We start from the raw sequence: 144,179 nt of genomic DNA on the forward strand, positions 1-144,179 counted from the left end.
TTTTTTAAATGGGCAGTATAGTTATTAACTCAAGTCGTTGTTTTGACAACATCACAGACTCCTATATTTTACAGATACTGAAAGATGTGCCTAAGATCTTTTCTTGCCAGACCCGTGACGGTCCGGGCAAGAAACGTCTCAGGGGCAGGGACTGACTGATTGACTGTCTGTCTTACTGACTGACTCCCCATTGTTGAAACATGCATGCTGAGTGTTGAGCAGCAGCGGCAGCAGTTCAGGTCTGGCATACAGTAACTAGGCTTGCCTAGTGTTTTGTTGTTTTTTTCCCGCCCTCCAAATGGATATACATCACATTTTGGAATAGATCTTTTTGTCTACTCTGTATCGTAAATCTTTAACTGGTGGATAGAAGTGACTCTTGCAGTTAGATGTGTAAGGTTATTAGGCTGTTATAGGCAATGTTTTCAACAGTTATAGCAATGGAGTTTCTTTTTTTCTCTCTGTCATATGGGGTAGCACAACTCAACTTAGTGGCCTATCTTTCTACCAAATAGGGCTCTTGATTTTCCTTCTTTTTATGATTTTTATTTTTACCCCCCCTCTTTTTGAATTGTTTTATACTTATACGTGATGTCATTTTAAGTGCTAGATGTGGCACTAATTGGGGGTTAAAAAGAGGAAGGATCATGTTAAAATGTGTGCTTAAAGATGTTTAATGAATTGAAAATTGTGCTTTTTCAAGCGTTTTTCTTCCCCCTTTGTACTGTATCTTAATACGTTTTTTGAAATATGCATTGATGTTAATGTGATGCTTTTTATTTTAATGCCATTATTTTGTGTTTTCTTTAGTCCAATATGGGTTTGATCAGAAGGCAAACTCCGACAGATGAATTTAAATGTGTCAAGACTGCAGTTTCGTCTTGTTTAATGCTAATATGAATTATGTCAATTGTAATGATGGTAATGACGATGAGGTTGATGATGATGATGATGATGACATTGTAATGTAGGCTATCTGAACTTCTGAAGCATGTTTTGCAAACCCTTATTGTACAGATTATGTATTCAATGTCATGTTACCTGTTATTGTTGTTGCTTTCTGTGTGTTTCTTGTACAAGGCTTTTAATTAAAAGCTCTTTGAAATGCAATTTGTTTTCTTTGCCTTGTGTGTTCATTTTTGGTGGTATGTTTGCATAGACTTTTGGTCTGAGTGGATGTTGGGCAGTCAGAAAGACTAATTTAACAGCTAGCCTATGGAGAATCACAATATAACAATAATAATAGTGTCTCTAACTTCCATTTAAGATCAATTTGATCCTCAGCCTTGATCACCAACTTAAAGCTGATTTTGTGAAATTTGTGATGTTGTAGTTCCCAGTTGTCCCACGGAGTGGCACTGTTGAGCCGTTTTGATCTACAGTATTCAGAGAGAGATCCACAGCTTTCTGCTGACTGACAGGCTGCAGCGGACTGCCTTGGGTTTCATCGCTGAGGGGTCTGTCCATTAGAAGTAAGATGTTTCACTGGAGAAGATCTAGTCCTCTCTGTGAGTCTGCAGGTGGGACAGTGCTGCTTCAGGCCTGGAGCAGGTCAGGCGCTCAGGAGGTTTTCTGCTACCTTTCTTTTTCACTATTATTTCCTGTTAGACTGTAGCCTACCTTGGGCCATCACAAGTGAATAACGAGCAGCGCCCCCCCACGGACACAAAAGCCCCTTTTGGGACGTTTCTGGTGAAATGATGTAAATGCAAATATCAAGGTACTACAATACAATTGCATAAATGGTCATACAAGTTGTTGAATAACTTAACTAAAGGCCGTAGTGACTTGGAACCAAGCTTCACGGATATCATTTCACAGTAGGCCCTACTTTATATTGGTGAAGCTTGGTTCCAAGTCACTACAGCCTACTTAGTAGGGGATTCCGAAAATTAAAGTCGTGTTTTTACATTTCTTGAATAGGTCAGATCAACATGGAACCAATTTCCATCAGGTTATTCAGGGTGCTGAACACGTCTGTTTGGGTTGCAAATCGATCAGACCGTCCGTGCCGGAGATATGGTAAGGCTAATTGTCATGGATTTTCCAAATGTCGATTGATTGTCGAATGTGAAATATCCTGACCCCCACTTTTTCATGTAATTAGTCCACTTTCAAGTTTGGTGCTTGCAGATAAGGTCTGAGATGTAGGATATGTTTGTTCTGGGAGCTTTCGGCTGAGATCTTAATCGAGGATTGGCCCAAACCCAACATTTTTAACCTGACACCACTTTCGGTCTGGAACTGGCATGTCGGCTTAACGTGCACTACAGCTGGATCAGAAGGCTTTGTGGCCCAAATACTTTTGCTATGCGTACTGATGTTGTGTAATGTTTTTCCTTCTCTTTAAATCAACTTTAAATACCTTACGAGTTAATAACTCAATAGAATAGCTGTTCATGTTTACCAGGAAATGTAGCCTAAGAAAATAGCTCGTCTTTTGGCAACCTAAACACACAGGTGAGTCCAAGTAAACACCATTGTTTTTGTGCAGTACCACTTCCTTGAGACAATCACTCAGTTTTGCATAACTTAAACCGCCAGCGCCAGCCAAAACATTCCCCACAGGATTTCAGACTGCAGGCCAAGCATTTGAGGTTACATTCTTCCCCCTTGTCCACCTCTGAGAGCAGTTCATAATTAAGGTCAAATGAATATATTACAAAGAAATAAGTTTGGTCCACATCATTTTAACAATTTGAGACCGGACCCAGGAATTTGAACTTGTCTTGCAGTAGCACCTAATTCAAACCAAATACTTGGGCCTTACCAAAATGTTAAATTTAAAATGCTAGAGACAGAGTAGGAGAGAGGCTGGCAAGCGAGACTAGAGACAAGAGAAGTTATTCTGGCACCTGAGAGCGTAGCGAGGCACACATCACCAGATAGCTAAACACTACTGACTGAAAGTAGCACTATGTAGATTAAATGATGAAGGAGCATAAAGCGGTTATCAACGTGCACTTATACGTCATACAGGCAGATGGAGCGAGATCAAAAGAGGTCTTGACTCATGCTGTTATCTAGCAGGTTCTAAAGGCATGGTGGCTCTTAACATGTCACTAACAGACCATGTGACTTCAAACAACCAATGAGCAGCATGCAAACTAACAGACCATGTGACTTCAAACAACAAATGAGCATGCAAATGTCTAAAATAGGCGTGCTAGGGGGGGCATGGTGGTGCAGTGGTAAACGCTGTCGCCTCACAGCTAGAAGGTCCTGGGTTCGATTCCCAGCTGGGACGCTGTGAGTGCTGAAGGAATGCGTGCCCGTCCGCGTGTCCTCGAGTGCCCGCCGCCCGGGTGGGGTCGTCAAAAGGGCCTTTCTGTGTGGAGTTTGCATGTTCTCCCCATGCCCCCTGGGGGTTTCCTTCATATAGGAACCCCTTCACCAAAACATGCAATATCCTGGTCGCTGATGTGGTGCCTCCTCTGGTCGTTAGGGGCGCCTTTTCGGAGGGAGGGGAACTCGTTGGAATAGCGTGATCCTCCCACGTGCTATGTCCTACCGGTGAAGCTTCCCCTGTCAGGTGAAAAGAAGCGGCTGGCTAACTGCCCATGTCTCGGAGGAAGTATGGAGCCAGTTTTGGCTCTCCCCAGATTGGCATAGGGTGGAGCATCAACCAGGATAAATAAATTAAAATAGCACTAACGGGGGATAAAAATGGGATAAAAAAATCGGTCTGACGTCATCACCTGTTTTTAGCACAAGCGTATTTTTAGGACTTGGAGCCCAAAATAAGGTTATTTGTCAACAAAATACACTGGTGAACATTTTGGCTAATTAGCAGAGCAGGGAAATACATAGCTACACATGAAATTTCTTAAAAAATGACAAAATACACTGGAGGGGGGCTTTAAACAGAATTAAATGTAACATTTCAAATTAGTTTTAGTGAGGAGTATACTTTCCCCGCTATGTTGGCCTCTTACTTTCCAAGAGCGACACTCTCTGCTTTCCAGTGACGGCATATAATATCTTTATGCCTCCCCTGTCACTGTAGTCGAATGAAAACGAGCGATGACTCTTGCCCAAATGAACCGTTAAGAACTTTCATCTGGTGGACCAGACTAGCATACATCACAAAGGAGAGGCTGTTTAACGCTAAGTAGACACAGGAAATGGACTCAATTAAGAATTTTAAGTAAAGGAAAATAGCAAAGCTTGAGCAGAAAAATAATTTCAATACAGTCTTATGCACCAACAATAATCAACATATTAACCAATGCATTCAATAACATAATCAGCACCATAATGGATTTGATTTCTTAACTCACTCACTTCACTTCTACCTCTCTTGCCGATTCACTTCCCAAAATCTCATGTTTACTGAACCATGTAAAAGATCGATCGCGTTGATTCAACCCAAATCAATCACACATGCATGTGGTGTGGTTAAATCCATCTGAATTTAATTCACTTGAAATTCACAGTCACAGTGTACTTTAATTAGTTACTGTAACTTGTATCCTAATAAATTGACTGTGTGGTTACAGTGCCCATCTCCCCCCTCTGTGAAACCACTTCTTCAGAGAAACCACAGAAGGGGGACGATACGCACTGTAACCCCATCCGGGGCAGATCAACGCTGACTGCGGTGTTGTTGTTAGCCTAGCTTCTAGCTATTAGCTAAATAATTATATTTACAACCATAATGAACCGTGATCTGACAGAAAAAGTGTCATTTAGAGAGCGCGTGCACTGCCGTGCAGAATGCCCCGTGGGCTCCCGTTCTAGCGGTTCTAGCCTGTTTGAAGAGTGTACTCGGAGCTCAAAATCTTCCCTGGGCATCCGAATGAAGCGAAACTATTTCGGTGAGTAAAACATCATATTCTAAACTGGAAATGAGGACCGTGGTGTAAAAAACCGAAATTCTCCTTTAACTATACTGCCCTCCAAATCAAAACCGCAGTAACTACAATTTTGGTCAAAATTGAGTTATTATTGAAATTGAACTTTTAGATATCTGTTTTATCATGTGACAAATTTTCAAAGTTCAGTCTTGCTCTATATTTGAGAAAACAGAGTATAAAAGTTGCAGTAACTACGAAATCCAACCAAAAACCAGACAAAACTGCAGTAACTACACTTACTGCACTTTGATTTGCTTTCACAGAGCTTCAGCTGGACTTAAACAGAGATAAACGCAGTAACTACACTTTGAGGTGTAGTTACTGCGGTTCAGACTGGTTTTTGGTTGGATTTTGTAGTTACTGCAATTTTCCCGCTCTTTCCATAACAAAGCCCAACATATCAATCACTCATAATGGCACAATCTGTTTAGTTAATCCAGTCAATTCCCAATATGAGAGCGCACTGACAGCTGTCCAAATTGTTAATGAATGAGTCTTCAGTGTCTTTAAAATTGTAAATGCTGTATTTCTAGCTAATAATCCATAAGAGATCATCCACTCCACTGGGAAGTGTTAATCTGGCTGTAGATAGTGATAATTGTTTGGTATCACTACCTAGCTCATCAGGACAATCTTTTTCATTGCTGCATAAATTATCAGCATTCAGACTCAGTCTGTAATTAATTTTATTCAAAATAATTGTAATATGCTATGTAATATACTGTATATGTTCTTGTATGAAGTATCAATCTGAAAAGCTAATCTGATTTGTAAAGAAAACCTGTTCTAAATTAAGATAGTAAAACAACTGTGCTCATTAATTAATTGTGTCAGAATGATGACCAAAAAGCAACACCAGTGGTGAAGATTACATCAACTGACTTCAGGATTCCCTGAATTTATCTGTTACTTATCCATTTAAATGTTTTAAACATGTAAACAATAAAACAATTAAATACAGATATGATGTGGTATCGAAATCAAAACCGATTACAATTGTCTCATGAAAAACAAGACAGGAGAAGCACATTAGATTGTAGTTACTGCGCTTTTCCCTTGTACTACCTACACATCTGTTTAAGGTAATACACAGACAGAGTGCCGTATCTGCATTTCTGGGGTCATAGGTCAAGTAATTGATAATTGTTCTGCCCCCAAAAAATACTTTAACATATACATATTTAATAAGCGCATTGCCACTTTTCAACCTATATCTAATGTGGCTGGACAGTCAAAAAACTTTAAAGCCATTTTTCTCAGTTTCAGTGTTGGCGTAGTTACTGCGGTCATGATTTGTAGGGCAGTATACAGTTACACAGTTTCACATTTATCCACCCGACACATTTAGAACACATTGATTACAATTTATAATCTATAATCGAACACATAAACAAAACCTGATCACTTATACTTAACTGATCCCAAGTCACTGTGGGGTTCGAGGGGATGTGGGCGAATCGTACTCATTTCAACACATGTTGAGAACCTTTCAAATCGCTGAGAGCCCAGGTTTGTGTTGGTCCATGCTGTGATGTGAGATCGAATTTCTACGTCCAAAGACTTTTGCTATCTGGGTAATTGTTCTTCCTTAAATCAACTTTAAAGCTTGAAATACCTTACGAGTCAATAACTCAATAGAACAGTCCAGAGCTGTATAATAGAAGAGTTCCGACATGTCCATTCACTCCAATGGACCAGTTTTTTACTCTCAAGAGTTCCAGGAAGTAAGGTCCTGGATTAAGCAGCACTGTCGAGTTGCAGCAAAATAGACAGTTTGTGTTGTACTCTGAAAGGGTTTTTTCCCCCTTGAATCAAATTGTACATTATCCGCTTTATTTTAGCAAGCAAAAGTAGCGCGAGACCCATTCCTGGCTGTTCATTGGCTAATGAGTCTCGCATTTTGGTCCTCCGCTGACACCACTCTCTCTCTAGAGCAGGGGTGCCCAAATTATTTCCCATGAAGGGCCAAAACTCAATCTGGGTGGAGGGCCGAGGGCCAAAACTAAACGTTGTGGAATTACATTAAAATGTATTGTGTTTTATAGAAAATTTACATTCTAAATCTAAAATAACATTTCAATATAATAATCTACTTTTTATCTGTTTGGTAATTGTAATAATTTGCAATTGGTTATATATATTTAAAAAAACATCTGCATTTGTGGGGAGCTTAAACATTTAATCAGTAAACACCTTTGTAATCAAGAGAGAAATTTGACTGAATTCACAACTTGAAAAATCCTCAAGGTACTTTGAAAATCAGTTTCGTAGTGGCGACGTATATTGTACTCTTTCGAAACAGCCACTCTGTCTGCAAATGAGACAAACCGCTGTTGAATTTACTTCGGGGAAAAAAATACTCGTCTTGCCACTCCATCCTAAACTTTCGTTTGTCAGTGTGCCACTGCCGTGATGATGATCTGTCCATCTTGCTGAACTGGTTTAAAGCCAGTGAGCTCACCCCCCAACCAGGTGATTCAGCCAACCAATCAGGAGCAATCAATCCTCAGATAGCAATGCCTCACACCCGCGTGATAGAGTCGGGGAGAGAGAATACCAGCTGCACAAAATTAACGTTAATCGTAGATAGAAGAGTCCCGACATCTCCATTCAGGCGCGGACTGCATAATCGGGCACGTCGGGCAACTGCCCGGTGGCCTGGCCTGCAATTTTTTTTTATTTTTTTTTACGCCCAAATCCGTGGCGGGCCAAAAAAAAAAAAGAGCGCCGGCCAAACTTGGCCTGCGGGCCCCAAATTGGGCACCACTGCTCTAGAGGACACAAGAACAGTCATGTTTACCAGGAAATGTACCAGATCTGTTCATTGCTATTCTTAAAAAACAACAACAAAAGAAAACATTTAATCTTTTGGCAACCTAAACACACAGGTGAGTCCAAGTAAACACGCAGATGCCATTGCTTTTGTGCAGTACCACTTCCTTGAGACATCACTCTTGTCACTTTTGCATAACTTAAACCGCCAGCAAGAACACTTCCTTCATGATCTTAGGCTGCAGGCCAACTGATACTTTGGAGTTTGCACGAGATAATTCAGGTTACATTTGTCCCTCTTGACAAGAGAGAGCAGTTCATAATTAAGGTCAAATGAATATTATAAAGAAATATGGGGCTTACCATGATGTTAAATTTAAAAGGTTAGAGACAGAGCAAGATATGTTATTCTGGCACCTGAGCGCCTAACGAGGCACACATCACCTGATAGCTAAACACTACTGACTTAAAGTAGCACTATGTAGATTCAATGATGAAGGAGCATAAAGCGGTTATCAACGTGCACTTGTACATCTGTTTATTATCTGTTTATTATTTATAAAACCAAGATAATGCTTATTGTCAACAAACCGGCAACAGATATCAAAGCTGATGGACTTTATGGAAAGAGTGTAACTCGAACTGGTTAAAAGTGACTATCACAGTGTTTTGACTAGAGCTAGACCGATTAATCGGCCGGCCAATAGAGAGCCGCAGGGATGACTTATTTTTGTAGGCAGAATGCGGAAGTCCCGAACTTCCTGGTTCTACACTGTTTCTGTCTATGGGATTTTTGAATGGGTTTTTGCCGCGATGCTTCAAATACGGTCTCTGGGCAACGCAAGATTAATCAAACGCGAACCAGAGTTCCGTCGGATAATCTTCACACATGAGGACCACTTTCATGAGTTTTGAAGCGTAAATGCGAGCCCTAGAAGTAAAATGCTCGAGCTAAGCTAATCCAGAACTACACACTGTCGCATAGGCTTCCACGTCACGTCAGCACTCAACCTGGACTGTTGTTGATGTGGGCACTGATTACCCCGGGAACGGGGCTGAACCAGGTGAGGGAAAGAGAATTTCCGTGTTCGCCCTTTGAAGTGGTGACGTTATTGACGTATATATCCCCATCGACTCAAAAGTGTAGTCTCATTTAGCCGTTTGCTAGCTAGCCGTCCTTTTAACGGCAAGTAAAAGCTTCAAAACTCGTAAAAGTGGTCCTCGTGTGTGAAGATGATATTACTAAACACTGGTTCGCGTTTGATTAAGCCAGCGTTGCCCAGAGAGCTTATTAGAAGCATCGCGCCAAAAACCCATTCAAAACTCCCATAGGCGAAAACTGTGAAGAACCAGGGCTGTTAGCATCGATGATTTCCGGACTCGTTACTGCGGCTCTCTATTAATCGGCCGATTATTGACATTTTGCAGCCATTTTGAGATATCGCATCAGCCAATGCCAGGCCGATTAAAAAATATCTGCATGTCTGCTTTTAGCTAACACTGGGACTAAGAACAAAGAGATGCTACTGTGTGCAGTATATCATTATTTATTTATTTTATTTATGCAAGTATTTACAAAGTTTTGTTCTCTCAGAAACAAAGAGATACTGTATCTGCTGATAAATGTTGAATGCACTAAAACAATTTTAAAACATTTTTTTTTTTTACAAAGTTTAGTTTTTGATTAGCCTACCTGTGGACATTGTTGATAAAAAAAATAAGTGCAATTTTGTGTATCATTGTTATTATTAAATGGATGGAATTGATTTTATCAGATGCAAAAAAACAACATGATATCGGCATTACATATCTGCCATCGGCCGCCCTGCTCTCTAAATATTGGCATCGGCCATTGAAAAACCCATATCGGTCAATTTTGAGTCTAGTGAACACTTAGTTAGCAAACATATCGGCGAATGGCTAACAGCTAGCTAATGGCAGTATTTACTGTAAATATTGTATTTGTCTATGACACGTCACTCGTTAGACAACATAATGTCTGACGTCATCACCTGTTTTTAGCACAAGCTTATTTTTAGGACTTGGAGCCCAAAATAAGGTTATTTGTCAACAAAATACACTGGTGAACATTTTGGCTAATTAGCAGAGCAGGGAAATACATAGCTACACATGAAATATCTTAAAAATGACAAAATACACTGGAGGGGGGCTTTAAACAGAATTAAATGTAACATTTCAAATCTAATGGTAGAAACTTACACGCTAGCTCATTGCTACGCGCTGAAAATAGCAAGTTGGATTGTTGGAAACTATTTTCCAAGGGCACTGCCGCTAAGCGCCGCCCATCGCAATTCCGCAATGGAGACCTGCGCCGCCAGACTCGTCTCACGGAAGGGAGGGGAGGCTGGCCAGCGAGACTACAGATTCTCTGAATATTGTTATTGATTAGGCTACTCACTGATTACTGACTATTGGTTACTGATTATTGAACATTGACACCTTACATAGCCTACAGTCTTACACATGGTTATAAGTGATTGCCCCACTATGATTCCAGATACACGCACGTGAATGTCACATGCTACACGTGAGTGTTCACTCTCTAGCTATGCTGCACCCCCTGCGCTGGATGTGCACACATCATTACCCTGCAGGCCATTATGTGTGTGCATGTGTCTGTGTGCCTATGCTGTGTGTGTGTGTGTGTGTGTGTGTGTGTGAAACTCTCAACGTTTTAACTATACAGTTACACAGTTTCACATTTATCCACCAGACACACTTAGAACACATTGATTACAACTTATAATCTATCGAACACATAAACAAAACCATGATCACTGAATTATATTATCATAATGCAATAGCTTCTAACTTAACTATCACTCGTCCGCTGAATGTGCTCGTTGGCTTGCAGGATATGTGATCCCAAGTCACTGTGGGGTTCGAGGGCGAAGCATACTCATTTCAACACATGTTGAGAACCTTTCAAATCGCTGAGAGCCCAGGTTTGTGTTGAAATCGAACTTCTACGTCCAAAGACCTTTGCTATCTGGGTAATTGTTCTTCCTTAAATCAACTTTAAAGCTTGAAATACCTTACGAGTCAATAACTCAATAGAACAGGTTGGTCATGTTTACCAGGAAATGTACCAGATCTGTTCATTGCTATTCTAAAAGAACAACAACAAAAGAAAACATTTAATCTTTTGGCAACCTAAACACACAGGTGAGTCCAAGTAAACACGCAGATGCCATTGCTTTTGTGCAGTACCACTTCCTTGAGACATCACTCTTGTCACTTTTGCATAACTTAAACCGCCAGCAAGAACACTTCCTTCATGATCTTAGGCTGCAGGCCAACTGATACTTTGGAGTTTGCACGAGATAATTCAGGTTACACAGGTTGACAAGAGAGAGCAGTTCATAATTAAGGTCAAATGAATATTATAAAGAAATATGGGTGATGTTAAATTTAAAAGGTTAGAGACAGAGCAAGATATGTTATTCTGGCACCTGAGCGCCTAACGAGGCACACATCACCCGATAGCTAAACACTACTGACTGAAGTAGCACTATGTAGATTCAATGATGGAGCATAAAACGGTTATCAACGTGCACTTGTACATCCGTTTATTGAAGACATAGCACTTCCTTGTGGTCAAGTTAGTGTGAAAAGACAAAGCTTCTCCAAGGACAACACAAGCAGAAGTAGCGAGATCCAGAGAGCTCTTGACTCATGCTGTTATTTAACAGGTTCTGAGGAAGGCATGGCTCCTCTTAACGTGTCACTAACAGACCATGTGACTTCAAACAACCAATGAGCATGCAAAGCTCTAAAATAGGTGACATTCATCTAGAAGGTGCTATAGAAACTCTTAAACAGAATGAATACGTGTAACATTTAATCTAGAAGGTGCTAGAAACTCTTAAACAGAATGAATACGTGTAACATTTAATGTAGAAGGTGCTAGAAACTCTTAAACAGAATGAATGCATGTAACATTACACTCCCCGCCTGGGATTGAATACAATACCTGCTGTTATCTGGGAGATCTGACTGGGTGGAAGCAGCATGGTGGACTTAGCTCTCTCATTGGTGCCGACCATTTCAGTCGGTGCCGGATGGAAATCCCATTCCGCTCCCTGCAAACTCTGCATTCGGCTCCGACCTGCTCTGACTGCGGCTGCGACCATATTTGGATTTCCTTTCCACGCCCTCCGTGTCGAATCTGTATAATGCCTCTGCTGCTGTACGTGTGGAATCTGCCGAGCTCAAAGGCCTGCGCCGCTGCCTTTGAAACAATAACAAACAGCAACGCTATCCGCTAGCTAGCTCGTTGCTACACGCTGAAAACGATTGATGTGGATTATGCAATGAAGCAGCCTGCATGGTATGTTCAGTGGATGGCTGTAAACAGCCTTTTCCCCCTCGAGTCCACAATAGAAAGTGTCCCCAGCTAGAGTCTGGCAAGTGAGACTATCTGGGAGATACCTAACCATGCCACCATACTACCCAGAGTGCCTTCACCACCGAAGAAAGCAGAGCAGTCGGGAGTCGGGGGGGAGTCGGGGGGGAAAGTGATGGAAAGTGAGGGGAACTTACTATAAAACTTTTCTAAAGAAATATAAAAGTGTCATCATCGAGGACAGGATTCAACTTCCTCAATGGACTGTTATTTGGGATGTCCATTCCTTGCTTCAGACAAGATATCTCAGTCTGATATGTTTCGCTTTGGGTGCATCCAATGATGACCTGCTTCGCCTTTGCCAGACTATCAGGTGTGTGGGCTTTGAAACATGGATGCCAGCCTTTACATTCTGTGTTCTGCTTTGTAGTCTTGGCTTTGGTGGTCTCAGCGATGTGGATCAGAGTGGCTCTGGCTCTGACGAGATACTGCCATGTTGAGAACCTTTCAAATCGCAGAGAGCCCAGGTTTGTGTTGGTACATGCTGTGATGTGAGATCGAACTTCAACGTCAGACTCTGGGTCTGCGAGGTCATAAGATATTTCCACAGGAATGTCCTCTTTCGTGGGGAGCAGCAGGAACGTGGGCCTGGTGAGCCAGGTGGTGTTTGAAAGCATTGCTGCAGGCATAGGTGGTTTTAGACCCTTGTTGGGGAGGCTTGAGCACCCCCAAAAAGGTACATGTCAGCTACATCGGGTATATGAGCTCCGGGTCCTAAAGACAGTGTTCTGCATGCAGTGAAAATATGTTATTCTTGGCTTTTTTTGTTCCCCTATTTCAATCTGCACACTCTGGTGCCAAAACAGTCATGGAACTGTATAATTTTGGTATGGCTACAAAGCTGAGACTCCTGTGAATCCAAAAAGCCCAATCATAATAATGTGTGACAAAATATGGCCTCATAGTAACCATTTCAAAATGTGATGATACATTTTTTTTTCACTTGACCTTACTGTATAAAATGACCTATGTTAGCTCTAGGATAATCACAGCCTTGTTAAAAAAAACTCTCTAGTCTAGACCCAAAATAGAATATAAACTGACCTGCACTCAGGCATAATTTCTTTTATTTTTACATGATGTCCATGGTGAAGCCAGACGTTTAGGCCACTGCCTTCTTCAGTAGCTGCATATACAGTAGTGTAACTACTGTAACAAAAAATTGGTCTCAGGGCCTCTATCTATACCAGGCTCCTCCCCTGTCAGTCACACACCTGAAGCTCATCACTCCATCATCAAATCAATACAGTTCCAGTAGTTCAAGCCCATAAAGTGCAAAAATTAAACATCACATATCAATAACACGTAAAAGTTTAAAACACAGAGCTTCAGACCATCTCTGAATTTAGACAAATACACATTTAACTATACAGGCAAAATACATAAAACAATCAACCAACCATTGAACCTATTACAAACAATTAAATGTCATGCCCATAGCTCAATATAAACATAACACCCCCCTCTTCACTGAAAGCATACTAAATCAATTTCTTCATTGAGCCCCTTTGGGGCTTAAGTGTCAAGCTCAAAGTTACATCAAGTTAAATAATTATGTTTAGTAACATGATATAATGTGTGGAAAATTAAGCTTACATTTGAAAAATCAACCAAAATTAGTCTATATGTCAGAGGAGGGATTTTCTTTTCCAATTTCCTGGGAGCAGACTGACTGAAAAGGCTTGGGGCCCTATCTTCGTACGGCGCTATCGTTTGCGCTGCCATTTGCGCACCTCTTATTGCTATCTTCCCTGTGTCTAAAGCTATCGTCTGCCTCCACCGTCCAGTTTTGCGTTGGGATCTAAGCACAGACACAGGTGTAGGAGTGGCCCAGGCGTGTCCGTGGGCCTCTAGCCTATCATCTGTCTCCCGCAAGTGTAATTTTGCGTTCTGGCGAAGATACCGTCGGTATGTTCCGAACGCAAACAGAGGTTTCGGCGTTGCCCGTTCCAAAATAGGCGTTCCAGTGCAATGTGTTGTAAAAAGGGGCCTTGGGTGCTCTCAATTTTAACGCCACCAAATAGCTGGTCTTAGCGCAAAAAAAAACACTACGCCAGACGTACGCCTGAGCGCAGACAGTATTCTCCGCCGCAGTGCAGGAAATCCTTGCTTGGATACATTTGCGCACGGCATGGACGTCACACTCCAACACCTCGTGCTTGCACACACTCTTCTCTCCTCAGAATGCCACGTTGATTTTCAACTATAGAAAGGGAACTGAGAAAGGGTAGGAGAAAATAAAAAGCAAATGTTGATCTTTTCCAACCATTAGGCTACGTTTAATAGCACCGCAATAGCCTTCTCCAATTCCCGCGTCGGGGAGAGAGGGGGACACGGGGCATACTGTCGGCCTATAATGTTACTACCCAGATCAACTTAACTGCCTCACCTCCTATAGTAATAGGCAGTAACCTAGGCATAGCTACTGCAAAAGTTAACTTTTGAACGAGCAAGATTTTCGATTGTTATTAAACAGTCTAAATTTAATAGGGATGCCTCACATCTTACCTCTAATAGTAGACGAGACTAACGCAGAGTAGCCTCGCTTGAACGCCGAGTGAATCGGCCAGTGTTGTCTTGATGATTAGTCTGTCTGCGGCCGGGGCAGATCAGGAAGTGAAATGAAACGGTTTGCGGCAGCCACTTCGGCCATAACCACAAAATAACTTCCAAACAAACTGTTAGAATATAACGAGAGATGTTCGCGAGAGTAGCAAGCCCCTGGATGTAGCGAGCATGGCGTTCTCCTTGTTTATGGTCTGTTGCTAGGCAGAGCGAAACGGTTGAAGGCAGGCAGCTGCCGTAAACAATTTCGTTTCGCTTCCTGGTCTATCCGGCCCGCCGGAAGACAGACACAGACTCTATAATCATCAAGAGAGCAATCTCCGATTCACACGGCTTTGGTCTCAGCTACTATTATAAGTAAGATGTGATGCATCAATATTACATTTAGACTGTTTAATAACAATCTAAAATCTTGCTCGTAGCTGCTTTAAGCAGACAGTGACGGAAGCATGTGTCTTTATGTGCACCATGGGGAAAATGACGGACTAAATTGGTGGGATTCAATGTATATATATTAATAGAAACTAATAAAAAAATGCTGATTAATAAAATGTGTGCTGGTGGAACTAAATTAAACTTCAAATAGAGCAGCATCACTCATCGCAGCTCTCAGTACGCTGCATAATTATGCAGTATCCCCACAGCAGAGATACAGGAGAGAGAGCCGAAAAGGGATAAGCATACGTCCGTCCATATCACAACAAGAAAGCTGAAAAACATTTATGCCAGTAACACACACATACCGTTCCCATTATTTGAGCTGCGGCAGCATTAATTGCACACGGCTCATGGCGGTGAGGAGACGAATCTAGTAAAGTCTGGACATGTCAAACACTTTCTGGTGGCTCGGGCAGCTGTGCGTCTGCAGAGCCATGTTATGATGTGTGGACCATAAACCAGCAATTAGTTTAAAGAGCATTGTAAAAGAAATGACACCGTAAAGTAGCTAATAAACACAATCACATCAGGGCGGCCTGCATGCGCTGGGAGAGACGCAGATTCTTCACCGGCTCAATTCGTACAACAAACAGAATTATGTTTTCCAGCTGCGTCATTTTAAAAGTTGGGGAGGTCACGGTTCGGTAAATTGCTGCTGGACCAAAATGGCTGTAGTATAGGCCTGTATTATTTTGTGGATCAGTCTCCCATAGCCTATCCCTGTTTGCTATCTTAGGTCTCTCTCTCTCTCTCTCTCTCTCTCTCTCATTTTTAATGCTATTTTCAGTGATGTTTGTTTTGGTCGGGCTGAGTTGGTCTCGGGCTGAGTTATTATGTGACAACGGTGGGTGAGTTGAGCTCGGTCCGCGTCTCAAGCAGGTTGGGCTGGGTCGGATTAGATTTTTTAGGACCGTTGAGAAGAGAACTATTCATGACAGCCATCAAGACAGGAGGACAGCACTCCAAGTTTATTACCACACAGACGTTTGGGCAGCAGCCCTTTTTCAGCATGTGAAATGGCAATAATACACAGGTGATTCACAGGTGGGCATGAGCACGTTATTTGATTTATATGCATGACAGCCTCACATCTCAATCTCTCTCTCTCTTTTCTCTCTCCCTCTCTCGCTCTCCCCATCTAGGCTATCTTTTCTATGGAGGTTTGCGGCGAGATGACATGAAGCGCAGCAGCCCGACACCCACAATTAGGGCTTTGCGCGGCGCTATTCCAGCGCAAAACATGCGCGAACGCAAAATTACCGCCGTTGCGAAGATAGGGCCCTTACTGTTAAAAAGCAGAGAGTGCCCTCTAGTGTATTTTTTTTTAGCATAGCATACCTCAACCGAGTGGTAGAGATGGCTTAATCAGGTGTGTATCATGTATCTTGAATCATAGTACCATCAATATTAAGACAATGTTGTTTACTTTAGAACTTTATTTACCGTAGGGCTGTCCCAAATACAGCTTTGACTTATTTTTAATATTCATACCTGGGGAGGTTGTTTCCAGGATTGCCCCAGACTTTCCAGGTGTTTCCAGGACTGTTACAACCTCCGGGGAACATTGGGCCCTGGGAATATTGGGCCCTGGGAACATTGGGCTGACCCCGAGACACACATGGCCATTTAAACCTGGAATTAACATGCGTTTTCTGTCATCAGATTGCAATCAGATAGTGCTTGACCACATTAGCCGGATTTCATTTACACCTGGCGTTAACATGCATTTTGGGTGATCAGATTGCAATCTGATCACCCAAAATGCGTGTCCTCTCAATCCGCATACAGTTGATGTATCCAGATTGAGAGGACACATTGCATTTACACTTGTGTTCAATGTCTTGTGGGCGTTTACACCTGTACTTTCAAGTGGTCAAGGACAATCTGAGGCCATTTACACCTGGCGTTAACATGCATTTTCTGGCATCAGATTGCAGTCAGATTGTATTTGATCACTTCAGCCTGATTCCATTTACACCTGGCGTTGACATGCATTTTCTGCAATCTGATTGCAATCTGATTGCAATCAGATTGCAGAAATGGTTGTCCTCTCAATCCACATAAAGTTGCTGTATCCAGATTGAGAGGACACATTGCATTTACACTTGTGTTCAATGTGTACACAATGCATCCCTGACCACCTCCGGAGGGGGTTTGGCCGATCAGATTGCAATCCTTCTTCAATGCGTTTTGGGGTGTTTACACCTGTACTTTCAAGTGATAAAACAATGTGATTGCAATCACAGAAAACACATGTAACGCCAGGTTTAAATGGCCTCTCTGATTGCAATCTGATGACAGAAAATGCATGTTAATGCCAGGTGTAAATGGCCTGATTGTGTACACATTGAACACAAGTGTAAATGCAATCTGTCCTCTTAATCTGCATACAGCAACTGTATGCGGATTGAGAGGACACCCATTTTGGGTTAGCATGTTAACGCAGGGTGTAAATGAAATCAGGCTAATGTGGGCAAGCACAATCATTATCTGATTGCAATCTGATGGCAGAAAACACATGTTAAGCCAGGCGTAAATGGCCTCAATGAGTGCTCATCATCCTTCACACTGAAGGAAAGGTCATACTTGTTACAAGGATGATGAGGTATGCATTAGTGTGGCATGAGATGATAGCACAGATTTTATCATGTTAAATGGATTGCATTGATATACTGCTTTTCTCGTCTACCGACCACTCAAAGCACTTTACAACACGTGCCAACATTCACAAACTGATGGCAGTGTGAAAATTCATAATGTTCAAACCGTAACGTATTTGGTTGACAGAGGTTGTGAGATCATTTTCCACGCCCTGTGTTGGCTGTGTATAAAAAGCAAATGAGCGGAACACCTGCAGCATCCAGCATCAGTCATCTGACAGGTGAGTTTCAAAGACTCTGATACACAGGTGTCCATTTATTGACTTGTTACTTAACTTTGACTGAACAGCTGCTGCTGACAATGCTCTGATTTTTACTGTATTCCAGATTTGAAGTTCGACAGGAGAGAGCCTTCATCATGACTCCAGTTCTCCCCATCCTCCTTCTGTCATTGATGAGCAGGACAGTCTTCTCCGCTCCTCCGGTAAGCTTGACCCTCTGACCACTCAGCCTGCTCACCAGAATAAAACATTGACATTGTACATTTCTGCAATCCACGGATACATAGAATGTCAACGTTTGTGAACCAAAAATATCATGTTTCTAGATACATGTATATCAAAGGTTATAATATAACCAAGGGGTATTCCATCAAGCCGGCTATATAGGAAAAGCCTGGCTCATTTCGATAAGCCTTGTTCATTTAAGTGAGCATTCCGTTCCATCTACCTGCTTATCTGACATTCTCAATCCCAGCTCAGCTCCGAACTAGCATGGCTTCTCGATAAGCCTGGCTCATTTTCTGTTCCATCATCCTGGCTTATTTATGTATCCCTTACCATGGTTACTGAGTGGAGATTCCCCACTCAGTAACCATGGTAACGTATGCCGAACTAGCCGCTCTGGACCAGGCTAACGGTCAGGCTTAGTTTAGGTTTGTGTCAAGGAATGTCCGACGGGCAGAAACAGACTACCTAAAGACAGTTCTGTCAGTTGTATTCCTCATATCATGTAATAAAATAAAATTAAACTAATGAAAATAATGTCTCACTGTCTCCAAAATCAATCAATCTCACATTCACTCCCATTTATTTTAATTTAATCCATTAAAAGATAAAATAGAAATACATTTTTGTTTATTTAAACCCAATTCACAGTAAGTTAAAATAAGTTAAAAGGCTCTGAATGCCATGTTTTAGACACGTAAAAGGTAAATGGTAAATGGTAAATGGCCTGCATTTATATAGCGCTTTTATCCAAAGCGATTTACAGTCAGTAGGTACATTCACCCATTCACACACCGATGGCGGCAGGTTACCACGCAGGGTGCTGGCACACCAACGGGAGCAATTTGGGGTTCAGTGTCTTGCCCAAGGACACTTTGACATGCAGACTGGAGGAGGCGGGAATCCAACCGCCGACCTCTTTTATCCAAAGCGATTAGTGGACGACCCGCTCTACCTCCTGAGCTACACCCGCCCCATCAAAGGCCGATGCTTTGTTTAAAATTCACATTGAGATTATATCCTGGTTTGCAGAGTGCAGACATGTCAAATGTCAATGTTTCATTCTGGCGAGTGAGTTGCATCACAGGTTCACTGGGTTTTCAGATGTCATCATCACACATTATGTCATCACACATGATGTCATCACACATGTGTATCTGCTGCACTGCAGCTGTCATATCTGATGTCATCACACATGTGTATCTGCTGCACTGCAGCTGTCATATCTGATGTCATGACTAAACAAATGGTTTCAATGCTTTGTGCTGCAGGATGCAACTAGTGATGACGATCCAGGTGAGTTGAACGAACAGATATCAGAGATTTTTCATTTTCCTGTTTGTCCAGTCAATCTGTGGTCCGACCCAGAACAAATTTCAATTAGTAATCATTCAAGGTTTTATGTGATTCCTAGTTTCTACAAATGTTACTATATTCCTTTTCAGAAGTCTTAGCTGACATAGACAATGAGGCCATTTACACCTGGAATTAACATGCCATCAGATTGCAATCAGATTGTGCTTGACCACATTAGCCTGATTTAATTTATACTTGGCGTGAACATGCGTTTTGGGTGATCAGATTGCAATCTGATGGCAATTTGGTCACACAAAATGGGTGTCCTCTCAATCCGCATACAGTTGCTGTATCCAGATTGAGAGGACACATTGCATATACACTTGTGTTCAGTGTGTACACAATGCATCCAAGTGGATCATCAAGTGGTCAAGCACAATCTGATTGCAAGCTGATGGCAGAAAACGCATGTTAATGCCAGGTGTAAATGGCCTCTAAGTTGCACAGTTGATTGTTGACTGTTGACAAAATGTGCTATTGTAAGTCACTTTGGATGAAGGTGTCGGCTTTATGATGTAATGCAACGTAATATATGTGCACTTTGGGGGGTACCCTTACCCCTGGTTCGAGTTATAGCCAGAGAGCTATAGGGTCCCCCTACATTTATTTCCTCAAATTGTGGCCGTTTGAAGCCAGATTTAGAGGAATATCTCATTTTAAATTAACATTAGGTTTAGACTGTTGTGTGATGATGTCATTATTCATCGCAGCGCAGAGTAAAATTCCTTTTGGATATGTCATTACGCACAGCCTTGCCACGCCAGGACATCAAATTCTGCTGCTAAAATTGGGTATTAGCAGATAATTCAGTGAGGCAATCAACTATAACTCACTGAGAAACTTTTATCACATCGCAAAGAGGGAAATGAATTGAGAAAACTTGTTGGACAATGCACATAGGCTATTAGCGGAGGTTATTAATGTAGTGCATGTAGGGAGGATGAGCCGCCCTTATTTTTTAGAAGAGATGGGGGACTTTATTTAATATATATATTTTTTTTTATAAAATTTTAATCAAATGTGTTTTTCCTTAATAAAATGCATGGTATTCATGTGCTTCGACAGTGACACCTGTAGGGCACTGATGGAGCGGCATGCAGACAGTCTGTGCCCCACTGGCACTGTCCCTCACTGTCTGTCGTGCCCCACATTACCCCTGAGGGCGTTTCATTTCCTTGGTCATTTATCTCATACTTATCTATGATTGGTTGAAAAACAAATGCAATTCACAGGGAACAGTGAAGCCTCAACAGCCCTCACCAATCACTACCAATCAATTAATTTATTCAACCGTATTGGTTGTTGATTGGATAGATCGGTAAGATTGACATTGTATTGTCCAATGATGAATGAGTCTCTCAACACTGAATCCAGCTCACTAATAGGAAGTGATGACATCAAAATTCCACTTTGCTGTGATGACCTGACAGTAATCTATAGATTTACACGACAGTAGCAGCATATTATATTTTCCCCGTCTTCTTTTTATTTATTTTTTATCAAGCAGTAAGTTAGCTCACAAGCCAGACAGTCGTTGCATTGCATTACGCGAGCCAACACGAGTTTAGAGCCGGCGGCCGCGGTACGCGCGGATGCTGAAATCTCCGCAAACACTGGGATATATGCAACGTCTCGGCTGCATGCGGTTACACTGTCTTTACGACAGCTAATGTCACCAGTACAGTAGTGGAGTGGTTTTGATTTATTTATTCATCAAACCTTTTACTGACAAACTAACTGTAAATAGCTTACTTTTTTTTTAGGTGCATTGCATTGCTCAGCCAGAAATTATTCCCAGATCAACTCTGTTTCTCTTGGGCCTAAAATGCACCAGATGACAGCTGTTTAATCCATCTCATTTGTTTGTTTAAATAATCCAGATTGTTTAATCAACCTGCATTGAAAATGTGCAAAAATTCACCAGCTTCTCACAACAGTTGTAGCCTGTTTTCAAAGTGGGGTCCTCAGCAAAAAGGGGGGATAAACTATTTTCACTATATTTCCGTCCATAAGTAACACAATCTAAGCTACGTAGTGTAGAAGTGAGTAACTAACCTAATAATAACCATAACAGCACAAATAATTGACGGTTGTCTGTGATGTTCACCTTTATGAATTATTAAGCACATCATCTCATCATTTATGTCATTTGCATGTAACCTATTGTTTTTGTTCTCTCAATTTCCATTGGAAAAACGATTGGAAATTCACAAATGCATGTATCAAATTGTTGTCATGTATCAAACTGTTGTCATGCATCAAACTGTTGTCATTTATCAAACTGTTGTCATGTATCAAACTGTTGTCATGTATCAAACTGTTGTCATGTATCAAACTGTTGTCATGTATCAAACTGTTCTTGCACTTTTCACAGAAACACTGGTCCTCAGCTGTGATGAATGTCACGACCAGGCCAGCTGTGTGACTGTGGCGCACACCTCCAGTGGCCGGGCTTTGTCTTGTGTCTGTAAGAACGGCTTTGAAGGCGACGGTCTCGCCTGTAACCAGAGGTGGGACCAAGTCATTGTTTTGTCTCAGGTCTTTGCACTCAAGCCCAAGTCAAGTCTCGAGTCCTACATTTTGAGATTTGAGTCCTAAACAAGTCCTCCCCATCTGTAACTTTCAATTCTGCACGCTTTATTGCAACTCTTTTTTATTTGACCACCACATAGTTTTTTGTATGCAAACTCCTGCGACTTGATTGGATACTGTTAGATTTGTTGAAACAAATTGGATCTGGGGACTGAAGTGTTGACGTGCTGGGAATGAATAGAATGTTAGTTGATTCAGGAAATGAATTGATTTGTGGCACACTTTTTAAATAATATTATTTTTGTTGTCTCAAGTTCAAATCATGTGATGAGTTCACACCTTTGCCTGTTACAGTACAACGCTCTGCCGTGACTCCGCCTCCTGCTGCGGCCGTGGTTACAGCTGGTCTCCAGAGAGCGGCTGTGTGGACGTGGACGAATGCTCGCTCCCTGCTCCACCCTGCAGCCCCCCCCACCTCTGTTACAACACGCCTGGCTCCTTCCAATGCCTGCTGCCTCCCTCCAAAGTCAGATCCACCAGATCGGTTCAGTTCTCCTGTGAGGGCAGGTCTTGTCCATTAGGCACAGACTGCATCAATGTCAATGGGGCCCTCCGCTGTGTAGACCCGTGTGACCACTACAGTGTACTGAATGACGCCTGGCGTGCAACATATTACGATTACAGAGATGATAACATAGATGTACGGTGTGACGGCTGGCAAGACTGGCAAGGCTGGTATCGCCTGTACCTGGGGCAAAGCAGTGCTCGTATACCAGAGAGCTGTGTGGCTGAATACATGTGTGGATTCCACGTTCCTCTATGGATAACAGAGCCTCATCCCACACTTTCAGATGAGATTGTACAACGCAGCGCCTGCGGCCACTGGGGCAGCAACTCGGGCGCCCGCGACTGCTGCTATTTTGCCTCATCTCCTATCCATGTCAAATACTGTTCTGGACACTACTATGTCTACAAGCTTGTGGCGCCTACTTGGTGCCATGTTGGTTACTGTGCAGGTATCAACCCAATGCAAATATTTACCTAATAATTTTAATGTTACAAGAAAATGCATCATATCTATTCCATATCCAAAACCACTGTAGAAATTGTTCTCGCTCTGAACTGTATGAACACTTGTCAACTGTGACGCATTAATTGTTGCACTGCTTGTTTTTCATTTTGAATAGAAGTGGATCCTCTCGCCCCACCTCCCCCACCTCCAACACCTCCCCCACCTCCAACAACAACAACTTCCTCACCTCCAACAACAACAACTTCCTCACCTCCAACAACAACAACTTCCTCACCTCCAACTCCCCCACCTCCAACAACAACAACTTCCTCACCTCCAACAACAACAACTTCCTCACCTCCAACAACAACGCTGCCAACGACTTCACGACCACCAGCCACTCCCAGCAGCACGGCAGCAGCAGCAGACAACAGCACAGCGGCGGAGGGGCAGGTCCGCCTGGCTGATGGGGGGAACAGCTCGTGCTCTGGCAGAGTGGAGGTCTTCCACCAGGGACAGTGGGGGACGGTGTGTGATGGTGACTGGGACCAGCTTGATGGCCAGGTGGTGTGTAGACAGCTGGGCTGTGGCAGGATCCTGGCAGCCCCACAGAGAGCACGTTTTGGACAAGGCACAGGGCCCGTCTGGCTCGGTGATGTCAGGTGCTCAGGTGTAGAATCAAAGCTCACAGAGTGCAGCCACCAACGGTTTGGATCCCACAACTGCAGTCACCAAGAGGATGCTGGTGTTGTCTGTGAAGGTAAATACAAGCTGCACAAATTACTGTTGTCTCCCGACAGGAGGCCCAACCTAGCTTGCCTCAACAGGTTTCAAAAGATAGGCTAGTGGCGAATAGACTCGTCCTGCTGCATTCTACTCCCTATTGTTTCCCCTGACGCCTTTAGTTATATTCTATAAGTGACCTACAATAAAAGACAACATAAAAAGCCCCATTAGTTAATGACAGCTCTATTTTCAAATGAGTTTAAGTGGATGTGGTTGCAGGAAATTAGTTATGGGGCTGGAGAGGTCTCTGAGAGAGCGATCTTTCCCCGGGAGGAAGAATAGCTCTTGTCTTTTCAAGATGTGGGCAGACATCCAGGCACTGATGTCTTTGAGACGTGTGGAGATGCAGGAACAAGACCAGAGGACAGAGAATAATTGATAAGGGTAGTGAGGAAGATGTTGGTGGAGATGGTTTGGAGAAGGGAGGAAGGGATAAGATCAAGGGGGCAAGACGTGGCTCGGTTAGACCTGACATGTTTAAGGACATATTCAGGGGAGAGGGGAGAGAAGGAAGCAAGCCCAGGGACAGGGGGCAGAGAAGCAGGTTTGGAGTAAGAAATAGTGTTGTTAGTGGCTGGATGATGGAAGGAAGAGCTGATTTCATCCACCTTCTTAGCAAAGTAGGTGACAAAATGATCAGCTGAGAGGGAAGGGGGGTTGAGAAGGGAGGAGAAGGTGTAAAACAGTTTACTGAGTTGGAGGCAGAAGAGTGGATTTCAGAGATGAAGAAGGAAGTCTTTGCTGTCGACACAGCAGATGTGAAGTTGGAGAGGAGGAGGTGGTCAGCAGAGAGATCGTCAGGGTGCTACGATTTTCTCCATTTCTTCTCAGCTGCACAAAGCTCTGTTCAATGAGTTTGCAGAGATTCAGACAGCGAGCAGGAGGAGAGGATCAAGCAGGTTTAGTGTTGAAGGAAGAGAAAAAGTTGAGCTCTAACCAACTGCAACCAGATTCCAACCAAAAAGTGCTCCACTGACCAAGAGAGCAGATAGCTCCTTGCAGACAAAATTTACACAAAATATACACAAAATAAATACTGTAAGTCAGTGTTTAAGGATCTGCTGTCACTTTGGTCTGACTTTGGTCTCACTTATCATATTTTCCTGTTTCTCTCCCACTCCCCCCTTCTTTGTTGACCTCATATGTCTGTTTGTAGTGCCGCGCCCTGCACTGCAGGCAGCTCAGGTGGTGTGTGGGCGTGAGCGGCTCCAGATAGCTGTGTCTGTGGCTGAGCTGGCGTCTTCTGACCTGAACGCGCTCTCCGCTCACCTGGCAGACATCCGCTGCTCCAACGCCAGCGTGCAACACGGGAAGGCGTGGTATGGAGTGGAGCGCCGGGCGGGCGTGTGTGGAAACACTCTGACGGTGAAAATCTGACCACTACCTGCTATCTGAGTGTTTTGGAAGCCGGTTCGGTTCTGTTCTATTCTATTCTATTCTATTCTATTCTATTCTATTCTATTCTATTCTGTTCTGTTCTATTCTATTCTATTCTGTTCTGTTCTATTCTATTCTATTCTATTCTATTCTGTTCTATTTTGTTTTGTTCTATTCTATTCTGCCAGGTTGGGCAACAGTGAGCGTACAGTTACGCACTAGATTAACCATATGATTTATGGCATTCTAATGTATTTTAATTGTATTGTTTATTCCTGCAGCGTTCATTATTAACTTAATTATTATTATTATTAACTACTAATATTGATCCTCATAGGGAAGCTTTTCACTCACTCGCCTGCAGGGAGGTCAGAGTTCAGGGTTATAAATAAATAAATAACTTTTGGTCTCTATAGCTAATTTCACCATTCATGACACCTGGATGGGTGGATTCTATACAGTTTATACAGTCTATGGCTGCAAAAAAGTGCATTTGTATTGACTGTAATGGCAAAATGACCCTACCCTAGTATGAACCTACTCAGGTTTCTCTAAACAACACTTGGCCACCCTGCTGCTTGTGGCTGAGTCTCTAGCTGACCCGATCCTTTAGTTAACTGATCATTCAATCCACCTCTGTGTTTCAGACCAACAGCAGCCATGTGATCTACTCCAACAGTTTATTTGTCTACTCTGTAAACCTGTCCTGGGCCCTCCCTGTCAGAGTCCCCTTCTCCTGTGCCTATCCCCTGCACAGCAACACCAGCCTGGATGTGGCTGTCAGACCCTACCTGCTGTAAGAAGTCTTTTCTCATTTCTGTTCATGACTGTGACGACACACTTTAAAATACTCAGTGGTGGAAAGAGCCTACTCGAATATCCTACTACTCAAATAGAAGTACTGTTACGTTGTTGATATTATGATACTGGTGTAAAAGCCTACTTAAAAGTAAAAAGTAGCTCTGCATACAAAATGTACTCAGAGGAAAGTTACATTTTAGAAAACAGAACAGTTTTAGGTCTGATCTTTCAAAATAAAGTGCACACACAAAGTAAAACCAGATTATTACTCCGCCAAGGAGTTTATGTTTTTGGTGGCGTTTGTTTGTTAGCAGGACTGTCCATCTGCCACTAACTAATTAGGAAAATAATTTTTTAAGTCTTGTGTTTTCTTGGCAGCCTCTCAGGTGGTGTTTCTGGCTCGGGTACCAAAGCCAGCGCCTCCATGTCTCTGTTCCGGACCTCGGGCTACATCGAGCCATACCCGCCCGGCCGGGTCTCTCTGCCCCTGGGTGACCCGCTGTACGTGGGCGTGTCCGTGGACGAAAGCGACCCCAGCTTTGTGGTCGTCCTGGAGGACTGCTATGCCACTCACTCCTCCAACCCTGATGATCCTATCAGATACTCTCTCATTCACAACAAGTATGTCTCCCTCTCAAAGCCCCATTATGTAACTTTTTTAACCTTAATATAACAGCTTTTTAATCATTTTGATGGCACAGTGACTTTGGGGTTATTTGGAGCTATTCTTTTGACTGAATCAGGACAAGCAGAAACAGTCAAATAAGGCTGATATCTGAACCTACAAACAGGGAAGTGTAGCATTTAGATGTGGGCACAGTTTCCCCAATTAGAAAAACTACAGAATGGGGCTTTGGGAATGGGACACATATAATTTGTCCAAAAAGGTCAAGCGGTGTTTGCTGCGATCATTGAGTCCAAATGATGTTTGTCTCCAAAACCCAACACAAAGACCAACCCACATATCCGGCGGCTCCATGTCACACACTGATTTCAGTGGGTGGGAGGACTAGCCTTGACAGACAACTCCTTCCACCAATCAACGTGGGCAACTATGACACATTCCTAGCTGGCCCGGTTCAGAGCCGTATAGATAGAAGAGTCCCGACATGTCCATTCACTCCAATGGACCAGTTTTTTACTCTCAAGAGTTCCAGAAAGTAAGGTCCTGGATTAAGCAGCACTGTCGAGTTGCAGAAAAATACACAGTTTATGTTGTACTCTGAAAGGGTTTTCCCCCCTTGAATCAAATTGTACTATATCAGCTTTATTTTAGCATGCAAAAGTAGCGCGAGACCCATTCCTGGCTGTTCATTGGCTAATGAGTCTCGCATTTTGGTCCTCCGCTGACGCCACTCTCTCTCTAGAGGACACTAGCCCGGTTATATCATCAACTAGGACACAGTCCCTGATTGGTCTGGTTACATTGTCATTTCAGCAAGCTGATGAGGTCACATGATCAGGATGGTTTTAACGAGGGTATCTTTCTATGAGGCAACAGTACTACAAGATACTTTACAAGATACTTTAACCACTGATTGATAAAATACTTCTCATGAATGCTCCTGAACACATCATCAGTGATGTAACCTCGGATCATGTTTGTGCCCAAAGAGAATGGAAAAATGATGATGTCTGTCTGTATGCCTGTCTGTCTGTCTGTCTGTCTGTCTGTCTGTCTGTCTGTCTGTCTGTATGCCTGTCTGTCTGTCTGTCTGTCTGTCTGTCTGTCTGTCTGTCTGTCTGTCTGTCTGCAGGTGTCCCAGTGACAATCGACAAGTGAGAGTGGATGAGAGTGGCTCCTCCTCCCGTGCTCGTTTTTCTGTCCTGCTCTTCCTGTTCGATGGGGGAGAGGACCGAGACGTCTTCCTGCACTGCAGCCTCAGCATGTGTGAGCGCAACAGTGCCCCCTGCACCCCGGTGAGTCACACAGCCTGGTCTCGCTTGGCCAAACTATCTCCACACTTCACTAGTGCAGTAGCGCAGGAGAGAGTCTGGCACAACCTACGCTCATTCTAGTATAGGGGAAAAAACACACTGCCTTGTTTACATTTCTTTAAACCAATCACAATCATCTTGGGCGAGGCTAAGCCCAGTGACGGTGTCCTTGCAAAATAGCATTTGGGGTGACTTGTTTTGGAAGCAAATGTCTAAATCCCTGCATAAGAAAATAGCACATAAAAGAGTAGCCTGTAGCCTACGTTGTGTTGAGAGTCCTGGCAGCAACCCATGTTAAGTGCTTGCCCAGTGGTGGAGCGGCACCGACATCCCACTTCCAAAGGGCACACGCTAACCACTACGCATGCCCGTAGCTACCATTGAGGACACCGAGGTCATGACCTCGGCAACAATTTGCTTCCTCTCTGTGTGCTATAGAAGGAAGAGACATAGCTCACCACAACGTTCAAATTTTGCATTGGGGCTAGATTGGGGCTAGAGTTTGGAGACAGTTCTATTGAAGTGAATGGGTAGCCTAAGTAACTACCCTGTAAGTGATGTTTTTGTAGATGGGCCATTGTATTTAATTGAGCAGTATTCTGCCATGTGTAGCACTGTAGACATTTACAGATAACTAGGACCAGGGTCTAGGTTCAGATGAGCAGTATTAACTAGGGATAAACCAGGAAAAACGGACCACAGACCAGGGGATAAGTTTGAACTGCCGGCTTATTTATAGAAACATTTAGTAGTAGACATACATATAGATTGGTACCACAAACACATTTAACAGACACAGGAATTAGAATGAAATCCCCTTGAAACCAAAAGCCAAAGTAAAAGATATGCAAATGTCCCTTCTTATCTCAGTTTAGTTTGATTTAAACCTATTTGAGTTTAAGAGATAATTTCCACTCATCCTTTAAGTTGTTATTTAGTTCCCTTTGAACGGTTATTTTCCCTTTGAGGTATAACTCAATTTCAAGTTATTTTCTCAGTTAGGCCTATTTTAGTCTACTTTAGTTGTAGTTTTCAGTAATACAACCCATTGGCATTACCCATTCAACATAAAATAAATTGGAAAATAAAATACCACTGTGAATACAGTATCAAAATCAAAACACAAAATAGTCAGATCTGTTATGATCAATAACTCAAATATCACTCTTAGGTGTGTTCTCAGTCCTTGTTAAATCCTGTACCAGTCCGATGAACTTCACTGCGTGTTGCAGCACGATACGGAATGTTTTAATCCTACCGCGATCCAGGTAGATGATGAATCAAGAGTCCTTATCCTTGGAAGTGGTCTTGCAGCAGAAGACGTCCGTCCAATGCATCTCTCCTATGGGTGGCTCGCCATCTGGTTTCCCCAGCTCAGTGTGCCAACACCAAGCAACCGATCCCCACAATAAACCTGGCCAAATCCTTCTTCAAACTCAACACTAAAACAGGAATCCAGTAAGGTGACAGCAGGTGAACACGAAATCTTCCAAAAACGGGCAAAAATAAAGGTTGACAGTTCCTCAAACTTGCTTCTTTTGTCTTAATTTCTCTTCTCCAACATTCAATTTGCGACGGCTCTCTTCCTTGTCAAAGTGCATCTGAGCAAGAAAGACACAGCTTTACTTTTCCTCTCTCTCTCTCTAGCAAGCAGCGCTATCGCCACTCTGATTGGCTGTTCACCATTTCACTAGTTAAAGGAACTACAAAGTAAATGATAAAATAACAATGTAACTAATATTGTGACTTCACATTGATTAACCTAATATTAATTTGCTTCAAAGTTAACCTTGGTTACAGTAAGTGATGTTTGTGTAGATGGGCCATTGTATTTAATTGAGCAGGATTCTGCCATGTGACCTGTATGCAGAATATATATATGGGGAGACATTTATTTTTTGTATCATTGTAAAGCAACAGCACAGTAAAACGATATTAATCTAACATGATGTCTGTAGTTCTTTATAGATCTACCCTGGCATTTTACTTTAAAATGGACAACGTTTTCTAACCGGGGGGGAAAAAGCCCCCCCTGGACCCCCACGCCGCGTTAAAAGGACCTCGGTATTTCTCTCGGTATTTCTTAAACCCTGTCTACGGGCCTGCCACTAAGAGAGCTAGTTTCCTTGGCGGAGCTGGTTAACAGGCCTTTATACTAGGAGTTTAACCAAATTACTCGCTACCACTCGCATACTCACATTCATTCGGTAACACATAAACTTGCCATTTTAAGCATGTAGGTTGCTAACTCGCAGGTTGTTGTTTTCTACATAGCGACACATACTTTGAAAACACGCCGATACCGGGAGCAGAAGGGGAACCTGAAATGGACAATGGCAGAGTTTATACTGGCAGCCTACTGCGTTTGAGTCAGACTACACTCTAATAAATAAAATAAAATAAAATGTTGACATGTTACATTTCTGCAATCCATGGATGGAGTGTCGTGAACCTTTGTGAACCAATACGCGTCATATCAACATTTCTAGATATATCATGTAAATAACGCTATTGTAACGGTAGTCAGTGGGTTGTGCTGTGCAGTGAATAAACCTCTCAGACTCGAGGGATGGTCTAGTGACTGATGCTAGAGCCCGTGGGTTTTAGCCTCCTTGCTAGAGCGTCCGTCTCCAATGCCGTAGGTTCCTGGTTCAATTCCCATGCTGCGGGGGGCTTCACAACGTGGGTTTCAATGGCACAGTGGAATGTCGGGGTGGTGGATATGCGTATGCCTTTTACACCGGGGGTTCGTGTCCCAGCATGTTCAAAGTCTGCATTTCAACCACAAGTCACATTTAATGTTGTTATTTAACCCAAACCTTAAGCTTAACCAAGTTGTTTTACGTGCCTAAACATAACCCAAGTTATCATTTGCGCAACATTATCAAATTAATGCTGTGATGTTTTAAATTTTTAACTGACATTTTCAAATTGATGTTGGAAACACTCCTGTGGTTGGAAGACTTGTTGAAATATATTAAATATAATATTATTTGGTTCAGAAAGTTAATATTGAACATATCAGTGGTTTGCAGAATTGTAACATGCCAATGTTTTATTTTGTGGCCTAGGTTGGTTTGTGTTAACACCCCCCCCCCCCCCCCCCCCCCACAGGTTTGCTCCAGAAGGGGGCGTCGCTCTGTTTCCACATCTGCACCCATCAAGCCCCTCACCGTCGGACCAATCACCTGTGAGTATGAAACACAGCCTGCTAGAGAATCACAGGAATGAGTCCGGGTTCATCAGCAAAAAAGTGAATGGGGTTTTAGAATGGGGATTTCACTTAAATGCATCAAATAAGGTATGTGGTTATAATGCATTTAAGTGAAATCCCCATTCTAAAACCCCATTCACTTTTGCACTGAAGAACCAAATGGCGGCAATTTCTGGATAAAGCCTACAAAAATACGTCATCTCTGTGGTACTCTATTGTTCAGGGTTGATGTCTCGGTATTGTCTGTAGTAACCATAACATTTCTTTCTTTCTTTCTGTCTGTCTGTCTGTCTGTCTGTCTGTCTGTCTGTCTTTCTTTCTTTCTTTCTTTCTTTCTTTCTTTCTTTCTTTCTTTCTTTCTTTCTTTCTGTCTTTCTTTCTGTCTGTCTGTCTGTCTGTCTGTCTTTCTTTCTTCTGGATCTTTAGGGGAAAAGCCACTCGAGTGAGCCAGCAGACAATCACATCCCACTTTGTATTGATATTATTTTGATCTAATTTTCTTTTGATTCATATTATAAACACTTTGCTGTACCTGTACGAGGACCACAATGGAAACAAGTCCTGGACTTTATTGTGTTTAATTCCTCGACAATTTTAATACTGGTGTATGGGTTTTATCTATTCATTGTGTATTTCTTAACATCTGTCATGAATGAATTCATTCATTTATTATAAGACGACAGAAAATGTAAAAAGAAACTGGGATGACCTGAGTAAAGACAGGCTCCAAACAACCCAAAACAAACTAATGACGGTCATCCTTATTAACCTCAGTCCAAGAACGCACATTAGCGTTATAAACTTCTCATGGTCTATAAAATATTACATGACCTTTGTCCTAATTATTTTAGTAAGTACTTTCAGTCTGTTCAGGACACTCATAGCCTGAATACGAAGGCTAGTGTGGCAAACTTGAAACTACCCAATCTGAAAAGCAAAAGTTGGGAGAAGTACATTCCTATATATGGGAGGGAGGAGTGGAACAAGATCCCTAATGAAATTAATTCTGCAAATTCTCTGAATGGTTTTAGAAACCTTTTGAAAACATTCTTGCTGGGTAAGCTAGAGTAATGTGTGAGCCTTTCATTGAAATGTTTTTTGAACTTATGTTGGTTTATATCTCTTGTTCTTTTTATCCTTGACTGTTCTGTATTGTTTATATCAGTGGTTTTCAACTGGTCTATAGTCTCAGGACCCACATTTTTCCTTACTCATTATGTTGCGACCCAAATTTCAGATTTTTTTATACCACTCAAATGTATTTCACAAAAAATAGTGCAGTAATGCACAATGCCTTCATGCACTGTTAAAATCATGAAATAAACAAAAAAGGTGCAACGAAATTGCAACTAGGGCTAGAAACCCAATGTCATGAAAAGGCAGACTTATCTTGAATTACAGACCTATATATTTTTTAAACAAGTTAACCTGGTCAATTTAAAAAAAATCTGAATTCTTTCTCTAAAACAGTCGAGACATAATTTTGGTTGTTAGATTTTTTTCCCCCACAGGTGTCTACGACCCCCTCAAGGTCGCGACCCACCAGTTGAGAAACCCTGGTTTATATGATGCTATGTGTTACTGTATGTCCTGTTTTTATAAGACCAGGGACCATGTTGGAAATAAGTGTTTACACTTTTACATGTCAATCCCTTGGATTTTGTTATTCTATATCCAAAATAAAACCAATCAATCAAGCAATCAAATCACACCCTGTCGTGTTGTTTCTGTTACGATGTATGTATAATACTGTATATCATACTGTATATTGGATCTGTTTTAGCTCACTAGCAACTCTATTTTAGTTCTAAACCACAATCCTTTTCATCTTTGTATCTTTTGTGGGACCTTTGTGGAATCAAAAGGAATTCACTACGTGATGTTTGATTTATATAAAAAAGTGAATGAGCAAACAACATTTAACGTTTATTCTCAACTTCAGCCAGTGAGATACATTTCTGTAAAACATCAACAACAAACACACAAGGGCATATGTGGCAAATGTAATTTAGTTTTTAGATTAGTTGAGAAAGTCGATAAAACTTGAAAGTGATGTGAGAGAATTAAATACAGCAACAAAATACAATGATAAAATGTGAGATAAAAACCCATAAGTGCTTATAAAAACATCTCACGTCAAAACAAATGAAAGTAACAAAACAATATGAAACAAAACAAAGAAGGAAAAGCCATGGATTTGGATAAAATCTAAAAGATTAAAAATGAAAGCTGCGGTGATCGTGCTCTTGAACCGCCGCGCCATCACGGTGTAATGCCACCGCCGTGTCGTTACTGGACACCGACCGGTCGCTCTCAATTTTCATGTGTCTTGGACACAAAGGATTTAAATGTTACTTCCTGTGTCCACTATGTGGCACTATGGCAGGGGTGGCCAAACAGCCAGAGACTAGAGTCCAAAAAATACCACACATGTATCTGGCTGTTCTCATTCACTGTTCATACTATAGGAGGCCTAAACTTTCAAGTCAGAGACTGCTGTTTGTACCCCAGCGTGTAAGTTAACATTTCATCCAACTGCAACCACATTTTTCCCCTTTCATTTCCAAGGTATATGATTGGTTTGCAGTGGTTGGCTCTCATACTAAAGTGGTATACAGTATATCTGCATGGTCTGTAACAGGCAGTGTGTTAAAAACACACACAATTGAAGAGCCGCATAAGAATAAGCAAAGAGCCGCATGCAGCTCGCAAATCTCAGGTTGGCCACCCCTGCGCTATATAACTATAAATATTAGCATGTAGATGTGATGTCTTCTGGCTGGGACTCTTATCAAACGTCAAGTTTGTGGGGCAGATGTGCTTGTAGAGTTCAGTTACAAACCACTTCCTGTTTCATGGCAAATAATGCATCGCTATGTGCTGTTGTAGATGAGAACTGCACCATCATCAAGGTCTTCAGGCTTTTCTGACCACATTTGAGGTGGATCTGGTCAACCTGCTAGGAGGAGTACATCAAAGTGTAAAACATGTAATTCCCTGTTGCCAGTAGGTGGCACTATGACTATAACTGAATATTATCATGTAGATGTCTTCAGGCTGGGACGTTTGTGAAGTTTGTACTTGGCCAATTTCTGACCAGGCGCCCCGGCCGACCAGAGGAGGTGCTCGTGCAGTGACCAGGACACATGCCCCCAATCCGGCTTCTCTCCCGCAGGCACCAGCCAATCGTGCCTGTATGGATTGGATGCCCGACCAAGCCGGAGGTAACACGGGGGTGCGAACCTGCAACCCTTGTGTTGGATAATCAGAATCAGAATCAGAAAGACTTTAATGATCCCCGGTGGGAAATTGGGACAGGTTACAGCAGCTCGCACTCAGAACACACATAGCATAAAATAAGACGGTAGTAAAATGCAATAAAGTAAGCAAAAATAAAGTAGAGTAAGTAGAGTAAAGTATAATAAAGTAGGATGTACATTACGTGTCAAATTGCAGTTATTGCACACTGGACTTATATTAAGTCAGCTTGCCCGACACCAGTGGCGGCTCTAGTTCGTTCGGGGACCCGAAGGAAGCCATGGAGTTTGTACGGGCTATGAAGTGACACCCCAACTGATACGCACACACGCATACACACACACACACACACACACACACACACACACACACACGCACGCACGCACACACACACACACACACACACACACACACACACACACACACACACACACACACACACACACACACACATACACATACACACTCTTGAAAAGGCCAGGTGAGAATTATTTTTTGTGGGTTTTTCTTTTGGGTTTAAACAAGTAACAATGCCATATTTTCAATCTACAGCTATAATTATATTTTATATGGCATAGAAGCAAATGACTCTGCCAGTTATGGCCCTATATTAGATAGGTTACTCACCTGGCCATGCCTGTTTTCTTTTCTTTTCTTTTACTATTTTTTCCCTCTCTTTTCTTAAGGACTCAGGCATACATTACTAGTTTCAAAGTGACTTTTTTTCTTTTCTCCTCTTCTCTCTGGCAGTCGCGCGGATGCTGTCTGGAGTGCACATCTGAATCAGCTTAGGTCATGGACCTTAATTATTTTTGTTTTGTTTTTGGTATTTGCGCCTCGCCTCGGTGCTGGTGCTATGCACTGAGCCCTGTTATAGGGCTTCATCCGTTGCCTCTCAAGGACTGTACCGTATGTGTTTTATGTGTAGTGTTAATTTTGTATTTTTGTCTGTTTAAGTTTATGGCATTAGCACTAAGAGTCATGGTATTTGGAGTAGCTCTTACATCAACATTGTGGATTATTTTTCTATATGTCCAGCCATAGTATTAATAAACTGCGCTACGCTAGTTGGAATATTAATGGCCTTCGCCATCCTATTAAGAGAAAGAAAGTGCTGTGTAATCTGAAAAGTAAAAAACTTGATGTGATCTATCTACAGGAAACACATTTAACTCCTGAGGAGTCTAGAAAGTTATGTAGGGATTGGATAGGACATGTTTTTTTCAGTGCTGGATCAACTAATAGTAAAGGGGTGATTATTCTAATTAATAAGAAATTGCAATTTAAATGTTTAAAAGAAGTAACAGACACTGAGGGACGCATGGTCATTATTCTTGCAGAAATACAGGGGCAAATGATAATACTGGCCAATATTTACACACATAATGGGGATCACCCTGCTTTTTTTGTAGATCTGGAAACTAAAATAATCTTATTTTGGATCCTGTTTTAGACCGTAGTAGTTCTCCTAGCATCAAACCACCCAAAACTGTCTTGACAGTGAAAGGTTTCTGTGAATCATTGGGATTAGTTGATGCTTGGAGGCTAATGAACCCAAGAGCAAGGGATTACACCTTTTACTCTCATGCGCATAACATGTATTCAAGAATTGATATGTTTTTGCTTTCTAAGATACTACTCCCTTCCACTTTATCCTGCTCTATAGGTCATATTCTGGTTTCTGATCATGCAGATATTTCACTTGAACTGTTACCTTACTATGAAACAATCAGACCACATAGATGGAGATTTAATGCATCTCTGCTACAAGACTCTAGCTTTAAAGAAGCCCTCAGGAATCAAATTAAGGAGTATATAGAATGTAATGTGTCCTCGGCTCCCTCTGCTGGGGTGGCTTGGGAAGCTCTGAAGGCAGTCCTGAGAGGCTTTATTATCCAGCATGCTTCATACAAGAAGAAAATTAGCATAGCCAATGTTACAGAATTGGAAAAAAAAGGTTCAGACAGCTGAAACAATATTTAAACGGGATATGTCACCTATTCATTTGCAAAATTTGACACAATTAAAGTATGAATATAATAATTTATTATCACAGAAAGCGGAATTTTTGTTATTTAGAGCCAGGCAAAATTATTTTGAGTCAGGGGAAAAAGCAGGGAAACTCCTGGCAAGATATATTAAAAAGAAGGAATCCTCTTCAACCATTGCAGCTGTGCGCGATCAGGGGGGGAGCCTCATGACTAAACCAAGTGATATAAATAATACATTTAGAGAGTTTTACACAAATCTTTATACGTCTGAAAATACCTCAACAGATACTGAAATAAACTTCTTTCTTGAGGGCCTGAACCTTCCTAGATTAGATGAACAACATCGTGACTCGCTTGATGCCCTAATCTCTAGGTCAGAGATAGCTGATGTTATCAGAGGTCTGCCAGGACCCGTCAGGGCTCAAGCTTTTCACCAGCATTATTTTGTTTAGCTCTAGAACCGCTCGTTGCGGCTATACGCAGGAACCCTAATTTTCCTGGGGTAACCATTGGGGAGTCAGTACACAAACTTATGCTTTACGCAGATGATATACTTTTACTGGTGTCAGACCCTGTAAAATCAGTACCAGCTCTTCTAGATTATATTGATTCCTTTTCTAAACTCTCAGGGTACAAGGTCAATTGGTCAAAGTCTGAGGCTCTCCCCTTGACTGCGTACTGTCCAAGTACTCTCTTTAAAGACGGCGCCTTTCAGTGGCCAACTGAGGGTATAAAGTATTTAGGAATCCTCTTCCCTCCAAAAATAGACAATGTAATTAAGGTGAATTTTGATCCTCTTTTTGGAAAGATTTCTGTTGATGTGGAGAGGTGGTCGTCTTTGTTTTTGTCCCTGTGGGGTAAAGTAAATGTGTTAAAAATGAATGTTATCCCGAAGGTAAATTACTTGTTACAGTCACTTCCATTATGTATCCCCATGACATATTTCAAGAAATTTGACAGGATTTGTAATAATTTTATATGGAACGGGAAAAAAGCCAGAATGCGACTTGAAAAGTTGCCTGTCGACAAGGGAGGCCTCGGGCTTCCAAAACTTATTTTTTATTATTATGCTTTTAGTTTAAGACATTTGGCCCAGTGGTCATTACCTCCTGAAAGGGCGCCTCCCTGGTTCGTATTAGAGCAAATGGGATTTCTCCCTCTCTCCCCTCTTGCCGGTATAACAGCTAAGCTGTCACCTACATTTCGGTCCCATCCTATCATCTCTCATCTTCAGACGGTTTGGAAAAAAGTCTCTTTAATCTTTAAGATTAACCCATATTTGAACTCAGAATCAGGGATTTGGCTAAACCCCAAGCTCCCTATAGGTAGAGCTCCCTTTTTTTGGAAGGAATGGAATAATAGTGGTATCAGTATGCTGGGTGACCTGACCTGTATGAGAGAGACACTCTAAAAACGTTCGAGACCCTAATGCAAGATTTTAGTTTACCTAGGACACAGCAGTGGCAATATTTTCAATTGAGGCATTTACTTGTGAAAACCTTTAGGTCAATTAATACCCCTCCGTCTCACTCGGATCTACTGAGTAACATAATAAGAACATTTGGTCTGGGTCACGAGGCATCACACTATTACTCCATGATTTTCAACCAAGCTCATAAAGGGAACTGGGCACTAAAACGAGTCTGGGAACATGATTTACATTGTTTGTTTAATGAGAAGGAATGGGACCGAATATGTCAGAACTCAAAGAAAATGTCTAGGGATATTAGAATTAGATTAATTCAATTCAAAATAATTAATCGGTTTTACTGGACCCCATCAAGGTTGCATAGATTGGGGCTGAAAGACACAGCAAACTGTTGGAGGTGTGAGAGGGCAGAGGGTACTCTTTTACATGTATTATGGTCATGTTCTGTTCTTCAAGATTTCTGGCACACATAAGAAAATCTGTGATATTGTGAAGTTGATGTCTCGGTATTGTCTGTAGTAACCATAACATTTCTTTCTTTCTTTCTGTCTGTCTGTCTGTCTGTCTGTCTGTCTGTCTGTCTTTCTTTCTTTCTTTCTTTCTTTCTTTCTTTCTTTCTTTCTTTCTTTCTTTCTTTCTTTCTTTCTGTCTTTCTTTCTGTCTGTCTGTCTGTCTTTCTTTCTTCTGGATCTTTAGGGGAAAAGCCACTCGAGTGAGCCAGCAGACAATCACATCCCACTTTGTATTGATATTATTTTGATCTAATTTTCTTTTGATTCATATTATAAACACTTTGCTGTACCTGTACGAGGACCACAATGGAAACAAGTCCTGGACTTTATTGTGTTTAATTCCTCGACAATTTTAATACTGGTGTATGGGTTTTATCTATTCATTGTGTATTTCTTAACATCTGTCATGAATGAATTCATTCATTTATTATAAGACGACAGAAAATGTAAAAAGAAACTGGGATGACCTGAGTAAAGACAGGCTCCAAAAAACCCAAAACAAACTAATGACGGTCATCCTTAACCTCAGTCCAAGAACGCACATTAGCGTTATAAACTTCTCATGGTCTATAAAATATTACATGACCTTTGTCCTAATTATTTTAGTAAGTACTTTCAGTCTGTTCAGGACACTCATAGCCTGAATACGAAGGCTAGTGTGGCAAACTTGAAACTACCCAATCTGAAAAGCAAAAGTTGGGAGAAGTACATTCCTATATATGGGAGGGAGGAGTGGAACAAGATCCCTAATGAAATTAATTCTGCAAATTCTCTGAATGGTTTTAGAAACCTTTTGAAAACATTCTTGCTGGGTAAGCTAGAGTAATGTGTGAGCCTTTCATTGAAATGTTTTTTGAACTTATGTTGGTTTATATCTCTTGTTCTTTTTATCCTTGACTGTTCTGTATTGTTTATATCAGTGGTTTTCAACTGGTCTATAGTCTCAGGACCCACATTTTTCCTTACTCATTATGTTGCGACCCAAATTTCAGATTTTTTTATACCACTCAAATGTATTTCACAAAAAATAGTGCAGTAATGCACAATGCCTTCATGCACTGTTAAAATCATGAAATAAACAAAAAAGGTGCAACGAAATTGCAACTAGGGCTAGAAACCCAATGTCATGAAAAGGCAGACTTATCTTGAATTACAGACCTATATATTTTTTAAACAAGTTAACCTGGTCAATTTAAAAAAAATCTGAATTCTTTCTCTAAAACAGTCGAGACATAATTTTGGTTGTTAGATTTTTTTCCCCCACAGGTGTCTACGACCCCCTCAAGGTCGCGACCCACCAGTTGAGAAACCCTGGTTTATATGATGCTATGTGTTACTGTATGTCCTGTTTTTATAAGACCAGGGACCATGTTGGAAATAAGTGTTTACACTTTTACATGTCAATCCCTTGGATTTTGTTATTCTATATCCAAAATAAAACCAATCAATCAAGCAATCAAATCACACCCTGTCGTGTTGTTTCTGTTACGATGTATGTATAATACTGTATATCATACTGTATATTGGATCTGTTTTAGCTCACTAGCAACTCTATTTTAGTTCTAAACCACAATCCTTTTCATCTTTGTATCTTTTGTGGGACCTTTGTGGAATCAAAAGGAATTCACTACGTGATGTTTGATTTATATAAAAAAGTGAATGAGCAAACAACATTTAACGTTTATTCTCAACTTCAGCCAGTGAGATACATTTCTGTAAAACATCAACAACAAACACACAAGGGCATATGTGGCAAATGTAATTTAGTTTTTAGATTAGTTGAGAAAGTCGATAAAACTTGAAAGTGATGTGAGAGAATTAAATACAGCAACAAAATACAATGATAAAATGTGAGATAAAAACCCATAAGTGCTTATAAAAACATCTCACGTCAAAACAAATGAAAGTAACAAAACAATATGAAACAAAACAAAGAAGGAAAAGCCATGGATTTGGATAAAATCTAAAAGATTAAAAATGAAAGCTGCGGTGATCGTGCTCTTGAACCGCCGCGCCATCACGGTGTAATGCCACCGCCGTGTCGTTACTGGACACCGACCGGTCGCTCTCAATTTTCATGTGTCTTGGACACAAAGGATTTAAATGTTACTTCCTGTGTCCACTATGTGGCACTATGGCAGGGGTGGCCAAACAGCCAGAGACTAGAGTCCAAAAAATACCACACATGTATCTGGCTGTTCTCATTCACTGTTCATACTATAGGAGGCCTAAACTTTCAAGTCAGAGACTGCTGTTTGTACCCCAGCGTGTAAGTTAACATTTCATCCAACTGCAACCACATTTTTCCCCTTTCATTTCCAAGGTATATGATTGGTTTGCAGTGGTTGGCTCTCATACTAAAGTGGTATACAGTATATCTGCATGGTCTGTAACAGGCAGTGTGTTAAAAACACACACAATTGAAGAGCCGCATAAGAATAAGCAAAGAGCCGCATGCAGCTCGCAAATCTCAGGTTGGCCACCCCTGCGCTATATAACTATAAATATTAGCATGTAGATGTGATGTCTTCTGGCTGGGACTCTTATCAAACGTCAAGTTTGTGGGGCAGATGTGCTTGTAGAGTTCAGTTACAAACCACTTCCTGTTTCATGGCAAATAATGCATCGCTATGTGCTGTTGTAGATGAGAACTGCACCATCATCAAGGTCTTCAGGCTTTTCTGACCACATTTGAGGTGGATCTGGTCAACCTGCTAGGAGGAGTACATCAAAGTGTAAAACATGTAATTCCCTGTTGCCAGTAGGTGGCACTATGACTATAACTGAATATTATCATGTAGATGTCTTCAGGCTGGGACGTTTGTGAAGTTTGTACTTGGCCAATTTCTGACCAGGCGCCCCGGCCGACCAGAGGAGGTGCTCGTGCAGTGACCAGGACACATGCCCCCAATCCGGCTTCTCTCCCGCAGGCACCAGCCAATCGTGCCTGTATGGATTGGATGCCCGACCAAGCCGGAGGTAACACGGGGGTGCGAACCTGCAACCCTTGTGTTGGATAATCAGAATCAGAATCAGAAAGACTTTAATGATCCCCGGTGGGAAATTGGGACAGGTTACAGCAGCTCGCACTCAGAACACACATAGCATAAAATAAGACGGTAGTAAAATGCAATAAAGTAAGCAAAAATAAAGTAGAGTAAGTAGAGTAAAGTATAATAAAGTAGGATGTACATTACGTGTCAAATTGCAGTTATTGCACACTGGACTTATATTAAGTCAGCTTGCCCGACACCAGTGGCGGCTCTAGTTCGTTCGGGGACCCGAAGGAAGCCATGGAGTTTGTACGGGCTATGAAGTGACACCCCAACTGATACGCACACACGCATACACACACACACACACACACACACACACACACACGCACGCACGCACGCACGCACACACACACACACACACACACACACACACACACACACACACACACACACACACACACACACACACACATACACATACACACTCTTGAAAAGGCCAGGTGAGAATTATTTTTTGTGGGTTTTTCTTTTGGGTTTAAACAAGTAACAATGCCATATTTTCAATCTACAGCTATAATTATATTTTATATGGCATAGAAGCAAATGACTCTGCCAGTTATGGCCCTATATTAGATAGGTTACTCACCTGGCCATGCCTGTTTTCTTTTCTTTTCTTTTACTATTTTTTCCCTCTCTTTTCTTAAGGACTCAGGCATACATTACTAGTTTCAAAGTGACTTTTTTTCTTTTCTCCTCTTCTCTCTGGCAGTCGCGCGGATGCTGTCTGGAGTGCACATCTGAATCAGCTTAGGTCATGGACCTTAATTATTTTTGTTTTGTTTTTGGTATTTGCGCCTCGCCTCGGTGCTGGTGCTATGCACTGAGCCCTGTTATAGGGCTTCATCCGTTGCCTCTCAAGGACTGTACCGTATGTGTTTTATGTGTAGTGTTAATTTTGTATTTTTGTCTGTTTAAGTTTATGGCATTAGCACTAAGAGTCATGGTATTTGGAGTAGCTCTTACATCAACATTGTGGATTATTTTTCTATATGTCCAGCCATAGTATTAATAAACTGCGCTACGCTAGTTGGAATATTAATGGCCTTCGCCATCCTATTAAGAGAAAGAAAGTGCTGTGTAATCTGAAAAGTAAAAAACTTGATGTGATCTATCTACAGGAAACACATTTAACTCCTGAGGAGTCTAGAAAGTTATGTAGGGATTGGATAGGACATGTTTTTTTCAGTGCTGGATCAACTAATAGTAAAGGGGTGATTATTCTAATTAATAAGAAATTGCAATTTAAATGTTTAAAAGAAGTAACAGACACTGAGGGACGCATGGTCATTATTCTTGCAGAAATACAGGGGCAAATGATAATACTGGCCAATATTTACACACATAATGGGGATCACCCTGCTTTTTTTGTAGATCTGGAAACTAAAATAATCTTATTTTGGATCCTGTTTTAGACCGTAGTAGTTCTCCTAGCATCAAACCACCCAAAACTGTCTTGACAGTGAAAGGTTTCTGTGAATCATTGGGATTAGTTGATGCTTGGAGGCTAATGAACCCAAGAGCAAGGGATTACACCTTTTACTCTCATGCGCATAACATGTATTCAAGAATTGATATGTTTTTGCTTTCTAAGATACTACTCCCTTCCACTTTATCCTGCTCTATAGGTCATATTCTGGTTTCTGATCATGCAGATATTTCACTTGAACTGTTACCTTACTATGAAACAATCAGACCACATAGATGGAGATTTAATGCATCTCTGCTACAAGACTCTAGCTTTAAAGAAGCCCTCAGGAATCAAATTAAGGAGTATATAGAATGTAATGTGTCCTCGGCTCCCTCTGCTGGGGTGGCTTGGGAAGCTCTGAAGGCAGTCCTGAGAGGCTTTATTATCCAGCATGCTTCATACAAGAAGAAAATTAGCATAGCCAATGTTACAGAATTGGAAAAAAAAGGTTCAGACAGCTGAAACAATATTTAAACGGGATATGTCACCTATTCATTTGCAAAATTTGACACAATTAAAGTATGAATATAATAATTTATTATCACAGAAAGCGGAATTTTTGTTATTTAGAGCCAGGCAAAATTATTTTGAGTCAGGGGAAAAAGCAGGGAAACTCCTGGCAAGATATATTAAAAAGAAGGAATCCTCTTCAACCATTGCAGCTGTGCGCGATCAGGGGGGGAGCCTCATGACTAAACCAAGTGATATAAATAATACATTTAGAGAGTTTTACACAAATCTTTATACGTCTGAAAATACCTCAACAGATACTGAAATAAACTTCTTTCTTGAGGGCCTGAACCTTCCTAGATTAGATGAACAACATCGTGACTCGCTTGATGCCCTAATCTCTAGGTCAGAGATAGCTGATGTTATCAGAGGTCTGCCAGGACCCGTCAGGGCTCAAGCTTTTCACCAGCATTATTTTGTTTAGCTCTAGAACCGCTCGTTGCGGCTATACGCAGGAACCCTAATTTTCCTGGGGTAACCATTGGGGAGTCAGTACACAAACTTATGCTTTACGCAGATGATATACTTTTACTGGTGTCAGACCCTGTAAAATCAGTACCAGCTCTTCTAGATTATATTGATTCCTTTTCTAAACTCTCAGGGTACAAGGTCAATTGGTCAAAGTCTGAGGCTCTCCCCTTGACTGCGTACTGTCCAAGTACTCTCTTTAAAGACGGCGCCTTTCAGTGGCCAACTGAGGGTATAAAGTATTTAGGAATCCTCTTCCCTCCAAAAATAGACAATGTAATTAAGGTGAATTTTGATCCTCTTTTTGGAAAGATTTCTGTTGATGTGGAGAGGTGGTCGTCTTTGTTTTTGTCCCTGTGGGGTAAAGTAAATGTGTTAAAAATGAATGTTATCCCGAAGGTAAATTACTTGTTACAGTCACTTCCATTATGTATCCCCATGACATATTTCAAGAAATTTGACAGGATTTGTAATAATTTTATATGGAACGGGAAAAAAGCCAGAATGCGACTTGAAAAGTTGCCTGTCGACAAGGGAGGCCTCGGGCTTCCAAAACTTATTTTTTATTATTATGCTTTTAGTTTAAGACATTTGGCCCAGTGGTCATTACCTCCTGAAAGGGCGCCTCCCTGGTTCGTATTAGAGCAAATGGGATTTCTCCCTCTCTCCCCTCTTGCCGGTATAACAGCTAAGCTGTCACCTACATTTCGGTCCCATCCTATCATCTCTCATCTTCAGACGGTTTGGAAAAAAGTCTCTTTAATCTTTAAGATTAACCCATATTTGAACTCAGAATCAGGGATTTGGCTAAACCCCAAGCTCCCTATAGGTAGAGCTCCCTTTTTTTGGAAGGAATGGAATAATAGTGGTATCAGTATGCTGGGTGACCTGACCTGTATGAGAGAGACACTCTAAAAACGTTCGAGACCCTAATGCAAGATTTTAGTTTACCTAGGACACAGCAGTGGCAATATTTTCAATTGAGGCATTTACTTGTGAAAACCTTTAGGTCAATTAATACCCCTCCGTCTCACTCGGATCTACTGAGTAACATAATAAGAACATTTGGTCTGGGTCACGAGGCATCACACTATTACTCCATGATTTTCAACCAAGCTCATAAAGGGAACTGGGCACTAAAACGAGTCTGGGAACATGATTTACATTGTTTGTTTAATGAGAAGGAATGGGACCGAATATGTCAGAACTCAAAGAAAATGTCTAGGGATATTAGAATTAGATTAATTCAATTCAAAATAATTAATCGGTTTTACTGGACCCCATCAAGGTTGCATAGATTGGGGCTGAAAGACACAGCAAACTGTTGGAGGTGTGAGAGGGCAGAGGGTACTCTTTTACATGTATTATGGTCATGTTCTGTTCTTCAAGATTTCTGGCACACATAAGAAAATCTGTGATATTGTGAAGTTTGGTTTTCCTTTCTGTCCTAGACTTTATGTTTTGGGTGACCCCTCACTGCTCGCCCACTGTGTGGGTGAGGTAGCAGACTGGATCCAGACTAGTATTATGGTGGGGAGGCAAATAATAATGAGGGGGTGGAAAACAACAGGGGGACCCTCCATGCAGGAATGGCTGATTGAACTGGGAAGGGTGGCGTCCTATGAACATTTGTCCTATAGGATGCACAACAGATTGGAGGTCTTCGCCTTGAAATGGGGGACATATCTGGCTACTAATGTAGCGCAGGACACTTTACCATAGTGAAGGACTCTGGACTGATAGAGCTACATGATGTAAGATTTAAAAAGAAAAGTTGCTGTGCCTTTTTGTTTGTCATCGTTTGTCTGTTTTTGTCTGTTTTCTTTTTAAGTTATTTACTATGTATGAAGGATTGTACTGATGATTGTTGTGAAAATAATAAAAAAACTTTAAATCAAAAAAAAAAAAAAGTCAGCTTGCCCGTTACATGTGCGTGGCTCAGCTAAGGCACAGTTAACCTATCGGATAGGCAGGGAAGCTCCCACTACACTACCCGGAAGCCAAAAATATCCAGAATTATTATCTATGAAATAAAAAAGAGGGACAATTCCGGTTTCATGTATTTTGACCATAACTGTTGTAGGCTATAAAGGGGAGACTTGTGGGTCCCCATAGAACCAATTCTCATTCAGATATCTTGAGGGACTCGTTGAAAATGGCCATGCCAGTTTTTCCCTCACCAAAATTTTGCCCAACTTTATAACATTATTTAGCCCTCTTCCCGACAAGCTAGCATGACATGGTCCAATGGATGCCTAGGTCTTCTAGTCTCATAAAAGTAACTATATTCACTCTACCTTCGGCTGCAGACGAGGAGTAGAAAATCTGGGACATTTTCGGGGACAGCTCCAGCCGAGGACAGGTCACCAAAAACGGGGACTGTCCCTGAAATTCGATGACGTCTGGTCACCTTAGTGCAAGCGACTGATGACGTCTCTACCTTGGAAAAACATGTGCCGATATACCACAAGTACAGTATTTGTGCAGACTTGACATGATGCTTATCACCCAAATGTCAGTTTCTCCAAACAACCTGGCCTAAACTGCCGTTATTTCTTAAAACAACTGTGAACAGCTACTTGAACTCCGGTTCACGCCTGCGAGGCGGTTCTGGTTGTGGTTGGAGCATGGACTATAACTTAGATGACACCCATTTTATACGTACCCCTTTTCCTCTGTATTTCAGCTTAGATCAAAGGTCAAAGCTAACCTTATTGTCCCTTACAGGGAAATTGGTTTGAAGCCAGTTAATATGAAAAACACACATCTTACAAAAACATACAAACACTAAAATAGAGGGCAGAAAGATTTTAAAAAGTACTACAAGTAGCAGCGTCAGCTAGGTCAAAAGTGCATGAGGCAAAACCAGAAAAATAAAGTGCTATCTGCTGTTCAACAACTGAATAGCAGCCGGGACAAAAGAGAGTTTAAATCTCTTGGTCCTCGTATAGCAGAGACACCGCTGAGGGCAACCGTTCAAACTCAGATGGAGGTGGGTGAATCCTGGGCCCTCTAGGAGGGAAGTGGCTTTCCTCAGCACCTGCCTCTTGTAGAGGTCTGAGAGCTGGGCTTGACTTCTCCCAGAGAAACCTTACTAGCCTTTTTGATGAGGCTATAAGGGGTTGCCTGTTGATGGACCGAGTGATGAACCTGACTCCGCCAGATGGGGCGGTATTGAGTCCACAAATTCACAAGTTGTGAAACAAATGTGAAGCAACCTACATCCACTGGCAGCGTCAGGTTACTGAGCTGATGTCATGTGGGTATGAAGGAAGGCGGCCTGATCATCAGGGAGAGCTGTCATTGGCCAGAAGCCAGGCAGCCACCTCCCAAACGTATTGCTGTCATACAGTTCCATCCATGGCAGCATGGCATGGAAAGAGCTGACCCATCCCAGTTGCAGAGATCTTTGTGTGTGTGTGTGTGTGTGTGTGTGTGTGTGTGTGTGTGTGTGTGTGTGTGTGTGTGTGTGTGTGTGTGTGTGTGTGTGTGTGTGTGTGTGTGTGTGTGTGTGTGAGAGAGATTTTGGCACACATCCCAAGTTGTTCGTCGGGGTCATATTACAGCCTATATAGCCTATTATAGCCTATAACAGTTGGGTTATTCTCTCCTAAATTAAGTGCTCTACTAAACACACTCCTCTATATTTTACATATAGCCTAATGAAAGATGTACTTAAGATCTTTTTTTTTACACACCCGTAACGGGCCGGCCACGGCAGGGACTGACTGACTGACTGACTGACTGACTGTCTGACCGACTGTCTGACTGACTGACTCCCCATTGTTGAAACACGCATGCCTGAGTGTTGAGCAGCAGTGACAACAGTTCAGGTCCGGCTTAACCGCATAGTCTTTTTTTCCCCGCCCTCGACGATGAGGTTGATGATGACAACGACGACGATGATGATGATGACATTGTAAAGTAGCTGCTATCTGAACTTCTGAAGCATGTTTTGCAAACCCTTATTGTACAGATTATATGTTCAGTGTCATGTTACCTGTTACTGTTGTCGCTTTCTGTGTGTTTCTTGTACAAGGCTTTTAATTAAAAGCTCTTTGAAAAGCAGTTTGTTTTCTTTGCCATGGTAGGGTAACCTGACGCTGCCAGATGGACGGTATAGCTCCACATAGTTTCACTAAACCAGTCGATCTGGGAATGCAGTAACCAGACCCGCTGACGGAGGCGGGCACTTTTTCCAAGCTACTTGGCAGGTGATTGGATGACCCATCTGCAGGGCCGATTCTAGGGGGGGGCAGGGGTGGGCTATGCCCACCCAAAAATTAATCTTGCCCACCCAAAAAAAAAAAAAAAAAAAAAAAGCTGTGCTTTCAACGAGTCGTACTTTCCATCTGCTGGGGGATCCCTCAAAAACCCCATCACACGGCGGGTGGTGGAGGAATCCAATGCCGCGACTACATGGAAATATTTGGTGGCATCCACCGTGATTCCGCGGAGGTGAAATTGTGCCTCGATATGCTGGAACCACGGCTCTGGATCATGTTGCCAAAACTCTGGCAATTTCACTGTAGCCGCATAAACAGCGCGGGGAGCGGGACCGTTCTCCTCATCAGACATGTTCAAACGTTCAGGGTCACCAATGTGGAAGTCGATAAAAAGAGACGGACAGCTGTGTGCAGGTAAAAGCTCTTGGGCTCTATTCTCCCACAGGCCATCGGCGCTATTACGGGCCTTAACCGCAAAAAAACGTGCCTTGCGCCTGTTTCGGCAAGATAGCAATAGGCTTTAGGCTGCCAAATGCGCTTTAGGCCGAATGGGCGTGGCGCAGTCCCAAAGTGGGCGTGTCGGCGCTAAATACCAGCCTAGTGATATCTTGGGACCTGGCGTACATTTAGCGCTTTGCGCTTTTGAAAAGCAGGCCTATTCTGTGCCTTCACTGCCTCTTCTCTGTCACCCTTCTCTCTCTCTCTCTCTGAGTTCCCAGCATGCATTGTGTTTCTCCATTTCGCTACTAAATAGCAACCAAATGAGCCAAAATAGATATAAAAGGTAGTTCTAAATTAATGTGTAATGGTAACACAGCCTGCCATTGTCAACATTTCAATATTGGACCAAATAAAACCTCGAAATGAAAACACCACCCTATGTGAAACATATATGTCCTCCTGGGCCTATATATACCCCTTGTCGAGTTAACGTGATTTAGAGAAGTAACAGCGGAACGCGCTTCGGCGCTTCTAATGGCATCTGCTATACTGTGATGTCCCTCCAATAACTTGGCCCTATTTCACATTTAGTTTTACAATAATCACTTTGATATTGCTATAGTGTAGCGCATTTACATGCTTGCAGTATTTAAACTGCAGTTAGATTGGTTTGAGAAGCATCATAATATGGAATAATAGCCGATATATGGAGACAGACGGGATGAAGGGAGGTGGGGGGGGGGGGGGATCAGAGGCTTGGGTTTCGTCTGGTTTTGCGGGACCAGTGGAATTGGAGCTAAAAAGGCAAGCGTGCCATTCGTTTATTGCACTTATCCAATGAGCATGACAGTGCATAATTTTACGCCTAAAAGGCGTGGTTGTAATGCTTTGGGCTGCATCTAGCGCCAGCACGACGATATCAAGTGCGCCTGTCCACGCCCACTGCTTTGATCTGCGCCTGCCGCTCGGCCTAGAAACTGCGCCGATGCAACGATAGGGCCCCTTGTCTTTACTCGTGACTTCCAACAAACATTTCACAGGTAAGACACACCTTTCAAGGCAACTCCTATGTAAGACACACCTCCTTCTCTTCCCCATTCCCCCCACCATCCTGTCCCTTCTGGTGTGAGATGCTACCATCTAGTGTCCATTTAGTGTCCACCACAGTATCTCCCTTTTTGAATTCCAGGCGACCGCACTTAGGGTCGCGACCCGAAGGTTGGAGACCACTGGGTTAGTTAGTTTAGGGCACCTAACAGTAGTTATAGCTTTAATTTGATTTGAGAAATAAGCTCATCCAATGCAAAGAATATTATGGAGTTGATTATTTTAAACTATGGATGAAGGATTCTTATTTATTTGTTAGGGTAACAAAGTCAATCTGCTTTCAAAGTTTTAATTTCAGTTTGAGTTTGAATAAGACTAAAAGTCTTGTAAATATAGGTTTGAAGGCTAAATGGCAAATAGTTTTTAGCTATGGTTAAGTCTCACTGCACTAGTCTTTAATTTGAGAAATAAGATCATCCAATGAAAAGAAATGTTATGGAGTTGATTATTTTAAACTGGATGAAGTATTTTTATTTATTTTTAGGGTAAGTCAATCTGCTTTCAAAGTAGTTTTCTTTGTCACTTTTCAGTTTGAATTTGAATAAGACTAAACGTCTTGGAAATATAGCAATAGTTTTGTAAATAGTTAGTTTGTACATAGTTTGCTAATAGTTTTGACAATAATAATGTAAACACTGGCCTGTCACCTGAGTGAAAGTTCCTACTTACAGTTTGGTGACCCAAAACAGAATGGTGACTCCTACTGGAACAATTTGGTTCAGTGTTTATGCCTGTGTTGCTGTCTGTTGTAGTGTAAAACGACTAAAGGGAGAACAGGTGGTTACATGAAAGTGAGTGAGAAAAGGAGAAGATACTGAATAATGACATCACAACAGTATAATCCTAATGTTAATTTAAAATGAAATATTCTTGGATGGAAGTCCAAAAAACGTCAAATTTTCTTCGGCGCTGCCCTTGCAGGCAGCACCGAGAGTCCATTCCTACCTAACAGTACTTCCAGCGCCACTGAATATAATGCAATTTAATCCCCATCCCCGAACCCACAACCTCTGGCAACCTACCGCCAAAGTTGCCCCCTACCAGCCCACCCTAGTGTGGCAGGCTAGATACGGGCCTGCCCATCTGTCTATCACCGCTGGTGGGTGTTAACTTCAACCAATCAGATCACCGAAGGTGCCTGTGCCTGATGCGTGATTTCTAACCCCACATAGGATAAGCAATAACCACGCCCTGTGGCGCCGGGATTGGCCAGGAGCATTGAAGCTTGGGACTAAAGCACCTGGGGTTTTTCATCTTTTAAAATAAAGATGTTTAAAAAACGATTGCTTGTTACATTTTCAGTGCTGTACCTTTTCTCTGGGTAAGAATTGAGCTATTAACGATATGATACATTATATTATATGAGCTATGAACGTGAACACAACACCGTTTATATTATTGCATGTTTTTGTAGATTGTGTACATTGTGTAGATTACAATTATTATGCTTATTATTAGGTAGGTGACCATAATTCATTTCAATGTCCGCTCTCAATGTCCGCTCTCGAAATCGCTGTCCGTTCTCAAGAGCTATTCAGTTGGTTCATGAAATCGCTGGGCTGCGTGCCCTCCAGTGTTGCTCCTGGCCAATCCCGGCGCCACAGGGCGTGGTTATTGCTTATCCTATGTGGGGTTAGAAATCACGCGTGCCTGATGGTATGCCTGTGCCTCCGTGGTATTCATTGATTGAGTCCTCACGGTCGTGAAGTCACCTTCGAAGCATTTAGTTAGATTATAACGAACTAGTTGTGTGGCTTAGCCTTCCAAAATGTTGAGGGTCGTTTTTTAGAATTTAATACATAGAATTGGGAACGTTACATTCAATTTCATTCAGACTGCCTGTCACTTCCGCGGCGGCAGCCATGTTGACGAGTGAAAAGAACTACAAAGACCATGTACCCACTACTTGCCCAGACGAGCCTGAGCCCGCCTACGGCTGCCGCTGATTGGTCGGGCCGGCATGGTTCGACCAATCATCTTAACTGCCTGTGCATGACAAGATGGATACATCGAGAGAATCTCTTTTGATCTCGCGAGGTTATCCATCTTGCAAGCAAGGTTAATGGTAGGGTACTACTGCTAATAATAACGGTCTCAGTTGTAGTTCCGAGTTGGCCCACGGAGCGGCGCCGTTGAGCCGCTTTGATGTACAGTATTCAGAGCAGAGCAGCGTTCTGCTGACAGGCTGCAGCCTGGGGTTTCATCACGGAGGGTTTCTATTGGGTGTGATGAATACATCAGTCCAAACAGCTTTACTCTTTACCACAGCCTCCCCCTCCCCACACGCTGTTTTGAAATGGATGAGAGAGAGAGAGAGAGAGAGAGAGAGAGAGAGAGAGAGAGAGAGAGGGGGGGGGATTAAAAAGTAATGGACGCTTGTGTTTTTTTTAGTAATTCAACATTTCATGTAAATATTTTTTTGTACCATGGATGGATGGATGGATTGATGGGTAGATAGACAGACAACAGCTTTTCTCTGTCTGATCATCCCTCATTTTACATGTTTTTCTGTTATCTCTCATCCCAGGCCAATCCTGGCAGGTCTCCCTTGGGCTTATGCCAGATGGTGCTATAGTTTGGTACTAGTGGCCCGTGTGTGTGTGTGTGTGTGTGTGTGTGTGTGTGTGTGTGTGTGTGTGTGTGTGTGTGTGTGCGTGCGTGCGTGCGTGCGTGCGTGCGTGCGTGCGTGTGATGAGACTGACCTTGTAATCCACAATATTATACTATAATACTAACCAGTAGCCTATAATTTATAGGCTACTGGTTAGTAAAGCTTGGCTGGACTGGAGTCTGAGTGTCTGATCATGCTAGAAATCTAAGCTGTAGTTAAATGCAATCAATCTGTTGACCATCTGGATACATCCATTGAGTTTGAGAGTCAAAATAAATCTTCTGGCTCTTTGTCAAGCCGTGGTAACTGATAATATTGTGCAAATTCACGTCATTTTGATTTGAGTGCATGCATGTGCATGTAAACTTCAGTTGCAAGATCAACATTACAAGCAACATACAACGACCATATAGCACACTGTAAGAGTGAGGTAACAGAGATCAGTGAAGGAGAGATTCCTCTGCAATCAATAGAGACAGTCCGCATGTCTGGGAACGCCCATACAGGCTCTAGGAACGCCCACAATACAGTAGATGCTGGTTAGCTGGCTCAGCCTGGGTGGGGGCGTGGTCAGGGTGGGGTAAAAACCCCGTTCTATCCATTCAGCAGTTAGAATTGAGCTGTTAGCCCAGCGCAGGCAGACACGATCGGGGATTTAACCACCGCAGTAAACGCACATCTGAGCAGACGTCTTGTGTTCTGCTCTAGAACCCCCAAACCTGTAGTTTAAAGCCGCAGCACCGTCTTTTGGTGAGTCAGCCCATGAGATATATCGGCGGTAGCTTCAACGTGAGACTCATCAGTCATTCTTCCTTCAGAGTCCTCTAGCCACTGGGAGGTCGGCTGGGAGGTTATCCAATACTACGGCGCCAATGTACTCCAAAATATTCTGTAGTTTCCAATACCGAGCCATTAGTCACATGGAAGTGCCAAAGTTTTTAGCTCAGGCACAGCCTTCTTCGGCTGTCATTTTGGGTTTCGACTGCTCCTCAGCACCGCCGCCGCCGGAAGTATCGGTTCTGGAGCGTGTACTGCACTGTTTACGATTATGCATTTATTTTCTGTTCAAGATATTTTGTAGACATTGTTCCCTCCTGTCTACATTGCACTTCTATTGAAGTATTTTGTCCACTTGCACAGCACTGACTCTTTCGATGCAGGCTTGGATTGAAATGGTATTTGTTTTCTTTCGGTTGCCTCAAGCATGCTGAGTAGCTTGTTTGGTGTAACAGAATTGGCTGGGTTTCCCAAAAGCTTCTTTGCGCTAAGAAGCTAATTCAACCCTTCTTAAGGCCCCCTTAAGAAGCAAACGCGTTTCCCAATTGCTTCTTTACGAAGGCATGCGTTTCCCAAAAGCTTCTTAGCGCTAAGAAGCTTCTTTGACCCTTCTTAAGGCTCCCGTAAGAAGCCAACGAAGCCAACGCGTTTCCCGATTGCTTCTTAGCCTAAAATTATCTTCCAATTATCCTCCGTTAAGAAGGCTGCGTTTCCCAAAAGCTTCTTAGCGCTAAGATGATCTTTCGTTAAGAAGGTTTTGTAAGAAGGGTCTGGAGCCTTCTTAACACCTTCTTAATGACAAAACACTGGCAGATCCTGCCGCGTCAGGCAAAAGGAGATACTTGTGTCCACTGTTCCTCTTGTGTTTTTCCCTTTTTCCTTTCTTTCATGCACCCTTTAGTGTTTAAAATTGGGGAACACTTGAAAATCTCCCCTGTATGTATGGTTACTTGTGTTTTAAATGTTTTACCGTAGGCTATATTTCTCTAATCAGAATGGATTCCTTTTATAATGTTGTGGATTTATATAGCACCTTTCACAGAACCCAAGGTCGCTTAAATTCTGTAGTGTTTCTCTGTTTTGTTGTATGCTGTGTATTTAAAGCAATTTGAACTGCAGTCCATGTCTGAAATAAATAATGTTTAATAAAGTTTAACATGACCATGATTAGGTGTTAACAGTGTTTCTCAACCACTGAGTCGTGGCCCACTGCTGGGCTCAGAGTGCCATCAAGTGAGCCGCTCCAGTTAAGATGCTTCTTAAGAGCCTTCTATTTTTTTTATTTTTCTCGACTGTTAAGAAGGCGTTTGGGAAACACTTCTTTGGAGCCTTCTTAACTCCTTAAGAAGCTTCTTAACTCCTTAAGAAGCTTCTTAACTCTTAAGAAGCTTCTTTGTTGGGAAACTCAGCCATTGTCAGAAAAGTGAAACTCCCATCTCCCGCCCATCTGGTGTACGGGGGGGGTCAACTCTCCCGCCCATCTGGTGTACGGGGGGGGGGTGGGGGGGGGGGGGGGGGGTCAACTTTGATCAAGCACACTTAGGCCATGTCCACACGGAGACGGAAGCTATCTTTTTTTTTTTCGTTTCAGAAAAGTTTTCCATAAACATGGAAACGTTTCAAGAAATGTGTGTATCCACATGAAACCACTGAAACCGCTGTAGAATAACAGAGAAAGACAATCTCGTCAATAATGGCATACAACCTCTAGGGGCGCACAGTCTATAATGTGTATCTCACTGTAGCAGCAGCTTAAACCCTTGGCTTTGGGGGGAGGTTTGCCATGTCGATGAATAAAATGATGAAACCTACAGTATACAGGCAAATGCAGAGCTGTTCAGCAGGGCTGATGGTCTCCCTGTAGCCTACAATATAGAACGTTAACTATCGGTGACATTCCTGATATCATCCACTTCCATGATCTTTAGACATGTTGCAAACACATCCCAGCGTATTGGCCGCTCCTGCACATCACAGCACAGGCTAAATGATGCAACATAAATATACATTATATAAACTCATGGCATAAATGTGTTTTTATTGGAAAAAGTCGCGTCAAGTAAGCTAAAGTCTTGTTGGAGTGGACACGAGCGGATATCAGACATCACAGTGCAACCGCGTGTTCCTCAAACCTCTCACTTCCTTATTCACGTTGTATTTACGAGGGCTATATATAGGGCAAGAGAGTATGTTGGTTACACTCAGGGTTTAGATTTCATTTCATTTCATTTTGTCCAATATTAAAATATTCCAGAATTGCATGTTGTATTAAAAGTAAATATAATTTCTATCTAACACGTTAAGCCTGATTTTGTTTGTGTTATTGTAAAAATGTAGCCGCCGCTAAGCCTTCTGGGAAATATCCGATGAAGGGAGGGGAGGGGTGGATGGGTAGAGTCAGCTGTGTGGAGCCCTGAGGATGTTGTAGGCTACACGCTGTTCTCCGTGTCCACTTGTTGCTGACGGTGGTAATAGAGGAGCATTATATTTTGCTGCAAGATCCCCACTGCTGTAGCACGAACGTTACTGCCATGATTGTTATTGTTGCTGGTGGAGAGAGGTGGGGCTATGGCGTCATCGTTTCAGGAAAGATGCGTATGGGTTGTAAACACGGAAATGCAAGGGTGGCGTCTTCAGATTTAATCACTCTGGGACCCGTTTTGAAAAATTAGCGTATACGGCCAGAACGTATAGTCCCAGAACGCGGTTCCATCTGGACGAAACGGCTATATGACAAAAAACTTTAGCGGATACACCTAAAGTCGTCTCCGTGTGGACATGGCCTTAGTGTAAATGAAAAAAACGGATACTATTTTGATGCAGGCTCTGCTGCGAAGGCTTTGATTGCCTTCAGGTGTTACGCCAATTTCCCGCCCCCTAATTTCATTGGAAGTCCAGCTCGCTAAAGAGAAATGAGGCGATGTGTTTTTGCACTTGCGCAGTTGGACACTTTGATATATTGCATCAATACAGCGAGGTAAATGCAATGCACTTGACTGCATCGAAAAACAACCTATTCTATGTGGTCCACTTTCACAGATTTCTCCAAGGCCTTTCTCTCCTCTTGCTCTCTTGAACGCACATGCATATACATATACATAATGAATGAGTATTTATATGCACGCACAACCTTAAAAGCTGCAAAAGAGTATACAGAAAAACAACTTGAACAATAGGAGATTTTAAGTTATTGCTGTCCTTGCCGTGTTTCCTTGCCCGCCTTTTTTCCCCTCTTACAAAACCCACCAACATCTGCAACGTCCGCCAAAGACTCTAAACTGGCTTGCTTTTAGTTGTAATGGTGTCATCTCTTACAGGCTTTTTCATGTGCCAGATTTGCGCCGTGTCGCGGTCTAGAAGGCCCACGGACTGATTCTAGTACAGGCTGAGAAATTACGTATACCAAATTATGCTAACCTTTACATGGGACATTTTGAGAATCACTTTATTCTCGACCCAGATATTAACCCTTTTTTCCAACACATCCTCTGTTACCAACGATACATTGATGACTTGTTTCTGATATGGACGGGTAATGAGGAAACACTTGCTGAATTTCATGTGTATCTGAATGCTGCTAATGAACATTTGAAGTTTACCATTGAATCCAATCACAACAGCATTAGTTTTCTAGACGTCCTTGTCATGAAGGAGGGTGATGTAATACAAACAGACTTATTTCGTAAACCCACCGATAGGAACACCCTACTACGTGGGGATAGCTTCCACCCCACCCATCTCATAAAGAGCCTCCCCATTAGCCAATTCCATCGGGTCAGGAGGGTATGTAGCTCAGATGATCGATACAGCAAACAGGCTACTGATCTGACCAATAGATTCATGGAACGGGGATACAGGAAGGAATGGGTTGATGTAGCTACTGAGCGTTTTAGCACCATGACACAGAGTGATGCATTACAACCGAGAGTTAAAACCTCTCGGGATCAGTCTCCATTGTGTTTCACGACATACTCACCTGTGGGTTCTGAATTTCAGAATATTCTGAGAAGACACTGGCACATCATAGGCTCAGACCCTAAACTCAAGACCCTTTATAAGGAGCCCCCGAGGTTAGTCTTTAAACGCCCTCCCAACCTTAGAGATCAGTTAGTCAAGTCATACACACCTGAGAGTAAAAACACATTCCTTGATAATATCTCAGAAGGGAATTACAAATGCGCTAACTGTGCACAGTGTGGCTTCACTGCTAAAAGCAAGACGTATAAGCACCCACATAGTGGTAAGACACTTAAGATACGGGGTGTCATCACCTGTAGCACTCCCTATGTGATTTACCTCATCAAGTGTCCCTGTGGTCTTGTTTATATAGGCTGCACCACCAGACCCTTACGCACCAGGATTGCTGAACACCGAAGTAACATTAGGTGTGGGGATGAACGCAACCCTGTGGCGGTGCACTTCAAAAAGGCTGGCCACAACCTCTGTTTCCTCCAGTATACAGGAATTGAAAAAGTTAACAAACCCCCGAGAGGTGGCGATCATAAGCGCCTGCTATTACAGCGTGAGACATATTATATTCATACTCTTAACACCATGTCGCCAGCAGGCTTAAATGAAGAGTTTGATGTCAAACCGTTCCTGTAGGCTATTCTTTCTGTATACTCATTGTTGATATCTTTCCAAGCTCAGGTTTTCCTCATTACCACATATAAGAAATACTGAACATGTGTAGTGTGTAGGCTATGATATACACATGATATGCTAAATGTATGATGTCTAAAGAGCTATATAGGCCTACATTAGACACATTGTCACTGCTGAGCCTTGCCCGTATGACACTGTTTTGTTTTCTCTGTTCCTTGTTATACAGGCCTGCAGGCCTAATGTGTTTTGTTCTAGGACAACCAAGTTATTTTTTGATTGTGTACTCTGGTCAATAGGGCCCCCTAGTGTGCATTCTGTGTATTTTTTAATCAATTGGGACACTCCCATTTCCCCAGGTATTTATACCACTCCCCCACACCTGTTTTGTATTGCACCTTGATGAAGGACGTGACGTCCGAAACGTTGTGCTTTTAATAAATCCACTTCGGGAGCATTATACAGTGTGCGGACCTCTATCATTTTTCTTTATTTATATGCATGCACAACCTTAAAAGCTGCAAAAGAGTATACAGAAAAACAAGTCAAACAATAGGAGATTTTAAGTTATTGCTGTCCTTGCCGTGTTTCCTTGCCCGCCTTTTTTCCCCTCTTACAAAACCCACTAACATCTGCAACGTCCGCCAAAGACTCTAAACTGGCTTGCTTTTAGTTGTAATGGTGTCATCTCTTACAGGCTTTTTCGTGTGCCAGATTTGCGCCGTGTCGCAGTCTAGAAGGCCCACAGACTGATTCTAGTACAGGCTGAGGAATTACGTATAGCCACAAGCCAAATGCAGCTAGATATATTTTTTTGTCAAATCTTGTCACTGATCGATGCTTTAGAAATCTAGTATGGAAGGTGTTTTGTATCCAGACACACCGGTTTTGGCTTGTAGAAATTCCGAGCGACTGGGGGAAATTTGTCCTTTCACCTTCCACTGTGCCAGGTAGAGCAAAGATTTAGTTTCACACCTTGCTTTGTTCCTTTGGATGCTGCTGCTCGGTCTTTTAGCTCACCGTGTTTTGTTGGTCAGTTCTCAAGTGCTAGTTTCAAATGGATGTGGTTCACGTAGCATGGCTCAGTCTCCTCCTGCTGCACCCACTGTATCGCTACTGTAACTAAACCAGGCGAAGGCCGCGTCACGATGAGGGATCGAGTGCGTTATCGGTTATTTGACCTGCCGTCGGCCATCTGATAGGTGAAGCCGTGCAAAACAGGTTTCCTACACAGGTCTGGAAAATGGAAAAATTTTAGACTTTCCTTAAGAATATTCCTCTGCTATAGAGGAATGTGGTATATTATACAGTCACTGCCCTGCAAATGTATACATCTCGATTAACACGTGGCCGTTATTTTCACATACAGTCAAGCAATCATTGTCTGGAAAAATGATCATGTAGAAATCCTTGGAAAAGCTAAGAAAAGCGGAAGATAACATTTTCTGGGCAGTGTGGACACAGCTTCGGTTTTTCTCTGGACCCAACATCACATGTAGTGAAGAATCTCTAATGTTTATATAGCTAGACTTCAATCCTTTCAGAGGCCAAGGTACTCTGTATTTCCACTGGATTCATGTAGCGCTGGTGGTTGATGGTATGGTAGTTCCACAGCTGATTCCCTGGGTTTGGTCCAAGTTATGGTTCTGGTGCTTGACGCAGTGCTGAAAATGCCCTTCAGATGCGTGGTCATGGAAACCTTCATTTTGAATCTTCAAACTGGACATAGTGAGCAGGGAGGCCATCCTTCAACCAGAGGACTCTGGTTCAAGCTTGTGTTTTGGCATGCATTCAGCCTGCTGAAGTCGTCTTTGAGCAAGGCAGTGAATCCCTGCAGGGGGTTGATAACGTATCACATCCTGACTAGATGCACCACCACCGTCCTAGATGTATAGCACCCCTAGGGTTCAAACCCCCATGGTTTGGACCCTAGAGTGCTGTGAAGAACCAGACCTTCTCCTGGTGATGCTGGTTCCCCCGAGGGGAAAATAACACCGGCCAAACCATGGTCAAGTTTCTCTATTCTCTCTTGTATACTCTCTCTCTCTCTGCCAGCCGCTTTGGTAGGTCCATCAGAGGTTCCACTTTTAACCGGGGGGGTTACAAGCCACTGTCTCCAGTGGACCAAGTAGCGTTGTTTTCCAGGGAGTCAAAGCAATGGAAGTTCATTTCATGGGGACTTTCTGGGCTTTTATACCCAGTCTCCATCTCCAAGCTGTCCGCTGGTTTTGAGACTTTCCCAGACCCAACCTCTTCCTCTGGTGTACCTGTGTGTTCAAACGATATTTAAAATCTTCCACGTGTGTTGCCTTATAGCTGTTCAACCCCAGCTGCACTCCAGGCCACGTTTTCCTGATCTTTACTCTGCTCTCGTCGTCATACTGAAAATGCTTAAAGGGAAAAGTGCAGCAACAAAAACAAAAACACCTTCCTTAATCTGCCGTGACTTGAAATTTTACAGTGTAGCTAGAAGAAAGACTACATTATCGCAAAACTGTAATACCGTCGGAATAAGTCTTCAAATCGCATCTGTCATCGTTTTTTTGTTTTGTTTTGTTTGTTTTTACGCGGTGGCTGCTTCTAAACGTCGTGTGCGCGCAGATACGGACCGTGTGTGTACACATGGGCCCGTTTTCCATGACTTCTTTAGCGCAGACTAGGAAGATGTCGCCTCTTCTCCTGTCATGTACTGGATGGTTCTAGTCGTCGTCAATACTGTTTCAATACTCGCATAGGTTACGTGAAGGCTTTATTCCAAAATGAGATGTCCACATCATTTAAACAATCCCTGCGGTACTTTTTTTAAATGGGCAGTATAGTTATTAACTCAAGTCGTTGTTTTGACAACATCACAGACTCCTATATTTTACAGATACTGAAAGATGTACCTAAGATCTTTTCTTGCCAGACCCGTGACGGTCCGGGCAAGAAACGTCTCAGGGGCAGGGACTGACTGACTGACTGTCTTACTGACTGACTCCCCATTGTTGAAACATGCATGCTGAGTGTTGAGCAGCAGCGGCAGCAGTTCAGGTCTAACATAACTAGGCTTGCCTAGTGTTTTGTTGTTTTTTTCCCGCCCTCCAAATGGATATACATCACATTTTGGAATAGATCTTTTAGTCTACTCTGTATCGTAAATCTTTAACTGGTGGATAGAAGTGACTCTTGCAGTTAGATGTGTAAGGTTATTAGGCTGTTATAAGCAATGTTTTCAACAGTTATAGCAATGGAGTTTCTTTTTTTCCTCTCTGTCATATGGGGTAGCACAACTCAACTTAGTGGCCTATCTTTCTACCAAATAGGGCTCTTGATTTTCCTTCTTTTTATCATTTTTATTTTTACCCCCCCTCTTTTTGAATTGTTTTATACTTATACGTGATGTCATTTTAAGTGCTAGATGTGGCACTAATTGGGGGTTAAAAAGAGGAAGGATCATGTTAAAATGTGTGCTTAAAGATGTTTAATGAATTGAAAATTGTGCTTTTTCAAGCGTTTTTCTTCCCCCTTTGTACTGTATCTTAATACGTTTTTTGAAATATGCATTGATGTTAATGTGATGCTTTTTATTTGAATGCCATTATTTTGTGTTTTCTTTAGTCCAATATGGGTTTGATCAGAAGGCAAACTCCGACAGATGAATTTAAATGTGTCAAGACTGCAGTTTCGTCTTGTTTAATGCTAATATGAATTATGTCAATTGTAATGATGGTAATGACGATGAGGTTGATGATGATGATGATGACATTGTAATGTAGGCTATCTGAACTTCTGAAGCATGTTTTGCAAACCCTTATTGTACAGATTATGTATTCAATGTCATGTTACCTGTTATTGTTGTTGCTTTCTGTGTGTTTCTTGTACAAGGCTTTTAATTAAAAGCTCTTTGAAATGCAGTTTGTTTTCTTTGCCTTGTGTGTTCATTTTTGGTGGTATATTTGCATAGACTTTTGGTCTGAGTGGATGTTGGGCAGTCAGAAAGACTAATTTAACAGCTAGCCTATGGAGAATCACAATATAACAATAATAATAGTGTCTCTAACTTCCATTTAAGATTAATTTGATCCTCAGCAATGATCACCAACTTAAAGCTGATTTTGTGAAATTTGTGATCTTGTAGTTCCCAGTTGTCCCACGGAGTGGCACTGTTGAGCCGTTTTGATCTACAGTATTCAGAGAGAGATCCACAGCTTTCTGCTGACTGACAGGCTGCAGCGGACTGCCTCAGGTTTCATCGCTGAGGGGTCTGTCCATTAGAAGTAAGATGTTTCACTGGAGAAGATCTAGTCTTCTCTGTGAGTCTCTGCAGGTGGGACAGTGCTGCTTCAGGCCTGGAGCAGGTCAGGCGCTCAGGAGGTTTTCTGCTACCTTTCTTTTTCACTATTATTTCCTGTTAGACTGTAGCCTACCTTGGGCCATCACAAGTGAATAACGAGCAGCGGCCCCCCATGGACACAAAAGCCCCTTTTGGGACGTTTCTGGTGAAATTATGTAAATGCAAATATCAAGGTACTACAATACCATTGCATAAATGGTCATACAAGTTGTTGAATACCTTAACTAAAGGCCGTAGTGACTTGGAACCAAGCTTCACAGATATCGTTTCACCAATATAAAGTAGGCCCTAGCCCTACTTTATATTGGTGAAGCTTGGTTCCAAGTCACTACAGCCTACTTAGTAGGGGATTCCGAAAATTAAAGTCGTGTTTTTACATTTCTTGAATAGGTCAGATCAACATGGAACCAATTTCCGTCAGGTTATTCAGGGTGCTGAACACGTCTGTTTGGGTTGCAAATCGATCAGACCGTCCGTGCCGGAGATATGGTAAGGCTAATTGTCATGGATTTTCCAAATGTCGATTGTCGAATGTGAAATATCCTGACCCACACTTTTTTCTTGTAATTAGTCCACTTTCAAGTGTAATGCTTGCAGATAAGGTCTGAGATGTATGTTTGTTCCAAACCAGTTTCAAATTTCAAATGCAAATTTTGGGAGCTTTCGGCTGAGATATTAATCGAGGATTGGCCCAAACCTATAGAACGGCAACATTTTTAACCTGACACCACATTTCGGGCTGGATCAGAAGGCTTTGCGGCCCAAAGTCTTTTGCTATCTGGGTAGGCCTACTGATGTTGTGTAATTGTTCTTCCTTCTCTCTAAATTAACTTTAAAGCTTGGATTACCTTACGAGTCAATAACTTAATAGAACAGCTGTTCATGTTTACCAGGAAATGTAACCTAAGAAAATATTTCATCTTTTGGCAATCTAAACACACAGGTGAGTCCAAGTAAACACCATTGTTTTTGTGCAGTACCACTTCCTTGAGACATCACTCTTGTCAGTTTTGCATAACTTAACCCGCCAGCAAAACCAAGTCTCTCAGGATTTCAGACTGCAGGCCAAAGGATTCAGGTTACATTCTTCCCACTTGTCCACCTCTGAGAGCAGTTCATAATTAAGGTCAAATGAATATATTACAAAGAAATAAGCATTTGTTTGGTGCACAACATTGTAACAATTTGAGACCGGAACCAGGAATTTGAACTTGTCTTGTACAGTACCACCTAACTCAAACCAAATACTTGGGCCTTACCAAAATGTTAAATAAATGTACAGTACCACCTAACTCAAACCAAATACTTGGGCCTTACCAAAATGTAAAATTTAAAATGTTAGAGATAGAGTAGGAGAGAGCCCGGCAAGCGAGAGTAGAGACAAGAGACATTATCTGGCACCTGATTGCGTACTAGCGAGGCACACATCACCAGATAGTTAAACGCTCTTGAAAGTAGCACTATGTAGATTCAATGACGGAGCATAAGCGGTTATCAACGTGCACTTGTACGTCCGTTTATTGAAGACATAGCACTTCCTTCTGGTCAAGTTGTCGTGAAAATACAAAGCTTCTCCAATGACAACACAAGCAGATGGAGCAAGATCAAAAGAGGTCTTGACTCATGGTTTTATTTAGCAGGTTCTAAATCACTTAACACACAGAAATGCAGAACCCCGCGGCAGTTAACTACTATGAGTTGTGCCCGCAGTCAGGCCATTCACTGAACAGCAGGCCAGGCGCCGCCTAATGGTTTACTAGTGGTTTTATTACTTTATTCAGGGTTAAAATTGGACTCGGCCCAAATCTGGCTTCAAATGGCCCAAATTGGGCTTCAAACGGCCCACATTTTTCGCCGGCGCACTTCGGACGCCGGCACACACGTCGGCCTGTATCAGCCTGGCCTGCTTGGTATCTAATGCCCGGCCTGAATTATGATCCGAGTCCGCCCCTGCACCAACACATGCATGCGGCCACAAACACACTCATGCTGACGGTGGCCGGTGAAATTTGTCCTCTGCATTTGACCCATCCTGGCTTGTCCTTTCCTCCGGGGGGCAGGCCAGGAGCAGTGGTCGCTTTTTCTTTCCAGCGCCCGGGGACCAACTTCGGATGTTGTCGTCACTGGTCAGTAGGCACTGAAGATATGGGGGGGACACAACTCCAGCGCCCACAGCGTCCCAGGCGAGAATCGAACTCAGGACCTTTTAGCAGTGAGGCGACAGCGCTACCGACTGCGCCACCGTGCCCCAATTTATATGTATATGCATGTCGTGTTAAAGTTGTGTGAACTGTCGCAGTTTTTAAAATGTAAACAGTCATCCATATAACAACATTATTTATTTATGCAATAATTAATTAATTAATTTATTAATTTATGTAGGCCTATTTATTTATTTATTTATGCAAGTATTTATGTTTTGTTCTCTCAGATGCTGTTATCTGCTGATTAATGTTGAGTGCACTAAAACAATTTATTTTTCATTTGTTGTTTTTTAAAAAGTTTAGTTTTTGATTAGGCTACCTGTGGACATTGTTGATAAAAAAAAATAACAAGTGCAATTTTATGTAGCCTATCATTTGTTATTATTAAATTGTTGTAATTTATTTTATCAGATGCAAAAAAACAACATGATATTGGCATTATTTATCTGCCATCGGCCGCCCTGCTCTTTAAAGATTAAACACATGTAGGATAAAAGTCCATGCCAGACTATCAGGTGTGTGGACTTTGAAACATTGATGCCAGCCTTTACATTCTGTGTTCTGCTTTGTAGTCTTGGCTTCGGTGGGCTCTGGTTCTGATGAGAGACTGCCATGTTTAGAACCTTTCAAATCACTGAGAGCCCAAGTTTGTGATAGTACATGCTGTGATGATGTGAGATCGAACTTCTACATCCAAAGACTTTGCTATCTGGGTACTGATGTTGTGTAATTGTTCTTCCTCTTTAAATGAACTTTAAACTTGAAATACGAGTCAATACCTCTCAGAACAGCTGGGTCATGTTTACCAGGAAATGTATTCTTAAAAAAAAATTGTTTGGCAACCCAGGGGTAGCGGAACGCATCTGAACTTGGAGGGGCCGGGGGCGTGGCGGGGGGCGTGTCAGGCCAGTCACTAGAGGTCACAGACACTCTAAGCTAGTGGTGTATTTACATGAACAAAGCCAGGTAATCCTCTTATTTGCCTGTAGTAGGTAGTAGAGGGAAATTAAATGGGGCAGGGTGCATGCATATTTTGGTCATGGGTTTCATGTGATGTCTGTATTGAAACATCTAAAAGTACAAATCTTATCAAATGACACATCACAACTTTTATAGCCAAGACTGCATAGCAGTGTGTATTTCTAAGCACCTGTTAAAAAGCAAAGTCCCGTAAAAACAGTAAGAGGAAAGCAATGAACAAATAAATTATGTCATGGGCTCAAACAATTGATTAATCGGACAGTCGGTTCATCATTAAAAGAAAGGATCACCGAAAGTGCCACCACACACTCTATAAATGTCACTGCATTCACAGCAGGGGTCATACACTGTATTGGCTATATAAAGAAAGCTATCATCTTGAAAAATGACACTTTGCAAAAATGAAAATAGGAAGAAAAAAAAGTATTTACACGCTATACTGAAGTACACAAAAAAACAAAAATGTGTGTGACATGTAATTCTTCTCTTTGATCCACTGTGTGATATCTGGGATTTCCTTAGATCTAAGCTGCATCAGTTTATACAGGTTGCCCCACTCAAGGCCGTCTATGGCAATACCTTGGCCCATCAGAAAATGGAGAGAAGTCAGCTGTGTAATTAAAGCGCTTTTCTACTACTCCCTGGTTAGCTTGTAGCTGGGTGTCCAGCTGTGTTGCCACGCTAGGTTGTTGTGACACAAACGATTGAAAATGAGCCACACACTCTCAGTGATGTTTGCTGCTTGTATGCTCCTTAAATGTCGGTTTGGCATTTTTCCAATTTTGAAAGCCATTAATGGCGAAAACAGTTTCTTTTTTACTTTTTTTTTTACTAAATCCCAAACCTTCGATGGCGCAACAACGACACTGCGTGCATCAGGGAAACCTGGCCCTGTTGTGTGCTACCTTTTTTTAGGTAGGCATACAGGTGCACAGAACTTTTAGAGTAATTATGTATTTTTTTGTGGTATTTTGTATGCTGTGATCTATTCACTTTTTTATATATTGTCTTGTTTTCGCTGTACTGACCTTAACAAAGTGAATTTCCCTTGTGGACAATAAAGTACAACTTGACTTGACTTCCTTGTCTCACACAATGTCAGCCAGTTAAAGTCCTTAAACCACTGATACTGGACTGATCTTCCTCGTTGTTGCAGCCCAGTCCCCTGCATCCGTTTAGTTTCCCTCAGCACAGCAGGGTCGTCTGGCTGATGAGGCTTTGTGACATCCCTGCAGCACTCACTTGAACAGCCCGGGCCCGACGAGTGCGAGCCCGACTCGGTGCGGCTTGGAGCGGGCAGGCAGGCGAGAGCAGGCGGTGGCGTAGCCGCAGCGGGTGGCTGTCCTCCTGGCTCGATAGCGGCCGAAATCCCAGCTGTAGCGGAGGACCGAGGCGTACACGGGGGGTCCACCCGCTATGCCGACCACCCGCAATGCCGACCTTAGGTTTAGGCGTGGGGGTGGGGGAGGTTAGGGTCAGGGTTAGGGTCTGGGGGAGGTTAGGTTTAGGCGTGGGGGGTGGGAGAGGTTAGGGTTAGGCTGAATTCACACCGGCGACCCAAGCCTTGCCTATGCCTTGCCTTTACCCACGCTTTTTAATAGGCGTCCGTTTTAGTCAACGAGGCTGTGTACACTGGGCGCCTGAGCGTGAACCCTGCGTGTACCCACGCCTTGCCTGTGCCTTGCCCATTTTATCGAATAGGCGTGAGTTCTATTCTGAAGCCGACAAGGCGCGTGCAGGCAGACTTCTTCTGTCAAGCCATGAAAGAAAAACGCGACAATATCCGTCGGAAATGGCGAAGTCAACTGAATTTCAAAATTGAGTTACTACAACATGTTGAGCAGAGAGACAGAGAGATTGACGGGTGGCTATCACGTGGGGCTTTCTCCCCGTCGGCAAACAAATCTTCATGAGAGAGAATAGCGACCGAAGAAGCAAGATGGACAATGTTGTTGTGCCAGCACATATTCTTGCAAGATCACCTCTCTAAAATGTCCGACTATAGTCAGACCTGGTTATACATATCCAGCATCAATAGAACATTAAATATATCCGATTTATTTTACCTAGAGGCTACCCATGACAATTCTGGACAACACGTGAAAAAATACAGGAGAGGCGCTTGTGACTCGGCTCCAGGTTCGGCATGCAAAAGGCGTGCGGTGTGATCGCAAAAGCGTGTAACAGGTTCACGCCCAGCTCGGCGTAGGCGTGGGTTGAGGCAAGGCAAGGCGTAGGTTGTCTGTGTGAAAGAAGCCTTAGGGTCTGGGGGAGGTTAGGTTTAGGCGCTGGGGGAGGTTATGTTTAGGCGTGGGGACTGGGAGAGCTTAGCTCCAGCCGGTCCACACCGACACGCTGCACGCCGCCTCGCTCAGCTGGTTCTGCTTGTGGGCTATCGGCATTGTGGCCTGTCGGCACATAGATGCGGCACCGTACACGGCGAATCATGATCATCTTGTATCCGTTTAGCCGCTGGTGTAAAAAAATTAAATATCTTGCTCTGCTCGCTCTGTCGTTTCATTGTTGTTACGAGTCGGGCAGTCGGCATGTAACTAACCAGTAATACGTTTCAGTCTAAACTCAGGTGGGCGCCCACCCCCCACCCACCCCCACCTCCCGGCGCACGCACATTGTAAAGTGTAAACAATGAAGTGTGTATTGTGGGACTGTGTAGCCTATTGTGTTTCAAATCGCATCAGCTGAGCTATCATTGGGAGCGGATGAGTGACACACAGGCGCTTGGCTCAACCGGGGCTCAACTCTGTGTAGCCTATTGTGTCTCTTCAAATCGCATCGCTTGGCTCAACTCGTATATCAGGTAGCAGGTTAAAAAAAACGCACAGCTTGAAAAGTACCCGGGCCGCGGCCCACCTGGCCCGGGCGGTTCCGCAATCCCTGTCACACACAGGTGAGTCCTAGTCTAGATAAACACACAGATGCCATTGTTTTTGTGCAGCACCACTTCCTTGAGACATCACTCTTGTCAGTTTTGCATAACTTAAACCACCAACGATACTTTGGAGTTTGCACAGAAGGATTCAGGTTACATTCTTCCCCCTTGTCCACCTCTGAGAGCAGTTCATAATTAAGGTCAAATGAATATTACAAAGAAATATAAACATTTGTTTGGTGCACAACATTGTACCAATTTGAGACTGGACCCAGTAGGAATAAGAACTTGTCTTGTACAGTACCACCGAACTCAAACCAAATACTTGGGCCTTACCAAAATGTTAAATTTAAAAGGTTAGAGCAAGAGATGTTATTCTGGCACCTGAGCAGAATAACATCTCAACATGGATGCCAGCCTTTACATTCTGTGTTCTGCTTCGTAGTCTTGGCCTTGATGGTCTCAGCGATGTGGATCAGAGTGACTATGGCTCTGATGAGAGACTGCCATGTTGAGAACCTTTCAAATCACTGAGAGCCCAGGTTTGTGATGATACATTCTAGATTCAAGATTCAAGATTTTTATTGTCACTCCGTAGTACAAGTATCACGTGTGAAATTCTTGTGCTGTAGACTCCGTTTACAACACAAAATAACAGGGCATATAGGTGCAGGAAAACAAGAGAAACAACAAGCAATAAGGCAGTAAAGTGATAAGACGACAGTGACATATTCACTGCACATAGGTGCAAATGGCATGGACACTTAAACATACTTAAACATAATTAACATTCTGTTTGCACAGGTGGAAATAGCATATACTTTTCTCACATGCTGTGATGTGAGATCGAACTTCTACATCCAAAGACTTTTGCTATGTGGGTACTCTGGGTACTGATGTTGTGTAATTGTTCTTCCTTCTGTTGAAATGAACTTTAAACTTGAAATACCTTACGAGTCAATAACTCTCAATAGAACAGCTTGGTCATGTTTACCAGGAAATGTACCAGATCTGTTCATTACTATCCTTAAAAGACAAACGGAAACATTGAATCTTTTGGCAACCTAAACACACAGGTGAGTCCAAATAAACACACAGATGCCATTGTTTTTGTGCAGTACCACTTCCTTGAGACATCACTCTTGTCACTCACTTTTGCGTAACTTAAACTGCCAGCAAAACCAATTCTCTCGATTTCAGACTGCAGGCCAACTGATACTTTGGAGTTTCCACGGAAGGATTCAGGTTACATTCTTCCCCCTTGTCCACCTCTGAGAGCAGTTCATAATTAAGGTCAAATGAATATTACAAAGAAATATAAGCATTTGTTTGGTGCAGAACATTGTAACAATTTGAGACCGGACCCAGTAGGAATAAGAACTTGTCTTGTACAGTACCACCTAACTCAAACCGAATACTTGGGCCTTACCAAAATGTTAAATTTAAAAGGTTAGAGCAAGAGATGTTATTCTGGCACCTGAGCACGTAGCGAGGCACACATCACCAGATAGCTGAACACTCTTGACTGAAGTAGCACTATGTAGATTCAATGATGAAGGAGCATAAAGCGGTTATCAACGTGCACTTGTACGTCCATTTATTGAAGACATAGCACAGTAGATGACTACAAAACATTCTATTCAAATTATTTTTTTGTAAAGTGCTTATACGTAAGCTTCTCATTGTGTGCTTCAAGTAAAGAAAAACAACTCTGAACACTTCAGTTTTTAGGTATTTACATGTATTCTACAGTCCACCACTACGGACACTATCGTAAAGTAGTCACTGTTGAGATGCTGTGAATGAACATGGCTGACAGTTAGAAGAGTTAAGATGGCTGCTACAATGAAATTTGAGTTGCCCCAATCACATCTTTACAGATACATACAAATTCGACATTATGTTCAATCCTAGATTCATGACTTTGAAGTTCTCCCAGATGAATATGCCTTTTTTGATGTTTTGCTAAGCCCCCTCACTCCAAGTATCTTTGTTTTGTTATCAAGTATTATTTCAGTTCTTTAACAAAGTACAAAAACAAGCATAGAGGAAGCGAAAAATAAAAAAATAAAGAAGAAAGAAATAACCAACAAATAGCGCAAAGCTCCGTTCCATATCCAGTGTCCCCCACAGTCAAGCAAGTCCCATACTCTTATATTATAAGAGTTCCGGGCCCATTATAACAGTGGCTCCTGAGCCTGGGAGTAGGCTAATCCCTGGAGAGAGCGAGGACAGAACTCAAAAATCAAAGTCCGAATCGACGGCTCCACCAAAGTCACAGACACAACCGTGATGTCATCAGTGAGTGACATAATTTTTATTTTTTAATTTTATATATAGGTATATGTATGCAGTGTGGCATCGGAAGATGATATAGCACAGATTTTATCATGTTAAACGCACTGCATTTTTATAGTGCTTTTCTCATCTAGCGACCTCTCAAAGAACTTTACAACACGTGCCAACATTCACACATGGCTGCAAGCCATCAGTATGAAAATTCATAAGAAACCGCAACATATTTGGTTGACAGAGGTTGTGAGATCATTTTCCACGCCCTGTGTTGGCTGTGTATAAAAAGCAAAGAGCGGGACACCTGCAGCATCCAGCATCAGTCATCTGACAGGTGAGTTTCAAACACTCTGATACACAGGTGTCCATTTATTGACTTGTTACTTTGACTGAACAGCTGCTGCTGACAATGCTCTGATTTTTACTGTATTCCAGATTTGAAGTTCGACAGGAGAGAGCCTTCATCATGACTCCAGTTCTCCCCATCCTCCTTCTGTCATTGATGAGCAGGACAGTCTTCTCCGCTCCTCCGGTAAGCTTGACCCTCTGACCACTCAGCCTGGTCACCAGAATAAAACATTGACATTGTACATTTCTGCAATCCACGGATACATAGAATGTCAACGATTGTGAACCAAAAAAATCATGTTTCTAGATACATGTATATCAACGTTATAATATAACCAAGGGGTATTCCATCAAGCCGGCTAAAGGAAAAGCCTGGCTCATTTCGATAAGCCTTGTTCATTTAAGAGAGCATTCCGTTCCATCTACCTCTGCTTATCTGACATTCTCAATCCCAGCTCAGCTCTGAACTAGCATGTCTTCTCAATAAGCCTGGCTCATTTTCTGTTCCATCATCCTGGCTTATTCATGTATCCCTTACCATGGTTACTGAGTGGGGATTCCCTCATATCATGTAATAAAATAAAATAAAATTAAACTAATGAAAATAATGTCTCACTGTCTCCAAAATCAATCAATCTCACATTCACTCCCATTTATTTTAATTTCATCCATTAAAAGATAAAATATAAATACATTTTTGTTTATTTAAACCCAATTCAAAGTAAGTTAAAATAAGTTAAAAGTCAGTTAATTCAAAGTAAGTTAAAAGGCTCTGAATGCCATGTTTTAGACACGTAAAAGGTAAATGGTAAATGGCCTGCATTTATCCAAAGCGCTTTACAGTCAGTAGGTACATTCACCCATTCACACACCGATGGCGGCAGGTTACCACGCAGGGTGCTGGCACACCAACGGGAGCAATTTGGGGTTCAGTGTCTTGCCCAAGGACACTTCGACATGCAGACTGGAGGAGCCGGCAATCCAACCGCCGACCTCTTTTATCCAAAGCGATTAGTGGACGACCCGCTCTACACACGCCCCATCAAAGGCCGATGCTTTGTTTAAAATTCACATTGAGATTATATCCTGGTTTGCAGAGTGCAGACATGTCAAATGTCAATGTTTCATTCTGGCGAGTGAGTTGCATCACAGGTTCACTGGGTTTTCAGATGTCATCACATATTATGTCATCACACATGATGTCAACACACATGTGTATCTGCTACACTGCAGCTGTCATATCTGATGTCATCACACATGTGTATCTGCTGCACTGCAGCTGTCATATCTGATGTCATGACTAAACAAATGGTTTCAATGCTTTGTGCTGCAGGATGCAACTAGTGATGACGATCCAGGTGAGTTGAACAAACAGATATCAGAGATTTTTCATTTTCCTGTTTGTCCAGTCAATCTGTGGTCCGACCCAGAACAAATTGCAATTAGTAATCATTCAAGGTTTTATGTGATTCCTAGTTTCTACAAATGTTACTCTATTCCTTTTCAGAAGTCTTAGCTGACATAGACAATGAGGCCATTTACACCTGGCATTAACATGCATTTTCTGCCATCAGATTGCAATCAGATTGTGCTTGACCACATTAGCCTGATTTAATTTACACTTGGCATGAACATGCGTTTTGGGTGATCAGATTGGAATCTGATGGCAATTTGATCACACAAAATGGGTGTCCTCTCAATCCGCATACAGTTGCTGTATCCAGATTGAGAGGACACATTGCATATACACTTGTGTTCAATGTGTACACAAGTGGATCATCAAGTGGTCAAGCACAATCTGATTGCAATCTGATGGCAGAAAACGCATGTTAATGCCAGGTGTAAATGGCCTCTAAGTTGCACAGTTGATTGTTTGTTGACAAAATGTGCTATTGTAAGTCACTTTGGATGAAGGTGTCGGCTTAATGATGTAATGCAACGTAATATATGTGCACTTTGGGGGGTACCCTTACCCCTGGTTCGAGTTATAGCCAGAGAGCTATAGGGTCCCCCTACATTTATTTCCTCAAATTGTGGCCGTTTGAAGCCAGATTAAGAGGAATATCTCATTTTAAATTAACATTAGGTTTAGACTGTTGTGTGATGATGTCATTATTCATCGCAGCGCAGAGTAAAATTCCTTTTGGATATGTCATTACGCACAGCCTTGCCACGCCAGGACATCAAATTCTGCTGCTAAAATTGGGTATTAGCAGATAATTCAGTGAGGCAATCAACTATAACTCACTGAGAAACTTTTATCACATCGCAAAGAGGGAAATGAATTGAGAAAACTTGTTGGACAATGCACATAGGCTATTAGCGGAGGGTATTAATGTAGTGCATGTAGGGAGGATAAGCCGCCCTTATTTTTTTAGAAGAGATGGGGGACTTTATATAATATATATATTTTTTTTTATAAAATTTTAATCAAATGTGTTTTTTCTTAATAAAATGCATGGTATTCATGTGCTTCGACAGTGACACCTGTAGGGCACTGATGGAGCGGCATGCAGACATAGTCTGTGCCCCACTGGCACTGTCCCCCGCTGTCTGTCATGCCCTCAGGGGTACACTAGAATAACATTACCCCTGAGGGCGTTTCATTTCCTTGGTCATTTATCTCATCTCTATGATTGGTTGAAAAACAAATGCAATTCACAGGGAACAGTGAAGCCTCAACAGCCCTCACCAATCACTACCAATCAATTAATTTATTGAACCGTATTGGTTGTTGATTGGATAGATCGGTAAGATTGACATTGTATTGTCCAATGATGAATGAGTCTCTCAACACTGAATCCAGCTCACTAATAGGAAGTGAGGACATCAAAATTCCACTTTGCTGTGATGACCTGACAGTAATCTATAGATTTACATGACAGTAGCAGCATATTATATTTTCCCCTTCTTCTTTTTATTTATTTTTTATCAAGCAGTAAGTTAGCTCACAAGCCAGACAGTCGTTGCATTGCATTACGCGAGCCAACACGAGTTTAGAGCCGGCGGCCGCGGTACGCGCGGAGGCTGAAATCTCCGCAAACACTGGGATATATGCAACGTCTCGGCTGCATGCGGTTACACTGTCTTTACGACAGCTAATGTCACCAGTAGTAGTGGAGTGGTTTTGATTTATTTATTCATCAAATCTTTTACTGACAAACTAACTGTAAATAGCTTACTTTTTTTTTAGGTGCATTGCATTGCATGATTTGTCATTTGCATGTAACCTATTGTTTTTGTTCTCTCAATTTCCATTGGAAAAACGATTGGAAATTCACAAATGCATGTATCAAACTGTTGTCATGTATCAAACTGTTGTCATGTATCAAACTGTTGTCATGTATCAAACTGTTCTTGCACTTTTCACAGAAACACTGGTCCTCAGCTGTGATGAATGTCACGACCAGGCCAGCTGTATGACTGTGGAGCACACGTCCAGTGGCCGGGCTTTCTCTTGTGTCTGTAAGAACGGCTTCGAAGGCGACGGTCTCGCCTGTTACCAGAGGTGGGACCAAGTCATTGTTTTGTCTCAGGTCTTTGCACTCAAGCCCAAGTCAAGTCTCGAGTCCTACATTTTGAGATTTGAGTCCTAAGCAAGTCATCCCTGTCTGTAATTTTCAATCTGCATGCTTTATTGCAATTCGTTTTTTTTTACCACAGTTTTTGTATGCAAATGAAATTATCTTTGGCATATTTGGTGGCGCTCAGTAACGTAACATTAATTCTTCATGGTTCTCTCCTGCGACTTGATTGGATACTATTAGATTGGTTGAAACAAATTCGATCTGGGAACTGAAGTGTTGAAGTGCTGGGAATGAATAGTGGTTAATGTTAGTTGATTCAGGAAATGAACTGATTTGATTTGTGGCACACTTTTTAAATAATATTATTTTTATTCTCAAGTTCAAATCATGTGATGAGTTCACACCTCTGCCTGTTACAGTGCAAAGCTCTGCCGTGACTCCGCCTCCTGCTGCGGCCGTGGTTACAGCTGGTCTCCAGAGAGCGGCTGTGTGGACGTAGATGAATGCTCGCTCCCTGCTCCACCCTGCAGCCCCCCCCACCTCTGTTACAACACGCCTGGCTCCTTCCAATGCCTGCTGCCTCCCTCCAAAGTCAGATCCACCAGATCGGTTCAGTTCTCCTGCGAGGGCAGGTCTTGTCCATTAGGCACAGACTGCATCTATGTCAATGGGGCCCTCCGCTGTGTAGACCCGTGTGACCACTACAGTGCACTGAATGACGCCTGGCGTGCAACAGATTACGATTACAGAGATGATAACATATATTGGCGGTGTGACAACAGCGCTAACTGGCAAGGCTGGTATCGCCTGTACCTGGGGCGAAGCAGTGCTCGTATACCAGAGAGCTGTGTGGCTGAATACATGTGTGGAACCCACATTCCTCTATGGATAACAGAGCCTCATCCCACACTTTCAGATGAGATTGTACAACGCAGCGTCTGCGGCCAGTGGAGCCATGGCGGCGACTGCTGCAACTATTCCCCATCTCCTATCCATGTCAAATACTGTTCTGGACACTACTATGTCTACAAGCTTGTGGCGCCAGGAGTTTGCGCTTTAGCTTACTGTGCAGGTATCAACCCAATGCAAATATTTACCTAATAATTTTAATGTTACAAGAAAATGCATCATATCTATTCCATATCCAAAACCACTGTAGAAATTGTTCTCACTCTGAACTGTATGAACACTTGTCAACTGTGAGGCATTAATTGTTGCACTGCTTGTTTTTCATTTTGAATAGAAGTGGATCTTACACCTCCCCCACCTCCAACAACAACAACTTCCTCACCTCCAACAACAACAACAATGCCAACGACTTCACGACCACCGGCCACTCCCAGCAGCACGGCAGCAGCAGCAGACAACAGCACAGCGGCGGAGGGGCAGGTCCGCCTGGCTGATGGGGGGAACAGCTCGTGCTCTGGCAGAGTGGAGGTCTTCCACCAGGGACAGTGGGGGACGGTGTGTGATGGTGACTGGGACCTGCTTGATGGCCAGGTGGTGTGTAGACAGCTGGGCTGTGGCAGGGTCCTGGCAGCCCCACAGAGAGCACGTTTTGGACAAGGCACAGGGCCCGTCTGGCTCGGTGATGTCAGGTGCTCAGGTGGAGAATCAAAGCTCACGGAGTGCAGCCACCAACGGTTTGGATCCCACAACTGCAGTCACCAAGAGGATGCTGGTGTTGTCTGTGAAGGTAAATACAAGCTGCACAAATTACTGTTGTCTCCCGACAGGAGGCCCAACCTAGCTTGCCTCAACAGGTTTCAAAAGATAGGCTAGTGGTGAATAGACTCGTCCTGCTGCTTTCTACTCCCTATTGTTTCCCCTGACGCTTTCAGTTATATTCTATAAGTGACCTACAATAAAAGACAACATAAAAAGCCCCATTAGTTAATGACAGCTCTATTTTCAAATGAGTGCAAGTTGATGTGGTTGCAGGAAATTAGTTATGGGGATGGAGAGGTCTCTGAGAGAGCGATCTTTCCACCGGGAGGAAGAATAGCTCTCGTCTTCTCAAGATGTGGGCAGACATCCAGGCACTGATGTCTTTGAGACGTGTGGAGATGCAGGAACAAGACCAAAGGACAGAGAAGAATTGATAAGGGTAGTGAGGAAGATGTCGGTGGAGATGGTTTGGAGAAGGGAGGAAGGGATAAGATCAAGAGGGCAAGAGGTGGCTCGGTTAGACCTGACATGTTTAAGGACATCTTCAGGGGCGAGGGGAGAGAAGGAAGCAAGCCCAGGGACAGGGGGCAGGGAAGCAGGTTTGGAGTAAGAAATAGTGTTGTTAGTGGCTGGATGATGGAAGGAAGAGCTGATTTCATCCACCTTCTTAGCAAAGTAGGTGACAAAATGATCAGCTGAGAGGGAAGGAGGAGAGAAGGTGTAAAACAGTTTACTGAGTTGGAGGCAGAAGACTGGATTTCAGAGATGAAGAAGGAAGTATTTGCTGTCGACACAGCAGATGTGAAGTTGGAGAGGAGGAGGTGGTCAGAGATTCAGACAGCCAGCAGGAGGAGAGGATCAAGCAGGTTTAGTTTTGAAGGAAGAGAAAAAGTTGAGCTCTAACCAACTGCAACCAGATTCCAACCAAAAAGTGTTCCACTGACCAAGAGGGACCAGCAGATACAGTAGCTCCTTGCAGACAAAATGTACACAAAATATACACAAAATAAATACTGTAAGTCAGTGTTTAAGGATCTGCTGTCACTTTTGTCTGACTTTGGTCTCACTTATCATATTTTCCTGTTTCTCTCCCACTCCCCCTTTCTTTGTTGACCTCATATGTCTGTTTGTAGTGCCGCGCCCTGCACTGCAGGGTGCTCAGGTGGTGTGTGGACGTGAGCGGCTCCAGATAGCTGTGTCTGTGGCTGAGCTGGCGTCTTCTGACCTGAACGCGCTCTCCGCTCACCTGGCAGACATCCGCTGCTCCAACGCCAGCGTGCAACACGGGAAGGCGTGGTATGGAGTGGAGCGCCAGGCGGGCGTGTGTGGAAACACTCTGACGGTGAAGATCTGACCACTACCTGCTATCTGAGTGTTTTGGAAGCCTGTTCTGTTCTGTTCTGTTCTATCCTGCCAGGTTGGGCAACAGTGAGGTTACAGTTACGCACTAGATTAACCATATGATTTATGGCATTCTAATGTATTTTAATTGTATTGTTTATTCCTGCAGCGTTCATTATTACAACTACTAATATTGATCCTCATAGGGAAGCTTTTCACTCACTCGCCTGCAGGGAGGTCAGAGTTCAGGGTTATAAATAAATAAATAAATAAATAAATAAATAACTTTTGGTCTCTATAGCTAATTTCACCATTCATGACACCTGGATGGGGGGCAGTTTATACAGTCTATGGCTGCAAAAAAGTGCATTTGTATTGACTGTAATGGCAAATCCTACTCAGGTTTCTCTAAACAACACTTGGCCACCCTGCTGCTTGTGGCCGAGTCTCTAGCTGACCCGATCCTTTAGTTAACTGATCATTCAATCCACCTCTGTGTTTCAGACCAACAGCAGCCATGTGATCTACTCCAACAGTTTATTTGTCTACTCTGTAAACCTGTCCTGGGCCCTCCCTGTCAGAGTCCCCTTCTCCTGTGCCTATCCCCTGCACAGCAACACCAGCCTGGATGTGGCTGTCAGACCCTACCTGCTGTAAGAAGTATTTTCTCATTTCTGTTCATGACTGTGACGACACACTTTAAAATACTCAGTGGTGGAAAGAGCCTACTCGAATATCCTACTACTCAAATAGAAGTACTGTTACTTTGTTGATATTATGATACTGGTGTAAAAGCCTACTTAAAAGTAAAAAGTAGCTCTGCATACAAAATGTACTCAGAGGAAAGTTACATTTGAGAAAACAGAATAGTTTTAGGTCTGATCTTTCAAAATAAAGTGCACAAACAAAGTAAAACCAGATTATTACTCCGCCAAGGAGTTTATGTTTTTGGTGGCGTTTGTTTGTTAGCAGGACTGTCCATCTGCCACTAACTAATTAAAAAAATAAATTTTTAAGTCTTGTGTTTTCTTGGCAGCCTCTCAGGTGGTGTTTCTGGCTCGGGTACCAAAGCCAGCGCCTCCATGTCTCTGTTCCGGACCTCGGGCTACACCGAGCCATACCCGCCCGGCCGGGTCTCTCTGCCCCTGGGTGACCCGCTGTACGTGGGTGTGTCCGTGGACGAAAGCGACCCCAGCTTTGTGGTCGTCCTGGAGGACTGCTATGCCACTCACTCCTCCAACCCTGACGATCCTATCAGATACTCTCTCATTCACAACAAGTATGTCTCCCTCTCAAAGCCCCATTATGTAACTTTTTTAACCTTAATATAACAGCTTTTTAATCCTTTTGATGGCACAGTGACTTTAGGGTTATTTGGAGCTATTCTTTTGAGTGAATCAGGACAAGCAGAAACAGTCAAATAAGGCTGATATCTGAACCTACAAACAGGGAAGTGTAGCATTTAGATGTGGGCGCAGTTTCCCCAATTAGAAAAACTACAGAATGGGGCTTTGGGAATGGGACACATAATTTGTCCAAAAAGGTCAAGCTCAAATGTCTGCCTTTTTGCTGCGATCATTGAGTCCAAATGGTGTTTGTCTCCAAAACCCAACACAAAGACCAACCCACATATCCGGCGGCTCCATGTCACACACTGATTTCAGTGGGTGGGAGGACTAGCCTTGACAGACAACTCCTTCCACCAATCAGCATGGGCAACTATGACGCGTTCCTAACTGGCCCGGTTCAGAGCCGTATAGATAGAAGAGTCCCGACATCTCCATTCACTCCAATGGACCAGTTTTTTACTCTCAAGAGTTCCAGAAAGTAAGGTCCTGGATTAAGCAGCACTGTCGAGTTGCAGAAAAATACACAGTTTATGTTGTACTCTGAAAGGGTTTTCCCCCCTTGAATCAAATTGTACTATATCAGCTTTATTTTAGCATGCAAAAGTAGCGCGAGACCCATTCCTGGCTGTTCATTGGCTAATGAGTCTCGCATTTTGGTCCTCCGCTGACGCCACTCTCTCTCTCTAGAGGACACTAGCCCGGTTATATCATCAACTAGGACACAGTCCCTGATTGGTCTGGTTACATTGTCATTTCAGCAAGCTGATGAGGTCACATGATCAGGATGGTTTTAACGAGGGTATCTTTCTATGAGGCAACAGTACTACAAGATACTTTACAAGATACTTTAACCACTGATTGATAAAATACTTCTCATGAATGCTCCTGAACACATCATCAGTGATGTAACCTCGGATCATGTTTGTGCCCAAAGAGAATGGAAAAGTGATGATGTCTGTCTGTATGCCTGTCTGTCTGTCTGTCTGTATGCCTGTCTGCCTGTCTGTCTGTATGCCTGTCTGTCTGTCTGTCTGTCTGTCTGTCTGTCTGTATGCATGTCTGTATGCCTGTCTGTCTGTCTGTATGCCTGTCTGTCTGTCTGTCTGTCTGTCTGTCTGTCTGTATGCCTGTCTGTCTGTCTGTCTGTCTGTATGCCTGTCTGTCTGTCTGTCTGCCTGTCTGTCTGTATGCCTGTCTGTCTGTCTGTATGCCTGTCTGTCTGTATGCCTGTCTGTCTGTCTGTCTGTCTGTCTGTCTGTCTGTATGCCTGTCTGTCTGTCTGTCTGTCTGTCTGTCTGTCTGTCTGTCTGTATGTATGCCTGTCTGTCTGTATGCCTGCCTGTCTGTCTGTCTGTCTGCAGGTGTCCCAGTGACAATCAACAAGTGAGAGTGGATGAGAGTGGCTCCTCCTCCCGTGCTCGTTTTTCTGTCCTGCTCTTCCTGTTCGATGGGGGAGAGGACCGAGACGTCTTTCTGCACTGCAGCCTCAGCATGTGTGAGCGCAACAGTGCCCCCTGCACCCCGGTGAGTCACACAGCCTGGTCTCGCTTGGCCAAACTATCTCCACACTTCACTAGCGCAGTAGCGCTGGAGAGAGTCTGGCACAACCTACGCTCATTCTGGTATAGGGGAAAAAACACACTGCCTTGTTTACATTTCTTTAAACCAATCACAATCATCTTGGGCGAGGCTAAGCCCAGTGACGGTGTCCTTGCAAAATAGCATTTGGGGTGACTTGTTTTGGAAGCAAATGTCTACATCCCTGCATAAGAAAATAGCACATAAAAGAGTAGTCTGTAGCCTGCATTGTGTTGAGAGTCCTGGCAGCAACCCATGTTAAGTGCTTGCCCAGTGGTGGAGCGGCACCGACATCCCACTTCCAAAGGGCACACGCTAACCACTACGCATGCCCGTAGCTACCATTGAGCACACCGAGGTCATGACCTCGGTATTAAAAAATAAATAAAAAATGCAACAATTTGCTTCCTCTCTGTGTGCTATATAGAAGGAAGAGACATAGCTCACCACAACGTTCACATTTTGCATTGGGGCTAGATTGGGGCTAGAGTTAGGAGACAGTTCTATTGAAGTGAATGGGTAGCCTAAGTAACTACCCTGTAAGTGATGTTTGTGTAGATGGGCCATTGTATTTAATTGAGCAGTATTCTGCCATGTGTAGCACTGTAGACATTTACAGATAACTAGGACCAGGGTCTAGGTTCAGATGAGCAGTATTAACTAGGGATAAACCAGGAAAAATGGACCACAGACCAGGGGATAAGTTTGAACTGCCGGCTTATTTATAGAAACATTTAGTAGTAGACATACATATAGATTGGTACCACAAACACATTTAACAGACACAGGAATTAGAATGAAATCCCCTTGAAACCAAAAGCCAAAGTAAAAGATATGCAAATGTCCCTTCTTATCTCAGTTTAGTTTGATTTAAACCTATTTGAGTTTAAGAGATAATTTCCACTTATCCTTTAAGTTGTTATTTAGTTCCCTTTGAGGTATAACTCAATTTCAAGTTCTTTTCTCAGTTAGGCCTATTTTAGTCTACTTTAGTTGTAGTTTTCAGTAATACAACCCATTGGCATTACCCATTCAACATAAAATAAATTGGAAAATAAAATACCACTGTGAATACAGTATCAAAATCAAAACTCGAAATAGTCAGATCTGTTATGATCAATAACTCAAATATCACTCTTAGGTGTGTTCTCAGTCCTTGTTAAATCCTGTACCAGTCCGATGAACTTCACTGCGTGTTGCAGCACGATACGGAATGTTTTAATCCTACCTCGATCCAGGTAGATGATGAATCAAGAGTCCTTATCCTTGGAAGTGGTCTTGCAGCAGAAGACGTCCGTCCAATGCGATCTCTCCTATGGGTGGCTCGCCATCTGGTTTCCCCAGCTCAGTGTGCCAACACCAAGCAACCGATCCCCACAATAAACCTGGCCAAATCCTTCTTCAAACTCAACACTAAAACAGGAATCCAGTAAGGTGACAGCAGGTGAACACGAAATCTTCCAAAAACGGGCAAAAATAAAGGTTTACAGTTCCTCAAACTTGCTTCTTTTGTCTTAATTTCTCTTCTCCAACATTAAATTTGCGATGGCTCTCTTCCTTGTCAAAGTGCATCTCTGACGCAAGAAAGACGCAGCTTTACTTTTCCTCTCTCTCTCTCTAGCAAGCAGCGCTATCGCCACTCTGATTGGCTGTTCACCATTTCACTAGTTAAAGGAACAGTACGCAAAGTAAATGATAAAATAACAATGTAACTAATATTGTGACTTCACATTGATTAACCTAATATTAATTTGCTTCAAAGTTAACCTTGGTTACAGTAAGTGATGTTTGTGTAGATGGGCCATTGTATTTAATTGAGCAGTATTCTGCCATGTGACCTGCTGTATGCAGAATATATATATGGGGAGACATTTATTTTTTGTATCATTGTAAAGCAACAGCACAGTAAAACGATATTAATCTAACATGATGTCTGTAGTTCTTTATAGATCTACCCTAGCATTTTACTTTAAAATATACAACGTTTTCTAACCGGGGGGGGGAAAGCCCCCCCTGGACCCCCATGCCACGTTAAAATGACCTCGGTATTTCTCTCGGTATTTCTTAAACCCTGGCTACGGGCCTTGGCGGAGCTGGTTAACAGGCCTTTATACTAGGAGTTTAACCAAATTACTCGCTACCACTCGCATACTCGCATTCATTCGGTAACACATAAACTTGCCATTTTAAGCATGTAGGTTGCTAACTCGCAGGTTGTTGTTTTCTACATAGCGACACGTACTTTGAAAACACGGCGATACCGGGAGCAGAAGGGGAACCTGAAATGGACAATGGCAGAGTTTATACCGGCAGCCTACTGCGTTTGAGTCAGACTACACTCAGCCTGGCCGCCAGAATAAAATGTTGACATGTTACATTTCTGCAATCCATGGATGGAGTGTCGTGAACCTTTGTGAACCAATACGCGTCATATCAACATTTCTAGATATATCATGTAAATAACGCTATTGTAACGGTAGTCAGTTGTGCTGTGCAGTGAATAAACCTCTCAGACTCGAGGGATGGTCTAGTGACTGATGCTAGAGCCCGTGGGTTTTAGCCTCCTTGCTAGAGCGTCCGCCTCCAATGCCGTAGGTTCCTGGTTCAATTCCCATGCTGCGGGGGGGCTTCACAACGTGGGTTTCAATGGCACAGTGGAATGTCGGGGTGGTGGATATGCGTACGCCTTTTACACCGGGGTTCGTGTCCCAGCATGTTCAAAGTCTGCATTTCAACCACAAGTCACATTTAATGTTGTTATTTAACCCAAACCCTAAGCTTAACCAAGTTGTTTTACGTGCCATAACCCAAGTTATCATTTGCGCAACATTATCAAATGAATGCTGTGATGTTTTCAATTTTTAACTGACATTTTCAAATTGATGTTGGAAACACTCCTGTGATTGGAGGACTTGTTGAAATATAATAAATATAATATTATTTGGTTCAGAAAGTTAATATTGAACATATCAGTGGTTTGCAGAATTGTAACATGCCAATGTTTTATTTTGTGGCCTAGGTTGGTTTGTGTTAACACCCCCCCCCCCCCCCCCCCCCTCACAGGTTTGCTCCAGAAGGGGGCGTCGCTCTGTTTCCACATCTGCACCCATCAAGCCCCTCACCATCGGACCAATCACCTGTGAGTATGAAACACAGCCTGCTATAGAGAATCACAGGAATGAGTCCGGGTTCGTCAGCAAAAAAGTGAATGGGGTTTTAGAATGGGGATTTCACTTAAATGCATCAAATAAGGTATGTGGTTATAATGCATTCAAGTGAAATCCCCATTCTAAAACCCCATTCACTTTTGCACTGAAGAACCAAATGGCGGCAATTTCTGGATAAAGCCTACAAAAATACGTCATCTCTATTGTTCAGGGTTGATGTCTCGGTATTGTCTGTAGTAACCATAACATTTCTTTCTTTCTTTCTTTCTTTCTTTCTTTCTTTCTTTCTTTCTTTCTTTCTTTCTTTCTTTCTTTCTTTCTTTCTTCTGGATCTTTAGGGGAAAAGCCACTCGAGTGAGCCAGCAGACAATCACATCCCACTTTGTATTGATATTATTTTGATCTAATTTTCTTTTGATTCATATTATAAACACTTTGCTACCTGTACGAGGACCACAATGGAAACAAGTCCTGGACTTTATTGTGTTTAATTCCTCGACAATTTTAATACTGGTGTATGGGTTTTATCTATTCATTGTGTATTTCTTAACATCTGTCATGAATGAATTCATTCATTTATTATAAGACGACAGAAAATGTAAAAAAACTGGGATGACCTGAGTAAAGACAGGCTCCAAAAAACCCAAAACAAACTAATGACGGTCAACCTTAACCTCAGTCCAAGAACGCACATTAGCGTTATAAACTTCTCATGGTCTATAAAATATTACATGACCTTTGTCCTAATTATTTTAGTAAGTACTTTCAGTCTGTTCAGGACACTCATAGCCTGAATACGAGGGCTAGTGTAGCAAACTTGAAACTACTCAATCTGAAAAGCAAAAGTTGGGAGAAGTACATTCCTATATATGGGAGGGAGGAGTGGAACAAGATCCCTAATGAAATTAAGTCTGCAAATTCTCTGAATGGTTTGAAAAACCTTTTGAAAACATTCTTGCTGGGTAAGCTAGAGTAATGTGTGAGCCTTTCATTGAAATGTTTTTTGAACTTATGTTGGTTTATATCTCTTGTTCTCTTTATCCTTGACTGTTCTGTATTGTTTATATCAGTGGTTTTCAACTGGTCTATAGCCTCAGGACCCACATTTTTCCTTACTCATTAAGTTGCGACCCAAATTTCAGATTTTTTTATACCACTCAAATGTATTTCACAAAAAATAGTGCAGTAATGCACAATGCCTTCATGCACTGTTCAAATCATGAAATAAACAAAAAAAGTGCAACGAAATTGCAACTAGGGCTAAAAACTCAATGTCATGAAAAGGCAGACTTATCTTGAATTACAGACCTATATATTTTTTAAACAAGTTAACCTGGTCAAGTTTAAAAAAATCTGAATTATTTCTCTAAAACAGTCGAGACATAATTTTGGTTGTTAGATTTTTTCCCCCCACAGGTGTCTACGACCCCCTCAAGGTCGCGACCCACCAGTTGAGAAACCCTGGTTTATATGATGCTATGTGTTACTGTATGTCCTGTTTTTATAAGACCAGGGACCATGTTGGAAATAAGTGTTTACACTTTTACATGTCAATCCCTTGGATTTTGTTATTCTATATCCAAAATAAAACCAATCAATCAAGCAATCAAATCACACCCTCTCGTGTCGTTTCTGTTACGATGTATGTATAATACTGTATATCATACTGTATATTGGATCTGTTTTAGCTCACTAGCAACTCTATTTTAGTTCTAAACCACAATCCTTTTCATCTTTGTATCTTTTGTGGGACCTTTGTGGAATCAAAAGGAATTCACTACGTGATGTTTGATTTATATAAAAAATGAATGAGCAAACAACATTTAACGTTTATTCTCAAATTCAGCCAGTGAGATACATTTCTGTAAAACATCAACAACAAACACACAAGGGCATATGTGGCAAATGTAATTTAGTTTTTAGATTAGTTGAGAAAGTCGATAAAACTTGAAAGTGATGTGAGAGAATTAAATACAGCAACAAAATACAATGATAAAATGTGAGATAAAAACCCATAAGTGCTTATAAAAACATCTCACGTCAAAACAAATGAAAGTAACAAAACAATATGAAACAAAACAAAGAAGCAAAAGCCATGGATTTGGATAAAATCTAAAAGATTAAAAATTAAAGCTGCGGTGATCGTGCTCTTGAACCTCCGCGCCATCACGGTGTAATGCCGCCGCCGTGTCGTTACTGGACACCGACCGGTCGCTCCCAATTTTCATGTGTCTTGGACACAAAGGATTTAAATGTTACTTCATGTGTCCACTATGTGGCACTATGGCAGGGGTGGCCAAACAGCCAGAGACTAGAGTCCAAAAAATACCACACATGTATCTGGCTGTTCTCATTCACTGTTCATACTATAGGAGGCCTAACCTTTCAAGTCAGAGACTGCTGTTTGTACCCCAGCGTGTTCAAAGTTAACATTTCATCCAACTGCAACCACATTTCCCCCCTTCCATTTCCAAGGTATATGATTGGTTTGCAGTGGTTGGCTCTCATACTAAAGTGGTATACAGTATATAAGCATGGTCTGTAACAGCCAGTGTGTTAAAAACATACACAATTGAAGAGCCGAATAAGCAAAGAGCCACATGCAGCTCGCGAACCTCGGGTTGGCCACCCCTGCGCTATATAACTATAAATATTGGCATGAAGATGTGATGTCTTCTGGCTGGGACTCTTATCAAACGTCAAGTTTGGGGCAGATGTGCTTGTACAGTTCAGTTACAAACCACTTCCTGTTTCATGGCGAATAATGCATCGCTATGTGCTGTTGTAGATGAGAACTGCACCATCATCAAGGTCTTCAGGCTTTTCTGACCACATTTGAGGTGGATCTGGTCAACCTGCTAGGAGGAGTACATCAAAGTGTAAAACATGTAATTCCCTGTTGCCAGTAGGTGGCACTATGACTATAACTGAATATTATCATGTAGATGTCTTCAGGCTGGGACGTTTGTGAAGTTTGTACTTGGCCAATTTCTCCTCCTGCTGCCCCGGTTGCTGCTCCACCCTCTTCCGATCTGGGGAGAGCCGAGACTAGCACCATGCACCATGGGAGGATCACGCTATTCCCACCAGTTCCCTTCCGCCCCGACCGACCAGAGGAGGTGCTCGTGCAGTGACCAGGACACATGCCCCCAATCCATAGAACCAATTCTCATAGAAACCCTGTAACCGTAGCCATTAGGCTACTGCTGCATGTAGACCTAGCCATGCTGCATAAGTTCAATAAACATTTTTAATTCCAACACTGCCTGCCCTGTGTTGCTGCTTTATCTGAATTGTATCACAAAGACTGTTTTAAACATTAGGACACAGCTTTTTTTGATTAAAATGTGTATTTATTGACCATCGAGTAAGCAAGGTCATTGAAATCCCATGTACGTTGATCTTTATCCTGGAAACCCATGACAGCAACTGCTTCCAATGCTGATGTACCTCTGACTGCCACAGACCCAGCAGACCTTGCTGTAGGGATATTGCCTGTGTGTGGCCAAAGGGGTCAGTATCTTTAGTCAAACTTAAAATCCTACAACACCACGAAACTATGACTTGGATAGTGATTATGTAATTTAATCAGGTTAGAAATTGATACTAGATTGACATTTTTGTACAGTAGGTACTTTATTCACCATCATTTTATGGTTTCAGGTAATCAGTCTGGGCCAGACTGCACTCCACATACTCAGACAGTCTATGCCCCTGTTGGTATGTAAGAGTTGTGTTCAAGTTCAAGTAGTTTATTTGTCATATGTATAAATCAATGTATAAATACAATGAAATTCTTTATGCTCCGAGCACCCTCAGCCTTACATACACAAGGACATGGTCGCAAAGACCAACAGAAAAAGGGTGTAGACCTAGACCTACATAACTATGTAGGCTACACATGATACAGACATGTCTACACAGTGCGTGTAGACATAACACAAACCACAGTACAGTACAATACAATAATGGTGCACAAAATGGTGTTTTGACTGGCCCAAGGTGATTTAACCCTTGAAAACCTGGCCTGAAAAAGGCCATAGAGCCATTTTTGACATAAGTTTTGAGTGTGAAAATGCAATTAGGCCAGACTAAATGTTATATTGGGGGACTGTAAGGGAGGTGGACAGTATGTGTGCACAGTGATATTTGTGGCCCAAGGTGGATAATGCCTCCATATTGCACAACAAACCTGAGTTTTGTGACAGGAAGTGAATTTGAATATTAAACATTAGGACACAGCTTTTTTTGATTAAAATGTGTATTTATTGACCGAGTAAGCATGGTCATTGAAATCCCATGTACGTTGTTCTTTATCCTGGAAACCCATGACAGCAACTGCTTCCAATGCTGATGTACCTCTGCTCTGACTGCCACAGACCCAGCAGACCTTGCTGTAGGGATATTGCCTGTGTGTGGCCTGTGTATTCCAGAGGTGTATTAAACCATGAAAATCAGTCTGGGCCAGACTGCACTCCACATAATCAGACAGTCTGTTAGTATGTAACCCCAAACCTGAGTTTTGTGACGGGAAGTTGAATAAAGAGGGTTTTTGTGCATTTTTATGAATAAATGTTTTTTTTTTCAATAAACATGTCACAGTAACAGTGCTGTGGAGGTTTTAACAGTGTGTGCTTTAAAAAGCTCCGTATAAAAGGATCAAGGAGACGCGGATAAGGAGACAACTTCCACGTCGTATTTTTGCTGCGGTGACGGTCATTACATTACATTACATTACGTCATTTGGCAGACGCTTTTATCCAAAGCGACTTACAATAACACATTTTTTGTCAGCAATAGAGCAATCAACTATGGAGCACAGTCTATGACAACTACAAGTTCTGAAGGAACAGTGGTACGAGTTTAGGTTAGTGGTACAAGTTTAGGTTAGTATTTTTTTTATTTATTTTTATTATATAAAGAAAGAGAGAGAACGAAGTTAGATCAAGAAGGGCCCAGATGGAGCCTGAAAAGGTGTGTCTTTAGTCTTTTCCGAAAGATCGGCAGAGATTCCGCCGTCCTGACCGAAGGTGGAAGCTCGTTCCACCATTGAGGTGCCAGGGACGAGAAGAGTCGAGATCGGGATGAGCGACTTTTGAGCCCCCGTAGCGAAGGAGGGGCGAGGCGACCTGCACTGGTGGAGGAGCGAAGGGAGCGCTGAGAGGTTTGGAACCTGACCATAGATTGCAGGTCGAATGTAATGTTTGGCTGTACAGCTGAAATCCAAGCCATTCGGTGGCTCTCGACTTTGTTACATCATTGCTTCCCTAATTTTTCTTCCAAGTAGGAATACGGCAAAAAATATACTGTTATTTATTCTCTTGCCACTATTGTAATGTGAACGATTGTGGCAGTTCACGAAACACGACACAACAGTGGTCTCCTCCCATGATGTTTACATCAAGAACACAGCTTTTCAACCAAAACTGTGGGACACCAACCAAAATGGCGAAGGGGGGTCAGGGTCGAGGGCGGGTCTCCAGAGCACGACGTCACACTCCCAGGCCTATGAAGGCAATAGTCCCTATCTGCAGAACCGGAGAACCCAGCCAGCTCCAATAGTCCCTATCTGCAGAACCGGAGAACCCAGCCAGCAGCTTGAGTTGCTGCAAAGATATCTTCCACGTAACAGCACCACCTAGCGATAAAATGCTACTTCGCACAGAAGTAGCCACAATTAAAGAATACATGTATGTTTTCTCTGCATACATTTTGATCTTAACACTTATTAATCTTAAAAATGAAAGAATTTGAACAAGAATTGCACTTTCTTTTCTTATTTTACTGATTGGTTTAATTTTCAAATATCATAAATAATTCCAATATCCCTACATCCCTAATGAAAACATCAGAAATGACAATCTTAAAAATTCTTCTTAACCACAAGCTTCCTTCCCTTTCTCACTCAGTTCCCTCACTCACACACACATTTGAATTATTTGCTTCCACAAATTGTATAAAAATGACAGGCAATCAAAAAACATTTTACACATTAGGTACAGTTTCAAAGATTTAATTTGATTGACATGTATGCATGTTCAATTTCTTGCAGTCAGAGTTAGGCTACATTTGAGGTTTGTGGTTTGAAATAAATAAACAAAGGAAACAAATGTGACTGATGGCATAAACAACCATCCATCCAATCAGACACATAGGCCTATTTCCGAGGATATTTATATAAAAAGGCAAAATAAGTTATTCATATACCCACAAAGAAAACGATAATAAAAATTAAAACTTCACACAAATTGTGGCCACCAAGTCCATTAACCTACACGGGTTAATAAACAAGTACTATAATGATTCTGAATAGTGAATTTGTGTTTACACAACTTGATTCATTATTCAGTAAATAGTGCTAGTGTTAGTGTCACCTAGGGGCAAATTAGGCCCCAAACACACAACTCCCAAATGTCACAGCACAACACAACACAGGATAAGGGTTTACAAAAATACTTTATTTAAATATAAGATAATATTAAAATGGTGGGCTGGGGGAAAAGGGAATCCTCTGGGCCCTGGGGAAACTATGACCTAAGCTAAGCAGTGGTAGGGGGGAAAGATGACTGGACCACACAGCAGTTTAGCAAACTAGAGAAAAAGTGTACAATTCCACACGGCGGCACACAAACCGCTATTCGCACAGCACCCATTACCCACCCCTTTCAATAGGGCACACAGAGGAAGCTGTAAGCATTTGACTTCAGCTATTAAGAATGTTTACACCGCAAAGCCAAGAGGGCTGATTTAAGGCACTGCAAAACAATAAAGTCGAACCCTACCCCTCCGGCTTTATAGTAGGCCACAGCAGGCCAGGTGTCCCAGGTGTGACATCAGTCATTTCCCCTGCCCCCCCCCCCCCACCCCCCCACCCACCCCTCCATGCACTGCGCGTATGGTGACGTTGGAGTGCCGTCTGGAGGAGTGGGATGGCGTCCGGAGAGAGAGGGCGATGGCGTGGGGTGAAGCGGCGTCTGCTGTGGCCATTCTAGAATCTGTTGGGGCCCTAGGCAAAAATTCCCAGGGGGCCCCTCCAACCAGCATTCATCACCATTATGTCATAAATAATCTGACACCAACAAAAAATGTATGAAGTCTAATACTTTTTTTTTTTAATTCAAAATGGTTATTGATACACCTTGTGGTGCAACCTGGACACATCGTCAGTGATGAGCCCTGGATCATCAGGTGTTTCGCGTCTTTCATCAGACACCCTCACCCGGTTGACCCAGCCGGGGGTGATCAAGCCCTGACTTGTGTCCAGGTAGCGCAAGGAAAGAGCAGGTGAGTTGTGCTGCATTCGTTTACGGTAGGAGCTGGCAAGTGGCAAGTGAGAAACGCGTCATCTCCGACCTGTGCGTTCGAGCTTCAGGCTTCATCTAGCAAAACCATGGATGCTAATAGCCGTTAGCTGTCTAAGCTAACAGCTAATAACAACATTGGCTGGGTTTCCCAAAAGCTTCTTAGCGCTAAGAAGCTAATTTAACCCTTCTTAAGGCCCCCGTAAGAAGCAAACACGTTTCCCAATTGCTTCTTTACGAAGGCATGCATTTCTCAAAAGCTTCTTAGCGCTAAGAAGCTTCTTTGACCCTTCTTAAGGCTCCCGTAAGAAGCCAACGAAGCCAACGCATTTCCCAATTGCTTCTTAGCCTAAAATTATCTTCCGTTAAGAAGGCTGCGTTTCCCAAAAGCTTCTTAGCGCTAAGATGATCTTTCGTTAAGAAGGTTTTGTAAGAAGGGTCTGGGGCATTCTTAACACCTTCTTAACACGTTCACTGCCATTGACGAGATATCTCATCTTAAAAAATCCAACGGTTGACTGCCAATGACGAGATATCTCGTCTTAAAAAAAAAAAAAAAAATTGACGGTGGGACGTGGATCAACGCCCCCCACGTCTCCTATAAAAATATTGGAGCCACCGAACGTGTACAACCCATTCCGCCGACCCACTAAGTGGCGACAGTGCTCTCCAGACTAGAGGAGGGCAAGCAAAAAGCAGTGTGAGGAAGCCATTCTCATGAAAATGGATTGGCGAAAACGCTTTTGCTTTCGCGCTTGGGAGCTGGCGGTGGGGTTTTGCAAATTTGCATAATAGATTACGGGTGGAACACACTTTGAAACACGCAGCATAAATAAGACCAGAATCGCAAAAGCTTCATCAAAGCTCTCAACCGAAACCCCAAGAAACGAGCGAGCCCATCCAGACTTGCCCAGCGGCCGCCAGCAGACAGGAGCAGCAGCAAAGCAGCAGCAGAAACGAGCTTGTGACACGCCCGCTGCAGCCAAGAAGAACACACACGGAGGGAGGAGTTTGAAGGAGAGGGGTGTTTCCTGCTGTTATGGAGGAAATTACTGTTCAAAACTATTGTTTAGATGTCTGACGTCTTACTGATGCCAAAAATGAATGGTTAAAGTGACTGTTCTATCGAATTTCACAAAAAGCTATTTATCTCAGCTTAAATTTTCAGACGCTGAAACCATGCTGTATTCAAGTGCTAATGCCTACATAACTACTAACTCTACAAACTAACTCTTTTAGACAGAGAAAGCACACATTCTATTAGTTCTTTTGAGATATTTTGTGTTCACAAAATCTTAGCAGAAAAGAATCCTTGGGTCTTGAAAGATGAGCCAGAATCCTCAAAAAAAAACTCTGGCAGAAGCTACCTACAGTAAAAAAAAAATGGCTGGCAGTGAATGTGTTAATGACAAAACACTGGCAGATCCAGCCGCGTCAGGCTTGTGTTTTTCCCTTTTTCCTTTCTCTCATGCACCCTTTAGTGTTTAGAATTGGGGAACACTTGAAAATCTCCCCTGTATGTATGGTTACTTGTGTTTTAAATGTTTTACCGTAGGCTATATTCCTCTAACAGAATGGATTCCTTTTATAATAAGAATGTTGTGGATTTATATAGCACCTTTCACAGAACCCAAGGTCGCTTAAATTCTGTAGTGTTTCTCGCAATTTTGTTGTATGCTGTGTATATAAAACAATTTGAACTGCAGTCCATGTCTGAAATAAATAATGTTTAATAGAAGTTCTTGTTTAACATGACCACGATTAGGTTATTCTACAACAGTGTTTCTCAACCACTGGGTCGTGGCCCACTGGTGGGCTCAGAGTGCCATCTAATGGGCCACAGAGGACCTCTCACATCGAGATGGTGGACAGCTCCAGTTAAGATGCTTCTTAACACGTTCACTGCCAACGACGTATTGCTCCGTCAAAAAAAATCCAACGGTTCACTGCCAATGACGTATTACTCCGTCAAAATTTTTTTTTTTTTTTTTTGACCGTGGGATGTGCATCTAACCCTTTTACATCTCTTATATAATTATTGGAACCACCGAACGTTTACAACCCATTCCACCGACCCACTAAGTGGCGACAGTGCTCTCCTGACTAGAGGAAGGCAAGCATTTTCTGAGAATGGCTTCCTCGAAGCCATTCTCATGAAAATGGATTGGCGAAAACACTTTCGTTTTCGCGCTGATTGCTGGCGGTGCGGGATTGCAAATTTGCATAATAGATTACGGGTGGAACACACTTTGAAACACGCAGCATAAATATGACCAGAATCGCAAAAGCTTCATCAAAGCTCTCAACCAAAACTCCAAGAAACGAGCGAGTCCATCCAGACTTCCTCAAAGAGCGGCCGCGCAGACAGGCACAGCAGCAGTGAAGCAGTGACACTGGTGACGCGAGGTTACAGCAGCAGCAGCAACGAGCTTGTGACACGGCCGCTGCAGCCAAGAAGAACACACACAGAGGGAGGAGTTGGAAGCAGAGGGGGGTTTCTTGCTGTTATGGAGGAAATTACTGTTCAAAACTATTGTTTAGATGTCTGACGTCTTACTGATGCCAAAAATGAATGGTTAAAGTGAATGTTCTATCGAATTTCACAAAAAGCCGTTTATCTCTGAATAATTTTTCAGACGCTGAAACCATGCTGTATTCAACTGCTAATGCTTACATAACTACTAACTCTACAAACTAACTCTTTTAGACAGAGAAAGCACACATTCTATTAGTTCTTTTGAGATATTGTGTGTTCACAAAATCTTAGCAGAAAAGAATCCTCGGGTCTTGAAAGATGAGCCAGAATCCTCAAAAAAACCCTCTGGCAGAACCTACCTACAGTAAAAAAAAAACGGCTGGCAGTGAATGTGTTAAGAGCCCTCTCTTTTTTTTCTTCTTCTCGTTAAGAAGGCGTTTGGGAAACACTTCTTTGGAGCCTTCTTAACTCCTTAAGAAGCTTCTTAACTCCGTAAGAAGTTAACTCCTTAAGAAGCTTCTTAACTCTTAAGAAGCTTCTTTAACTCTTAAGAAGCTTCTTTGTTGGGAAACTCAGCCATTAACGTTTAGTTGTATGAGTTTAACCAACTATTTTATTGGTATGCTGATTGGTCTGAAAGCTTACCATTATTGAAAAGAAAAATGTGTCAAAAATATGTTTTAAATTCTTACAATCGTGGGCGCCATGTTGAAATGACGTCAAATGACGCTGTGGGAACTACTGGGGGTTGAGAAATCATACCCAAGTTTGCGGGTAGGAACTCCGAGTTATAGTGGCGTTTTATTTGATTTTTGCTAGTAGCAACTGGCAACTTGCCACATCCCACTTATAAACGAATGCGGCATCAGTCAGCTGGCCAGGCTAACGGATTACTCATTCAAGATCAGGATCATAGGATATACGACCGTCCCTTTTCTGACGGCTTTGAGAGCGGTGATCCTGCCTCTCTGCTCCGAGGTCCGTCTGCCTCTCATGTGGTCCCTTGTGCGTCTCTCTGCTCCTCAGCTCCAGGGCCGCTGCTGGCCATTTGGGTGCCCTAAGCGTAATTGTTTTGTGGTGCCCCCCCCCCCCCCAGCAAAACTTTCAATAACTGTCAAACGAAAGACTGCAAAATCATTAATTATGAACGATACTAGTGTATCTCACATTACATTACATGTGGCAAACAAACAATTGTTAGAATTACTGTACATGTCAGCAAACAAGCGATTGTTAAACTGTACATGCAAGCAGGGGCAGACTGGGATCATAATTCAGGCCGGGCATTAGATACCAAGCAGGCCAGGCTGATACGGGCTGACGTGCGTGCCCGCGTCCGAAGGGCGGCGGCGAAAAATTTGGGCTGTTTGAAGCCCAATTTGGGCCGTTTCAAGCCAGATTTGGGCCGTTTGAAGCCCGATTTGGGTCGTTTGAAGCCAGATTTGGGCCAATTGAAGCCAGATTTGGGCCGGTTGAAGCCAGATTTGGGCCGTTTGAAGCCCAATTTGGGCCGAGTCCAATTTTACAATGAGATTTTTTTTTTTTTTTTTTTTTTTGTGCCCTCAGTCACATGATGCCCTACGCAGTCTGCGTACTCTGCGTATAGGGTGCGGCGGCCCTGCTCAGCTCTGTGTGTGTGTCAACGCCATGAACCACCCGGCTGAAGCCAATTATTCCCCTCTCCAGGTCGCCTCCAGGTGCCACTCATCTGTTGATTAGAGGGGGGGGGGGGGGGGTGGCAGCAGAGGCGAAGGTCCCAGTTGTCTGGAAGGCAGCATTATTCAGGGTGCTGAACACGTCTGGGTTGTGAATCGATCAGACCGTCCGTGCAGGAGATAGGCTATGGTAGGCTCATTGTCATGTTTTTCCAAATGTCGATCGATTGTCGAATGTCAAATTTCCTGACCCCCACTTTTTTCATGTTAGTCCACTTTCAATTCAATTTCAATTTTCAATTTTGGTGCTTGCAGATAAGGTCTGAGATGTGTTTGATCTGGGAGCTTTCGGCTGAGACCTTAAGCGAGGATTGGCCCAAACCTATTTTTAAGATTCATACCTGGGGAGGTTGTTTGCAGGATTGCCCCAGACTTTCCAGGTGTTTCCAGGACTGTTACAACCTCTGGGGAACATTGGGCCCTGGGAACACTCCGGAGCTAGTTTGGCCGATCAGATTACAATCCTTCTTCAATGTGTCTTGTGGGCGTTTACACATGTACTTTCAAGTGGTCAAGCACAATCTGATTGCAATCTGATGACAGAAAATGCATGTTAATGCCAGGTGTAAATGGCCTCATTGTGTACACATTGAACACAAGTGTAAATGCAACCTGTCCTCTCAATCCGCATACAGCAACTGTATGCGGATTGAGAGGACACCCATTTTGGGTTAGCATGTTAACGCAGGGTGTAAATGAAATCAGGCTAATGTGGGCAAGCACAATCATTATCTGATTGCAATCTGATGGCAGAAAACGCATGTTAATGCCAGGTTTAAATGGCCTCAATGAGTGCTCATCATCCTTCACACTGAAGGAAAGGTCATACTTGTTACAAGGATGATGAGGTATGCATTAGTGTGGCATGAGATGATAGCACAGATTTCATCATGTTAAATGGATTGCATTGATATAGTGCTTTTCTCATCTACCGACCACTTAACACATTCACTGCCAGCCGTTTTTTTTTTACTGTAGGTAGCTTCTGCCAAAGGGTTTTTTTGAGGATTCTGGCTCATCTTTCAAGACCCGAGGATTCTTTTCTGCTAAGATTTTGTGAACACAAAATATCTCAAAAGAACTAATAGAATGTGTGCTTTCTCTGTCTAAAAGAGTTAGTTTGTAGAGTTAGTAGTTATGTAGGCATTAGCACTTGAATACAGCATGGTTTCAGCGTCTGAAAATTTAAGCTGAGATAAATAGCTTTTTGTGAAATTCGATAGAACAGTCACTTTAACCATTCATTTTTGGCATCAGTAAGACGTCAGACATCTAAACAATAGTTTTGAACAGTAATTTCCTCCATAACAGCAGGAAACCCCCCTCTCCTTCAAACTCCTCCCTCCGTGTGTGTTCTTCTTGGCTGCAGCGGACGTGTCACAAGCGAGTTTCTGCTGCTGCTGCTGCTGCTCCTGTCTGCTGGCGGCCGCTGGGCGAGTCTGGATGGGCTCGCTCGTTTCTTGGGGTTTCGGTTGAGAGCTTTGATGAAGCTTTTGCGATTCTGGTCTTATTTATGCTGCGTGTTTCAACGTGTGTTGCACCCATAATCTATTATGCAAATTTGCAATCCCCCACCGCCAGCAACCAGCGCGAAAGCGTTTTCGCTAATACATTTTACAGTATGAGAATGGTTTCATCGCGCGTTCCCCTGCAGTTTTGGCTCTGCTTTTTCTAGTCTGGAGAGCACTGTCGCCACTTAGTGGGTCGGTGGAATGGGTTGTACACGTTCGGTGGCTCCAATATTTTTTTTTTGACGAGTTGACTCGTCATTGGCAGTCAACCGTTGGTTTCTGCTTGACGAGTCAACTCGTCAATGGCAGTGAACGTGTTAAAGCACTTTACAACACATGCCAACATTCACAAACTGATGGCAGTGTGAAAATGCATAATGTTCAAACCACAACGTATTTGGTTGAGAGATAATTGTCTTTCACGCCCTGTGTTGGCTGTGTATAAAAAGCCAAGAGCGGAACACCTGCAGCATCCAGCATCAGTCACCTGACAGGTGAGTTTCAAACACTCTGATACTCAGGTGTCCATTTATTGACTTGTTACTTAACTTTGACTGAACAGCTGCTGCTCACACAATGCTCTGATTTTTACTGTATTCCAGATTTGAAGTTCGACAGGAGAGAGCCTTCATCATGACTCCAGTTCTCCCCATCCTCCTTCTGTCATTGATGAGCAGGACAGTCTTCTCCGCTCCTCCGGTAAACTTGACCCTCTGACCACTCAGCCTGGTCACCAGAATAAAACATTGACATTGTACATTTCTGCAATCCACGGATACAGACTGTCAACGTTTCTGAACCAAAAATATCACGTTTCTAGATGCATGTATATTATATATTATTATTATTATATATATATATTTAGCTACTGGGACGTAAGTTGGGGCTTGGCCAGCCCCGGCTGGGTCACCTGGGTGAGGGTGTATGATGTTGCGAGACCCAAAACATCCTATGACCCCAGGGTACATCACTGAGGATACGTCCCAGTTATGCATCCATGCAATGTTTTTTTTTCTTTTTTTCTTTCTTTATTAGTTAGCCTGGCCTAGCCAGTGACTCATAGGAATAGACTACGTGACAACCAGGAAAGACTGGTGACTACTGAAGAGTCAGTTGACAGCCGGAACAGGGACGGCACCCGGGTAGCAGTATTAGCTCCCCAGCCTGCGTCTTCCGTGAGGAAGAAGCCCAAAAACCCACGAGAGGCCTTTTAGGAGGGCCATTCAAGCCACAAGTGGAGACTGCAGTGCCACCAAGTACTGGTACTGCATGGTGTCCACTAAGATACCATCACCTCGGAATGAGATGTTTGGAGCGGGGGAGTTTGGTGCAGCGCACAGGTCGTAGACCTGGTGAGACGAGGGAGGAACCCAGCCGGGTCCCTCTAAGTACCAGAGCCCTCTCCCTCCCCCGGTCCCGGCAGAGTAGTTCCGGAGCAGCGGATTGAGTGGCCCTGACCGCATGACCACCTTCGACCCTCCCTATAGGGCTGACCGTGGGTAGCTACTGGGACGTAAGTTGGGGCTTGGCCAGCCCCGGCTGGGTCACCTGGGCGAGGGTGTATGATGTTGCGAGACCCGAAACATCCTATGACCCCAGGGTACATCACTGAGGATACGTCCCAGTTATGCATCCATGCGATGTTTTTTTTCTTTCTTTATTAGTTAGCCTGGCCTAGCCAGTGACTCATAGGAATAGACTACGTGACAACCAGGAAAGACTGGTGACTACTGAAGAGTCAGTTGACAGCCGGAACAGGGACGGCACCCGGGTAGCAGTATGGGTTAGCTCCCCAGCCTGCGTCTTCCGTGAGGAAGAAGCCCAAAAACCCACGAGAGGCCTTTTAGGAGGGCCATTCAATATAAATACATTTTTGTTTATTTAAACCCAATTCAAAGTAAGTTAAAATAAGTTAAAAGTTAATTCAAAGTCAGTTAAAAGGCTCTGAATGCCACGTTTTAGACACGTAAAAGGCAGATGCTTTGTTTAAAATTAACATTGAGATGATATCCTGGTTTGCAGAGTGCAGACATGTAAAATGTAAACGTTTCATTGTGGCGAGGGCATCATAGGTTCACTGGGTTTTCAGATGTCATCATCACACATGTCCATCTGCTGCACTGCAGGTGTCATATTTGATGTCATCACACATGTCCATCAGCTGCACTGCAGCTGTCATATTTGATGTCATCACACATGTCCATCTGCTGCACTGCAGCTGTCATATCTGATGTCATCACACATGCCCATCTGCTGCACTGCAGCTGTCATATCTGATGTCATCACACATGTCCATCAGCTGCACTGCAGCTGTCATATCTGATGTCATCACACATGTCCATCTGCTACACTGCAGGTGTCATATCTGATGTCATCACACATGCCCATCTGCTGCACTGCAGCTGTCATATCTGATGTCATCACACATGTCCATCTGCTACACTGCAGCTGTCATATCTGATGTCATCACACATGTCCATCTGCTACACTGCAGGTGTCATATCTGATGTCATCACACATGCCCATCTGCTGCACTGCAGCTGTCATATCTGATGTCATCACACATGCCCATCTGCTGCACTGCAGCTGTCATATCTGATGTCATCACACATGTCCATCTGCTGCACTGCAGCTGTCATATCTGATGTCATCACACATGCCCATCTGCTGCACTGCAGCTGTCATATCTGATGTCATCACACATGTCCATCTGCTGCACTGCAGCTGTCATATCTGATGTCATCACACATGTCCATCTGCTGCATTGCAGCTGTCATATCGGATGTCATCACACATGTCCATCTGCTGCTGCACTGCAGGTGTCATATCTGATGTCATCACACATGTCCATCTGCTGCACTGCAGCTGTCATATCTGATGTCATCACACATGTCCATCAGCTGCACTGCAGGTGTCATATCTGATGTCATCACACATGCCCATCTGCTGCACTGCAGCTGTCATATCTGATGTCATCACACATGCCCATCTGCTGCACTGCAGCTGTCATATCTGATGTCATCACACATGTCCATCTGCTACACTGCAGCTGTCATATCTGATGTCATGACTAAACAAATGCTTTCAATGCTTTGTGCTGCAGGATGCAACTAGTGATGACGATCCAGGTGAGTTGAAAAAACAGATATCAGAGATTTTTCATTTTCCTGTTTGTCCTGTCAATCTGTGGTTTGACCCAGAACAAATTGCAATTAGTAATCATTCAAGGTTTTCTGTGATTCCTAAAACTAGTTTCTACAAATGTTACTCTATTCCTTTTCAGAAGTCTTAGCTGACATGGACAATAAGGCCATTTACACCTGGAATTAACATGCATTTTCTGCCATCAGATTGCAATCAGATTGTGCTTGACCACATTAGCCTGATTTCATTTACACTTGGCGTGAACATGCGTTTTGGGTGATCAGATTGGAATCTGATGGCAATTTGATCACACAAAATGGGTGTCCTCTCAATCCGCATACAGTTGCTGTATCCAGATTGAGAGGACACATTGCATATACACTTGTGTTCAATGTGTACACAATGCATCCAAGTGGATCACCAATCTGATTGCAATCTGATGGCAGAAAATGCATGTTAATGCCAGGTGTAAATGGCCTCTAAGTTGCACAGTTGATTGTTGACTGTTGACAAAATGTGCTATTGTAAGTCACTTTGGATGAAGGTGTCGGCTTAATGATGTAATGCAACATAATATAATATGTGCACTTTGGGGGGTACCCTTACCCCAAAATGAAAGTGAGATATGGCAGGTGAATAGGGTAAAAACGTTATCTAATAGATATCACCATGACACTTCCTCAGTTGATTACTTACATTAAGACATTTATTTTTTGTATTACGTGTTCTGAAATGTTAAATGTTTAAATATGCAAATTAGGCATTATCTACTTAAAGGTAGATAATGCGATTTCTGGCAAAACGGTATTCCAATTGATTTTAAAATTATGCAGGGAAGATGGTCGCCTATAGTCCCTTGTACCCTGGCAGAATTTCTAGGCCATAAACTAACTAATAACTTGGCCAATAAGTATGTAACATACAAAATAAAACAGTCATGTCTTCATTTGATGTAGAATGCAGAGAACATGTAACTGGTTCGTAAACTCGCATTCCAGGAATATTGTTTTTGCCGCACTGCTCCTAAAGTTAACCTAAGTGGCTCGTGCCTCAGAGAGCCTGGTTGTCCACTCGCTTTGCGCCAGGACACAATCGATTTGGGGGCGGAACACGCCAGGATTGGCCAACGCTAACTCCAGTGCGCAGAACTGTCAAATCAAATCATCGACAGAGATGCTATGGCTTGCCTCCCTTTCTTTTTTTTGCATGACAGGCAGTATTTTCAGTGTATCAGAGATAGGGCCCTATATCTTCACAAAAGCAGTAATTTAGTGTTTGCGCTCGTTTAACGCGCGCGCAATGCAAATTGGGAGCGTGCACAAGCGCATGCCTGTTATAATTATGCTGGCCATGCCAAACCAGGCGTTTCAGCGCTAAAATATGGGTATAGATGGCATTATCCTATCGTCAGCAGCACGCAATTACTTTGCGCTAAGAGCTTTTAAAAGCACTTCTTACGCGCTAAATACCTCGCTGCGCTTGAGCGCACCATAATCTCTGTGCAGCGCAGAGTAAAATTCCTTTTGTATATGTCATTACGCACAGCCTTGCCACGCCAGGACATCAAATTCTGCTGCTAAAAGTGGGTATTGCAGATAATTCAGTGAGGCAATCAACTATAATTCACTGAAAACTTTTATCACATCGCGAAGAGGGAAATGAATTGAGAAAACTTGTTGGACAATGGACATATATAGGCTATTTACCTTCACCTATCCCATAACCCGGAGGGTCGTTGGCACCACAAGATGATCTGTCAATAAGCTCTCTCCATCTCTCTCTGTCCTCGGCACGAGTGAGTCCACTCTATTACGCATGGAGAGAATTACAGCATATTGCATGCCTCGCGCAAACAGCGATCGCGAGACGGGAATCTGATTGGTTTTGATTGATGTAACGCCCATGGCATTGCCTGGCCACACCTGTAAATAATTCTAGTGCTTAAGACCGCCCAAATCCCGTTTGCGCTGGCCTTTTGGGGGCGCAGATGATTTGGCACGGCTCTAATTTGCGCCTGCGGCAGATGAAGTGAACGTTTCCGCATCCCCGCCAAGAATTGCATCCCCACCATATTTCGGGGCTGTTTTAACTTAGAAAACAGGGAGGTCACGTCTACCCAGGCAATTATATCACTTTTAAACAGTTGCATAACATTTCTCTATAAATCATTACAATATGCTCCCGTGAGGTGGGGATGCGTTCAGCTGCTGCCGGGCGGGGGTGCAAAACTCTGCATAACACCTGGACACTGGTGCAAGGCGGACTGCTATCGGTGCCATGGCACGAGTCCGATACCTCACGAGTCCGACACCTCACGAGTCCGAAAAAAGAGGCTAACTTCCCCCAGACCCTAACCCAAAACCTAACCTCTCCCACCCCCACGCCTAAACCTAACCTCCCCCAGACCCTAACCCAAAACCATGAGGTGTCGGACTCGTGAGGTATCGGACTCGTGAGGTATCGGACTAGGGGGCAGTCCCCCTGCTATCTTCCCTGCCTTAAGGCACGCGCAAACAGGTGCGCAAGCGCAAATAGGGGATATCGCCTGTACCAAGATAGGGCCCATAGAGTACATTAACAGCAGCCGAGGTAAGATCTGACTGATTGGACTGAAATATAGATATACAGTAATACAGCCATGGAGAGACTTCATCATGCTGGATTTTATTTTATTTTATTTAAACAGGAAGGGCCATTGAGAGCAAGCTCTCTTTTTCCAGTAGGCTACGCCCTGATTACAGCATTTATATAGAGCCATTTAACACTTATTTTAACACAAAAACATTGCTGAATGTACCTTTTTTAAATGTGCCAGTGTTAGCCAAGGTGCTAATAGTCGAAGGGGCGCCACTCCACAGGTTGTCTGTGGTGTTCCCATTTATGAATTGACCTATCACTAAGCCCCACATGCATGCTTGGAAACGGCTTTAGCGAATCTTTAATCAAATGTTTTAACGGAGGAAGACAGCGGGTGGGGATATCGGGCGACACATCCAGAATTGACATTCACTTAGAGTAACCTCTCCGTGGATTATATAGCCTATATGCCGAATTAAAGAGTGGCGCCTGGTAATCTATTTCATGTAGGCTACCTCTGTATAATCAGTCAGGGCCGCCGCACCCTATACGCAGAGTACGCAGACTGCGTAGGGCATCATGTGAAAGAGGGCACCAAAAAAAAAAAAATCAGTCAGGCCACTCACTGAACAGCAGGCCAGGCGCCGCCTACTGGTTTACTAGTGGTTTTATTACTTTATTCAGGGTTAAAGTGGGTGCATCTCATTGTAAAATTGGACTCTGCCCAAATTGGGCTTCAAACGGCCCAAATTGGGCTTTAAACGGCCCAAATCTGGCTTCAACTGGCCCAAATCTGGCTTCAAACGACCCAAATTGGGCTTCAAACGGCCCAAATTGGGCTTCAAACAGCCCAAATTTGGGCAAATATGGGCACGTCGGCCCATATCGGCCTGGCCTGCTTGGTATCTAATGCCCGGCCTGAATTATGATCCCAGTCCGCACCTGCTTGCATGTACAGTTTAACAATCACTTGTTTGCTGACATGTACAGTAATTCTAACAATTGTTTGTATGCCACATGTAATGTAATGTGAGATACACTAGTATCGTTCATAATTAATGATTTTGCAGTCTTTCGTTTGACAGTTATTAGAAAGAGAGCTCCGCACATCTCTTTTTCGGGCAGGTGCGTCGGACAGGAACAGAAATGTCCATCAATTATAAAGAAGGAGTCCCGCACACCGTCCAAACTTGCAATTGTAGAGTTTATTCGTGACGTTTCGGTCACAGACCTTTTTCAAACAAAAAAGACCTTTTGTTTGAAAAAGGTCTGTGACCGAAACGTCACGAATAAACTCTACAATTGCAAGTTTGGACGGTGTGCGGGACTCCTTCTTTATGTTTGACAGTTATTGAAAGTTTTGCGGGGGGGGGCACCACAAAACAATTACGTTTAGGGCACCCAAATGGCCAGCATGGATCAGTAATCAGTAATCAGTAATCAGTAATCAGTAATCAGTTAAACAGTGTAGATGTTTTTCATTGTGAGACAACGGCACGCACGCATGGGTGGTGGTGTAGCAGCAGATCAGCAGAGGCTAGCTTACTTACAGCTTTTAACATCATGTTTTCCTCCTGGATCTTTTCTCTTTAGACTACCTCACATTTATTTGGAGAACGGGATTAATTCCCTCGTTTTAGGGTTTGACTGGTGTCTGGCGATGTTATAATCACATCAATCAATGCGCCTCCTCTTCACTAGTCTCGCTGGCCAGTCTCCCCTCTCTACCTCTTCAGTCCATTACGCGCATAACGTAATGACTGGAAACTCGCATAATTCAGCATTTTCTTTTGCCGACTTTCTGAATACCATGATTATTTCATTATACCTTTTGGATCATGGAAGCCAAATGAGGGAGAAAACTCATCTCGCTGTCACCACGATTGCAGATTTAACGTCCAAAACGGTAGCATTGTGGATGTGAGTGGATCTACGTTTACTAGTTTAATATTATCAATTGCCTGGCCTCCCAGGATACCTCGTAATGTTGCATTTACCCCCATGCATATCGTTTGACAATTTTTTTCAATTTATAACTGTATGAAACCCCATAAAACCAGAGGAGAATCCCGATTTCTTCTGCTTCTCTATGCTTCTCTATGGAGCCCTAGGCTCAGGTTGTCCGAGTGTATGGTAGAGCTGCACGCACTGTGATTTGCTAGTCTGCTTTCGGGGCGGGACTTAGCGATAGGTCAATTATTAAGCACATCATCTCATCATTTATGTCATTTGCATGTAGCCTATTGTTTTTGTTCTCTCAATTTTCATTGGAAAAATGATTGGAAATTCGCAAATGCATGTATCAAACTGTTGTCATGTATGAAACTGTTGTCATGTATCAAACTGTTGTCATGTATCAAACTGTTCTTGCACTTTTCACAGAAACACTGGTCCTCAGCTGTGATGAATGTCACGACCAGGCCAGCTGTGTGACTGTGGAGCACACGTCCAGTGGCCGGGCTTTGTCTTGTGTCTGTAAGAACGGCTTCGAAGGCGACGGTCTCGCCTGTAACCAGAGGTGGGACCAAGTCATTGTTTTGTCTCAGGTCTTTGCACTCAAGCCCAAGTCAAGTCTCGAGTCCTACATTTTGAGATTCAAGTCCTAAACAAGTCATCCCTGTCTGTAATTTTCAATTCTGCATGCTTTATTGCAATTCTTTATTTGACCAACACATAGTTTTTGTATGCAAACTAAATTATCTTTGGCATCTTTGGGGGCGCTCAGTAACGTAACATTCATTCTTCATGGTTCTCTCCTGCGACTTGATTGGATACTGTTAGATTTGTTGAAACAAATTGGATCTGGGGACTGAAGTGTTGAAGTGCTGGGAATGAATAGAATGTTAGTTGATTCAGGAATTGAATTGATTTGTGGCACACTTTTTAAATAATATTATTTTTGTTGTCTCAAGTTCAAGTCATGTGACGAGTTCACACCTCTGCCTGTTACAGTGCAAAGCTCTGCAGTGACTCCGCCTCCTGCTGCGGCCGTGGTTACGGCTGGTCTCCAGAGAGCGGCTGTGTGGACGTAGACGAATGCTCACTCCCTGCTCCACCCTGCAGCCCCCCCCACCTCTGTTACAACACGCCTGGCTCCTTCCAATGCCTGCTGCCTCCCTCCAAAGTCAGATCCACCAGATCGGTTCAGTTCTCCTGCGAGGGCAGGTCTTGTCCATTAGGCACAGACTGCATCAATGTCAATGGGGCCCTCCGCTGTGTCGACCCGTGTGATTACTACAGTGTACTGAATGATGCCTGGCGTGCAACAGATTACAGAGATGATGACTTAAAATGTGACAACACCGTTAACTGGCAAGGCTGGTATCGCCTGTACCTGGGGCGAAGCAGTGCTCGTATACCAGAGAGCTGTGTGGCTGAATACATGTGTGGAACCCACGCTCCTCTATGGATAACAGAGCCTCATCCCACACTTTCAGATGAGATTGTACAACGCAGCGTCTGCGGCCACTACGTCAGCGACTGCTGCCTTTTTTCCTCATCTCCTATCCATGTCAAATACTGTTCTGGACACTACTATGTCTACAAGCTTGTGACGCCAAGTGCTTGCCATTTAGCTTACTGTGCAGGTATCAACCCAATGCAAATATTTACCTAATAATTTTAATGTTACAAGAAAATGCATCATATCTATTCCATATCCAAAAACACTGTAGAAATTGTTCTCACTCTGAACTGTATGAACACTGTCAACTGTGACGCATTAATTGTTGCACTGCTTGTTTTTCATTTTGAATAGAAGTGGATCTTACACCTCCCCCACCTCCAACAACAACGCCAACGACTTCACGACCACCGGCCACTCCCAGCAGCATGACAGTCGATACAACTCCCTCACCTCCAACAACGACAATGCCAATGACTTCAGGACCACCGGCCACTCCCAGCAGCACGGCAGCAGCAGCAGACAACAGCACAGCACCGGAGGGGCAGGTCCGCCTGGCTGATGGGGGGATCAGCTCGTGCTCTGGCAGAGTGGAGGTCTTCCACCAGGGACAGTGGGGGACGGTGTGTGATGGTGGCTGGGACCTGCTTGATGGCCAGGTGGTGTGTAGACAGCTGGGCTGTGGCAGGATCCTGGCAGCCCCACAGAGAGCACGTTTTGGACAAGGCACAGGGCCCGTCTGGCTCGGTGATGTCAGGTGCTCAGGTGGAGAATCAAAGCTCACGGAGTGCAGCCACCAACGGTTTGGATCCCACAACTGCAGTCACCAAGAGGATGCTGGTGTTGTCTGTGAAGGTAAATACAAGCTGCACAAATTACTGTTGTCTCCCGACAGGAGGGCCAACCTACCTTGCCTCAAAAAGTTTCAATAGACTCGTCCTGCTGCTTTCTACTCCCTATTGTTTCCCCTGACGCTTTTAGTTATATTCTATAAGTGACCTACAATAAAAGACAACATAAAAAGCCCCATTAGTTAATGACAGCTCTATTTTCAAATGAGTGCAAGTTGATGTGGTTGCAGGAAATTAGTTATGGGGATGGAGAGGTCTCTGAGAGAGCGATCTTTCCCCGGGAGGAAGAATAGCTCTTGTCTTCTCAAGATGTGGGCAGACATCCAGGCACTGATGTCTTTGAGACGTGTGGAGAGGCAGAAACAAGACCAGAGGACAGAGAAGAATTGATAAGGGTAGTGAGGAAGATGTCGGTGGAGATGGTTTGGAGAAGGGAGGAAGGGATAAGATCAAGGGGGCAAGAGGTGGCTCGGTTAGACCTGACATGTTTAAGGACATCTTCAGGGGAGAGGGGAGAGAATCAGAATCAGAATCAGAATCAGAAAGACTTTAATGATCCCCGGGGGGTTTATTGGGACAAGTTACAGTAGCTCGCTCACAGAACACACATAGCATAAATAAAATAAAAATAAAATAAAAATAAACCGTAGTAATGCAATATTAAGCAATAAGCAGAAAAACACAACATAGCATAGAATAACTAGTAATGCGATAGAAGCAAAAGCACAAAATAAGTAGAATGTCTAAGTAGCAAAATACCAATACGTAGAGTAAGTATAGTATACATTCCGTGTCAATTATCATTATTGCCTGTGACATATTGCACATATTGCACGTGATTTATATTAAGTCGGCTTGCCCTATACGTTACACGTGGCTCAGCCAGGCACAGTTAACCTATCGGCTGGCTCAGTCTCAGGGAGACTGAGCGTCTCCGAGGTGCTCTTTTAAGAGAGGCATTAAATAGACCAATGGCCACAGGCAGGAATGATTTCCTGTGCCTCTCCGTCTTGCATCTAGGTGGAATCAGTCTCTCACTGAACGTGCTCCTGTGTTTGACTAGCGCGTCGTGGAGTGGGTGCGAGTCATTGTTCATGATGGAGCGTAGCCTGGACAACGTTCTCTTCTCTGACACCGCAGTCAGAGAGCCCAGATCCAGCCCCACAATGTCCCTGGCCTTACGGATCAGTTTGTTGAGTCTGTTGGCATCTGCTGCCTTCAGCCTGCTGCCCCAGCACACAATAGCATACAGGAAGGCACTAGCTACTACCGACTCGTAGAACATCCTCAGCATGGTCCGGCAGACGTTGAAGGACCTCAGCCGTCTCAGGAAGTAGAGACGGCTTTGCCCCTTCTTGTAGAGTGCATCAGAGTTCTTAGCCCAGTCTAGTTTATTGTCAATGTACACTCCAAGGTACTTGTAATCCTCCACTATGTCAACACTGACCCCGTGGATTGAGACAGGGGTCACCGGAGCCTTGACCCTCCTCAGGTCCACCACCAGCTCCTTTGTCTTTGACACGTTGAGCTGCAGGTGGTTCAGCTCACACCAAGTGACAAAGTTGGCCACCACATCCCGATACTCATCATCGTCACCATCTTTGATACATCCCACTATCGCAGAGTCATCAGAGAACTTCTGAAGGTGGCAAGACTCTGTCTGGTAGGTGAAGTCCGTGGTGTAGATGGTGAAGAAGAAGGGAGAGAAGACCGTCCCCTGTGGTGCTCCCGTATTGCTGACCACTCTGTCTGACACACAGTTCTTCAGGCGCACATACTGTGGTCTGCCAGACAGGTAGTCCACAATCCAGGCCACCAGGGGGGCATCCACTCGCATCGCTGTCAGCTTCTCCCCCAGTAGAGCCGGCCTGATGGTGTTGAAAGCACTGGAGAAGTCAAAGAACATGACTCTCACAGTGCTGGCCGGGTTGTCAAGGTGGGCGTAGGCGCGGTTGGTAAGGTAGATGACTGCATCCTCCACTCCCAGTCGGGGCTGGTAGGCGAACTGGAGGGGGTCAAGGGAAGGTTTGACCATAGGCCTGAGCTGCTCCAGGACGAGTTTCTCCAGGGTTTTCATGATGTGGGACGTCAAAGCTACCGGCCTGTAGTCATTGGAGCCACTGGGTCTTGGCTTTTTCGGTACAGGAACGATACAGGACGTTTTCCACATCACGGGGACCTTTTGGAGACTCAGGCTCTTGTTGAAGATCAGCTGTAGTACATCACACAGCTGGGGGGCACAGGCTTTGAGCACCATGGGACTGACGCCATCCGGGCCGGCTGCTTTCCTTGTGTGTAGTCTCAACAGTTGATTCTTCACCTGGTCAGCTGTGATGGTCAGCGTGGGTGGGAAGGAAGCAAGCCCAGGGACAGGGGGCAGGGAAGCAGGTTTGGAGTAAGAAATAGTGTTGTTAGTGGCTGGATGATGGAAGGAAGAGCTGATTTCATCCACCTTCTTAGCAAAGTAGGTGACAAAATGATCAGCTGAGAGGGAAGGAGGAGAGAAGGGAGGAGAAGGTGTAAAACAGTTTACTGAGTTGGAGGCAGAAGACTGGATTTCAGAGATGAAGAAGGAAGTCTTTGCTGTCGACACAGCAGATGTGAAGTTGGAGAGGAGGAGGTGGTCAGCAGAGAGATCGTCGGAGGGTGCTACGATTTTCTCCATTTCTTCTCAGCTGCACAAAGCTCTGTTCAATGAGTTTGCAGAGATTCAGACAGCCAGCAGGAGGAGAGGATCAAGCAGGTTTAGTGTTGAAGGAAGAGAAAAAGTTGAGCTCTAACCAACTGCAACCAGATTCCAACCAAAAAGTGCTCCAATGACCAAGAGGGACCAGCAGATAGCTCCTTGCAGACACAATGTACACAAAATATACACAAAATAAATACTGTAAGTCAGTGTTTAAGGATCTGCTGTCACTTTGGTCTGACTTTGGTCTCACTTATCATATTTTCCTGTTTCTCTCCCACTCCCCCTTTCTTTGTTGACCTCATATGTCTGTTTGTAGTGCCGCACCCTGCACTGCAGGGTGCTCAGGTGGTGTGTGGGCGTGAGCGGCTCCAGATAGCTCTGTCTGTGGCTGAGCTGGCGTCTTCTGACCTGAACGCGCTCTCCGCTCACCTGGCAGACCGCCGCTGCTCCAACGCCAGCGTGCAACACGGGAAGGCGTGGTATGGAGTGGAGCGCCGGGCGGGCGTGTGTGGAAACACTCTGACGGTGAAGATCTGACCACTACCTGCTATCTGAGTGTTTTGGAAGCCTGTTCTGTTCTATTCTGTTCTGTTCTGTTCTGTTCTGTTCTATCCTGCCAGGTTGGGCAACAGTGAGGTTACAGTTACGCACTCGATTAACCACATGATGTATGGCATTCTAATGTATTTAAATTGTATTGTTTATTCCTGCAGCGTTCATTATTACAACTACTAATATTGATCCTCATAGGGAAGCTTTTCACTCACTCGCCTGCAGGGAGGTCAGAGTTCAGGGTTATAAATAAATAAATAACTTTTGGTCTCTATAGCTAATTTCACCATTCATGACACCTGGATGGGGGGCAGTTTATACAGTCTATGGCTGCAAAAAAGTGCATTTGTATTGACTGTAATGGCAAATTGACCCTACCCTATATGAACCTACTCGGGTTTCTCTAAACAACACTTGGCCACCCTGCTGCTTATTGTGGCTGAGTCTCTACAGCCGTTTTCCCACATGCTTACCGGAAAATTACCTGTAAGTCAAAATCGGACATTTCCCGGAATTTCCCTTCACACCTGGGCGCTCGCAAATGGGAATATAGCAGCGAAATTGCCTGTATGTTGGGGGGAGGGGGGAGGTTATTTTGGGGGTCGGCAAAACTCCATGGTGAAATAAGTTTGCTTGTCACACAATAAATCACACTCGTTTGACTTAAGAGCAGCGTCAAGCCAGCATAATAAACACAGCCGATTTCCCCCCTCCCCTCTCTGCTCGAAAGAGGCCAGTCCTCCGCACTTCGCAGCAGCCACACAGGACAGACACAGCGAGAATGGCAGTGGCTTGCAAGCTGCCCAACGCTTGTATGTACATGTATGTAGAGAGAGCAAATGCACGAAGCGAAATGTGGAAGTAGTTTGCTTTGATGTGCACGAATGATTAGATGATGCATGCTGGAAGTGAACGTTAATCAACGTGTGTACACCTCGCCCATGAGAGAAGGACCGGTGTCGCGGCAAATGACTGGACCCGTTCTACATTTGTGTTCCTTATCGCGCATACCGCTCTTCTGACTGGCTCGAAACTGGTGAAATGTCTGCGACGACGGGGTCGCGCTTATACCGGCACAACAACTTTCACACATGAAGGCATTAGACCGCGTTCCGGTCATTTAGCGGTAAAAGGCGTATGTGGGAAAACAGCTTAGCTGACCCGATCCTTTAGGCCATGTTCAGACTAGGAGGCCAAATCTGATTTGTGAACTTTAGTGACCTATTAATGACTTTATCCAGATTGGTTTTATGAGTCTGGATGCTCCAAGTCTGATTTGTGTCACTTGTCCCAAACCACATATGGAGGTAGTTTCCAATCTGCTTCAAATGTGCTTTTCACTGATGTGTCTTCAGCGGACGCGCAGATCCACCAAATCTGATTTGAACGTCACTCACAACTCGTCATCAAATGCTTCTGTGCAGGAAAACCAGTCACCAACGTACGTATTTACTGACGCCCACGTCGTTACCATAACAACCCATGCAGATAGGCTGTTTAGGTCTGGACACACAGATCCGACTTAAAAATCATATTTGTGGCAGTGCGGACACATTCCCAAATCAGATTTGGGAAACCAATCAAGATAATGATGATTAATGACTTCATCACCAAATCGGATTTGCCTGTAATGTGAACATGGCCTTAGTTAACTGATCATTCAATCCACCTCTGTGTTTCAGACCAACAGCAGCCATGCGATCTACTCCAACAGTTTATTTGTCTACTCTGTAAACCTGTCCTGGGCCCTCCCTGTCAGATTCCCCTTCTCCTGTGCCTATCCCCTGCACAACAACACCATGTTGGCTGTGGCTGTCAGACCCTACCTGCTGTAAGAAGTCTTTTCTCATTTCTGTTCATGACTGTGACGACACTTTAAAATACTCAGTGGTGGAAAGAGCCTACTCGAATATCCTACTACTCAAATAGAAGTACTGTTACTTTGTTGATATTATGATACTAGTGTAAAAGCCTACTTAAAAGTAAAAAGTAGCTCTGCATACAAAATGTACTCAGAGGAAAGTTACATTTTAGAAAAGAGAACAGTTTTAGGTCTGATCTTTCAAAATAAAGTGCACAAACAAAGTAAAACCAGATTATTACGCCGCCAAGGAGTTTTATGTTTTTGGTGCCGTTTGTTAGCAGGACTGGGCCGATGTTCCTGATAACTTGGTGGAAGGGTGTAGCATGGGCCAAGGACTCATTAAATGTTGATGATAATATCTATATCTATATAATCTAATACTTTGTGGCAGTGCGGACACATTCCCAAATCAGATTTGGGAAACCAATCAAGATAATGATGATTAATGACTTCATCACTAAATCGGATTTGCCTGTAATGTGAACATGGCCTTATTAACTGATCATTCAATCCACCTCTGTGTTTCAGACCAACAGCAGCCATGTGATCTACTCTAACAGTTTATTTGTCTACTCTGTAAACCTGTCCTGGGCCCTCCCTGTCAGAGTCCCCTTCTCCTGTGCCTATCCCCTGCACAACAACACCATGTTGGCTGTGGCTGTCAGACCCTACCTGCTGTAAGAAGTCTTTTCTCATTTCTGTTCATGACTGTGACGACACACTTTAAAATACTCAGTGGTGGAAAGAGCCTACTCGAATATCCTACTACTCAAATAGAAGTACTGTTACTTTGTTGATATTATGATACTAGTGTAAAAGCCTACTTAAAAGTAAAAAGTAGCTCTGCATACAAAATGTACTCAGAGGAAAGTTACATTTTAGAAAAGAGAACAGTTTTAGGTCTGATCTTTCAAAATAAAGTGCACAAACAAAGTAAAACCAGATTATTACTCCGCCAAGGAGTTTTATGTTTTTGGTGCCGTTTGTTAGCAGGACTGGGCCGGTGTTCCTGATAACTTGGTGGAAGGTTGTAGCATGGGCCAAGGAAGAACTCATTAAATGTTGATGATAATATCTATATCTATATAATCTAATACTTGAAAATCTGAACAGTATTTTTGTCCATCTGGCACTAACACTGGTTGTCATCATAAACAAAAACAAAATTTCTAAGTCTTGTGTTTTCTTGGCAGCCTCTCAGGTGGTGTTTCTGGCTCGGGTACCAAAGCCAGCGCCTCCATGTCTCTGTTCCGGACCTCGGGCTACACCAAGCCATACCCGCCCGGCCGGGTCTCTCTGCCCTTGGGTGACCCGCTGTACGTGGGCGTGTCCGTGGATGAAAGCGACCCCAGCTTTGTGGTCGTCCTGGAGGACTGCTATGCCACTCACTCCTCCAACCCTGACGATCCTATCAGATACTCTCTCATTCACAACAAGTATGTCTCCCTCTCAAAGCCCCATTATGTAACTTTTTTAACCTTAACTCATTGAGTGCCAGCCACTTTTGGAAAACGGATGCTCCCAGTGCCAGAGTTTCAGAGCGTTTTCAGTGATTTCTCGAGGCCCACAGAATATTGTGTGATATTACTATGTAAACACCGAACACGCCCAAAGAACGATGAGACTCTCTTCTATCATCAGCAAAAAAAAGTTTATTGATATCATTTTCCGTTCTTTAGTTATGAGCCGGAGAAGATAGGTTGATTTCACCAAAAAGAGTTACTTTCACAGGAGATGGATCAGGCTTTGATCCACGTCCCACCGTCAAAAAACGCAATTGACGACTTTAGTCGTCATTGGCACTCTACGTTACTATCCGAATTGACGATTAGTCGTCATTGGCACTCAATGAGTTAATATAACAGCTGACTTTGGGGTTCTCTATCGTTATCGGGGTTTACCCTCCAATACAGAGATATGAATATATCTTGTATGGGAAGCTGATTACAAATGGAATCAGGTGACGTGAATAATTACTTTAAGACAATCCACCTGTGGACGTGGTTACACCCAAGCCTATAAAGCCCCTGTTAACCACGCCTACTTCGACTTTTTCGATTTCACTGGAGCAGTGTGACGTGTGGTCGCTCTGTCTGAGACAATCAAAAAAATCTAATCTAACTTCTATTCTGACTCTCTCGTAAACAGCCTTGCCTCTTACCTTCGGTGGTGGGAGAGAGGACGATTGCCTCTCGTGGCGGCTGTTGTCGGGGTGAGCACAAACTTTCTCAGCGCTGACATATTGTCTCCAGGTCTCTGGAGGCTTCCATGTCTTGGGGCGCTAGGTCTTGTTTCTCGGCTCCGTAACTGGACAGTGAGAGCAGGAGGATCACAATGGAAATAAGCCTTTGGCTTTATTGTGTACTTAATCCTCGGCATGTGTTAATGTATGTAAACTGTCTTCATTTGAAGCTTTTTTATGTGGATTTTACATTGTGTTAAATAAACTACTACTACTATAACGCTAAACACAACTTCCTCGGCGCTGACATATTGTCTCCAGGTTTCTGGAGGTTTCCGTGTCCTGCGGCGCTTGGTCCTCTCTCGGCTCCCTAATCAGGACAACGAGAGCAGGTCCGCGGGTTCGTTGTCAGCTTTCTCTCTATCTCTCTCTCTCTCTCTGGCCGCGGCTTATGTCTGGCGAACAATTAGCCCGGGCATTAACAACGGTACACAAAAACACACCAAAAGACACAGACTGGAGCTAAAACTTTTAGAGCTCTTCCGTGTTGTTAGTCTCGCGAGGGCGGGGCCTATCGCGAGGTTTGGTGGACTGTGCATGCGTGTCAAGTTGGCAGCAAGCGCAGTTACACTGGCTTAGCACTTCCTCTCTTCCTTCAAAATAAAATCATTAAAAGGAAAGGAAGCTATGGCATGTATGAGCCATGTCTGTGTGGTGTGTGGAGTGCAGCTGCCCACTGAAGATGGGCATGATGTGTGTGTGCGTTGTCTGGGAGAGGAACATGCCTCTGAAGCGGTTGTTAATCCCTCCTCCTCTATGGATTGCTTCATTTTGCCAGCACGATCCCTGGAGGCTCGGCTTGGTGTGTTTGGGGTTAAGCGCAGGCGGGTTGCTGTAGCACAGTCTGCTCCGCCCCAGCAGGTTAAGCACCTTAAAGCGGTGGGGAGTGGGGGTGGTTCCTCAGTGGATCCCCGCCCCTTTCCCTTACTTAGGACATTTTCACCTGATGACAGCATCAGGATTGAGGCTGGGGATCAGGAGGATGTCGAGGAGGATGTCTACATAGAGGGGTTATCAGATGAGGGGGGCCTCACTGAGGGGTCCGTCGCAGAGGGCGAACAGACCAGTGAACGCGAGCGATTCCAGGGTCTGATGGTCAGGGCTTCCCAAGCTTTGGGACTTGAGCCCGCCGCGGGCCAGGCCCCTCCTCCCTCGCGCTTCGATGATGAGGACGCGCCAGGTCCGGAGGTGCCATTTGAGGTGCCTCTCCTCCCGGAAGTGGAGAACCTAATGCAGGCTGGGTTTGTAACACCCATGGCTGCACTCTCCTTTACCTCTACCAACAGACGGCTGTCTGCCATGCAGGATAGGGGTAAGGTGGGCTGTGGCCCATTGCCTCAGCTGGACCAAGCCATATCAGCTCTTTTGTTCCCGGCCAGCCCAGGCCGGCTACTCCAACGGGGGACTGTAAAATGCTCGATGCCGCACTGGCTAAGGTGCATAGGCCGGTAGCAGTTCAGGCACGGTTGGCAAATACTGGGTCCATACTAGCATTGTATCAGAGGAAGCTGGTCCGCGAGCTGAGCACTGGGTTCGATGCTCATCTCATCGCTGAGATACAACTGGTTTCATCAGTCTTATCACAGCTGATGAAAGAGCAGGTGTCGACTGCCGGTAAGGGTGTGTCGGCACTCTGGGTTGCTAGGCGCCAACTGTGGCTGTCCCGGTCCAAGTTGCGATCAGAGGACCAGAGAGCCCTCTTGAGGCTGCCGGTTGCGCCATCAGCCATGTTTGGTCCTGGTGCCACTGCTTTGTTGCAGCAGGCCCAGGAGGCCCGTCGTTGTGCTAAGGAGGTTTCCGATGCACTGACCCCCAGGTGGTCCAGACAGTCATGGGGCAGGATGAAGGAAGCCCCCGCACAGACACAGAGGTCGGGCTGGGGCCCAAATGACCTGAGGGCCACTCTGGATGCGCGCCGTGGGCACGGCAACGCAGTCAGGAGGGCGGTCAGAGGCAAGCAAGGCAGAGGCGGCAGCAAGCCTAGTCCTCCGCCTTCTTCCTGACGCCAGTTTACGTCCAGCCTGCCTCCAGCAAGCCCGGGTGGGTCTTGTGGCTTGGAGGTCACTGCAGACGAGCCCCGGGGGGCTTCGACCATGACCCAGGGGTATCGTATTCAGTTTGCTCGTCGTCCTCCGACCTCGAGGACCCCAACGGTTGTCACGGTGGTGGGCGCGGAGCACAAGGCAGTGCTCCAGGCCGAGGTTTCTACCCTGTTGGAGAAGGGAGCCATCAGGGAGGTGCCTCAGGGCAACAAACAGGCTGGATTTTACTCCCGGGATTTCCTCATCCCCAGGAAGGATGGGAGACTACGCCCCATTTTAGATCTAAGGGGTCTCAACAGACATCTCAGGCGTCTGCCTTGCAAGATGCTGACAATCCCAAGGGTGCGACAGTCCATCGACAGAGGGGACTGGTTTGTCACCATAGATTTGAAGGATGCCTACTTCCAAGTTCCGATCTGGGAAGGGCATTGGCGGTTCCTCAGGTTAGTTTTCGACGGCAAGGAGTACGAGTTCCGGGTCCTGCCGTTTGGGATCTTCCTAGCTCCCCGCACCTTTACCAGGTGCATGGACGCAGTTCTGTCGCCTCTGCGACGGAAGGGGATACGAATCCTGAACTATTTAGACGACTGGCTCCTGTGCGCATGCTCAGAAGTTCAGTGTCGGCTCATCTGTCCATCCTCTTGGACCATGTGCAGCAACTTGGCCTGCGGCTCAATCCGGGGAAGTGCAGGCTGGAGCCTTCACAGAAGACGCAGTTCCTGGGCCTAGTGGTGGATTCCCAGGCTGCGCTGTTGTCACTGATGCAGGAGAGGCAGCTATCCCTAAGGGAGTGGACGCCTTGGCTCACCCTTGGCCACTCGTCCTGCTGTACGCGTTCCCCCCATTTGTTCTCCTCCCGGCCCTCCTACAGAGGGTACGGTTGGAGGTGATGAGGCTGGTCATGGTGGCCCCGTGTTGGCCACACATGACCTGGTTCTCGGACATCCCGCCACTGCTGGACGGGACCCCATGGGAGCTTCCAGTGCGGCGGGACTTGCTGTCCCAGGCACAAGGTGCTCTGGTTCATCCCTTTCCCCAGGGGCTCAAGCTCTGGGCGTGGCCCCTGAGGGGACCGAACTATTAGCCATGGGGCTGTCTCCTTCGGTGGTCGGTACACTGCAAGATGCTCGGGCACCATCGACGAGAGCACTCTATGCTTTCAGATGGAGGGCCTTTGCGGCCTGGTGCAGGGAGCACCAGATTGACCCGCTTACATCCTCTGCCCCGGCTGTTCTGCAGTTCCTACAAGGGCTTTTGGATGCCGGGAAGTCACCATCCACCCTCAGGGGTAGGGTGGCGGCAATTAAGGCAGCTCGGGTTGGGAAGTATCGGTTGTCTGAGGATAGACAAGCTGATATCCCAGTTCCTCAAGGGCGCTAGGAGACGCGTCGGCCTACGCAGCAGGCCGTCTCTCCCACCATGGGATTTGGAGCTGGTTCTAGGGGCTCTGGAGGCACCTCCATTTGAGCCCCTGGAGTCAGTGGACCTGAAGTGGCTGTCCTTCAAATCTGCCCTTCTGTTGGTGCTGGCCACGGCCAAGAGGGTGGGGGAGCTCCATGCTCTCTCAGTGCATGAAGGCCTGTGCAGATTTTTGCCGGAAGAGGCAGGGGTAGTCTTGCGACCAAACCCTGCATTCCTTCCTAAGGTCTTGTCCATCCCTCAGCCGAGCCAGGCCATAGAACTCCGGTCCCTCTACTCTGCTCCGACAGAGGAAGGGGAGCGCAGGCACTCGCTGGTTTGCCCGGTCAGGACACTGAGAGTGTATCTGGACCGGACACAGGGCCATAGGCAGACGGACCAGTTGTTTGTCTGTTTCAGGCCAGACCGCCTGGGGCAGCCGCTGTCTAAGGCCCGTCTTTCCCACTGGATTGTGGAAGCTATCCAGCAGGCATATGCAGGGCCGCTGGAAGTCATTTTAAGCAGGGGGTGCTGGGAGGAAGGGACTCTCGGTGGGGCCCGCAAGGGCCCCGCCGAAAAAAATGTGGGTGTTTTTTTTTAACATTTTTTTGCCATATTTAGAGGAATATCTCATTTTAAATCAACATTAGGATACTGTTGTGATGTAATTATTCAGTATTTTCTCCTTTTCTCACTCATTCAGAGCAAAGAGGGAGATATATTAGCATGATGATAATGCTCTATATCTCCCTATTTGCTCTGAATACAGCAGTTAACATTACACAGACTTAACATGATAGAAATATTATCAGCAAACTTAATGACTAGACTAATTATTCTGATCTGAATGGCATATATCAAGAAACATTGACTCCTCTCTTTGCTGTATAGTGGGAGGTGCATTTTTGAGTAGGCTATTAAAATAGCATGTCAAGTTCACATTTCTTTATTGCCAGATTAAACAATTTGTATTGGTTGTTGGTTGGTTCAACACAACATGTGCGTGCATGCGCGCTTCTTCTTCTTCTCTAGCCTACAAGCATGTAACTTCCTTGATTGTTATTGTTGATAATTCTATTTAAATAGGCTACATTTTCATTTCCCGAACATTCTTAAACAAGAAAGGAACATAGTGCACTGCAAAATATTTTTAATTACATTTGTAAAAAAAAAAAAAAAAAAAAAAAAAAAAAAAAAATTGAAAAAATCTAGGGGGTGCTGCAGCACCTGCAGCACCCCTACTTCCCGCGGGCCTGGGCATATGTGGTGGCTGGGATGCCCTTCCCTTCGGGGGTGCGGGCACACTCGACCCGGGGCATGGCTACGTCCTGGGCGGCGTGGCGCGGTGCGTCTCTCGGTGAGATCTGCGAGGCGGCCACCTGGTCGGCCCCTTCCACATTTGCTCGATTCTACCAATTCAATGTGGCTGCAGGCACGTCGTTCAGTGAACGAGTGCTTGGCGGAGCCCGGCGGTAGTGACTTATGGTTTTGTTTCCCTGTCAGTCAGCTCAGTGTGGGCTGGTCTGAGTGGCCTCTTGACCCCTCTTGTTGAGCCTTCGCGACTTGGGCCAACTCGCCCTCGGTAGCGTCTGGCGCCAGGGCTCGAACCGGCAGCATCCTGCGTCTGGCGGAGCTGGCCGACTTTGGGGGGGGGGTTGGTACATAGTGTACATCTGTATATACTGTAGTTGTTGATGCACTTGTTGATTTTGTAGAGCACTCTTGGTGGTGGTGACGTCTCATTCGAAGCTCCCACGATTCAGCCTCCTGGGGGAGCTGGTGCTGCTCCATTCCCTCGCGGTGTGTCTTACAGCACTTCCCATACAAGATATATTCATATCTCTGTATTGGAGGGTAAACCCCGATAACGATAGAGAACGTAAGGTTACATGATGTAACCATGGTTCTCTGAGTAGAGGGGTTTACCCTCCAGCAGAGGCCGCTCGGGATTCGTTCAATCGAAACTTTAGCCGAAGTAGGCGTGGTTAACAGGGGCTTTATAGGCTTGGGTGTAACCACGTCCACAGGTGGATTGTCTTAAAGTAATTATTCACGTCACCTGATTCCATTTGTAATCAGCTACCCATACAAGATATATTCATATCTCTGTATTGGAGGGTAAACCCCTCTACTCAGGGAACCATGGTTACATCATGTAACCTTACGTTATTTGGAGCTATTCTTTTGAGTGAATCAGGACAAGCAGAAACAGTAAAATAAGGCTGATATCTGAACCTACAAACAGGGAAGTGTAGCATTTGGGCGCAGTTTCCCCAATTAGAAAAACTACAGAATGGGGCTTTCATTGATTTTTGGACACATATATAATTTGTCCAAAAAGGTCAAGCTCAAATGTCTAGCTTTTTGCTGCGATCATTGAGTCCAAATGGTGTTTGTCACAATATCTCCAAAACCCAACACAAAGACCAACCCACATATCCGGCGGCTCCATGTGAAATAATTTATGATTCGACTTGACCATCAACAAAACCAGATCACGCCACCCTCTCACCCCACAGCAGAGAAAAATAGTCCCATTATTTCCCGATCAAAATGTGAGTGATGGTGGATTGTGTCGTGTTTCTCTCAACTACCCTGTGGAGCCTACAGATGTCTTTTTTTGGAAACCTAGTGCATATGGATATGCAGACTACGTCACACATCCTGATATACACATCATATACTGCAAACAGTTTGAGAGGAAACCCGCACAAAGGAACGGAGAAACTGCAAACTCAGTGGAGAACTCACAGCCTTTTTGCTGGTAGCCTGGTTAAAACAGACCTGATAACAGAATGTGAGGTGGGTGGGTCATTGTATCAAACAAGTACCTTTTACGTCCACAATGTTTGATGAGGTGCAGAAGGCACGAAAAATGTGCCAAAGTATGTTTCCAAAGCTTAAAGCTATTAATTCAAGTGTTCTTGTTCGTGTAACTGTATATGAGAAAATACTATTCTTAAAGAGTAATATCGTATTTTTAATATTTTTTCCAAAATATCACCAAATAAACAATATTTTTATCAAACATTTATTATTTTCAGGAGTATATGTGTGTCCCTGTTTACATAAGTTAATTCAATTAAAAATAAAAACATGTTTTTTTTTTTGTAAAAAAATAAATAAAAATCTTCTGATTTGTGTATGTAGTTTGACTTACCACCCCGTCACACATTATTTATCTATAATGAACTGTTGTGACATCACAAAGAGTATAGGTGACATCATTTTAAGCCTTTGAAGCAGCCAGGAACCAAAACAGTCAAGTTATCAGATTATTTTAGATTGTTTATTTGTTGCTTCTTCATGTTAGACAGGGTCCGTCATGTAGCCTAGCTCCAGACCTTCCAAGTCACGCCCACTCCACAGTTGTGCAGAAATGAGTTTACAAGGTGACAATTCAGTCTGAATATCAGGCTATCCACCATGCTCGACCCAACCACCCTGTAACACAAAATAGATAGGGGAAACAGTATTTTACTCAAATGTTTACACCATAATGCAAAGAAAAATTATATCTCAAATTTAATGCATACCATGTAAGGTCAGGAACTTTACCACAGGGAGAACAGTGGTAAATTTTATGATGAAACTTACCACCCTGTCACGTTCTATTGTGACGCAGAGGGGATGATATTAAAGTCCCTGGAAACCAAAATCCACAAAAACGTTCTAACTATGTTATTTAGGGTCTTATGTTAGTAATTTTGTGCCTCCGAAATTATTATACATTACTTTCAACCCAAAGCCTTAAAATCACGCCCACACAGTCCGCGGGAGAAATACACTCTAAAAAATAATTGATTCCCCATGAGTTTTGCCACGACTGTCAAACCTAAATTTATATACTTTGCGACGTTCATCATCGTTCAAATTTGGCTGGTGGCTTATTAACATAGGGTCCTGTGATGTGATGAACTCAAAATGCTAAATAATAAAGAAATATTTCTGGTTTCCAGGGACTTTAAGGATTTTATGAGTTGGGAAGATATGTTTTCTTTGACGATTAACATCCCCTTTCATGTTGTGGATTAAAAAAAGAATAAGTTTGCGCTCGATAAAAATGTTGACAATTTCGAAGTGGAAACTGCACTCGTTTGGGAGAATGACCCAGGTCACATTCTGTTTCGCATCACGTATCAGCAGGCCCGGCTCCAGACCCAAGTTACAGAGGGGGCCTGCCCCTAGCTTGGGGGGGCCAAGCTACCCAAGAGGGGTCCGGGGGGATTCTCCCCCGGAAGAAGATTTTGTACATTTTAAAGTAAAATTCGTCAACCTGGTGCATTTGAGAGCAAAATGAAGAGGCTAAATCTGTGAAGAACTGCACACATCTCTAATGTGTTGTGACTTTACAAATAATTAGGCCTAAACAATTAATATTAAGTGTATTTACACATTGTGCACAAATTGCATTCATTGTGACAAATTTACAATAGTTAAATTCCAGCCAGAATCATTGCAAATGGATGTTCAAAGTAACAGTTAGCAATAGCATTCAATTAATCAATGCCTAATGACAGCCAGATTCCATGTTAAACTTTAAAACAGAAAAACGGAAAAACGTTTTTAGCAAAAAAAAAAAAAAAAGGGAGGGGGGGGGGGGGTTTAAATGGGGGGGCCAGTTTGTTGAATGGGGGGGCCCGGCCCGGTCAGGCCCGCCCCTAGCGCCGGGCCTGCGTATCACTCTGAACTTCTAGCCACACACACTGATTTTAGTGGGCAGGAGGACTAACCTAGCGTTCCTAACTGGCCCGGTTCAGAGCCGTATAGATAGAAGAGTCCCGACATCTCCATTCACTCCAATGGACCAGTTTTTTTACTCTCAAGAGTTCCAGGAAGTAAGGTCCTGGATTAAGCAGCACTGTCGAGTTGCAGCAAAATAAATAGTTTGTGTTGTACTCTGAAAGGGTTTTTCCCCCCTTGAATCAAATTGTACATTATCAGCTTTAATTTTAGCATGCAAAAGTAGCGCGAGACCCATTCCTGGCTGTTCATTGGCTAATGAGTCTCGCATTTTGGTCCTCCGCTGACGCCACTTTCTCTCTAGAAGACACTAGCCCGGTTATATCATCAACTAGGACACAGTCCCTGATTGGTCTGGTTACATTGTAATTTCAGCAAGCTGATGAGTGGCTGGATGTCCAGAGTGATCCGTGGAGCGAAACGAGGGAAACAGGATGTGAGGTCACATGATCAGGATGGTTTTAACGAGGATATCTTTCTATGAGGCAACAGTACTACAAGATACTTTACAAGATACTTTAACCACTGATTGATAAAATACTTCTCATGGATGCTCCTGAACACATCAGTGATGTAACCTCTGGTCATTGGTGTTTTGGGTCTCACATCATCAGACACCCTGGCCCAGGCTACCCAGCTGTGGTTGATCAGACCTGACTTGTGTTCAGGTGGCATTCACTTATCCCCATGGATCTCCTCTCCTGATCCACAGCCAACTCGAGGCTTTCTCTGTGATGTTCTTAATGGCTGTTCTCTCCTCCCCATTCCGGTGATGCCGAGTTAATTTGGACTCATTGTTAGCAGCAAGAGGCCTGACGACGGCAGCTGACTCCGAAGTCAATATTGTCTACAGATCCAAGTAGCCTAGGTCCAAGCCATTGACAGTACATAATATGGACCACCTTAGCTATATGTTTTTGACACAGCAAAATGAAGCTCACTTCCCGATATTGTTTGATTTCGTTTGATTGGATGAATGGATTTTCCTGTTGCATTGTGGGAAATCTGTTCAAACCTGGAGCCGGGAAAACAGGAAAGGGCGTGAGCGTGGACGGGACTCGGGGGAGGGTTTCCTCCGCCACGGCATCCATCTTGTTCATGTTATTTTCCATGCTAGCCGTTAGCTTGGCTAACAAATGTTGCTAACGTTAGTTGCTATTGCTAGCCTTGCTCCATTGCTCTCACATTGAATACAATAGCCCGAAGAAAAACCAGAGTATTATTTCCTCCAGACCTCGCGCGGCGTCACCAGCCTGCCGCTTGCATCTTCCACAAAATCGAGGTAATCTTATTTTCTAACGTAACGCTAATTACATAGCATGACATTAACGCTAGCTACGTTAGACTAGAGTAGCATAAGTTAACGTTATACAACGTTAAACAGTATTGCATGCTGCACAGATTCGGACGTAGACAGAAAACAAACGCAGTTCTGTTTACCTAGGTTACCTCTTTGAGATGAGGCAGACTCAAAGCATACTCATGATCTACCAGCTATAGCGTTATATATCTAGCTAACGTTAGATCAACTATCAATCAATGAGAGGGAACAAGGGGGTTAAACTCCTCTGGATAGTTTATCCACCTCTGCATTTACAGTATTTACCAATTGCACGTAGTGTTGGGTAAGCAAACGTTAACGTTATACAGTTATTAACAGTGTCTAGTATTGCATGCTGCACAGATTCGGACGTAGACAGAAAACAAACGCAGTTCTGTTTACCTAGGTTACCTCTTTGAGATGAGGCAGACTCAAAGCATACTATGATCTACCAGCTATAGCGTTATATATCTAGCTAACGTTAGATCAACTATCAATCAATGAGGGGGAACAAGGGGGTTAAACTCCTCTGGATACTTTATCCACCTCTGCATTTACAGTATTTACCAATCGCACGTAGTGTTGGGTAAGCAGACATTAACGTTATACAGTGATTAACAGTGTCTAATTCGTTTCTTCCAGGGGTAGGCGCCGTCCAGTACCGATGGGACACACAACAGAGGATTATGATTTGTGACGATCAAAGCTATAATATTCTGTTCTCCTGAGATTAACGCTAAACTACATGTTACTGCTGATCAGTTGTTTCAACATAGGAAATTGCCATAACACACAAGCCAAATGCTGACATGAGAGATTTGCTTTGAACAAGTTGTAGCCTAGCTAGTATCTGCCAGTGACCGGAGAATATTGTTATATTTGCTTGTTTTAATGCTTTTGTCAATAAACATTGTCAACAAAGATAGCCTTGTTGTATATTATCATGTATCTGAATGTCGCAAATATGATCGCGCAGAACGATCCATTAGTTGTCTGGTCAGAGGCAGGTTGGATAAAATGATCAGATGTGATATAAAGATTGTTGATGTCGAGTGAACACGAACTACGAACCGAAGATTGGACCATGAGGACATGACGACGGAGAAACAAGCGATCAGCAGTCTGCTTCAATCAACGAATGCTTTATATTTATTGAAATGAAATATGGTGATATCTGGTGGTCTGAAATTACTCTCTCTAGCTAGGCTAACTGGCTCATATTATGTCATATTATTGTAACGTCTGAATCAGCGTTTCATAACTTTATAATAGCCTAACGTTACTGTATAGCCTGGATGACAAATGCTACCCATCCTTCCATTGGTGTATGCTGCCTTTAGCTTGTGGTATTATGGTACAGTAATATTGTCTAGCTACTAGACAGACAAGTTTATCTGAAATCAGGGTGAAGATCCCTGCTGCTAGCTCGTCTGCCTTTCTGTGTCAGAGTATCTAGCATGTTTACAGTATCTTAACAGACTGCATTACATGCTACACCATGCAAATATATTTCGATATAATTCAAACAATGGTTCCAATCCTTAACCATACCATGGTGGGCTGGACTGTGTATTGCTGTGAAAAAGTTAAATTTGATTGTTTCAAGTGTTACACGTGGTTACACGTTATATTTTTAATTGAGCTTTGCGGAATACCTCAACACAATTGTGTATCAGCTTTAAATGTCCAATATATACAGCATTAAACAAACGACCAGCAGCATTCAAATGTGCAAAAACGTTATATTTATTGAAATGTGGTGATCATGTCACAAGTCACATTACATAACGATATAGCGTTAGGTGTTCTTTTGATCAACAGACCTCGGGGGCTCTATACTGTTGCTACGTTGCTAGCTAGCTAGCCGCAGATCAGCTCTGCCCGTCCACTAAAACCCGATTTCGATATAGCGTTTTAGGTGTTCTTTTGATCAACATACCTCATAACGGGGATCTATACTATTACGTGTGTCTACTAACATCATTAAAATATCATAAGGGTAACGCTGTTTCTGTTATTTTACTTTTAATCTCTGGCTACGTTGCTAGCTAGCTAGCTAGCCTGCCTTGGCAACTGGTTGGAATCATCTGGTTTCCTGTGGCTGGTGTAAATCAAAGAAAATCCCGCCCCCAAAGTTATAATTTTTATCGGCTCTTTTACTCGAAATGGGACCATAATTTAGAAAACGGAGCCCAGGAGAGCATGAAAAAGACTTGAAATTGTTTATTCAGACCATAAGCTCATTCGGAAAATGTTTATTTAAGACACAGAACGAGAGAGAAGTCGGCTCATTTTTACATTGGAGCCAATGTACGTGTCGTCACTTCCGGACCTGACGTGCGCCCCCCGGCGGGATTTTCGAATTAATGGAATTCCAGAACTGGCTTCATACATTCCCTAGTTGACTTGCCCACTGGTCCAAGCCAAGGTCCACCATCGCCGGACAGATCTTCAGCAGAGGTTTGTGCCAAAAGAGAATGGAAAAGTGATGATGTGATTGAGTCCGTCTGTCTGCATGTCTGTCTTGTCTGTTTGCAGGTGTCCCAGTGACAACCGACAAGTTAGAGTGGATGAGAGTGGCTCCTCCTCCCATGCTCTTTTTTCTGTCCTGCTCTTCCTGTTCGATGGGGGAGAGGACCGAGACGTCTTCCTGCACTGCAGCATCAGCATGTGTGAGCGCAACAGTGCCCCCTGCACTCCGGTGAGTCACACAGCCTGGTCTCGCTTAGCCAAACTATCTCCACACTTCACTAGCGCAGTAGCACTGGAGAGAGTCTGGCACAACCTATGCTCATTCTGGTATAGGGGGAAAAAAACGCACTGCCTTTACATTTCTTTAAACCAATCACAATCATCTTGGGCGAGGCTAAGCCCAGTGAGTGTCCTTGCGAAATAGCCTTTGGGGTGACTTGTTTTGGAAGCAAATGTCTAAATCCCTGCATAATGCCGCACTACTTTGAGTTCCCAGGAGCACACTCCCCAAGTTTGAAGTCAATCGGATGAACGGTTCTCAAGATAAACCACTTTTTGTGTTGGCAGTAGGTGGCGCTGTGTCAAATTGCACAAAATTTGGCAATGCTCTGTCAGGTTCCCAGCAGCACACTTACCAAGTTTGAAGTCAATCAGATGAATGGCTATCGAGATAAACCGCTTTTTGTGTTGCCAGTCGGTGGAGCTATGCCAAATTACACGGAATTCAGCTCCCTGCACTCCTTTGAGTCCCCAAAAGCGCACTCCCCGAGTTTTAAGTTTGAAGTCGATCAGATGAATGGCTATGGAGACAAAGCGCTTTTTGTCTTGCCAGTAGGTGGCGCTATGCCACATTGCACATAATTCAGTTCCCTGCACCTCCTTGGGTCCCCCTAAGCGCACTCCTCAAGTTTGAAGTCGATCGGACGAACGGTTCTCAAGATAAACCACTTTTTGTGTGGCCAATAGGTGGCGCTGTGCCAAATTATACGAAATTTGGCACTGCACTGTGTCGAGTTACCCTCAGCACACTCCCCAAAGTTGAAGTCGATCTGACGAATGGTTCTTGAGATAAACCACATTTTCTATGTTGCCAGTAGGTGGCGCTATATGCCGAATTGCACAGAAACGGGGCACTGCTCAATAGGGCACACTCCCAAAGTTTGAAGTCGATCCGACCAACGGTTCTCGATGGCATGCAGCAGATGATGCTCATCCATAAGCAGTGGTGGAAATGGCCAGGTTTTACTCTGGGAACCCTACTTACACAGGATGCGGGTTCCTGGAAGTGGTGTTGCCCTAGAGCAGAGGTTCAGCCAAGGACCCCTTATAAGATAACACCCCCTCCCCCATTCAAGCTCAAGGACTCGATGTTGACTTAGTTAACGACCCTGTTTACTCAACACTGTACTCACAGCAGTGTTGACACTTAGCCCGGATCAGCCAGGGCTTGAAGGAGCACACGCTTGATTGAACACAAATGTATTAATGGAAAAGTAGGCTACTCGTGCACAATCCAAGCAGGGAGGTGCTGGTCACAGCAAGCAGGATCAAAATAACATAAAAAACAGTCTCTACAGGAACAAGTCCATATGAAGTTGACCGCACACTCCAGAAGAACAGGGTGACCAATGCTGTATCAAATTATCATATTTATTTTATGAATAACAACGCGTTTCGCAGGCTTGCTGCTTCATCAGGTTCATAGTAAAACTGCAGTGATTACAAACACCTTTGTAGCAGGCCGTGTGACAGAACGGCCCGCCCCTCAATGAACAGGTCAATTAAGCAATTAAATAAGGAAACACAGGTTACACAATAAAAACATACCTTAAAGGAGAATTTCGTTTTTTTTTAACCTGGACCCATCTCCTGGCAATAATTATGATTTGGCCACTCACCCAGCGATCTCCGCTGCGTTTCTGGCCGTCCTAGTGTGAGCCTGTCTTTCCTGCATCTAAATAGCTATTTTTATTCCCGTTTTCGCCAAATATCGTCATAATCTGATCCCTCAAGAACCACCAGAGTGATATTTCGCCAAAGGCTGTTTCCTGGAGTCGCACAGGGATCAAATTACCTCAAACATGATCTCGGTCACCAAGTCTCGTGAAGTCCCGCGATACTTTCCTGCCGACTGGCCAAGTACAGGTAGGACGCTTTGCGGTGGTGGTTTTAGCGTAACCTATGTGGGGTTTGGTATCCATATTAAGTCGTTTCAATAATGAGAGACTAGAAGGAAGGTATAACAAACTTTAATGAATGGACAAACGACATTTATATTTGGCGTATGACTCCATGATGTGATGTCGCTCCTCCTGAGCGAGAGGAGGACGTCAATGATGTATAGGATAGAGAACCCCCCATAGGGAGTTCTACAGGAGTCATTACATTGGTGGTGTTCAGGGGAGGAGGTGGGTCGAAACAACTGCAACGGCGTAGAATCAGCGACTGTGGGTGACACACAAGGTGAGTTACACACAGACAAATACCAGGGGCCTGATATAAACTACTACTCCATTCATATGATACTCCATTCAAGTGATTGGCCAGCAGGCCAGAGAGGAAAGCGTGGGAGACAGTGATTGGACAGGATTGATGGGGGCATGTCTATTTATAACTGAGTGACATAACCTGAACAGGGCGTTGGCTGCAGGGGAGATAAAGATGAATGGAAGGAATCAATGAATGAATGAATAAGATAATTTAATCAGGTATTGACTAAGGTAGCCTTCATTATTGAAAATTGTCTGAGACATCATTTAATTACATCCCTGGTGTCCGCAACGTATGAAGGTAAAGTTTTAGCAATATCCTTGATGAAAAAATCTACAAATTTTCTTAAGGGTTCAGATAGAGTTATTGCAACTGACGATAGGACGTCCAGGAGGAGAAACCAAACATTTATGAATCTTGGGTAACAAATAAAAGACAGGTGTGACAGGAAAATCAACTTTTAAGGAACTCATATTGTTTTTTGTCAATTAGATTGTTACTCAGCGCATCATTTAGAATTGTATCTCTGTCTTTCATCAATTGTTCAACAGGATTGTTGGGTAGTGGTCTATAAAAGGCAATATTTCCAAGCTGCCGCATAGCTTCAGCAACATAATCTCTAGTGTTAAGTACCACAATAGATCCACCTTTATCCGCTGGTTCATTAATTGTAATACCACGAATGTTATTTATTTACTTAGGTGCCCGTGCGGAAAAATTTATATCGGTCATACAAAACGTAGTCTTAAATTACCCATAGCTGAGCACAAAGCGGCCATTAGAAATGGTAACATGGATTACATAATAGCTAAACATTACAAGGAACGTATGGTTCAGCAGCCACTCTTAAGTTTGTTGGTATTGAGAGAGTTTCCCTCCCACCTAGGGGAGGGAACATGAAGAAACTCCTTTTACAGAGAGTCCTATTGGATTTTCATTTTGGACTCAATGGAGCCTCATGGGCTCATTGACAATCATGAGTTGTATTCGTTTTTGTAATGAGTGTAATGAGGGTAATATCGCTGTCCTCTGTTTTTTGTATTTTTCACATCTATTTTAAATGTATTACCTTTGTACAATGGGTACATACAAACTTGTATGTTTTGATTGCCCCAAACACCCCCCCCCCCCCCCCCCCCCTTGTTGTTATGGAGATTACACCATCTCCTGGGCATCTTTAGCAACTGCTGCACTTTACACTGCTGCACTTTTTCCTTTGTTACATTGACTCTCTTTAGGAGGTTTCCTGCCCTTTTAATGTGATTGCGGGCATTTCTGGTTCCAAATGTGTTGAGCCCTACACTTGTTGTCCATTAAGGTATGTTTTTATTGTTTAACCTGTGTTTCCTCATTTAATTGCTTAACTCATTGAGTGCCAGCCACTTTTGGAGAACGGACGATCCCAGTGCCAGAGTTTCAGAGCGTTTTCAGTGATTTCTCGAGGCCCACAGAATATTGTGTGATATTACTATGTAAACACCGAACACGCACAAAGAACGAGCTGACTCTCTTCTATCATCTGCAAAAAAAAGTTTATTGATCCCATTTTCCGTTCTTTAGTTATGAGCCGGAGAAGATAGGCTGTTTTGAGCAAAAATACACTTTTCAAATTAGAAGCTGAGTTATTCCGCCTTTTGTGAAATGCAGCATTTCAAGCACATTCTGAGTCTGAAGATAATATTTTCTGATGTAGTGATGTGGTGTAGTTGTGTGGTGCATGCGTGCCCCACCCCCCTCTCCCCCCCTCAGCTGCAAACTCCTCCCCACACGCACCCAGTCTATTTTCGGAGCGCTCCGTTTTTTTGCGCCGGCTCCCAGCGCAACAAGGAAATGGCAAACCGGACTGCATGGAAAGGTTTGGCCCTTCGGCATCGGGTGCTGCCTTTCTGGCGGCTAATCGTGTGAAGAAACTATGCAGACAGACAGAGGCAGAGGAGCTCAGTTGTGTGCGTGGATTGACTGCTGTTGACAGCCAACATCAGCTGCAGCCAAGCTGCAGTCAGAGCCATCTATATTAAGTTAAGTTATCCTTTATTTATCCCCTTGGGGAAATTCATCCTCTGCATTTGACCCAGCCTCTACTAGGAACCTTCCTAGAACTAGGAGCAGTGGGCAGCCACTGTGCAGCGCCCGGGGACCAACTCCAGTTCTTTTGCCAGTACCTTGGTCAGGGGCACTGACAGGAGTATTAACCCTAACATACATGTCTTTCTTGATGGCTCTGGCTCTGGCTGCAGCATGAGCGGTTTCTCTTTGATCACGGGGGTTTTTCCTGCAGTTTTCCGGACCTTCCTCTAATCTGGAGAGCACTGTCGCCACCTAATGGGTCTGTAAAATAGGTTATACACCTCCAAAAGCTACAATATTTGTAGAGGAGATCCAGGAGGCTTTGATCCACGTCCCACCGTCAAAAAACGCATTTGACGTCGATCGACGTCCGTGGCACTCTACGTCACTATTTACTTTGACGTCAATCGACGTCCGTGGCACTCAATGAGTTAATTGACCTGTTCATTGAGGGGCGGGCCGTCTGTCACACGGCCTGCTACAAAGGTGTTTGTAATCACTGCACTTTTACTATGAACCTGATGAAGCAGCAAGCCTGCGAAATGCATTGTTCTTAATAAAATAAATATGATAATTTGATAGAGCATTGGTCACCCTGTTCTTCTGGAGTGTGCGGTCAACTTCATATGGACTTGTTCCTGTAGACTGTTTTTTCGACAAATGTATTAATATCGAACGTGTTTCGCATCCGAATCGCACGGAAACAGGGCACTGCACTCCATCGGGTCGCCATCAGCGCACCCCCCGAGTTTCAAGTTGATCCGACCAACGGATCTCGAGATACGCGAGAGAGAGACAGAGAGAGAGAGAAAGACGCTATCGTCATTATAGTATACATAGATAGATTTAACCCAAACCCTAAGCTTAACCAAGTTGTTTTACGCGCCTAACCATAACCCAAGTTATCATTTGCGCAACGTTATCAAATTCATGCTGTGATGTTTTGAATTTGTAACTGACATTTTCAAATTGATGTTGGAAACACTCCTGTGGTTGGAGGACTTGTTGAAATATAATAAATATAATATTATTTGGTTCAGAAAGTTAATATTGAACATATCAGTGGTTTGCAGAATTGCAACATGCCAATGTTTTATTTTGTAGCCTGGGTTGGTTTGGGTGGTTTGTGTTAACCCCCCCCCCCCCCCCCTCCTCCTCCCTCACAGGTTTGCTCCAGAAGGGGGCGTCGTTCTCTTTCCACATATGCACCCATCAAGCCCCTCACCGTCGGACCAATCACCTGTGAGTATGAAACACAGCCTGCTATAGAGAGCCGCAGGGATGACGTATTTTTGTAGTCGGAACGCGGAAGTCCCGGACTTCCTGGTTCTTCACTGTTTCTGTCTATGGGATTTTTGAATGGGTTTTTGCCGCGATGCTTCAAATAAGGTCTCTGGGCAACGCAAGCTTAATCAAACGCAAACCAGAGTTCAGTCGGATAATCTTCACACATGAGGACCACTTTCATGAGTTTTGTAGCTTAAATGCGAGCCCTAGAAGTAAAAAGCTCGAGCTAAGCTAATCCAGAACTACACACTGTCACATAGGCTTCCACGTCACGTCAGCACTCAACCTGGACTGTTGTTGTGTGCGCTGTTGTGCACTGATTACCCCGGGCTGAACGGGCTGAACCAGGTGAGGGAAAGAGAATTTCCATGTTCGTCCTTTGAAGTGATGACGTTATTGACGTATATATCCCCGTCGACTCAACAGTGTAGTCTCATTTAGCCGTTTGCTAGTTAGCCGCCATTTTAACGGCACGTAAAAGCTTCAAAACTCATAAAAGTGGTCCTCATGTGTGAAGATGATATTACTAAACACTGGTTCGCCTATGGGTTCAAAAATCCCATAGGCGAAAACAGTGAAGAACCAAGAGTGTTAGCTTCGATGATTTCCGGACTCGTTCCTGCGGCTCTCTATAGAGAACCGCAGGAATGAGTCCGGGAGTATACTTCAGGGTTCATCAGCAAAAAACTGAATGGGGTTTTAGAATGGGGATTTCACTTAAATGCCTCAAATAAGGTCTGTGGTTACAAAGGTTTATGGGAACGCGAATGTGGGTTCAGCAGGATAGTCTTCACAAACGTGGATAAATTTTATTACTTTTGGAACGTAAATGCGTTTTTTTAACAGGATTTTATCAAATGCTTCAGAAGGCATAAAAGCCCATTCTAAAACCCCATAGACTTTTCCACTGAATCACCAAATGCGATGGTCTGGTGATTTCTGGATAAAGCCTACAAAAATAGGTCATCCCTACGGTACTCTATTGTTCAGGGTTGATGTCTCAGTATTGTCTGTATACCATAACATTTCTTTCTTTCTTTCTTTCTTTCTTTCTTTCTTTCTTTCTTTCTTTCTTTCTTTCTTTCTTTCTTTCTTCTGGATCTTTAGGGGAAAAGCCACTGGAGTGAGCCAGCAGACAATCACATCCCACTTTGTATTGATATTATTTTGATCTAATTTTCTTTTGATTTATATTAAACACCTTGCTGTCCTGGACTTTATTGTGTTTAATTCCTCAACAATTTAATACTGGTGTATGGGTTTTATCTATTCATTGTGTATTTCTTAACATCTGTCAAAAATAAATTCATTCATTATAAGACAACAGAAAATATAAAAAAAACTGGGATGACCCGAGTAAAGACAGGCTCCAAAAACGTCCAAGAACGCACATTAGCCCAATCCATTTTAAAGAGTTAAATTGGCTGAAAATCTGAAAAGCAAAAGTTGGGAGAAGTACATTCCTATATATGGGGGGGGGGGGGGGAGTGGAACAAGATCCCTAATGAAATGAAGTCTGCAAATTATCTGAATGGTTTTAAAAACGTTTTGAAAAGATTATTGCTGAGTAAGCTAGAGTAATGTGTGAGCCTTTCATTGAAATGTTTTTTGAACTTATGTTTGTTTTATATCTCTTGTTCTTTTTATCCTTGACTGTTCTGTATTGTTTATATCAGTGGTTTTCAACTGGTCTATAGCCTCAGGACCCACATTTTTCCTTACTCATTAAGTTGCGACCCAAATTTCAGATTTTTTTTATACCACTCAGATGTATTTCACAAAAAATAGTGCAGTAATGCACAATGCCTTCATGACTTCACTGTTAAAATCATGAAATAAACGAAAGTGCAACGAAATTGCAACTAGGGCTAAAAAGCCAATGTCATGAAAAGGCAGACTTGTCTTGAATTACAGACCGATATATTTTTTAAACACGTTAAACTGGTGATGCTCAAGTTTAAAAAAAATCAGAATTATTTTTCTAAAACAAGTCGAGACAACATTTTGGTTGTCAGATTGTCATGTATCTTGGACACAAAGGATTTAAATGTTACTTTCTGTGTCCACTATGTGGCACTATGGCAGGGGTGGCCAAACAGCCAGAGACTAGAGTCCAAAAATAGCTGTGGTACTGCAAAGAGCCACATCATGTATCTGGCTGTTCTCATTCACTGTTCATACTATAGGAGGCCTAACCTTTCAAGTCAGAGACTGCTGTTTGTACCCCAGCGTGTTCAAAGTTAACATTTCATCCAACTGCAACCACATTTTTCCCCTTCCATTTCCATGATTGGTTTGCAGTGGTTGGCTCTCATACTAAAGTGGTATACAGTATATAAGCATGGTCTGTAACAAACAGGCAGTGTGTTAAAAACACACAATTGAAGAGCCGCATAAGAATAAGCAAAGCCGCATGCAGCTCGCAAATCTCGGGTTGGCCACCCCTGCGCTATATAACTATAAATATTAGCATGTAGATGTGATGTCTTCTGGCTGGGACTCTTATCAAACGTCAAGTTTGGGGCAGATGTGCTTGTAGAGTTCAGTTACAAACCACTTCCTGTTTCATGGCAAATAATGCATCGCTATGTGCTGTTGTAGATGAGAACAGCACCATCATCAAGGTCTTCAGGCTTTTCTGACCACATTTGAGGTGGATCTGGTCAACCTGCTAGGAGGAGTACATCAAAGTGTAAAACATGTAATTCCCTGTTGCCAGTAGGTGGCACTATGACTATAACTGAATATTATCATGTAGATGTCTTCAGGCTGGGACGTTTGTGAAGTTTGTACTTGGCCAATTTCTCCCCCTGCTGCCCCGGTTGCTGCTCCACCCTCTTCCGATCTTGGGAGAGCCGAGACTAGCACCATGCTTCCTCTGACACATGCGCAGTTGCCAGCCGCTTCTTTTCACTTGATAGGGGTAGGACTTCACGGGTAGGACGTAGCACATGGGAGGATCACGCTATTCCCACCAGTTCCCTTCCGTCCTGACCAGGCGCCCCGGCCGACCAGAGGAGGTGCTCGTGCAGTGACCAGGACACATGCCCCCAATCCGGCTTCTCTCCCGCAGGCACCAGCCAATCGTGCCTGTATGGATTGGATGCCCGACCAAGCCGGAGGTAACACGGGGGTGCGAACCTGCAACCTTCATGTTGACAGAGATGGGCAGTATTTGAAATACTTGTATTTGAAATACGTATTTCAACTACTTTTTTGTATTTTGTAATTTGTATTTGGCTGGGCAGAGAAAAATGAGATGTAATTTGTATCAAGATACTTTCAGATCTTGTATTTTGTGTATTTCAAATACATAAAATACATTTTTCTTTTTATTCTCAAATTGACACATGTAAACATTGACACAGGTTTAAAGTAAAGATGGAGAAATTAGTTGTACTAAAAACAACTAAGTGAACTAAACTGAAACCTGATATGAATAAACAGAGAAATTACTTGTACTAAAAGACAACTGGACTGAACTGAAACCTGATTTGAATAGGAGAAATTAGTTGTACTAAAAACAACTAAGTGAACTAAACTGAACTGAAACCTGATATGAAAAGATGGAGAAATAAGGTGTATTGAAAAACAACTAACTGAACTGAAACCTGATGTGAAAAGATGGAGAAATTAGTTGTACTAAAAACAACTAAGTGAACTAAACTGAAACCTGATATGAATAAACAGAGAAATTACTTGTACTAAAAAACAACTAACTGGACTGAACTGAAACCTGATTTGAATAGGAGAAATTAGTTGTACTAAAAACAACTAAGTGAACTAAACTGAACTGAAACCTGATATGAAAAGATGGAGAAATAAGGTGTATTGAAAAACAACTAACTGAACTGAAACCTGATGTGAAAAGATGGAGAAATTAGTTGTACTAAAAACAACTAAGTGAACTAAACTGAAACCTGATATGAATAGATGGAGAAATAAGTTGAAAAAACAACTAACTGAACTAAACTGAAACCTGATATGATTCAGAATAGATAGAGAAATAAGTTGTACTGAAAAACAACTAACTGAACTAAACTGAAAGCTGATATGATTCAAATAGATTGAGAAAGAAGTTGTATTGAAAAACTAACTAACTGAACTCAACTGAAACCTGATGTGAATAGCTGAAGAAATAAGTTGTACTGGAAAAAAAACAACTAACTGAACTATACTAAAACCTGATATGAATAGATTGAGAAATAAGTTGTACTGAAAAAAAACCTAACTGAACTAAACTGAAACCTGATTTGAATAGGAGAAATTAGTTGTACTGAAAAACAACTAACTGTCATAAACCTGATTTGAATAGATGGAGAAATAACTGAACACCAGTACCCTAATAAAAATCAAAAATGTCTTTCTGTTGCTACAAGGATGTCTGAGCTTCACTGTGCATAATGATGGCTGTGCAGATTTTGACACTAGAATGGTGTTACCACTGCTGATAGTGGAAAGTTGTATTCAGTGAGTGATTGTTCTTAAGTAATTATGTTCTAGATAGCCAGGTTGTTTTGGATTTTGTTTATGAAGCAGAAGGAGGGGAAGTCATTTTAAGGATGTAAGGATTTGAACAAGCTATCCAATTTCATGGAAGGCCTTTTTTGTTTGAGATGCAGTTTCTCATCGTTCCTCTCACCGATTCACAATTTCACAACCTTAGACAGGATGTGCATCAGGGCATTCAATTCCTGAAATGTAACCTTTTCTAGTTGTATAAATATGTTTGCACGTTAAATAAATACTGTGACGACAGGTTACTGACATGGTGGTGAATGTGAAGTTGTTTAAAGGGGACCTACTATGCCTTTTACCTATTACAGTTAGCGCATGACTCCATTAGCCAGTGGCGCTGCTCTTGAGGCAAGAGGAGGGCATCTGCATAGGCTAGGAGATCCCCCCCCCCCCCCCGTGGGGGATCAGGAGTCACGACTCGTTGGTGGCGGACTGGGGAGGTGGGTGGGGCAAAACAACGCTTCGGAGGGCGGCTTCAGGGGAGATGGACTGCCGTGAAGCTAGCTGCTGTTATGATCGGCCAGAGAGAGAGAGGTGACGTAGAACCCTTGCTATATATATGAGGATTAACTGACGTCATATCTGACATCATTACAGACGTCATACTAAGACTTTGACTGACCACGTCATACTAGAACTTGACTGACGTCAGGGGTGATCGGATTAGATTATGCACGAATGGCCTTCTGCTTGAAATATGGTCTAGAGACCTCACTTCAATCATGAGAGGCCAGTTGGTAGGATTTAACGAACTTTATTTAGCAATCGGCATGCATGGCAAATACTTTGGCGCATGACTCCATTAGCCAGTGGTGCTGCTCTTGAGGCAAGAGGAGGGCATCTGCATAGGATAGGAGATTGGGGGATCAAGATCGAAGGCCCGACCGAGTTGGGAAGCGACAGCCGCAAGTAGCTGTAAGTCGCTAAAAAGGTTGAAGGCCAGAAAAGTTCAATCAACTACTAATGTACCAAGATCGAAGGCCCGACCGAGTTGGGAGCGCCAGCCGCAAATAGCTGTAAGTCGCTAAAAGGTCGAAGGCCAGAAAAGTACAATCAACTACCGGTGCCCGCAGATCTCAATTAACCTCCGGTAATCAGATCTTCCTTTTGGGGGATCTCCTAGCCTATGCAGATGCCCTCCTCTTGCCTCAAGAGCAGCGCCACCGGCTAATGGAGTCATGCGCCAAAGTATTTGCCATGCATGCCGATTGCTAAATAAAGTTAGTTAAATCCTACCAACTGGCCTCTCATGATTGAAGTGAGGTCTCTAGACCATATTTCAAGCAGAAGGCCATTCGTGCATAATCTAATCCGATCACCCCCTGACGTCAGTCAAGTTCTAGTATGACGTGGTCAGTCAAGGTCTTAGTATGACGTCTGTAATGACGTCAGATATGACGTCAGTTAATTCTCATATATATAGCAAGGGTTCTACGTCACCTCTCTCTCTCTGGCCGATCATAACAGCAGCTAGTGTCACAGGTTTGTTTCAGGAATCCCCGGGCCACAACAACACAGACACAAGAGGCAGGTAAGTTTAAGGTATAAAATTATTTATTACAAAAATAACCAAAAAGGGTGTCCACAAACAATAATTAAAACCTGCTACTGGCCAGTCAGTAGTTCTAGATAAAAGGGTGTTAAAAGCCTATTGAGCAGCTAAGTGGTTTCTCCCCCTCAGGCACAGTCAATGGGCTGAGTCTGGGGAAAGGGCAAGGTCCCTCCGTGATCCTGTAGCTCCGCCCGTGGCTTGCTGCCACCGCTCCGTGCAGTCCTCTGCGTGTACCAAGCCGCCCTCTCGTCGTCCCGTCTGTCCTTCCACACTCCTCACGGCAGGGGCTATGCCAGTCCGCCCACAGTCCCCACGGCAGGTGGAGGTGGAAACGCCGTCACGCTGAGTGGAGGAGAGCACAGAGGCGCACACACAATCACCGTCCGGCGTGTCAGCAGTCACAACCCATTCATACAAATGTGCACAGCTGGGTTACTCTCCTTTTACTTATCGTTTTAAAGCGTATCACATCGCCGTCTGGACGTCCCGTCTCCTCTATCCTCCCACGGTCCTCACGACAGGTGGAGGTGGAGACGCCGTCACGATCGCCGGCTCGACGTCCCGTCTCCTCTATCCTCCCACGGTCCTCACGACAGGTGGAGGTGGAGACGCCGTCACGCTGAGTGAAGGAGAGCACAGGGGCGCATACACAATCACCGTCCGGCTTGTCATCAATCAATAACCCATTCATACGGAGGGGAACGGCTGGGCTACGTTCCTTTTACTTATCGTTTTAGAGCGTGTCACATCGCTGTCTCAGTTCCTCCAGTGGCTGCTACTGGCTCGGTTCGGCGTCAGCTCTGGTCGCTGCACAGTCGGGCGCCGCGCCACGCCACGCCACGGACCCTACCAGCCTGGTAGGATCCCAGGTAGGTACACGGAAGAGGAAGCGCTCTCACAGGTAAGTTCCACCTGTCTTTATACCAGGTGCAGGCTGGCCGGGGCCAATCAGTGGGAGACAATTCGTGTAGGAGGGGGAGTAAGGGGAAAGTGTTGTGTGCAATTGTCCATGATGTGTACATGCAAATAAGTCCATGCATTGTTCTTCAATCATAAGAACTATATTCACCGCACTAAACAGGTTTGGCGCATAGTAGAAACAAAGTCAACTTAATAAGGCACAGCACACAATAAGATTATATGAAACCGCCAACAATACCGAGTCACACAAAATAGTTTGATAAGGCACAGCACACAATCGCATTAAATATACAGCACACCACATCTCCCTTGTCACCCCGTGACACATGCCCCCCCCTTTTTGGGTTGTCGTCCCGACAGCCATTACTGCCGATACCTGCAGGGGGTCCTCCCTTTCGTCCCTCTGGTGGACCTCTTCAAAAGGGGCTCTTGCTCCACTTCTGGGGGTTGCTGCACTCCTGGAAGAGCTATAAGTGGCTGGGGCACTACATCCTGTACTGCTTGTTGCCCCGGCTCCGGGACTACCGGCGCTAACGCTGGGGTCACGGGTACAATATAGAGGGGTGCAGCAGGGAATGGGTTAACATTTGATACGAACGGGGTCTTTACCATTTTTCACAACAGCCAATGTTCTGGCTACATGCCATTGCTCCTCATCACTTATACCCTCGATCAGAACACATGAATGTGTGAATTTGGAGCTTTCCAGTACCTGAGCCCAGAGTACCATCTCACTACAAGCCGGTGCCTCCACAGGTTCTTGTCTGGTCAGCCTGGCCACACCCACTTCCCCATCAGGTGGTGACTCCTCTTCCATTTGCTTGCACGTGGTGAAGGCCTTCTCCCAGGTTCCCTTTGCCTCTGGTAGAATGGTGGTGGTGAATGCAGTCATGCCTGCATGGTCTCCCTGGAACAGAGCCTTCCAACATTGGTTAATCACATTCATTCCCAGAATCCCCTTGTCTGGCTTTAGTCCTTTCACAAACTGGTCTCTAGCAGTGGGCTCCACCTGTGCAACCACCTGTGGCTCACTTTCTCTCCACCGAGAAAACAGTTCTCTGAAACGCAGTACATATAGCTCAACACTTTCTTCATCTCTGCCTGCATTGACAGAACTGAACCCTGCTATGAGCAAGGGAACAAGGCTGGCCATAAAGTAATTTTAATTCATTTAAAATGAATGTAGAGGACCCCCGCTGGTATAATTCTAGAAGCCTCCGTTCTCTTGCACTGTGAAGTGTGGTAAGGGGATCCTGCCGACCAACGCCAAATTATGTCACAGGTTTGTTTCAGGAATCCCCGGGCCACAACAACACAGACACAAGAGGCAGGTAAGTTTAAGGTATAAAATTATTTATTACAAAAATAACCAAAAAGGGTGTCCACAAACAATAATTAAAACCTGCTACTGGCCAGTCAGTAGTTCTAGATAAAAGGGTGTTAAAAGCCTATTGAGCAGCTAAGTGGTTTCTCCCCCTCAGGCACAGTCAATGGGCTGAGTCTGGGGAAAGGGCAAGGTCCCTCCGTGATCCTGTAGCTCCGCCCGTGGCTTGCTGCCACCGCTCCGTGCAGTCCTCTGCGTGTACCAAGCCGCCCTCTCGTCGTCCCGTCTGTCCTTCCACACTCCTCACGGCAGGGGCTATGCCAGTCCGCCCACAGTCCCCACGGCAGGTGGAGGTGGAAACGCCGTCACGCTGAGTGGAGGAGAGCACAGAGGCGCACACACAATCACCGTCCGGCGTGTCAGCAGTCACAACCCATTCATACAAATGTGCACAGCTGGGTTACTCTCCTTTTACTTATCGTTTTAAAGCGTATCACATCGCCGTCTGGACGTCCCGTCTCCTCTATCCTCCCACGGTCCTCACGACAGGTGGAGGTGGAGACGCCGTCACGATCGCCGGCTCGACGTCCCGTCTCCTCTATCCTCCCACGGTCCTCACGACAGGTGGAGGTGGAGACGCCGTCACGCTGAGTGAAGGAGAGCACAGGGGCGCATACACAATCACCGTCCGGCTTGTCATCAATCAATAACCCATTCATACGGAGGGGAACGGCTGGGCTACGTTCCTTTTACTTATCGTTTTAGAGCGTGTCACATCGCTGTCTCAGTTCCTCCAGTGGCTGCTACTGGCTCGGTTCGGCGTCAGCTCTGGTCGCTGCACAGTCGGGCGCCGCGCCACGCCACGCCACGCCACGCCACGGACCCTACCAGCCTGGTAGGATCCCAGGTAGGTACACGGAAGAGGAAGCGCTCTCACAGGTAAGTTCCACCTGTCTTTATACCAGGTGCAGGCTGGCCGGGGCCAATCAGTGGGAGACAATTCGTGTAGGAGGGGGAGTAAGGGGAAAGTGTTGTGTGCAATTGTCCATGATGTGTACATGCAAATAAGTCCATGCATTGTTCTTCAATCATAAGAACTATATTCACCGCACTAAACAGGTTTGGCGCATAGTAGAAACAAAGTCAACTTAATAAGGCACAGCACACAATAAGATTATATGAAACCGCCAACAATACCGAGTCACACAAAATAGTTTGATAAGGCACAGCACACAATCGCATTAAATATACAGCACACCACATCTCCCTTGTCACCCCGTGACACTAGCTTCACGGCAGTCCATCTCCCCTGAAGCCGTCCTCCGAAGCGTTGTTTTGCCCCACCCACCCACCTCCCCAGTCCGCCACCAACGAGTCGTGACTCCTGAGCCTATGCAGATGCCCTCCTCTTGCCTCAAGAGCAGCGCCACCGGCTAATGGAGTCATGCGCCAAAGTATTTGCCATGCATGCCGATTGCTAAATAAAGTTAGTTAAATCCTACCAACTGGCCTCTCATGATTGAATTATGATGTCAGATATCTATGGCTAAACATAGTCAAAGTTCCAAAACTTGAGGTTAACATGCAGAAATGCTGCCTTTAAGTCAAAAGCCCTCACAGAAGGTGATTAACAGCTGAGTTGAAGGAGAAATTAGTTCTACTGAAAAACAACTAAAACTAAAATGGAAGAACTGCAGTGTGTTAGGGAGTACACATACTGTGACAGAGGACTAAAGAGAGGATTTACTGTCTCTAAGGAAACCAGAAAATTTCACTTTTGAATAGCTGAAATCAGAGAATTAGGACATTTTCCTTAAAGAAATGTCTCTAAATGATTAATAGATCATCAAAATAGGCAATTAATTTAATATTTGGCAATTCATCTATGAATTGACTAATCGTTGCAGCTCTTTATAAGTTTTTATAAAATGTATTTTCATGTATTTTCAAAATACAAAATACGTATTTGTATCTCAAATACATTTTCAGACAGGTATTTTGTATTTGTATTGTGATACATTTTTTGAGCAAGTATTTGTAATTTGTATCAAAATACTTTGTGATGTATTTTCGCCCATCTCTGCATGTTGAATAGGCAGGGAATCTCCCACTACACTACCCGGACGCCAAAAATATCCAGAATTATTATCTATGAAATAAAAAAGGGGGACAATTTCGGTTTCATGTATTTTAACCAAGATTTAAGATTAAAGATTTTTAATTGTCACTCCGTAGTACAAGTATCACGTGTGAAATTATTGTGCTGTGGACTCCGTTTACAACATAGTACAAATAACAGGGCATGTGAGTGCAAAAACAACAAGAGACACAACAAGCAATAAGGCAGTAGAGTGATAAGACAAGTCAAAGACAGTGGCATATTCACTGCACATAGGTGCACATGTCATGTGCATACTTTAGACATACTTAAACATTTTAAATTCGACATTCTTGGGTGCAAATAGCATATACCTAATTAAACATACAATTAAACATTAGACATACGTAATGGTAGCAGCTACAGTACGGTACATTACAGCTACTACACTATTTGTGTGTGTTAAGGAGTCTCGTGGCCTGCGGGAAGAAACCATAACTGTTGTAGGCTATAAAGGGGAGACTTGTGGGTTCCCATAGAACCAATTCTCATTCAGATATCTTGAGGGACTCGTTGAAAATGGCCATGCCAGTTTTTCCCTCACCAACATTTTGCCCAACTTTATAACATTATTTAGCCCTCTTCCCGAACAAGCTAGCATGACATGGTCCAATGGATGCCTAGGTCTTCTAGTCTCATAAAAGTAGCTATATTCACTCTACCTTCGTCTGCAGACGAGGAGTAGAAAATCTGGGACATTTTCGGGGACAGCTCCAGCCGAGGACAGGTCACCAAAAACGGGGACTGTCCCTGAAATTCGACGACGTCTGGTCACCTTAGTGCAAGCGACTGATGACGTCTCTACCTTGGAAAAACATGTGCCGATATACCACAAGTACAGTATTTGTGCAGACTTGACATGATGCTTATCACCCAAATGTCAGTTTCTCCAAACAGCCTGGCCTAAACTGCCGTTATTTCTTAAAACAACTGTGAACAGCTACTTGAACTCCGGTTCACCCCTGTGAGGCGGTTCTGGTTGTGGTTGGAGCATGGACTATATAACTTAGATGACACCCTATTATACGTACCCCTTTTCCTCTGTATTTCAGATGAGATCAAAGGTCAAAGCTAACCTTATTGTCCCTTACAGGGAAATTGGTTTGAAGCCAGTTAATATGAAAAACACACATCTTACAAAACATACAAAAACTAAAATAGAGGGCAGAAAGATTTTAAAAAGTACTACAAGTAGCAGCATCAGCTAGGTCAAAAGTGCATGAGGCAAAACCAGAAAAATAAAGTGCTATCTGCTGTTCAACAACTGAATAGCAGCCGGGACAAAAGAGAGTTTAAATCTCTTGGTCCTCGTATAGCAGACACCGCTGAGGGCAACCGTTCAAACTCAGATGGAGGTGGGTGAATCCTGGGCCCTCCAGGAGGGAAGTGGCTTTCCTCAGCACCTGCCTCTTGTAGAGGTCTGAGAGCTGGGCTTGACTTCTCCCAGAGAAACCTTACTGGCCTTTTTGATGAGTCTATAAGGGGTTGCCTGTTGATGGACCGAGTGATTAACCTGACTCCGCCAGATGGGGCGGTATTGAGTCCACAAATTCACAAGTTGTGAAACAAATGTGAAGCAACCTACATCCATCTGGCAGCGTCAGGTTACTGAGTTGATGTCATGTCGGTATGAAGGAAGGCAGCCTGATCATCAGGGAGAGCTGTCATTGGCCAGAAGTCAGGCAGCCACCTCCCAAACGTATTGCTGTCATACAGTACCATCCATGGCAGCATGGCATGGAAAGAGCTGACCCATCCCAGTTGCAGATATCTTTGTGTGTGTGTGAGTGTGTGTGTGTGTGTGTGTGTGTGTGTGTGTGTGTGTGTGTGTGTGTGTGTGTGTGTGTGTGTGTGTGTGTGTGTGTGTGTGTGTGTGTGTGTGCGTGCGTGCGTGCGCGCATGTTTTTAGCGGGGGGTTGCTATCTGGAGGAAGCCCCCGGGGAGCACGGGGAGAACATGCAAACTCTACACAGAGTTTTTGCCCTTTTTGACGACCCCACCTGGGCAGTATAGCCACTGAGGACATGGGGATGGGGACACACCCTCAGCATCCCAGACGCGAATCAAACCCAAGACCTTCTTGCTGTGAGGCGACAGGGCTACCACTGCGCCACCGTACCTCCTTCCCAGTTGCAGAGGGAAAGCAAATCCTATTCACCTGTATTGCCAAAAGGGCGTGGTCATTTTCGGCTTTTTCGCCCCGGATAGAGATTTTGGCACACATCCCAAGTTGTTCGTCAGGGTC

General features: G+C 43.7%; 3 protein-coding genes and 1 long non-coding RNA gene across 4 annotated transcripts; all 4 read left to right on the forward strand.

Annotated features, from left to right (window-relative positions):
* Positions 1–17,917: 17,917 nt before the first annotated feature.
* On the forward strand, positions 17,918–32,882 carry LOC310775478 (uromodulin-like). The gene is made up of 12 exons (XM_083635632.1): positions 17,918–17,938; positions 18,045–18,141; positions 19,435–19,459; positions 21,894–22,029; positions 22,406–23,067; positions 23,239–23,823; positions 25,006–25,214; positions 25,874–26,022; positions 26,406–26,648; positions 27,785–27,947; positions 31,080–31,155; positions 31,606–32,882. Exons 2-12 carry the CDS (start codon positions 18,076–18,078, stop codon positions 31,623–31,625), a joined length of 2,334 nt encoding a protein of 777 aa, XP_083491758.1. The 5' UTR covers positions 17,918–17,938; positions 18,045–18,075; the 3' UTR covers positions 31,626–32,882.
* A 42,639-nt stretch (positions 32,883–75,521) lies between these two features.
* Positions 75,522–79,384, forward strand: LOC310775817 (uncharacterized protein; the record flags this gene model as incomplete). The annotated part of the gene is made up of 5 exons (XM_083635946.1): positions 75,522–75,909; positions 77,015–77,223; positions 77,727–77,875; positions 78,259–78,501; positions 79,330–79,384. The coding sequence occupies 5 exons, from the start codon at positions 75,522–75,524 to the stop codon at positions 79,382–79,384; spliced, it is 1,044 nt and encodes a 347-aa protein (XP_083492072.1).
* Positions 79,385–80,039: 655 nt separating this feature from the next.
* Positions 80,040–83,756, forward strand: LOC310775479. Its single transcript, XR_014552673.1, has 3 exons — positions 80,040–80,095; positions 83,213–83,288; positions 83,655–83,756. It is a non-coding gene; the product is annotated as an uncharacterized lncRNA (long non-coding RNA).
* A 13,168-nt stretch (positions 83,757–96,924) lies between these two features.
* On the forward strand, positions 96,925–105,481 carry LOC310775818 (uromodulin-like; the record flags this gene model as incomplete). Its single annotated transcript, XM_083635947.1, has 5 exons — positions 96,925–97,018; positions 99,423–99,447; positions 104,423–104,558; positions 104,993–105,205; positions 105,478–105,481. Exons 1-5 carry the CDS (start codon positions 96,953–96,955, stop codon positions 105,479–105,481), a joined length of 444 nt encoding a protein of 147 aa, XP_083492073.1. The 5' UTR covers positions 96,925–96,952.
* Positions 105,482–144,179: the final 38,698 nt, after the last annotated feature.

This window comes from Poromitra crassiceps (genome assembly GCF_964638095.1).
Source record: "Poromitra crassiceps genome assembly, chromosome: 4".
In the NCBI taxonomy this organism is placed as follows: Eukaryota; Metazoa; Chordata; class Actinopteri; order Beryciformes; family Melamphaidae; genus Poromitra; species Poromitra crassiceps.

Coding starts and splice junctions, on each gene's coding strand:
- LOC310775478 (XM_083635632.1), top strand. CDS start 18,076: ATGACTCCAGTTCTCCCCATCCTCCTTCTGTCATTGATGAGCAGGACA. Junction 26,649..27,784: donor TACTCTCTCATTCACAACAA/GTATGTCTCCCT, acceptor GTCTGTCTGCAG/GTGTCCCAGTGACAATCGAC. Junction 31,156..31,605: donor CACCGTCGGACCAATCACCT/GTGAGTATGAAA, acceptor CTGGATCTTTAG/GGGAAAAGCCACTCGAGTGA.